At 45.1% G+C, this 144,179-nt stretch overlaps 2 protein-coding genes across 8 annotated transcripts; one reads left to right on the forward strand and one right to left on the reverse strand.

Annotated features, from left to right (window-relative positions):
• The first annotated feature begins 8,772 nt into the window (after positions 1–8,772).
• Positions 8,773–74,415, forward strand: FNTB (farnesyltransferase, CAAX box, subunit beta). Of its 2 annotated transcripts, XR_001401499.3 has the most exons (13): positions 8,773–9,143; positions 27,041–27,105; positions 37,399–37,471; positions 39,711–39,802; positions 47,174–47,320; positions 47,412–47,495; positions 51,575–51,661; positions 58,204–58,333; positions 61,110–61,242; positions 68,440–68,551; positions 69,386–69,500; positions 72,879–73,060; positions 74,028–74,415. XR_001401499.3 is itself a non-coding variant. In XM_014862612.3 (12 exons), exons 1-12 carry the CDS (start codon positions 9,000–9,002, stop codon positions 73,008–73,010), a joined length of 1,314 nt encoding a protein of 437 aa, XP_014718098.1. In that variant the 5' UTR covers positions 8,773–8,999; the 3' UTR covers positions 73,011–74,415. The 2 variants fall into 2 exon arrangements, 1 of the variants encoding a protein (XP_014718098.1); XM_014862612.3 differs by having other exon boundaries at positions 72,879–74,415.
• Positions 74,416–86,062: 11,647 nt separating this feature from the next.
• MAX (MYC associated factor X) lies at positions 86,063–110,145 on the reverse strand. 6 transcript variants are annotated; one of them, XR_011504626.1, is made up of 6 exons: positions 109,854–110,103; positions 109,117–109,143; positions 101,592–101,699; positions 88,781–88,904; positions 88,220–88,304; positions 86,063–87,529 (listed from the first exon to the last, which is right to left on the reverse strand). XR_011504626.1 is itself a non-coding variant. In XM_044773766.2 (5 exons), the coding sequence occupies exons 1-5, from the start codon at positions 109,887–109,889 to the stop codon at positions 87,342–87,344; spliced, it is 483 nt and encodes a 160-aa protein (XP_044629701.1). In that variant the 5' UTR covers positions 109,890–110,129; the 3' UTR covers positions 86,063–87,341. The 6 variants fall into 6 exon arrangements, 2 of the variants coding, with proteins under 2 accessions (XP_044629701.1, XP_044629704.1); XR_011504625.1 differs by having other exon boundaries at positions 88,204–88,304; XR_011504628.1 differs by lacking the exon at positions 109,117–109,143 and having other exon boundaries at positions 109,854–110,121.
• Positions 110,146–144,179: the final 34,034 nt, after the last annotated feature.

Here is a 144,179-nt window from a genome sequence, read left to right on the forward strand (position 1 = left end):
GTAGCTGCCTTCCCAGCCAAGGCACTGCAGTGGGAAATGCTCTTGGCAGCCCACCTCACTGGGACCCTCGGTGGCGCTCTGCCTGCCTCTGTTGGGGAAACAGGAGAGAAGATGCAACCTGAGGTGAATTCCTAGTCCAAGAAGGAACTTCCCTTGGAAGGAAATGGCCTTCCCTGGGCAACACAGGAAAGAGAGTGAGGCTTCCTGAACAAATCCAGGCAAATAAAGGTCCAGACTCATAAAAAATGGAGGATATTTCATCATGCTGGGCTGATCTCAAATTCATCGCTTAAAAAAAAGAAAAAAGGAATAGTCTAGAAGTCCTAGCTTCTAGACTTTCCATTATCATCCTGGCTCAGCTACTTTCAGAACCATCATACAGAGATCTTCTCTCTCTTCCTCTTTGTGTGTGTGCATGCACATAGGTACACGCTCTGCAAGGTAGAGGAGTTGAAATTTGGGGACAACGTTAGCAAAAGAACCACAGAAACTAGTGGAGACAACAAAGTTTGCTTTAACCAGGGTCTTTGTAAATGAAATACCTAACTCCATCCCTTACCTCTGTCACTCAGCGGGACATTTTGGCATCCTCCCAGTTGAGGTCAGCTTGGACTGGGGCAGATTTCACAGAGCTGGGAGAAATCTGAGGGATGCCTATTGGATGTCTCTCCCACAACAAGCCTCCAAAAATCAGTCTCTCCTTTATGCTACACTGATTCTTTTATCAGGGAGGCAAGTGCCTGCCCCTGCTCCGTGCCACCCCCTGCCCAGCCACACTGAGCATGCTCCCTGTTTAAACAGCCAGCAAGGACACCACTGCGGGATCTGCCATAGCAACAGCTGAATAACCAGAGAGATGCACCCATAAGCAGCTCACTGCCGCGGCTCAACACAGTAGGACCGTGGGGCTCCCCATTAGCAAAACCCCACACCTCTTCCCAACTCACACCTGTTTTTCCAACTCTGAGAGACTGTAAGAGATGTGCTCACCTGGCAAAGGATTTCCATCTTATCTCAGGATTAGGAGAAACAGCCCCCATCCCCATCATCTCAGTAATGTCCTCCATTCACATCCTTTTTCTTTTGTATCTCTGATAAATAGAGAAAGAGGAAAAGAGACTCTGAAATGACAAAGAAAGAGGGGAGAGAGCAAGTTGCCAGAGACACATGTGTATTGGGGTTGGAGACCAAAGGAAACAATCCTGATGGTAACTGGTGTTAATACAGAATGACCCACACTAGCCTTTCAGATTGTCCTGGTGTCCGGGCTACCACCTTCAGGACTGTATTAGTCTGCTTGGGCTGCCATAACAAAGTGCCACACACTGGGTGACTTAAAACAGTGGAATTTTTCTCACAGTTCTGGAGGCCAGAAGTCTGAGGTCTAATGTGGGCAGGGTTGGCTCCTCTGAGGCCTCTCTCTTTGTACCTAGCCATCTTCATGTTCGCGTGTTTTTCACGTTCACATGTTCTGTATGTCTGTGTCCTAATCTCCTCTTCTTATAAGGACATCAGTCACATTGCATTAGAGCCCACCCTGATAACCTCATTTTACCCTAATTACCTCTTTAAAGGCCTTATCTCCAAAAATACAATCATAATCTGAGGTATTAGGGGTTAGGACTTCAAGAAATGAATTTGGGGACAGGAGGACACAACTCAGCCCATGACAAGGAACAAATCCAGGAGACTCATCAGATATTTCCCGTGCACAGATAGCTTTTAGGAACAATCTCACTCTCTCAGACCAGGAAGTGAAAGCTATGATATCTTCTTGGTTCCTAACAGGTGGTCCAGACTGTTGATGTGGAGGATTTTGTAATGGGAAAGTCTCATAGGAGAGATTCTTCCCTTTATGAGACTAGACTTGAGAGACATAACTAGCAATCACCAGCCAAGCAATATGTGTCATATTAAACTTTTATTGTCAAAATTATGTTTGGGGGGACAAGATACAACCTGCAGTTAGGAATCTATGCAGGAACGCATCATTGTAATGTATTAATTAAGGTAATGTTAGATACTGAAACAGATAAACCCCTAGATCTCAGGAGTTCCAATACAAAGATTTATTTCCCTCTCATGTAAGGTCTAATGCACACCAAGGAGGTGGGAGTAGGGGTGACTCTGTCCACAAAGTCATTTAGGCACCCAGGGTGGCAGAGGCTCTGCTATCTTCAACAAGGACTCCCACTGTGGGACTCAATTTAAAAGCAACATGTTGCTCTTTTTTTTTGCTGGGAAAGATTCTCCCTGAGCTAACATTTGTTGCCAATCTTCCTCTCTTTTTTTTCCGCCCTCCCCAAAGCCCCAGTACGTAGTTGTGTATTCTATTTGTAAGTTCTTTTATGTGAGCCGCCACCACAGCATGGCTACTGACAGACGAGTGGTGTGGTTCCGTGTCTGGGACCCAAACTCAGGCTGCCGAAGTGGAGCGTGCTGAACTTTAACCACTAGGCCGTCAGGGCTGGATCAAGATGTTACTCTTTATAAGATCTGCCTTGCAGGAAGGATAGAGGAGAGTGCCCACCAACCAAGGACTGGGAAACACCACACCCCATGTCCCTCATGCTTCAAGATTACAGGCTTTCTTTTCTCACCGAAGTATACACCTAAGTCCCCCTCTCAGACTCTCCTGTAGACAGCCGGCGAGGAGGGTCCAGGACACTCCAAGGGAACATGAAACTTTGGGACAATCAACAGGGAAGGGGAGAGTTGACCCTGTACTCATAAGTTAGCAAACTTTAAAATGGCTGTTTGAAGGGAGGGGTAAAAATACACGTTTGAAAGAGGTCACACTATTTGTCCAGAAAACAATTTTGAATCTGTAAAGGGATTATGCCATTTGTCCAATGGAATAAAACACTGAAGATCTCTTTGTTAATTGAGATTTTGAGCTTTCAGAACACGTGGCATGAAGTTCTTTTGAATATGGAGGGCGGCCCTAGGCATTGATGCCCTGCTGGCAGAGAATGGGAAAGAGTGGACGTGGAGGATCCAGTGGAAGGGCCAGGCCTGACATGGTGAACATCACTTTTGCCCACATCCCATTGGCCAGAACTCAGTCACAAGGCCCTGCCTAAATGCAAAGGGGGGCTGCTGGCCTGTGACTGCCCGGCTGCAACTCCCTACTATGGAGAGGGGAGCTAGTGGACAGCCAGCATTTTAACCACATAAAATGAAAGTTCATGGTGGCTTCCAACCCCATCTGTGTATTAGCATCACATATGGAGCTTTAAAAAATGCATGTGACCGGGCCCCGGCCCCAGAGATTCTGATTCAAGGCCTGGAGTGGTGCTAGGAAAGCCTGTATTTTAAAGGCATAGCTTGGGTTGAGAGTCACCAGGATGCTCTGGAGTGTACACTTCTGGCATTGCCTCTCCAAAGTATTTAAAATCATTTCTCAGATTTCTCAGTATGAGCAATGCTCTTTAACTGGCTTCAATTTTGTATCTGCTGGTAAAATAGTTTTCACCATGATTAACTCCAAACAGGACCAAGAATCAATACTTTTGTACAGGCTTTCTGTAATAGAGTATATGTATGATTAATAATATATAATGTGATTAATTTTATATCAATATATGACACAATAAAATGATTCAGGCATGTGTAATCGATGATTCATTGATTTCTGAGAAGCTCACACTTGTTCTCTGTGCCATAAAATCATTGTATGCAGAAAACTATTCTTTTATGAGTGATTGGAAACTTTTTACATTTTCTTTTGTGTGCTACAACAAATAAGAATAAAAAATAGAATTTCACAATTTCCAAATTCTACTGCAATCATTTAAAAATTATTATCAGGGAATACTTATGTTATTGAAGTATTATTGACATAAATGTTACATATTGAAAGGCTACCCTCATTAAATAGATTAGAATAAATTACTCCTTCCCTATTCTCCCACTGCATGTTGTATATATATTCTCTTATTTTGTTTACATTTATGTCTAGATTATTTTATTATATATTTATTTACTTTCTATATTTATTTCATATTTATATAGTTTATTCTTTTAGTAGCTAGTGAGCTCCTGTAGTGTGAGGCTAGTATTCCATTCACTGTCATTCTCTTTTACAGTATGTCACACAAACAAGTACTCAAATGTTTATTACAATGATTGGAAATCATTTAAATCACTTAATGTACTCAGTGCCTATTATGTGCCAGAGAATCAGCAAGGAACAATACAAAAGTCCCCACCCTGAGAGCTTACACTCCAGGGGTGGGAAAAGATAGTAGACAAAATAAACATAACATATAAGGTCTGTCAGCTGGTGATCAGAGTAGGGGAGAGTGGACAGAGCATTACTGTGGGTGGGGGCATTGTGATTTCTTATGGGAGGTCAGGAAAGTCCTCCAGGGAAAGGAACTCGAGTAAAGACCACGAGAAGTGAGAGGACAAGCTGGGTCGGTGCTTGGGGGAGAGCACTGCAGGACTGGCAGAGCGAGCAGAAACACTCCGAGGCTAGCGAGTATCTGAGCGTACAGCACAGCAGGGAGGCCAGCCTGGGTGGACAGAGTGACAAGCAGGAGAGTACAGGAGAAGAGGCCAGGTCATTGAGGCCTTCTAGGCCGTGGTAGGACCTTGATTTTGACTCTGAATGAGATGAAAAAAGGGCTTTGAGTGAAGGGGTGACTTTGCTTACAGTGAAAAAAGTTCAGTCTGGGGCCAACCGAGTGGCATAGTGGTTGGGTTTGCCCACTCTGCTTCAGCAGCCTGGGGTTTGTGGGTTCGGATCCTAGGTGCTGACCTACACACCGTTCATCAAGCCATGCTGTGGTGGCATCTCACATAAAAAATAGAAGAAGATTGGCACAAATGTTAGCTCACGGACAATCTTTCTCACCAAAAAAAAAAAAAAAAAAAATTTTAATTAAAAAAAAGGCAAAGTTTCAGTCTAGCTTTTGAGTTTATATTAGGCTACAGCAGGCTAAGATGGAAACAGGAAGGACAGTTAAGAGATAACTGTAAAAATCCAAGTAGCAGATGATGGTGCCCTGGACCAGGATGCTAGCAGTGGAACTGGTAAGCAGTAATCAGATTCTGGATGTATTTTCAATAAGATTTACGGGGAGTGAGAGAAATAGGCATCAAGGATGGCTCCAAGGTATTTGGAGTAAGGGGAAGGATGGAGTTACCACAACTGAGAAGGGGAAGACCAAGTGCACAGGTTTGGAAGAGAAAGAAGCAGCTCTCTTGTAGACATGCTAAGCTTGAGATGCCTATTAGATACCCAAGTGGAAATGCAAATAGGATATAGATATGAACTCTGGAGTTCAGGAGAGAGATCCAGGATGGAGCTACAAATGAGGGAGTTATCAATCTACAGGTGGTATTTCAAATACAGACTGCTTGAGCTCACAGGCAAGAGGGTGTAGACAGAGAACCCTGAGATGCTGTAAAGTTAAGGGGTGAAGGAGACGAAGAAATAGCAGAGGCCAGGGTTGGACACTACAAGAGGAAGGTATTTCAAGGAGAAGCGAAAGATCAACTGTGTTGAAGGTTGCAAGGAAGCCACGTAGGAAGATGGGATGGACTCAGAAGTGGCCCTTGGATTTAGCAATGTGGAGTTCAGGAGACAGTTGGAGGAGAGGAATTGGAGACAGGAATTGGTAGGGAGGAAATGAGTAATGGGGAGGTAGCTGGGGAAGGAGTGGAATCAAGAGGGTTCAAAATATCTTTTTTCTCCGAGAATGTTTGAGGGTGATGGGCATGATGAAGTACAGGGACAATTTGATGTTTTAGGAGAAGCAAGGGAGGATTGTTGGAGTGACGTCCTCCAGTGGGGTGTGAGGGGACGGGGAGGGGCTAGCCTAGGTAACAGCTGGGGAGTCATTCCTTTCAGGGGGGCAAGAGGGACAGAGATGGCAGAGTAGGAGGCCACAGATGCTGGGAGAGGAGTAAATGTGGGGGAGGAAATTAATTACCTAGCAGGATAACAGATGAGTTCTTTCCATTTTCCAAACTTTCCAAGATATGTATTATTACATAGTTTCATAAGATATTAAAAGAAACAATTCACGCGGACATATGGGCTTGTGTGAGTCATGCAGGGAGCAGTTTTAAAGCTTTCTCTGTAAGCCTACCCTAGGGTCAGAAACGCCCTCTAGTGGTTTATTCAGGTCATTAATTTTTTTTCTTGTTTTCTTGCTTTTGAACAAAATAGCACTATGCACATTTTATATTATTTTTTAAGAAACAATTACAAGTCACAGTTTAATTTACAAAAATATCAGACACGTGAGTAAAATAAACCCAAACCATCTGCAGTCCAAGCTGGAGTTGCTATTAATGATCATTACTAAGACTTTCCCCTGTAAGTACATCATGCTCTGCCATAGAGCCAATATTTATGTTCATTCTGCTTCTTGAACGAGTGGTTTTATTAAACCCAGAAGAAGGACAACCGGTGGGCCACTGCCAATCCAAGGCTGAACAACATTCCTGATGCTACACAGAGTACAAACGCCTCATGGTTTTCATTCCTTGTTTCACTTGAGTTTTGATTGTTGCTGGGTTCTCTGGGCCTGGGACATCTCCTCACCCTGGGTTAGTTAACTCATTTCCTCACGTCAGTCTTTCCCGATTTTCCAGACTACCTTCAGCGTCCCCTGTTATGCAGTCTCACAGTGCCCTGTGCTGCTTTCTCCCTCAGCCATTTCCTCCAACTGTAATGAAATGGTCAATTCTGTAATGACTGTTTCTTGTGGTAAGTCATGAGGCCGGTAAGGGCTGAGACTGTGTCTGGCTTGTTCACCACTGTCTCCTCGGCATTCAGCTTGGCGCCCAGCACAGGAACAGACTCTCTCCTGCAGGAGACTCTTGCCACGCCCCTATTAACATCTTTCAGATCCCACTGCAGAGGAGATTGCATTTCGGAAATGGATTTCTAGTTCTTGAATACAATTTGCAATTGCTTCAGGCACAGATGTAACAATTTGTTACAAAACTGTTCTGGCTACTCTTTCAGTAGCTCAACTTAAATTTCTAGCCGGCAAAGCAACTCTTTACTAAGAAGGCTCAATCCTTAGATGCCATCCAGACCTTATCAGATCACTTTTTTCCAAAACAGAACTAAGGGAAAGACAATAAGATGCCAACAGAGGGAGCTGGCCGAGGGCGCAGCGGTTAAGTTTGCACTTTCCACTTCAACAGCCCAGGGGTCACCGGTTCAGATCCGGGGGCAGACCTATGCACCGCTTGTCAAGCCATGCTGTAGCAGGCATCCCGTATATAAAGTAGAGGAAGATGGGCATGGATGTTAGCTCAGGGCCAGTCTTCCTCAAAAAAAAAAAAAAAAAAAGACACCAATACAGAGGGAAGTACAATGACACCATTTCATGTTGCGCAGCCATATCCCTGATCCTAACCCATATATGTCCCACTAATTCCCAGATTTGGAAACATTTCACCACCTCAAGGGCTTCACTCACAACAGTACCATTGAAATGGGCATGGTGATAGTGTTTATCCACCTAAGCCGTTTAGGCTGTCCCAGCCTCATCCAGAGAATCTTTCTCAGTGCTTCTCTTTGATGACAGAGACTGAGAAAAGTGGATGGCTGGATGTGAAATATCATACCATGGCTCCCTGGGTCCTCAGCATAGGACTTGGAATTGAACAGGAACAGAGTAAAGTGCTCTGAGCAGGGAGTTGAGCTTGTGTCCAAGTCTATCTAGAAAGTCTCTTATCACCTCCTCTTCTCCCCCCTCCCTAACCCCCCTAAATAGTTTAATGTCTTGGTACTACAATCTTGGTGTAGCCCTTTTGATGTGGGCCCTGAAAGAGATTCACTTCTATTGTTTGTTCAAAGGTGGCAGGGTTTTCCTAAAATCAAACTTTAACATTTTTATGGAGGCATATGTGATTATTAACTCCACTCAAAAAGAACTTCGTTTATTCTGAACTCCTTCAGAATAAATAACATAACGAATACAAACATACATATGTATATTTGTGGCGGGTTCTCTCAAACTTGGAGTTCCTTCCTTTAGTGGAGCTCTTCCCAGCATTGTTCACGTGGATGGCTCCTTGTCATCCTTCAGGTCTCAGCTTACATGTCACTTACTCAGGTTTGGCCTGACTACCCAATCTTATTAGTCCCCTCCTGCTTTAGTCTCTCTCATAGACCCTGCTATTTTCCATCATACCATTTATCACTGCTTCATATATTTATTGTGTTCATTCATTTAATTCCATCTATTCCCCTAGACTGTAAGGTTCCCAAGGGCAGGGACCTTGTTTGTTCACTTCTGTATCCCTAGGGCCTAGCACAGTGCCTGACATGTAGTCGGTGCTCTATAAAAAGTGCTGATAAACGAATGAACATTTCCTTGGTTGTTTCACTTATACTTATTTGTTCCTTCTACTGCGTTTGAGTTCCTGCTACTGCATTGTAACCCTGAAGGGAACAGGAGAAAAGCACAACATCCCTCCCCTCCATCACTGAGTAGTGAGGCGGCAATTCCTTTGTTGAGAAGCTGCTGGCTTCTCCAGGGAGGCTGTCTCATACCCAAAGGTACATAATAGTTCTACTAGAAGTAGCACGACTGAGGCAACCAGGAGAGCTGTCAGAAATGCTTTTCAAGTTACATGCATTGGGTTCTTGGGCGCCCGAAACTGAGAACTACTGCCATTACAATTAAGCGAGTATTAGCAGAATGTTGAAAAGAAGTGTGTGTGTGTTTAACTTGCATAACGAGCCACGGGATCCTACATCATCTCTCTGAAATGAAATTCAGATGTACACATCCTTCCTTCCTCGCGCGCCAGGAAGCGGAGCCTCTTGCAGCAGTTCCTCTGCCCAAAGAGGGCGGCAGTATCCCAGTAACTCACTCCCTGAAGATGTGGAGGTGGGAGGAGAGATTCGCGTTCAAAACCTTTTTGACTCTACCCACTCTCCGTAGCGCCTTAGCCCGCTCCAGTTTCAATGCGCGTTGTTGTTTGGCGAAGCTGAGTCCTATACACTGCCCGCTGCTCTCCTGATCATGGCTTCTCCGAGTTCCTTCACCTACTATTGCCCTCCATCTTCCTCCCCTGTCTGGTCAGAGCCACTGTACAGTCTGAGGCCCGAGCACGCGCGGGAGCGGTTGCAGGACGACTCGGTGGAAACAGTCACGTCCATAGAACAGGTGAGGTGGCAGGACCGGGCGAGGCGTCCGCGCGGGGGCTTCTGGGAGTGGGAGTCCCGCTCTTAGGGCTGCCGGGTTGTGAAACTTACCGGAGAACTACTACTCCCACCGTGCATCGCGGTGCCTCGCCTCTGAGAAGCTCTGGGCACCCAGGCTCGAACTGGAGAGTGGAGCGTTTATGGGGCAAGGTTGGGGAGGGGTCATTGTCAGATTTGGCTTGGAGGAGAGGACAGCCTCAGGGAGCGGAGAGAATCGTGTTCTGTGCCTGGAGGGCCGAAGCAGCCCGGGCGGTCAGACAGCCCGCTCCATTCTGCCGGGACATCCGGAGGTTCTCGTGTGGATAGTGACTTTCCCCACACTGCTCGTAGTTTAGGGACATAGGGGTAAGAGAAGTGGCCAGACTGCGATCATGCCATTCCACGATCTGTTTAATTTCTGACCCACAGTGCCAGGTTTTGGGCCTGCCTCGTGGGTGGGCATTTTGGTAGTCATTCAATCATTTGAGCACCAGCAGTGTGTTGGACACAATGTTAAACGCTGGAAATACAAAGAAAGAAAACAGCGCCTGACCATGTGCGTGGCACAGCCTGGTTGGGGAAGACAGACAGGAAAACAATACAAGTTTGGAATGTGCTGTAATAAAAGTGTAAATTTGGATTGCTTGTCATTCATTCACCGAGGCCTTGAAGTAGGATCCAACCTGTCACTTTGAAGAGTGAGGAATGAGTACTGAACTATAGTTTTGTTTTTCTTATTCCCCAGTTGGAATTCTTCCCAAGTCATTGTGGAAATCTTTGCCTATCTGTCACTGGAAGAAGTGGTCAGGATGATTCTTTTTAGCACTAACAAGTAAGCATCAGGCTGCTTGCTAAAATAAAATCTCTTAGTAATATCGGTCTCCAGGCTTAACCTTGGAGGGACCTGCTTTGACTTTCATACCTGAAGTTGGAAGCCTCCCTTTTGGTAAAATTAGTAATGATTATTATATTGTACATTTATGACTGTAAATTAATAACAGAAACGAGCTGGAATACACAGTTATACACATGGTAGCAGAGAGAATATTTTAACTGGAGATTTAAGCCTTGTGGGTTTTAGACTAGAACCTTATTGAATCTAGCTCCCCGGCTCAGTTAGCCCACCATTGTGTCCTTCTATAGAAGTCTTTTGCAAAAGATTGCAAAGAAATATCCCATTAATGAAAAACCTACAGGATCTTTGCGGTATTCCTAAGTGGTGAATTGTTGGGTTGCTTCAGGTCAGGCCTTTTTTTTTTTTTTTATCAGTCCCAAGACTGTGGAGTCACCTTTTATGTAGTTAACTGAATTGATCCCGCAGATAATGTTATGGATAGATGCTAGTGGAAAAAAGGGGATCAGATATTGGTCTGTTAATTTACAGACCAAAACAGAGACTTCCCTGGTTAGAAGGACAAGTCAAAAACAGGAGCATTATCAGGAGCTTTGCTGATCTACTCTTTCTCTTTTTCCTGTACTGCTTTTTTCAGTAGAGTGCCCCTGTTTAGTTTCTACCAAGAAAACAGGAGCACTTGTATTCCAAGTGCATAGGCATAACGAGTGATGCAGAAAGGGGTGCAACAAGGTACAGGTCTCTGAAAGGGTTCGCCAAGGTCTGGCCAGGTGTGGAAACTAGGCTCTGATATGGGATGTTGGTATTATAGGATGTCTTTCGAATCTAGGCCCAACTGTGTAGTAGATGGCAGAGCATCTTATATTTCTTTTCCATGTTGTTACTCCAGCTCACATTTTAAAAATCTAGGACAAACAGTTCCAGATAGTAGGAAGATAATGTAGTATCTCATTCTCGTGGCTGCCTCAGTGTCTTAATAGTCATCATAGTGTCCATTTATTGGGTCCCAGTGCTGTGCTAAGTGCTCTCCGTACATTATCATTCAATCCTGACACATTTTACAGATGAGAAGACTGAGGCTTAGAGAAGTGCTATGTTGGTAAATTAATGATGATATATTCCTAAGAAATACCAGCCTTGCTAGGATGAGTCATTTGCAGAAAACACTACTATTATTCTTTTGGTTCTGACTGAAGCGTCCATTTATTTGTAGGGTTTACTGACAGCTCAATTTTGTGCCATTGCCAATAAAAACAAATGCTGGTCACCTGCTTCCTATCTGATTATTGGAAGACTATTTGTTAAACAATAATTTGATAATAGGAGTTAAATCTATGAACAGTGGCAAGAGCCCTTAGCTGTGGGTCCTTCTGTTCTGTCCATTCATTTTTGTTCATTTAACAATTACTTGAGGGGCTGGCCCCGTGGCCGAGAGGTTAAGTTGTCGCACTCCGCTGCGGCGGCCCACTGTTTCGCGGGTTCGAATCCTGGGCGCGGACGTGGCACTGCCCATCAAACCGTGCTGAGGAGGCATCCCACATGCCACAACTAGAAGGACCCACAACTGAGAATATACAACTATGTACTGGGGGCTTTGGGGAGAAAAAGGAAAAAATAAAAATAAACAAATAAACAAAACAAAAAACCAATTACTTGAGTTCCTTCTATGTGCCAGGCACTGTTCTTGCCACTGGACGTAAGGTGGGGAACAAAAGAGGCCAAATTGATGCCTTTATGAAACTTTTGTTCTAGGCCAGGGAGGCAATCAAAAAGGGAAAAAAACCCTATCTATTTATCTATCTATCGTCTATCTATTTAATGCTAGAGAGAAGTGCTGTGGAGAAGATTAAAGCAGGATTAGGAAATAGAGTGTGCCCGGAATGGGTGGGGTGGGAGCAGGGGAGGTTTTTATGTAAGATGGTAAGGGAAAACCTCTGATGATGTGATGTTTTAGCTGAGACCTGAAGTAAGAGAAGAAACAAGCCACGTGTGTACCCAGGGAAAAGCATCCTGGGCAGAGAAAGCAGCAAGTACAAAGGACTCAAGGCAGGCATGTCCCTGGTGAGTGGGAGCCACTGGGAGAAGAGGGTTAGCAAAGAGGAGAGTAGGAGATGAGGCTGGCCGTAGAGGGGCTCATAGGCCATTGTAAGTACTTTTGTTGTAGGTACCTGATTGAGATGGGAGCCACTGGGCTGGAGAGCTTCCGTCTACCTCCCCAGATTCGCTCTACCCTTTTCCACCCTGCTCTGGAGATGTGCCCCTGGAGGTGGACCTGCAGTGGCAGGCTCCCTTGCCTTATGGCTTCTAGTTGTATTTGGCCATGGGGAGTACGGATAGCAGATGAGAGAGAGGCAGGGAGAAGAATGGGATTGGTGTATTCGTTCCCTTCCTGCAGGGTCATGTGGGCTGGAGTGTCTTTGAATTGAGGTCCCACCTCCTCTCAGGGGCCTCCTCCATGGGCTCTCTCTTTCCCTTTCCACTTCTCTTCCCACCTTCAGGTCTAGGAGGGGATGCCCTCTGTTGCCAGCCCCACAGTACTACACTCTGTGGTTTTGCTATACCTGCTCACACCTTTGGAACTACTGCCTTTATAAACTCTCCTCAGATCACCCACTTTGAATGTGCCATCTGTCTCCTACCAGGAGTCACACTGATCCATAATGGCGGGGTTTTGACACAAGCTGACCAGCATTTCAACAGACTCCTTGAGGTCACTGTTGAGAGCAGATTGTGGGGAGGTGAGGAGCAGATTGTGGGGAGGTGAGGGTGGGTACAGGGAGGCTGTTGCAGGACTGCAGGTGACATACGACAGCGGCTGAGCTCAGGGCTATGGCAGTGGAGGTAATCAGGTGCTGGGCAGTTTTCGAAGGTCTCTACTTTGATAACCTGTTTTGCTGATGGATTTGATGCATGGGGAGACTTTTATGACTCTAGAAAGCAAGGCGCGATTGTACCGTTAGTGGTTGTCTTCTTTTGTTGTGCCATTTGCAGTCACCCCATTGCAGATGCTCTGTGGTTCAGGCCAGCAGTTAGTACTGGTACAGTCTCCGAGGTAGCAGCCTTGCTAAAAACAGTTGTTTACGGAAGATACTACTTTTCTTTTTCCTTTAGTTTGCTCTTGAGCAGAGGTGAAAGCATCCTCCTCTTGAAATGGCATGATATCGTTAGACAGCATTCAGTCAAGTGACAGTCAACTCTGAGTGGAGTATAGAAGAATTATCGGTCTTAGTCCCTGACCTCAAAATTCTTCTGTCTTAGAGAAAAAAAAAAAATATGCCTGAAGCAATTAGAGAATAATTTGCAAGAGCATGTAATTAATGCTCACTTATGACTGCACTGCATATGGGGTCGTAATTGCACAGGGAGTGGAGGCTGGTCTGTGGGCTGAGGCAGTCAGGACAACTTCACGTGGGCGTGGGGCTGGGCTCTAAAGGATGGAGCTGGGGGGCAGCCGTTCCAGCGGGAGGAGCTGTTTTGAGGGAAGACTCCAGCTTACTGGGAATGGAGGGTGCAGGTTGGTTGTGGTAGGAAATTAGGTCAGCTGGATGGGCAGGGCCAATGGGGGGGTGGGGCAGGGGTAGGAAGGGTGGACAGCCTGGCTAATGAGCTGGTTTCAAGTGATGGGCGTTGCCCCACTGCAGATCCTGAAGGAGGGAGTGTCAGAGGTCCAGGAATGAATCCTGAACTCCTGCTGTTGACTTGTTTCAAGGTATATTCTCCAAAAGGTTATTAAGTAGAGGTGGAACAAGTCGCTAAATATGATCAAACTTAATAGTTTCTTATGCTTCTCAGAGAAGGGACCAGAGCTTTGCTTGGTTAAGTGGTCAGTAGGCTAGCTGTGTGAATCAGTTTTATTTTCTTGGAATTCTTGGAATTCACCATGTTGCCCAACTATAAGGCAATTCTAAATATCAAAATTTTCCCATTTTCCCTATTAAAGGCGAAAATAATGTTTTTTGGTCAACTTGAAAATACACGTACTTTTAGGTATGGAGGTGAGCAAATCAAATGCCTACTTAGAAAATTTACATTGTAAATTTAGGTACATATTCCTATGTAAAATCACATGCTTTATAAAATCACACTAATTTGGAAATATTCTTTTTCCTCCGTGTTAGTAAAACATTTTTCTTCAAACTCTTTATGTGTATGGTTGACCTTAGTATTTTTATCATTGGTGGAGCCACATTTTGGATCAGCCAATACATTTTTTCCAGACTACACTTTCAGTTTTTTGAATGTGGGTAAGAATATTTCATCCCAAGTTAAAAGTAGCCACTTGCATAACATTAGCATTCTTTCACAATGTGTCCAGTTGGTGTATATCTGTGATTGGGACAACTTAACCACTTCATTACTTTTTAAAGTGATCTTTGAAAGGGTTTACAGTGGAACTTACACGTGGAAGTGTGAGTTCATACCCCAGGAATAATTGCTAAGCCTGTGTTTAATTTGTCTTCTTTCCTGATACCATCAGTTGACCTCTATAAACAGCCCAAACCAGACCTGGATTGAGGTTGTTTTAGGCTGATGTATCAAACCCCACTGGTACTTTGTATTCAAAATAAAGAATTGGAAGAACTCCCCACAGCAAGAGTTACTTTGTAAAAGTGAGTTGTTTTTTCTGAGGGATAATTTTTTTAGGAAAATCTTTGCGTTATGTTTGATCTATTAATGATTCTTTTACTGTAGCTTCAGCATTAGCATGAGTGTCAGGCAGCAAAACCGCTTTCTGGAGCGGTCCTCCTCTGGGAGCGAGGGGGCGGGAGAAGGAAAGTGATAGTCCGTGATAGGAAAGTTGCTGCATCGTCAGATTGGCTGCAGAAAGAAGCTGTGAAAGAGAAAGTACCAAATGCATTAGTTGGTTTTTACCACTCATCTGTGAATGGAAATTATTCTGTGCTTCTGCTGATTGGATTTCCAGAAAAATTCCACGAGCTGTCTTTTAAACAGCTGTTGAGAATGCAGGCAGATCGTTAGATCTGCGTTTGTTTATTGCCATAGCACCTAACTCTTGGGGACTGGGTGCTGTCACTTTGTCTCTGGCCCTGGATTCCATCATTGAAAAACGCAACTAATGTACATATTAGTTTATATCATGTATACAGACCATATACGTGCGCATACTAATATATATTTATTTTTAGTTTATATTATATATTTTAAAGATACAGGTGCATATATATATATATATATGAATATAAATTAATATAAATATATAGTAGGGGAGGAAAAAAATCTTTTCCTCTACCCATCTAGGGTTCTCCAGCTGGGGCCCTATAAATTAGATTGGCCAAAGACAGATTAACAAGAGAAAAAGAAATTTATTAACATGTGTGTTGCGTATGTACACATGGGAGCACTCATCAATGAGTAACCCAAAGGGGTGGTTACAACTTGGGTTTATGTACCATCTTAGGCTAAAACAAAGGAAAAAGGTTTTGGGCTTCTGGGTGGAAAGACAAGTTATGGGAAGGGACCAGGAAAAGCATGGTGAACAAGAGTGGTTTCGTCAGGTTTGTTATGCATATTTAAGTCGGGGCCTTCTCCATTGCTAAGAGTTGTTAGGAGTCTTCCATTTCCTTATACAGAGAGGGAGATACCTTTACAAAAGGAAATTTCTTTTACAAAAGGCAAATTTATGCCCTGTATTTAGAGCTTTTCCTGTATCTCCTGGTCGTCAGTGGCCTTCAGCTCAAAAGAATCCTTATGTTAAAGAGGCGTATTTTGGCATGGCATATTCTAGTATCCTCACTACGTATAATCTGACTTCAGCAAACTTAAAACATTCTCTGCGTAGAAACACTAGGCCGTGCCCTGTCAGAAGCAGGCGTAAACTTCCAGCAAGCTGGTAGACTTAACTCTGAACTCTTGTGCTCTCTTTCTGCCCTATCCTAAGTAAGCATTGCCTCATTTCTGGAGCAGATGAGAGACGTACTATCGGCATTAACAGTTATGTTATACATTAAATAGCTTTGGGAGGGCTGGCCTGGAAACCTGTCAGGTACAACATTACTTTGATGGGAAAACGAATAAGGTCTAATCAACGTGAACTTCTAGATCATGGCATCTTTTCTATGTCGGGGCCTATCTCTATAGGTGTGGGAAAGCCTGGGTGATAAGGCAGTGCAAAACTAAGCACTTTTAAATTTTTTTCTTTTTTAAGAAATTTATAGTTAACAAAAAGTATAAATAATAACATAATTAGCCATTTTCCTATAACCTAGAATTAACGGTTGCTAACAACTTATTTTTTTGCTTCCGGCTATTTGTTTAAAGGCAATTATAAATATAGCTACAGTCTCCTTTAACTCCACCCCCAGTTCAGTTTGTCCCCTTGCCATCTCCAGAAGCAACTTCTGTCATGAGTTGTGTATCCTTTCACTGCCTCACTTTTAATCCTTTTATGAGTCCGTAAACTCTGTATGTGTGTGTTGCTTTTAAAAATTTGCATAAATTGGGGCTGGCCCCGTGGCCGAGTGGTTAAGCACGCGCGCTCCGCTGCAGGCGGCCCAGTGTTTCGTTAGTTCGAATCCTGGGCGCGGACATGGCACTGCTCATCAGACCACGCTGAGGCAGCGTCCCACATGCCACAACTAGAAGAACCCACAACGAAGAATACACAACTATGTACCGGGGGGCTTTGGGGAGAAAAAGGAAAAAATAAAATCTTTAAAAAAAAAAAATTTGCATAAATTGTTGCACTCCGTCATCTTGCCTTTTTCCGTTTAATCTTTTCCATCTCTTTCCAAATTGATGTCTGTACATCCAGTTCATCCTATTAACTACTGATAAAGGTAATTTTCAGAAAAGGTAAAATCGTGACTCATATAGATAAAAATGAACATGTTAAAATTTTTATTTTACTCACATATGGGGAACCAGGCAGATGTTATGACTAGTTCAAAGGAAAAGTCAAAAGGCACAAATTTATGTGAAGTAAAGAAATTGAATTGCACATGGAGGCAAAACTGTTTTTTCCACAGTGGGGAGGGAAGTCAATCAAGTCAAAACTTAAGGGACAAGATATAATTTGCATATCTTATCAGTTACCTACAGTTTACAAAGAGGTCTAAAATAGTTCAAAGACAATGAACAGGGCTGGAATCAGCTTGGAAGGGTGTGCTATAGACAGGGCGTAGTTTCCCACTGAAGTGTGGAATTTTTTCTACACTCCTATGTGGTGTGTAGAGTATGCCACTCTTTATACTGTAGGTGTGTGGTAGTCGCCGAGGAAACCTAGATGTATGGTGCAGTATAGTACAGAGTGTTCTGTTTGATCCATCCCCGCCCTGTTGATGGGCATTTGGGTTGTATCTAAGTTTTTACTGTTATTTGCAGTACTCCAGCGAGCATCTTTTTTTTTTTTTTTAAGATTTTTTTATTTTTTCCTTTTTCTCCCCAAAGCCCCCCGGTACATAGTTGTGTATTCTTCTAGTCGTGGCATGTGGGACGCTGCCTCAGCGTGGTCTGATGAGCAGTGCCATGTCCGCACCCAGGATTCGAACCAACGAAACACTGGGCCGCCTGCAGCGGAGCGCGCGAACTTAACCACTCGGCCACGGGGCCAGCCCCCCAGCGAGCATCTTTATGCATACCTTGTTGTGCACATGTAAAGTTTCTCTAGGAGATCTCTACCTGAGAGGTAGAATTGCTGGCTTGTCGGGTCTGTGCCCTTTCAGTGTTAGTACCTGCTGCCATTTTGCCCTCAATTGGATCTAGCGTCTAAGCACTCACTGGTGGGGTCCCGGAGCTCTATTTCCCCCCACCCTCTCCAAGACTAGGCATTGTCAGAGGTCTCAATTTGGGAAAGAGTGTCTTTTACATCTGTTCCAAGTATCTTCCTCTATGCTCTTGTTTGCCTTTAACCTTGCTTATGCTTATGCTTTTATCTGTCTTTTTCCTTACAGTTTTGGCTTTTTGAAGAAATTTTTCTCTATCCCAAGAATATAAAGATATTCTCCTATATGCTTTTCTAATAATTTGACTCGAGTTTTTCATGTTCAAGTTTAATCAACTTAGAATTTCTTTCTTTTTTTAGGGTGTGAAGTAGTAAGTTAATTTTTCTACCAGCAACATTTACTCAGTAGCCCATATTTTTCCCTTTTATATTGGGTTTTACCATCTCTGCCGTATACCAAGTTTTCACATATGCATGGCTGTTAGGAATTCTTTAATGAAAAGTGCTGTACTAGAGGACGATTCCTGAAATATTCTAGCATAGTAATGATAGGCACCTGTCCTTTGAATGAGGAGGCGTTACTGCCGATGACATAACTGTGCATCTCTAGGTCACTGGGAACCTCTTGCTAGTATTCATTTTGGCTTATGGTTTAAACTTAGTTTTCCTTCATTACTTCTAGAACACCTGATGTTTAAAGACGTTTTTTAAAACAGAAACTAACGGTGAGGGCAGTGGCTCTCAAACGGGGCTGACCGTGAGAATCACCGGAGAGTTTTTGTCCTCCCTGCTCCTAGGTTGCACCCCAGACCAATTAAAGCAGAACCTTTGGGGGTGGGGCCGAGGCATCAGTATGCTTTTTAAGCTCCCACGTGATTTTTTTTTTAGGTTGGCACCTGAGCTAACAACTGCTGCCAGTCTTCTTTTTTTTTCCTTGCTTTTTTTCTCCCCAAATCCCCCCAGTACCTAGTTGTATATTTTATTTGTGGGTCCTTCTAGTTGTGGCATGTGGGACACTGCCTCAACATGGCCTAACGAGCGGTGCCATGTCCGTGCCCAGGATCCGAACCCTGGGCCACTGAAGTGGAGCAGGCGAAGTTAACCACTTGGCCACGGGGCCGGGCCCCCGCAACGTGATTCTAATATGCAGCCAGGTGTGAGAACCTGTGCTTCCTAAAGGGTCTTAGCCTTGGATAGAGAGGGATGCTGGCTGGATAAGGGGGCCAGCTCAACTCTGACTTCCTGGTGAATCTTGCACTCAGAGTATTAGGTTATTTGTTCAGAGAAAAGTTTTACCTTCTCATCTTTGTGCTTCACTAGTTAAGAAGAAAAGTGTGGTGAGCAGTTTTGTTTTGTTTTGAGGAAGATGAGCCCTGCCAATCCTTCTCTTTTTGCTGAGGAAGATTGGCCCTGAGCTCACATCTGTGCCCATCTTCCTCTACTTTATGCATGGGATGCCTGTGCAGCATGGCTTGATAAGTGATATGTAGGTCCACACCCAGAATCCGGACAAGCAAACCCAGGGCCGCCAAAGCAGAGCGCATGCGAACTTAACTGCTGTGCCACCGAGCCAGCCCCACGGTGAGCAGTTTTAAAACAGTAACAATTAATAATTATAAATTAAGAAAGTACTATTTGAAGTCACATTCCAGCGTCAACCTCTGAGCTGAAATCCGCAGTGACCGTTGCCACTACGGAAACCTTCCTTGATCTGTCACATGTTAGCATGCATCAGAATCCTCCAGAGGACTTGTTAAAAAGAGGTCGGTGGCCCCAACCCCTAGTTTCGGATTCTGTAGTCTGTTACCTGAGAGTTTACATTTTTAACAAGTTTAGCTTGGTTCCAGGTGAAACCTGCCCCTGGGCCACTTGCTCCCAGACCCCACTGGGTGGAATCTGTCTGCTCTTCAACAAGCTTTTGTTTCTGTAGAACAGGTGAACACAATGCAGACTCCTCAGGGGCGGGAATCTTTGCTTAGGGAGGTGTTCCGGACACCTTGAATATAGAGGAAAGATGAGAAAGTATTACTGAGAAAATATTGTTTAAACTCTCACAGTAATAATAAAGTATTTGGGTTTTCCCCTAGTAGTTTATTATGAAAAATTTCAAACATAGCAAAGTTGAAAGGATTTTACAATGAATACCAGTATACTCATCACCTAGATTCTTTTAACATTGACCAGACTTGCTTTATCACAAGTTGATTCACCTATTCATCCCTCTATCCATCTTTTCTTTTCTTTTTTTGAGGAAGATTAGCCCTGAGCTAACATCCGCTGCCAATCCTTCTCTTTTTGCTGAGGAAGACTGGCCCTGAGCTAACGTCCGTGCCCATCTTCCTCTACTTTATATGTGGGACACCTACCACAGCATGGCCTGACAAGCGGTGCCATGTCCGCACCCGGGATCCGAACCGCAAACCCAGCCCCGGGCTGCCGAGAAGCGGAACGTGCGCACTTAACCACTGCGCCCCCAGGCCGGCCCGTCTATCCATCTTTTCTTAATGAATTTCAAAACAAATTGTAGATATCCATACACTTCTCACTAAATACTTTAGTGTGCATGTCATTAACTAGCGTTCAGTATTTATTTACAGTTCTTTTTTCTTTTCAGATAAAATTTACACACAATAAAATATGCATATCTTAAGTGTATATTCATATTCGCTGAGTTTTCGCAAGTGCACACACCTGTGTAACCTAAACCTTTATCAAGATAGAGGACGTCACCTTCACTCCAGAAAGTTCCCTCATGTTCCTTCCCAGTCAGTCCCCACTCCCACCCCCCCGCCCCTAGAGGCAACCAATGTTCTGATTTTTTTTATAGATTAGTTTTGCCTTTTCTAGACTGTCAGCTAAATGGAGTCATACAGTATGCATTCTTTTGGGTCAGGCATCTTTCACCCAGCGTGTTTACGAGGTCCATCCATGTTGTTGCATATATCAGTAATTTGTCCCTTTTTATTGATGAATATGCTACAGATTGATGTTGTTTTTTTAATCCATTCTCCTATTGATGGACAACTGAGCTGTTGCCAGATTTTGGATATTATGAATAATGCTGCTGTGAACATTCTTGTAAAAGTCTTTTTTATGATCATGTGTCTTCATTTTTCTTAAGACCTACAAGTGGAATTGCTGGATTGTAGGATAGGAGTATGTTTAATTTTATAAGAAACTGCTGGCCTCTTCCAGAGTGGTTGTGCATTTTACACTCTCACCAGCAGTGTCTAAGGGCTCTGGTTGTTTGGCATGCTTGCCAGCATTTGATGTTGTCTGTCTTCTCATCTTTAGTCATTCTGCTGGTGGGTGTGATGTGGTATTGTTAAAGAAAAAATTATTCATGACACTTGTTAAAGGAAGACTATACAGTGGGGGTTTGCAGTAGGGGAGAGAGATTGGACTTAACTCTTAATACAAGGAAGAGTGGGAATTTATAGTCAAGGAGCAAGGCGGTGGGGGAATTGGTGGGTGGAAAATTACTAAGAGGAATCATCAGGGGTAAGCGGGGATTCTGGCTAAACCAACCTAACAGGACTCCTCTTGAAGGCAGGCCAGGGTGATCAAGACATCACTGGGGGATGGTCGGGGATGAGGAAACTGATGAAATATTGAGGACGGGGGATTCTGGTTAAACTAACTTAGCAGGATTCTTGCTAAAATTGGGTGATGCAAAGATGGATGTGGAAGTACAAAAGCTGAGGCCTAGTTGGGATGAGGATTCAGAGGAGCCTGACTAGAGTTTGGTCAAGGGGAGACTGTCAGTGTCTCATTGCAGAATGTTCGCTTTTGAATTGCCAGAAACACTTTCTAATTGGTTTAAGCATTTATGTATCCACTTTACATATACATGTATTGTGTGTGGCTGTGCAGATGTATTTGACTTTTCAAAAATCTTTCTTGTACCTGGATAAAGTAGTCATGGTGGAATCTGGGTATTAAATGTTTTGTTTTGATTTTTAATAATTTCCTCCAACTTTTTTTTTTAAGATTTTATTTTTCCTTTTTCTCCCCAAATTGCCCCTGGTACATAGTTGTATATTTTTAGTTGTGGGTCCTTCTGGTTGTGCTGCTATGTGGGATGACGTCTCAGCATGGCCTGATGAGTGGTGCCATGTCCCTGCCCAGGATCTAAACCGGCGAAACCCTGGGCCACTGAAGCAGAGTGCACGAACTTAACCACTCGAGCACGGGGCTGGCCCCATCTCCAACTTGTTATTACAAAAAATTTTAAATATACAGAAAATTGACAGCATCTGTTTACCCTCCACCTAATTTCCCCACCTCATATCAACAGTTAAGGGATAAATTTTAAAAGAGGATAAAATCAGGATTTGTACAAATGTAAAACGAACACATGTCAAAGGTTTTATTTAACTCACGGAGCCAGTAAGCTATTACAACTACTTCAGAAGAGAATTCAAATACCACACATTTACAGTCAGATATGGATTGCTGAAATGAACTTACAAATGGATGCAAAACTGGGCAGTATCCATAGGGTGATGATTAATTGCATTTTACCAGATACAATTTGCATTTCTGTGGACAGAAATTATTTACATTACTGTCCATTTTCTACAAATTAACTTGTACCTCTACAGAGTTGTGAAATAGCCTAGTCAAGGACAAAGGTGGAGATAACCCAATGGATCATCTGGCCAGGACACAATTTTTCCTTTCGCATGCGTGCGTGCGTGTGTGTACACCTGTGTATATATGTATATGACTAATTTTTTTATGAATCTTTGAAAGTAAGCTAAAGACCTCATGACATGTTGCCCCTAAATAATAAAGCATTCATCTCCTAAGAATGACATTCTTCTACATAAGGACAATAATATCACACCTAAGAAAATAAAGAATTCTATAGTATCATGATATTATCATGATATTATATTATTTTTAAATTTCCCCAATTGTCCCAAGATTCTTTTTATATCTTGTGTGTGTGTGTGTGTGTGTGTGTGTGTGTGTGTGTTTAAATCAGGATCCAAGGTTCCTTTATTTCAGGCTATTTAAAAATTTTGAAGAGCTAACCCCTTGGGACTAAATCTTCTGGCGAGTAATCCTAGTGGCCTTTCTTGTGACATTTCATTTAGCAATGTTTCTGAAACAGATCAGATGCTTTAGGCTGTCATCCTCTTCACAGGAGAGCCATATCACTTTCGTTAACATGGTCATGAACTGTGTGCCCTGTGCCCAAGGGAACTGAACCTATGGGCCCCTTGCTATTTAGGCAAAAGAAAATTATCTGTTGTTATGGGGCTGTTAATAAGCCTTTGTATTGTACCCAGTTGGTAACTGCCTTGCCTGTGGGGGTTCTCCTGCAGAAAGGAGAGATTACCTAGAATAGAATAGTCTGTTCCTTTGGGATGGAAAGGAAGCGTGGAAATTCAAGATAAAATGAGAGGCCAGGGAAAGTGGACATGCTTTAGCATCCCTTTATTGAAGCTGATTTTCTTTTCTTGAATTCCGACTTGAGAGCTACGTAGTGTTCAGAATTCTTCACGACTTAGGTAACTTTGTTTTTCTTCATAGCCTCATTTCTCCTATATTTAAAGAGAGAATTTTGATAAATTTTTAAAAGGAATTTAATTATAGATCTTACCTTATTGATTATGCAGTTATTCTGACTACTTCTCTTAACTCTGCCCCAAAGGCTAAATTTCTAAGTCTGCTAATGTGTTGGAGGTCCCACACATCACACTAGGTTTGATGCTTCACTCCAAAGATTCAGAGACCTCAGCATGTAGTCATATTCATGGTTGTGATTTATATCAGCAAAAGTCTACAAAGCAAAATCAGCAAAGGGCAAAGGCTCGTGGGGTGAAGTCTGGAGGAAACCAGGCACGAGCTTCCAAGAGTCCTCCCTGTGGAGTCACACAGGACGGGCTTATTCCTCCAGTACGAAACTGTGGCAACGCAAGGAAGCTCATTAGACACTCTCTGCTCATGGTTTTTATTGCAGGCTGGTCACATAGGCACCTTCTGCCCAGCACTTCTCAAAATTCCAGACTCCCAGAAGGAAAGTAGCTGTTCAGCATAAACCATGTTGTTTATACAGTTAGGTAGGCACAGTGAGCCACTCTTAGCAGTTCTGGGAATGGTGGGACCCCTCCTAAAATCAAGGTTCCCAGATGCCAGCCAAGGGTCAACCTTGCAAGCAGACCTTTCTAAGGATAGCAGTCTCAGGCCTGGTATGTTAACTTTTTATATACAACTAGCTCTTTTTTTTTCTTCTGCTATGCAAATCAGAACATTTAAAGAATGCTTGCATCTTCCCAGTAACAAATTTACTCAGATTCTATATAACACTGGTAGGCTATATGGGGAGATGGGGGGCCAAAAAAGGATGTTCCATGTTTTGGGGATTACTTTGACTTTTCTCTTCCCTAGATAAATATTTTTAAATTTCTATGTTAATCCATTACTATTTGTCAAGAAAAAAACCTACAGGCTTATTACTGAGTAGCATTTTTAAAGTTGTACTCTAAAAACCACACTGTGTGCTCTGAGGTGATCTTTTTCTTAAACAATACACCAGTTCCTAAAGACAACCATGGAATAGGAGTAGATTTTTGCAAATCATGTATCTAATAAGGGACTTGTATCTAGAATATGTAAGGTACTATTACAAGTCAGTAATAAAAGAAAGCCCAATTTTTAAAAAAATGAACAAAATATCTGAATAGACATTTCTCTAAAGAAGAGATACAAATGGCCAATAAGCCCATAAAAAGATGCCCAACATCGTTAGCTATCAGGGAAATGGAATCAAAACTACAATGAAGTACTGCTTCACACCCGCTAGGATGGCTACGATAAAAAATACAGATAGTAACACGTTGGTGAGGATATAAAGAAACTGGAACCCTCGTGCACTGCTGGTGGGGATGTAAATGGTACAACTGCTTTGGAAAACAGTCTGGCAGTTCCTTAAATGATTAGACGTAGAGTTACCATATGATCCAGCAATTCTACTCCAGGTATATACCTCTGCCTAGGTAGAAATGAAGACATATGTCCATCCAAAAACTTGTCCAAGAATGTTCATAGCATTATTCATAGTAGCCAAAAAGTGGAAACAACCCAAATGCCCATCAACTGATGAATGGATAAACAAATTGTGTTATAGCCATATAATGAAATAGTTACTCAGCTGTTCCTCAGCAATAAAAAGAAATGAAGTACCAGTATATGCTACAGTGTGGATGAAGCTTGAAAACATTATGCTAAGTGAAACAAGCCCTTCACAAAGGACCGTATATTATATGATTCCATTTATGTGAATTATCCAGGATAGGCAAATCTATAGGGATAGAAAGTAGATTAATGGTTGACAGGGACTGGGAGAATTGGGGGTGACTGCTAGGGGATGTGGAGTTTCTTTGTGGGCTAGTGAAAATGTTCTAGAATTGATTGTGGTAAGAGATGCACAACTCTGAGTATACTAAAATCCATTTAAGCATACACTTTAAATGGGTGAGTTGAATGGTGTGTGAATTATATCTCAAGAAAGCTATTAGAAAAATATGCCAGTTCTTGAGAGAAAATAAAGTGAATTGTTATTTGTCCATTATTATGAACAGCTGACTCGTAGTACTCAGGTATTGATTTGAATTCATAAGATTTTCAGGCATGCGTCAGTTACTAACTGCATTGCAATATCACTTGTTCATTCTGAAGAAGAGTGGTTAGGAAATTTAAAGAGAAATGACACTATGTTGGGACTGTTTTAAGCATTTTCTTCTTTGCAGTGTGACATACCTGTGTTTCTGTCAGGAATCTTAGTTGAGAAATAAACCTCCGTTTTCCTCATGGAGTAGTTGGCTGTTCATGTTGCCTGGGGGGCGGGAACTGAAGGTGGGACTTCTCATTAAGGAACTCTTGTCTGGAAGCTTTTCTTCCTAGGAGTCTTAAGTGTCAGAATGCTAAGGGGGAGATGGGCTCATCCATTAGCCTTTGAATATTATTAAGTCATATGGATCTGAGTCGGCTTGTATTTGGGTAGAGGAAGTGAGTTTTCCTTCCATTTGGTTTTCATTCAGAATTCATCTATTCACTTAGCCATAACAGTATATTGTAGGCAAATCTTTATTTAACGATCTTACTGACCTATGTTTCTTGTATATTTTTCTATCCCTTTCAGCTTTCAGCTAAGGAAGGCATGACTGAGAAATGCAGTCATGTTTCATCTAGGCTGGGCCGTTATATTAGTCCCATGTGTGCATCTGGAATGGAAAAAGAATTATGAGGAATCTGGGACAACTTTCTTATTCCTCCTGAGTCAGGTTCTCAGAGCAACTTCAGTCTGTTTTTTAAAGTGTTGTAAATTCTTAGCCAGATCATCCCTCAAACTCATGTTCAAAGGGAGATACCAAAGCATATCCTAAAACCGAAGATGAGTGAATTTTAGATTGGCTGCCATTTCAGACGATTCACATCAGTGCTCCCCTCATCATCACAAATAATTCCTGCACCCTTGTCAAAGGGACCGGAAGCTCTAACTCAGTGGGTGTTGCAGAAATAAATAAGACACTTTTTGAAGTTTCCCAGAGAGGACTTTATTATGTGTCTTGAAATCTTTACGAGGACATTCCTCCCCACAGAGCGAGGATGCCACTGAAGGTGAAACCCTGCATCCTGTGAACCAGCCCTCCCCCGTTACCATACCCTCTCCTTGCAGAAGCTGCACTGTGTGACCATAAATGCTGTGGCCTGCAGAGGACACAGGTCATCTGGTTTCTTTTGTGACCTAACTTTCTGAGATCCTTCTTTTTATGGGACCGCGGGGTCCTGTGTGTGACATGGGACCAATGACCAGATGTGCTATTTCTTTGGTGTTCCTACAGTTGATGTTCTTGTAAATCCCTCAGGGGATTTCAGTACTGTTCAATCTGCATGTAAACTGTTCAATCTGATAATAAGAAGTATGAACCTTGGTACAAGTTAATTGTGTGTTTGAGAATGGCCAATTAAATAAACACTTAAACAATTTCATAGAGCAGGCAAGAATCAATCTTTCAAGCAAAATGTATCTGTCTTTGCTCCCTAAGTAACTGGTGCCAAGGTGCCAAACTCCAGAACTGCCATTAGTTTGGATATTATGGATTAGTTTACTGGAGAAGTTGATTGTGATGCCAGCATGGTACTGGGCATCCTCTCCCTCTCCTTGTCTAAGCCTGTCATCCTGCAGAGCCCTTAATGCAGTCCTGTAGGACGATGAAGGACAAACCCACACCAGCAATGCAGCCAGTATGCATTTGTGGCAATAGGAAGAAAAGTTGATAGAGGTCTCATCTGTATTTGTTTTCTCTCTCCCTGTTTCTTGCATCCTCACCAGGCCAAAGTAGAAGAAAAGATCCAAGAGGTCTTCAGTTCTTACAAGTTCAACCACCTGATACCAAGGTAAGCTGTGGTTAGGAGTTTGAAGGGATCTGGGAGACACCAGCTCCTGTGGGAGCCTTTCTCCTTTCCTCCTTGAGCTTCTCAACCTCAGGGGATAAGTGTGCTGTGAGCTGGTGTTTCTTGAACTTGTGGCTACCTGGATAGGCTCATGACCCCAATGCCTTCCTCTGTTAGAATGCTTTTTGGAGGAGATGCCAGTTGGATCTGAGCCTCAGGTGTTATTGGGCTGCCCCTGGAGGCCTGGACTCTGAGGTCTGAAGATGGAGAGAGGAACTTCATGTTTCTGTTGCTTGGTTGTGACCTGCTGCTTTGGTGTTCAGATCAGAACTCTCAGGCTTTTCTTTTTCATATTACACTTTGAAACAGATGTCAAGTCCAGGGGGATGGCCAGGGACGGATTCCTTTGATGTATATTATTGTTCGACTGCGTAACTGTGAGAAGTGTGAGCTTCTCCCAGCCTGGTCCTTTATTGGTGATTGTGCAGCAGATCCCAAGGATGAAATTTCAAGTGAGAAATAAAATGCCTCTTATTTTCCTTGGCGCTTAGCAAGTTGAAGTCTTCACTGCTCTTTGATGTCAGAAATTCCAAAAAGAGTATTGTAAGCTGAAGCTTATTTAATTTGAACCTTTATTTTCTCTTTTTTCCAGTTTTGTCATGTTTCACACTAGAATTTCATAAGGTTATTTCGTGCCTTTATTAGCATTTCTCTTCTAGTCACAAAGTATTTCTCTGAAAGCATTCTGTGTCGTGTTTCCAGCCATCAGAACTGATCAGTAGTCCAAAACTGCGTGTGGTCATCATTTTATCTTAATGATACAGCGCTTTTCCTTGACAACCTGTGAACAAAGTGTCGTTAGGCTGCTGGCTGATTCACGCTGGATGGAAAGCTGAAGGGTCTGAAGTCCAGCCCGACCCCCTTCATCCTGTCTCACAGACTTCTGAGACCCAGCAGACTAGCTCCTGGCAAGTCAGACTCGGGTACTTCTATTTAATGGTTCTAGGCTGAGTTAACTTTGTGTCTTTTTTGCTATCACTCTGTTTTGCCACTATTTCCTTGAAAAAACAAAGTCTGTCTGAAAATTCTGATTAGCCACGGCTGAAAACAATTGGAAAAGGTAAAGTGGGAAAAGGGAAAGACAGGTGTGAAGGAAAGAAGGGCAACATCAGCTAGAGGAGGGAGTCTTTCCCCAAATGGCTAAACTAAATCTCTGCATTAACCCGAAGCTCAGACCTCAGTTAATGAATTATTGCTCCTGTCATGAGCCACAGCTGGAGATTAGCAAAGGGAGTCATTTGTTTCAGCAGCTCCGGGAGAGTGACTCTACCTGCCCTGGCTGAGCATCCCCAGAGGTGGCAGGATGTGGAGATGGTGCGGCGGCATTGCTTCAGGAGGGGCTTTGTGGTCAGCCCTCGCCTCCCCCGTGACTAGCCTGATTGGGCTCTGAGTCAGTGTCTACTGTCTGCTCCTCTGCGGACACATGTCCGCTGTGTTTCCAAAGGCACCTTGATCATTCGACTTTCCTGTTTCACCCACCATCAGAATGGAGCCCTTGGATTTTCCTTGGATTCTTACTGACATGTGAGAGAGAATGGGAGGTGAGAGTCTGGGAGGAGGAAGCAGCCATGTTTGGGGAGTGGTGGTAGAGGACAAGTCAAGGAGTGAAATCCCCTGACTCTGAGGTCTTAGGTCAGCTGTGGGTGGAAAACAAAAATGTTCCTCCTAGGTTTGGATCCTTTGTGGAAATAGAATATATCAGGGCTCTGTGTTTAATTCAGGAATCTGACATTTTCCCATTGTTGCCTATGAAATTGGGCATTTTAAAGGATGCTAATTAGTATCTTATGTCACAGCATGCTAATTACTATTAGAGATGGTACACATTTTGGCTGAAGGCTGAGTATATAAATCAACACGTCAATATGAGGCTGAGGCAAAACATCATCATCAAACGAACTCCTAGGATATAAGAATAAATCTGAAAATTTATCATAATTTTATCACAATTTCAATATTTAACATTTCAGTGGTCAAATTTTAAAAGTTTGACAATGCAGGAACAAATCTTCATTGTTAGCTAAGGAGAATATTCTGATATTAACAGTAAATCTAGATGACATTGTTTGTATTTCTGAGGTCATGATGCTGATCAGATGTGATAGAATCACACATACTCCCAGGACCACTGACCACGCACAGGTCCAGGGATGCCAGGAATGATGCTGAGGGAGGCATTTGTCTATTCAGCCTTCCAGAGCCACAGCCAAATAGCAGATTTGGCTGAAGTTCAAGGCTGAAGCTGAATGTCAGTACATTCTACAATCATCCCAGAAATGACTTTCCTCTCTAAGACTGAAACATGCATCCTGTCCTGGAGAGAGGTGGTCCATCCTGAGGAGCTTTTTGACCATGCTTTTCAGTTTTGTTTATTAGCATCCTGCTTTCCCATGAAAGTTAATTTTTCTTTCTCCATGGTTATTCTCATTCTTCCACACACTTGTGAATTTACAACCCTTTTCCATTTATTACATTAGTAAGAAATCTGAAATGCATAAACACACACACAAACTCACATATAATTTTACAATTGTTTTCTCTTGGGAAAAAATGGTCTGGTGCTCCTTAGAAGTAAGAAATATTGATAATGTCCCCATGTTAATGGACCACTGAAGGCTGAGTGTTGACAGTTGCCCTGAAGCCCAAATCCTGAGTTAAAGCTCTCAAAGTTCTCACACTGGTGCCTGCTTTGCTTCCGTGTTTTCCTGCCGTTTCCATATGCGATGCTACTTTAGAATTTCCCAAATCCTGAGCAGTTAGAAGATGCAGTCCTTCATCCTGTTGCTCTTTCCAAGGTCCTTACAAATGACTTCACCTCCCCCCCCCCTCCCTCGAGTGACTTCTTACTTACGTGGCAGAAGCTTTCTTTCTGACTAGAGAAGCCCCTGGCTTTAGTGGGTTTAAAACCTTCCTGGGAGCCAACAATGGACTAAATTCCTGTCCTCTCATCTGTCTCAACCAAAGGCCTGACTCTCCGGGATGGTCCAGGGTTAGGGGGATGAAGTGTGTTGGCTGTCATTCACTCTGCCATATTCATTCAGTCATTCATTCCTTCACTCATTCGGAAACACTATCTAGAGGGTCCCCAGGGGGCCAGGTACTCTGCTGGGCTCTGAGAACAGGGTGAGCAAGGCTGACCCAGCTCCTGCCTCTGCTGGGCTCTCAGTCTCATGGAGGAAGTGGCCATTAAACAATGGAATGGAAATATGTAGTTACTAATGGGATGAGTATCGAGGAAGAGAATGGGATGCTCCGAGAGAGGATAACAGGGAGGATGTAATTTCACTTGGAAAGTCAGGGAAGGTGTCTTAGTTCCTTCTGGCTGCTGTAACAAATTACCATCGACTGGGTGGCTTAAACACCAGACATCTATTTCTCACAGTTCTAGAAGCTGGGAAGTCCAAGATCAGAGCACCACCGGATTTGCAGTCTGAAGAGGGCCCATTTCCTGGTTCATAGATGGCCATTGTCTCACTGTGTCCTCATATGGTGGAAGGGGTTAGGGAGCTCTCTGGGGTCTGTCTTATAAGGTCACTAGTCCCTTCATGAGGGCTCCACCCTCCTGACCTAACCACTTCCCAAAGGCCCCACCTCCGAACACTGTCACATTGGAGGTTGGGACTTGAACATACGAGTGCTGTGGGACGCAGCCATTCAGTCTATGGCAGAAGGCCCCCAGAGAAAGTGACTCTCAGGCTGAGCCCTGGAGGTGAGCAGGAGTTGCCAGTTGAGGAGGTGGCGGGAGTGTTCCAGGCAGAGGAAACAGCATGAGCTAGAGTCCTGAGACGGAAGAGAACAAAGAAGGCAGTGGCACCGGAGCTCAGGGAGGACGTGGGATGGGGCTGAAGAGAAGTAGGTGAGGCATGTTGTGTAGGGTCTTGAAGCCCAGTGGGGTTCAAGCTGTAGTAAGAAATAGAATTACATTATATTTACGATTTACATTGCTGCCCGGTACACATATAAGTTCCCACTCCAACAGTGGAACCCGACTCCCAATATCCTTAATATGTTTGCTTATTTGATCATTCCCCTTGTGTGTCCCGATCCCCCGGCCCTCTCTGCACAGCCACACAGATGCCCTCCTCGTCCCCTCCACCGCCCCGCTCCTGCGTGGAGCCCGTCTTGTTCTGCTCCACCCAGTTGAATGGCTTTAAGGCTGACTTGTTCAGGAGGAAAAGGGAAAGAGTTTTTCTTTTTTAACTCCTTGCATGGAGAAGATTTTTGGACAGAGGTGAGTTGAGAATAAAGGCATGGTAAGGGTATTAGTTTGCTGGGGCTGCCACAACCAAACACCGCTGACTGGGTGGTGTAAACAACGGAAATTTATTTTCTCGCAGTTCCATCCAAGATCACGGCGCTGGCAGGGTTGGTTTCTCCTGCGTTCTCTCCTTGGCTTGCAGGTGGCCACCTTCTCCCTGTGTCCTCACGTGACCTTTTCTCTGTGTGATCCTCCTTGGTGTCTCTTGCTCTTCTTATAAGGTCATGAGACCTCAGTTGACCTGAAGGCCCTCTCTAAAGGCCCTGTCTTCAAATACAGTCACATTGGGGACAGCGGGCTAGGGCTTCAACATCCAAATGTTGGGGGGCACAATTCAGTCCATAACAGTAAGCCTCTCAGTACAGCTTCTGGCCGACCAAAAGAAAATGGATATCTGTCCCTTCAATTTAAAAGAACCATAAACCTCAAAGGAGAAGTTAAAATTCAGTCAGTTAGCATTGGGGCCCTTGAAGCTCTACATAAACATGCAAAGAAACCTTTTCCAAGATTGTAGAATAACATATGTGTATTAGCATTAGTGTGTGAGTGTTGATGATGAAGCCGATGAAAATGGAGAACAGTTTCCCGTGTGGAAATGGTTGCAGAGAGGAGTTTCTCTTCCCCTGCTTGTGGCTGAAGTTGGTCTTCACTGAACCCAGCTAAAGGAACTCATTAGTTCCCTCCCAGCGGGACATCTAGGACCTGGCTGTGAGTGAGGTTCAAGGAGGAGGAAAGCTGCTGGGGAGCCCCCCTGGGGCTGCCTTGGGGCCTGGCCTTGGGGATCAGCCTGGAGCTGCAGAAGAGGTGACTGACTTCCTTCAGTTAGATGCTTCTGGGCAGGTGAGGCTTCAGGTAGTGTGACTTCTGGATCCTGAAGAGTGAGCAGAGTCTCTTACCCTCTAGAAGCAAAGAGCATTTGGCTCTGAGGTGACCCATTTCCTAGTGACTGAGAAGCCCTTGTCAAGTGAGAGGAGTGCTGAGAAGACAAGGAAGAGGGCTCCTTCTCCAGGTTTTTTTTTCTTTTTCCAGTAAGAGGAGGGATTTGTCTAGTTGCTTAATTCAGCACTCTAGGAATCCTGAGTCCCGCAGGGAAGGCTGAGCGCTGGCTGCGGGTCTCCTGCAGTGTGGTGCATGTGAGCACCAGAGAGCTGACAGGGCCGCCTCCCGGGAGAGCAGACACGGCCTTCAGACTCATCGCCCCTCTCCTGGCCTCTCTGATCGAATTTTAGCTTCCCCTTTGAGGTTTGTCATCTTTTAAAGTGAAGGGACATTTATACAGGGAGAACAGCCTCTTTTGGTCAGTCAGAAACTGGCCTTACCATTCCTTTATTCTTTCTCCCATTCGTTCGACAAATGGCTGTGGAGAGCCTGCTCTGCGCTGGGCACAGATGCTCCAGCCATCGTGAGCTCTCCTCCCAGAGGACAAGCAGTGGAGTAGGTAGGGTACCTTCCAATAGGTACAGCCCCCCGCTCTGCTGGTCCCTTTCCCCAGCATTATACTTAAGGTCTCAAAATTGTATTTGCAAGAAACCTTTAATGCTGTCTTGCCTGACATTTCTCAGTGAGGTGGCTAGTGTTCTCGCCTGTGGGGCTTAGCATCTCAAGGTATTTGGCATATTCAAATTCCTTTGACTGTTTTTCAGATGGAAAAGAATTGGCCTATAGAAAATCCCACTGTGAATGGGTCCTTTCAGAGTTAGAAGTCAGGAGTTCTGCCCCCACGTTCTGTGCTTGCCCTCACCTGGCACAGGTTTCTCAGCCTCCCCTCGCTTCTCCAGTGGGTCCCTGCCTGCCCTTGTTAGTGGGCTCTTGGACCCTCCTGGTTTTTCTAGTCCATCATACTCGTCCTGGCCACACCCAGCCTGCTCAGCCTGGGCCAGCCCGCATGGTGAGCTGTGTCAGCAATTCTCTCATCTCATCCGGTTCCTCACGCCCCTACCTTTCTGCTTTTCCCATCTTATTAGTCCTTACTAGCATCCCGTCGCTGCTCCTGCTAAAGGGTCTCAGCAAGCTTTCCAAGAAGAAAATCATGGAACAGTGCCTGCTGAATGGCTTCCCCAAAAGTTTATATTCGTTGGCTTCAGCTGGGCCTTCGCTACTGCCTTATAATGCTTCTGTTCACCTCATGGAGATTCCCTAACCCTTTCGCTACCGTGGCCAATCCACAACTGTCCCAAGATCTTGCCTCCTAATTCCGGAGAAAATTGAGGCTGTTTCACATTAATTTCCTTGGTTTTCTCTTCCCCACTTCAAAGTGCTGGATTTGTCTGACTTCACACCCTCTCCCCTCATTTCTGTCTCTGAGAGTGTAGATGCCTTCCTTGTTGCCAGACTCACCTCTCCTGCTGAACTCTCCACCCAGCTTTCCCCCCTCCTCGTCGGGCCTCCCTGGATGGGTTTTCTCTGGGCCCTTGCGTTCTCGGTGTCTCCCCTTTGCTTTCCAGCATGTTCCCCTCTCCTCTGTCTGAGCCACCTGCCTTCGCCCCGGGGCCCCCTCAGGCTGCCGCTCCGTTGTCTGTCTTCCTCCCAAAGCACCACAGACACACTTAGATTGTGGGTGTGGTTTCCTGCCTCTGGTCTTACCCAGCCCAGTGCATTCAATGTGCTGCAGCTAGTGTGCTCAGAACGTGCACTTCTGACCTTGTCTTTCCATGCCTAGAATACGTCAATGCTTGCTTTAAAAAATTTTTTTATTTGCCTTTGTTTTTCTTGTAACAGCTTTAATGAGATCTAATTCATACAGCATACAGTTCATCCATTTAAAGTGTACAATTCAGTGCTTTTTAGTATATTCAGAGTTGTGCAACCATCACCACAGTTAATTTTAGAACATTTTCATCACCCCGAAAAGAAGCCCTGTGCCCCTAGTCATCACCCCCCAATTCCTCCATTCCCCCAGCCCCTGGCAGCCACTTAATCTACTTTCCGTCTCTATGGATTTGCCTATTCTGGACGTTTCATATAAACGGAATTATACGCCATGTAATCTTTTGTGACCAGCATAGTGTTTTCAAGGGTCATCCATGTCGTAGCACAGTGACTCCTGTCTGTTCTGTGTTTTAAACTCCCAAGCCTTTATAAGTCCTGCATGCCCTGATGCCTCTGTACCTCTCCAGTCTGATTTCTCACTGCTCACTACTTTGCGCTTTTGCTTCAGCTGAACTAAACTTACTCAGTGTGCCACGGTGCTCCCTGCCTGAGACACCCTCCCTGTCCCCTTCGCTTTGCCTGCTGACTCACATCCTTCAGGTCACCTTCATTCCTTGAGTCAATGCTGTGTCCTTTGGGAAGCTTGTTCTGATCCTCTGTGCCTTCTTGTGTGCTGCCAGAGCCCACTGCACTTCCCTGATCGCAGCGTTCATAGACAGGACTGGAACTGCCATTGACTTGTCTGTGTCCACCTCTGGACCGTAGCTCTGGGGAGCAGCGTCAGCATCCACCCCAGTGCCAGATGCTAGGCCTGCTCAGAGTGGGTGGGTGCTCACTGAGTCCGTCCTCACCCCTGGACCTCCTTGAAAGAGAAATTGAGTCTGGCCTTCTTGTCTTTGTTGTGATCTGAGATCTGCCCTCACCACTTCCTGAACTCTCTCGAAGGTCGCCAGCCACTTTATGGTTTGTCTTATTTTCCCTCAGTCTTGCCGCAGCATTTGCCACTGTTAAATACCTTCGTGAAATTCTCTCCTCCTGTCTTGCCTGTGATACAGCACAGTCCTGCTTATGTAATGCTCTCTACTCCTCTCCTCTGGTTCCTTGTTCTCCAGGCCCTTAAAGATGGGTTTTCCCCCAGCTCTGCATCAGCCTTTTCTCTCTGCTCTGTCCTCTGCGCCTCCAGCTTCACCTGTCACCTGCGTGCAGATAAATGATTCCCAGTCTGTCTGTGTCACCAGGACCCTCTCCTGAGTCTCACATGTGTTTCCAACAGTGTGGTGACATCCTCACCTGATTACACTTCCAGAGCCTTAAACGCACCTGTCCAGAAGTTGGCTTACTGTGGGTTACCATGGTTACTGTGGGTCACGTGCTAGTTTGAGCACAAGTACGCTAAGTGCCTTCCACCTGTTGGCTCTGACTGGCTCTTACCCCATCTTCCCACCTCATCCCCCTCCCCACTTAGTGCTTTCCTTCAATCCTGTTTGTAAACACGTTGGAGACCTACTGCTGTCAGATAATTTTTCTAAAGCACAGTTCTAGCCATTTTTTCCTCAGCTCAAAACGCTTAGGGCTTCCCTTTGCCTGCTAAATTGAGTAGAGATTCCTCAGCAGGCACCCCAGACCCTGTCGAAAGGGTTTCGGCTGCCTTTTCGACCTTTCCTCTTTCCTTCCTAGTATTCAGGCCAAATCTGCCTGTCACTCTTCGTGCACACTCTAACCTGTGCTGCACAGCACAGCAGCCATTGGCCACCTGCAGCTGTTTAAACTTAAATTAGCTAAAACTAAGGAAAATGTAAAATTCACTTGCTCAGTCACACCAGCCACATTGCAAGTGCTCAGTAAGCACATGTGGCTTGTGGCTACCTGCTGGACCGCACAGATGAAGAACCTTTCCATCATTGCTGGACGTTCTTGTGGGCAGTGCTGCTTTGTAACTGTTTCTGTTCTTTCTGGCTAAACCGTCCCCCATCTCTTCCCCTCCTCGCCATCTCTACCTGTAAGAACTTTCTCCCCCTATGAGGGCTGCGCACCTGATTCCACCTCTTCCACACAACCTTCCTGATCATTCCTTTCTTAGTGACATGTCCCCCTCCCTTTAGAGCCTTGGTAGCATTTTATCTGTTTTTTTCTTTATGAAACCTACCCATTTTTTCCTTGTATCATAGCCACTCATGTCCTTATTTCCAGTACTGAATCGGAAGACTTTTTTTTTTTTTTTTTTTAAGATTTTATTTTTTCCTTTTTCTCCCCAAAGCCCCCCAGTACATAGTTGTATATTCTTCGTTGTGGGTCCTTCTAGTTGTGGTATGTGGGACGCTGCCTCAGCGTGGTTTGATGAGCAGTGCCATGTCGGCGCCCAGGATTCGAACCAACGAAACACTGGGCCGCTTGCAGCGGAGCGCGCGAACTTAACCACTCGGCCACGGGGCCAGCCCCTGAATCGGAAGACTTTTTGAGGTAAAGACTACGTTAATGATCTTATCCTGTGCACAGGACAGTGAGAGTTCAATAAACAGTTGTTGAACACCTGGGAAAGAGAAGGCTTCTTCTTTTGTTCCCGTGGTCAGCAGGCACAGTGAGCATCTCGCCATGCTCCTCTTCTTTCCTTCCTCCGTAATCACACAGGCCTCTTCTGCGCGGTCAGGCAAGCAGTGCAGCTCGTACTTCATCCTGCCCATGCAAGTGGCCACGGGTGGCACATTCCATCTGAGATCACGGACCTCAGGGCCAAGGAGAGTGACTGGCTGCAGAACACAGACAGGGTCCTCTGGCCAGGGCTGTGGGTCAGCACGTAGGAGGTGGAATTGCAGGGAGGGAATAATAGCTGGAGAACTGAGGGGCAGGCAGGGTACAAACTACAGACCTCGGAGAAGTGACCCCAGAAGAAATGACTGGAATGACGGAGGCTAACCTAGTCAGGGGAGTGGCGAGGCTCAGATTTAAACTCTTTACAGGATGGGGAAATATCTGTTCACAGTTAGATCCTGGAGGAACTTTCTGGGTGGTTTGTCACTCCTGGCTGTGTGCATTGTGGATTTTCACTTAGCCCAAAGTCACCTGCCGTGAAGGAGAGGATCTCACCCAAAACATCCACCAGCACGATTTCCAGACACTGTAGGGACATTCAAATGTTTGCCTCTTTTCTCTGGTTTAGCCGCCCTTGGGCGCTAAGGAGTTGCTGGTTATATGTTCATTGACTGTGGGGGCGGGGGGGGGGGTGTCCTGAAGCTAAGAGTGTGTTTGTGCGTGTGCATGTGCACACGTGTTCTGAGTGGGGTGGGAGCATAAGCTGTTAGAATAGGTTCATGAGCTCTTTGTCCTTCCAGGCTTATTTTGCAGAGGGAGAAGCACTTCCATTATCTGAAAAGAGGCCTTCGACAGCTGACAGATGCCTATGAGGTAAACACACTGCCCAGGAACTCTTTCTGTCAAATGATCAGCCAGATCTTTCTCCTTTTTTTCTGCTTGAATGTGAAAGTCTTATGGGGCCGACCTGTGGCAGCTTCACTCCTTGTACAGTGTGGCTCTGGCAGGAACCGGGGACACAGGAGCCAGGTCCCGGGAGCTGGGACTCCCACTTCTGAAAGGGCAGAACCGGGTCTCTTCCAGGCTTGCTCACCCTCAGAGCCAGTGGAGCACCCTAGGTGTGGGGAGCAGGGAGAGAGGCTTGCTTCTACCATTAGAGCACTGCTGAGGGCTTCACGTGTTTTCTTCTAGACACCTCTTGACCTCTAGCTAAAAGGCAGTCAGCTGGTCATCCTTAACCTTTGCTCTGTAAGCTGATCCAGTTTCTATACTGGCCAGAGGATCCGTATATAAATTCCAGAGAGTACTACTGCAGTTTAACACTGTAAAATGCCTGAATTTAGAGTGGATTTTAAATCCTATTCCTCAGAGCCCTCGGGTTCCACAGAGGGGCCTCAGGGGGGGCAGTGGGGGAGGGGAGAGGAGTGTTGGGAATGGGGTTGACTCGCGGGCAGAGGGTGACCGTGACCTGGAGGGCTCCAGTTTTCCTGCCCCACTTTACACAGAGGAGCCCTGCTTTTAATTTGCTTTTGATTTGGGTTTCTACATTTGATTATTCATGGTGGGGATTGGCTAACTCAAACGCCTGTAGACACAAGCAGCTGGCATAAATAAGAGAAGTGGGCTGAGGGGAGACTGAGGCAAACCAGAAGCTTTCATTCACTTCCTGCCAGTTGCTGCCATCCAGGAATGCAGACCCAGAGTTGCCAGATCTTTTTTTTCCAAGTGAAGCCAGGAATCCACATTTTTATGTGAATCTCCCAGTGCTTAAATGTTGAAACCAATTCCAGTTAAACAAATAAAACACTACAAGGAGCAAGCAGAATACGTACACGGGCTGCATTTGGCCTTGGGCTCAAAGTTTTCAGTCTTTGACTTGAATCCTGGATGGCTAGGTTCCAGTCAGCCCTGATACAATTAATACCATACCAGCTAACAGTTCACTGGACAGTGTGCTAAAAGCTTACCATGTATTATCTCATTTAATCCTCACAACTACTCCATGAGGTAGGTGAATATTTATTTTTTACAGATAAGAAACAAGCATAGCAAGATTAAGTAATTTGCTTAAAGGCTCATAGATAGTAAGAGGAAGAGCTGGGACTCAAACCCAGGCAGGCCAAATCCATAGCAGTGTCTCCAGTCGCCACACCAACCGCCACCCAGGTGGCAAGGTAGCCATAGCACATTTATGAAGAGGGCAGCTTGGGCCAATGGAAAGAACACTGGATTGGGAGTCCAGAAACCTGGGTCCTTGTCTCAGCTCTGATACGTGCTGTCTTTGTAATCTGGTAAAAGCTCATCTCTCTGGACCTCGTTTATATACTTTTAATCTATAAAACTGGGGCAGTAATACTACCTGCCCGCCTAGCCTTGAATGCTCACTATGTGTTTATGGCTTGATTAGGATCAAGATCTTTCACATGTCACCTTTGCAAGCCTTTCCCAGCCCCCCAGGCAGAATTAATCAGTCTCTTCCATGTGCTCCCTCAAGAATCTAGTTCTGCCCGTTACAGCATTTATCCATTTAGATGTGTATGCATATGTTATGTTCCGCCTTGTTCCAGAAGGACATAAGGTGACCTGTGCTAGTGTGTCTAGTGTCTTCTTCCTCTGCAGGTAACCACACATATTCTATATCCCAAACATCTCAAGAATAGGAACTGAATTTTATTCATTGGCGTGCCCCCAGTATCTAATACAGTGCTTGGCACAAGTAGATACTTACTAAATATTTCTTGAATCTGTGAATGAATTAATCCAGGAAATCCCTTCTTGAGATTGGCTATCTCCTTGGGTCTATACTGAGAAAATTGCAGTGCTTAACTTCCTGGTGTGTGGGGAGTCCTCAGCTCAGCTTTCCATAGACGCTGGTCAGGGAGGGACCCATTGGGTTCAAGGTAAACTTCTTTGTCCCATTGTCCTTTTCTCACATATGGTCATATTCAGCTCCTGGCTGACACAAAGCAAAGTGTCCTTCCTTCACTGATTGTTCATGGGGTGCCCTCCCCCCTTGCCAGGGCTGCGGGGAGGGAGACAGATGTCGCCTTGTCAGCAGTGTCCTGGAATGATTCTGAATAAGGGGTGTGTTTTCTCCCCTGTGCCTTCTCAGTGTCTGGATGCCAGCCGCCCATGGCTCTGCTATTGGATTCTGCACAGCTTGGAGCTTCTAGATGAACCCATCCCCCAGATGGTGGCGACAGAGTGAGTCTGACTTCGGGGGACCTGGGGTGTTCCCTGAAATTGTATTTTGAGTTTGGGGTTCTTTTTATTTTGTTTCTGTTTTATTTGTTTTGAATGGAACACACAGAGTGCTACAAAGAAACCCTTGCCCTTCTCTTGACCTCCAGTAACTTCCTGAAACTCCTCCACTTTAGAAGCCTATTGTAAGCTTGTGGGTAGAACAAGACTTTGAACTCCCAAGAGTTGAATTCTGATTTCTTCTATAGCCTTTTCTTTTGGCTTTTGCTCTGGTCTTTGAGAAAAGTCTTTATCATCAATTCTGAGAGACACGATTTTGCCAGAAAGTACAGTATGCATTTGAATAGCTTCTGGGGGAAACGTGCCAACCCGATGAGCAGAAACGGCTTTGCCTTCCATCAACACCTCCACAGAAGTCCCTCACCCCAGTGCCTGGGGACAGTTAGCTCTTGATGGCACTGGATGTGTTACCGTCTCTGCGTGTAGATGCCATCACTCACAATTTTCTTAAACTTCTGAGTTATGATTGGAGACGTAAGCAACTGAGATTCTTCCAAAACTGCTGGTGCGAATGGTGTTCTCCGTGTGGCACCTCACCCACAGAGGCTCATCACAATTTATATTTTAAAGAAGGAGAAACTGATCATCACTCCAGTCTTAGGGATATGTGGGGTGGGAAAGGGCGGCCAGGAATTGGATCTGATGCCCCAGTTCTCACTGAGAGCGAGCGCGTCCGCTCGGCGGCATCTTGAGTTCATCCTCCCCCCCGTGCTCCTGAGGGAGGGGAGACCCCTGAGCCAGGGTTGCCTTCCTGCAGCCCACAGCGGCAGCTGTCCCAGGATGTGAGGAGGCTAGCCCCTGCCCCTCCCTGGTCACAGTGCCCCTGCCGGGGTCACATTGTCAGGTTAGAAGAACAGAACTGCACATTGTCTCATTCATTCTGTCTTAACAATAACTTCTCATTCTTGCCTTCCTGGGCAGGGTGTTTTGTGATGAATGTGGAGAGGGAAGATAATGAAGAATTAGGCCATTAACCCTTGTGATGTGTCCGATGCTTTCTGAGAGAGAGACAAAATATACATTGTCTTCCTCAGCACGATGCTGCAGCAAACCTAGTTGCTTTTAGCTCTGGAAGTAGAGTCGGACACAGTTTCTGCAGTAACAGGAATTCAATTGTCAAGATAAAGGCCCATGTGTTCCAGAAATACCAGTTGGGGGTTGCAGGGTGTTTGGGAATTTTCTCCCCCACTCACACACAGTCAGGATGTACACTAGGGGAGTGGGAAAGTCGTGTCTGAGAGAAGAAAGAAGGAATGGGAGGGTCCTATGAGAGGTACGATGTAGACTGACAGAGGTGGGAAGAGTGATAAGGGGGTTGCTGAAGTGGAAGAAATTGGGTTAGCATCCATTTTGAGTGTTTTCTAGGTTGTATACTTGGTGTTTTATAGGTAAGGCTTTTCTGAGGAAATAAATGTCAGAGCAACTTTTGTGGAAACACCAGATAGGAAGAGAGGACCCCTTTAAAGAACTTTTCACACTGAACTTGGAGGCAACCTAAATATCAACTGATTGTAGGCGATGCTGTAAAGTGTATTCAAAGTTTAAGTGAAGTATGCAGTACATACAATGAAATACTATGCAGCTGTTTAAAAATTAAAAAGTTAACGGTGTTAACTAGACTTATTGTCGATCATTTCCCAATATGTACAAATATCGAATCTTCATGTTGCACACGTGAAACTCATAATATTGTATGTCCATTATACCTCAATAAAAATATTTATATATATAAATGTGTATGTTTGTACATAAAAATGTATGTTTATATAGAGACATGTTTGTGATTTAAGTGAAAAAAGGTAGTTCAAAAAACTGAACGTTTAAAGATAAAAATATAGATGGTTATATACATAGAAAAAACCCAGAAGGATATGCACACTTGGTAATAGTTATTTCTGGATGGTGGGGTTAAAGGAGATTTTTTTCTTTTCTAAGCTTATTTGCATTTCCTAAAATTTCTACAATGACCCTTTATTGTTTTGGAATTAAAAGAATGTTTTAAAACTAAAAAGCTGATTTGTCCTACTTTCAAGAACTACTTGATAGTTAATGACTGAGAATTTCTGCTTCACACCTGCCTTAAAAGCTTTACCTGTGGTTCTTCTGAGCATTGATTTTGCAAACTTTTAAAGAATTTCTTAAACTTTCCAATAATGTATTTTCTTTTGTGCCTAGCAGGCAGTTAATTCTGGGTGCAGATAATATTTATTATGAACAGAGCCTAGTAGCTCTGATCTCTAAGGAGATAAACTATTTTTAGTAAGACAGAAAAATCTTTTTTTTTTTTTTTAAAGATTTTATTTTTTTCCTTTTTCTCCCCAAAGCCCCCCGGTACGTAGTTGTATATTCTTCGTTGTGGGTCCTTCTAGTTGTGGCATGTGGGACGCTGCCTCAGCGTGGTTTGATGAGCAGTGCCATGTCTGCACCCAGGATTCAAACCAACGAAACACTGGGCTGCCTGCAGCGGAGCGCGCGAACTTAACCACTCGGCCACAGGGCCAGCCCCTAAGACAGAAAAATTTAATCACTTCCATTAAAATATAGGGACTTTTTTTTTAAGACTACTTAAAATAGGACATTGCCTTTTAATTTATTTTGCACAGGGAAAATAAATGCTTTAACAATTTGATCAATTTTCTTCTTCTTCTTCTTTATGCAAATATTAAGGTGATCCAGAGGCAGAGTTTAACTCTGGGGTTTTATTTTTCTGCCCTTTCTTTCCCCACTCCTTCACTTAGTGCGGTGTGTACACACACACACACACACACACACACACACACATGCTCGTGTGCGGACGAGCATCCTATTTGGTTCACCTTTGTGCTTCTATTTGTTTAGGGGACAATATCACAAGCGGAGTTCCCTCTAGTGGACAAAATCATTTTTGTCAGCTTCTGTGACTGCTGGTGTGAGACCTTTCAAGAATAATATATTCCTAAGTAGGAATTTAGCTTGCTTCTCTTTAGAGATTGTATCCTCAAGTTTATATATGTGTTTATCTAAAACAAATTAACATTTTGGAACTAGACTCAGTACATTTGCTCTGTCAATGATTTTAGCACTGACCCTTTAATGAGAGTCCCATGCTTTGAGATTAAAAGCTACTTGACTGAAACAGAGGTGTGAAGTGAAAGTCACGGGGAGACCAGCGTATTGTTAAATTAGGTTTTTACCTTCTGTAAAAATTGTCTTTAACTTAAAAATTGTTTTAGGACTTTTCCCAAAGATTAAATTTGAGTTTTCTTGTGTCAATGTTTTATTCTTTCTCTTTTGCAAGGTTATCAGTAGTTTGTCCCCTGAATAGCTCCTTAAATATTTTTCCTTTTAGTTTTTGGATTTAAATATAATTTGTCTGTTCCCTTACCTTTCACTGAGGATCCCTTATCTAGTCACTTGTCTTCTGGGCATTTTTTAGCCAGGTGCTGCTGGCGTCTAGTGGATGGAGGTCAGGCGTGCTGCTAATATCCTCCACAGGACAGTCCCCAAAACAAGGAATTATCCAGCCCCAAATGTCAATAGTGCCATGGTGGAGAAACCCTGCTCTAGAATAACCGGCTTTAGACTTGACTGTGCTTCCAAAGCAGCAGCGTCCGGAGGACTCCTGGCCCTGATGAAGAGCCAAACAAGCTGTCGCTCTCCACAGACGGCCTGGGCCTCCTGGAATCAGCAAGGGAGCCTGCCCATTGCTGTCCGCTGATGGGAGGGGCTGCTCCCTCTCAGGTGCTAGCCTGACATCGGCTCCTTCAGCTCGCCTTCACGTCCGCTCCTCACCCTTCTGCTCAGGCATGGCTGCTGTGTTTCCAAAGCTGTGGTCTTTGTAACTTATTCTAGGCCTTGAGTCTGTCTGTGGTAACCTATTCTGGTCCTGAAGTTTTTCTTAAATCTAACCTAATTCTTCTTGCTGCCAATTGGCTTCAATTTTTGTTTATTTACCAGAAAGGTTGTATAATCCCCCTTTGTATACTCGAGGTATTTTGCTGGGTAGCTTCCTCACCGTAGTTGCCAGTAGTAGTAAGCTTTTTAATAATTTTTATCTTTAGCCACTTTTGTAGCTTGAGTCTGAGCTTCCTTCAAGTTGGAAAATGGAGGCTTGAGCCAGATACCATTCTGACTGACACTCTTCATGATGCTGTCAACAAGTGTTTTTGTTATCGTTGTTCACAACTCATGGGCCCTACCCGCTGGTCCTTTTTCTCCTATATTCCAGTCCTTTCCGTCTTATGTGCTTTCCTCACCACCGCTCCTGCCATCCCTAAGCGTAACACCTGCTATTGTACCTGTTTCATTTGTTTTGTTCGTATTGGCTTCTGAGTCGGTTTGTTATTCTGGGCTTTCTTTCTCACCTTGGAGGTGTTTCCCTGCCTGTTTTATAATATTTCTTAGTCGCTGTACATGCTCTTGAGTCCTTCCTCTGAGTTGGTGGCAGTGACGTTCAGAATCAACCACCTTAGGTTGGTCCTCAGCCAACACCTCAAAGTCCGAGTAAACTCTGTACAAGGCTGACAGTAATCATTGGTCCTCTGGCTTTGAACTTGGTCCTCTTACAAGTTTTACATACTTTTTAGTGGTTGAATTCCGATAATGGAAATGTTCTGTGTTTCGTGGTAGCTGCTAGCGATGTGGAGCGAGTGAGCAGTTGCAGTGTGGCTTGTGTGACTGAGGAGCTAATAAAATAGAATTTAATTAATTTACATTTAAAATTTAAAGAGCCTCATGTGGCTAGTGGTTATTTACTGGACAGTACAGATCTATCGCATTGCTACCCAAAATGTGGTCCCCAGACCAGTGACATTAGCATCACCTGGGACCTTGCTAGAAATGCAGACTCTTGGGCCCATCTAGCCCTGCTGGATCAGATCTGCACTTTACAGCATCCCTAGGTGATCTCTGTGCACACTCCAGTTTGAGAAGCACTGATACTTGATACATTGAAGTCACACGGGGAGTTTTAAAAACTATTGCCACCTGGGTCCCACCCTCAGTGATTCTGATTTAATTGGTATTAGGCGTGGCCTCAGTGTTGGAATTAAAAAAAACAAAATCCCCCAAATGATTCTAATTGTGCAGCAAAAATTTGTGGTACTCAGACTGTGCGTGTGTATCCAAATCACCTGAGAATTTGGTGAAAAAATAGGCCCAGCTCTTTCCAGTGATTCTGATACACACATTCTGGGTTTGAAACCCCTGATCTAGGAGGTAGTTTCCCCTTTTGCTGGTAATTGTCACGTAAGCTAGAATGAAATGCCTTGCTGACTTGCAGGAAAACTGATCTACTGGATCATTTAGTCATATGACTAAATGAATGATTTATGAATACATGTTTTTCACCAAGTGTGCCACTCTTGGTGTTTCCACAATGTTTCCTGCGTGTGATTTTTTTTATTAGTTGGGGAGTTTGTGGTCTCTAAGATAAGTTTTTCTCCCCCTTTTGATAGGTAGAAGTATCATTCACATTTTAGTTTTCACAATTGCGAAGAATTCTGTTGATGACAGCTGGTGGTGTCATGGTCAATTTGCCAGGTCCTTAGGGTGCAAGTTGGAAAGCCTCTGGAGCAGAATGTTCTGTAATCCAAAGTGTCTGAGAGTCAAGAGGAGCCCAGCCTGGGGCCCCAGCATAGCTCCACAGACAGATGTGGTGTCAGCAAGGGAGGTTGGCGTGGAGGGATGTCTAAAGGTATCTGGGACATGCAGATCTCCAGCTCAGGCCAGACTTTAGGCTACAGGAGTGGTACATGGCCGCGATTCTATGTTGGGAGTCAGGAAAGGGGATGCATAACTAGGTGACGCTCTTTTCTTTAATGTGCTGTTAAGTTTTCTGTCAGCTAAAACCTTTTGTTTTTGTGATGTAGAAAACTTTTTGTATGCTAGTGCAGCCAGCCTGTGTTAGGACATGAATTTATTAGCTGTTTATTTCTGGGAAATGTGATAAGAATTGATGAAGTTCTGGGAAATATGTTAGAAACAAACTCATTTTCTCAATGAAAATTAATTGCTATTAAGAACGTGCCACAAAACTGTCTCTCTTCTCTGATTATCAACTTCAGTTTCAATCCTTGTGTTTCCTGCAGTGAATTTTAGGTGCAAATAGAAGTGAATGTGTATTGCTTTTAACCTGTGATGATTTCAGGACTCCAATAGCAAGTCAGCAGCATTTTCTAGCACTGGCCCTGCCCAGATAATGGAAGATCTGAAATCAAAAGTAATCAAATGTGTCGTGGGGAAGCAGTAAGGAACCTGTGTCTTAGTGGAGATTGACTAGACTCTGTGTGGGCTCTGGTAGCAGCAGATAAGAAAGGATGAGACAAAAGAGCCCAGGAAGAGGCGGCTGTGTGAGTACTGGAAGGACACAGATTTGCAGTTTCTTCTCTTAAGTGGAGGCTTGTCCTCAGAGGAAGCCTGTGATTCTGGCTGAGTCACAGGGAAGCAGCATGATAATCAGGACTTTCCTGGGCACCCCTTTCTGGTGAACTTCAGAGGACCTTGGACAAATAGGGGCTCTCTTGGTTTCACCTGAAGCAAGAGTGGAACTTCCAGGCAAACTGATGCCACGCTTGGAGGCAAACCCTCTGTAAACAGTTTCCCACCGTGAGAGAACTGGAGCGTCAGTGGATTAGCCTGGAAACTCCGAGAACCCACAGACTGGGATGCATTCTTGTGCCCTGAGGCAGCAGCACTGAAGTTTGCCACAACTGAGGCTGGCGTGTTAGAAGCCGGTCTCTCTTTTATTCTCCTAAGCAGGGAGGCAGACTCCGTTAAAAGCTTGTACTTGTCGGTTGTAGGAATAAAAATCAGCAGCGCATGGGGCATAGGTGGCAATGGGAGTGAGACGCCATCTCTCTGAATGTTCTTGGCGGGCCTCGCTGATAGATGTAGACCAGGGTGGTTAGTGTGGAAAGAAGCAATTGGGCCCCACCAACATTTTAGGCAGAATTTTGGGAGGTGCCCCAAAGGCAGGGAGAAGGAGGCCAGTACCACAGACCCAAGGTGGCAAACTGAGTGAAAAGTATGGGAAAGATTTGGTTAAGAAGCCTGGGACTCACCCTCAATTCTATGAAAGGCTGTTTGTTTCTGCCTGGCCTTATGTTCCTTCCTTCACAACTAGGCAGATGCTTCAGTGTAATACCCATGATAGCAGGGTAGTGAGGCCCTTTGCAGGGGTTAATTATATTCAATGTGCATTCACTAGGTGGGAGGAGAGGTTTTTTCCCTTTGGAGGGAGAGGGGAACGTTGGAAAGGCATGGACTCTGGTGGAATGTGGTGTTTTGGAATTCATGCTGTCTGACTTTGTTTTTTCCACTTGGCTGTGTACCTAGTGTGTGTCAGTTCCTGGAGCTGTGTCAAAGCCCAGATGGCGGCTTTGGAGGGGGCCCTGGCCAGTACCCACACCTCGCACCCACGTATGCAGCAGTCAACGCACTGTGCATCATTGGCACTGAGGAGGCCTATGACGTCATCAACAGGTACCGACAAAGCCAGCAGTGACGGGAGCCTGGAAGGCCCCCCGCCTGCTGACACTACACTGACTATTGCCATCTCCCGTTCGTTTCTCAGAGAGAAGCTGCTTGAGTACTTGTACTCGCTGAAGCAACCCGATGGCTCTTTTCTCATGCACGTTGGAGGTGAGGTGGACGTGAGGTGAGTGGGCTTTTTCTCAGGCTGCATCAGTAGATTCTAGAGCTTATCTGCCATTAGGGATGCCAAACCCAAGGAACCTGGGGAGGCTGCTGCTCCGTCTCACAGAATGACACGCAGCAACATGTCAGTGACGCAGTGTCATCATCATCACAGATATGAGACAGATGTCCTCAGGTGTCATTATCACTTGACTTATATAAATGTCAAAATATAAGTAAGACAGAGACAAAATCAAATGCTTTTGTTTTAAGAATTAAAAATACATTTGTTTGGTATAAGATGATATACCATAGTGTATAATAACTGTGATGCAATATAATCTTTCATCTGTCTGGGAGAGGAAGGGAGAAGAAAGCCCCATAGGGTCTTAGTAGATATTTTCTGAATGAATCTGATGAAATCGTGAGAATGTTTAACACCTGCATGAGAATTGCTTTGGGAGGTGCAGAAACCCTTACGGGCCGGCGGGCTGCAGTGAAATAGAGTCGTATTAACTGATTGGAACCAGTTGTCTCAGAATTATTGTTTTACTCAAGAATTGTCTGGTGTGCCTGGCAGGTAGGTACCCACCTGGGAGGAGATTGCTTGTGAACATGGAGGGAATTCACTGAAGAAGTCATTTCTCAAAGGCAGCGTATCATTGAGATTTTATACCAACTTCTCAGTATGTAGTCCGAGAAATGCATTTTTATATGAGGTTTCTATAGCAAAGCCATCTTACTGCCTATTTGTCAATGTGTGTGCTTCTACACAAGCTGATTAATATTCTGGCTTAATTATTGGTTTGAAAGTATGAGGGAGAAAAAAACGTGAAAGTTGTGAAGCTTGAAACACACTGCAGATAAAGAATTCCCAGGCTGCAGAGGCCTGTAGTGAAGGATTTCCTTCTATCTGTAACCTGTCTGTCCAAACCAAAAAATTAGGCTAGGGATCTACCAGAAAAACTTTCTCTACTCACAACATTTCTGATACCAAATGTCTGTTTTTCCCCTCATCTTAAACAATTCTGACACTACTCAGAGTTAGCTCAGACCCCACAGGTTAACGGCTCAGTCCCACAAGAGTGCCCTTCACTTCAGACGTCAATCACAAGTAGCAGGTTCCCAGGTGACCTACACTTCTGTCTGACTTGGTTACAAATTGGGGGTTCCCATGCGCCCTGCCGCAGGTTCAGTAATTTGCTAGAACGGCTCGCAGAGCTCAGGGAAACACTTTACTTACTCTTATCGGTTTGTTATAAAGGGTACAAAGCCAGATGAAGAGGTATATGAGGCGAGGTCTGAAGGATCAGGAGCACAGGAACTTCTCTCCCCATGAAGCTGGGGTGTGCCCCTTCCGGGCAGGCACATGGACGCGTTCACCAGCCCAGAAGCTCCCTGAACTTAGGGTCTTTATGGAGGTCCCCTTATGTAGGCATAGTTGATGAAATCGCTAGCCACTGGTGATTAACTCAGTCTCCAGCCCCTCTCCTCTTGGGGGGGGGGCTGAAAGTTCCAACCCTCTAATCACATGGCTGGTTCCTCTGGCAACCAGCCCGCATCCTCCAGGAGCCACCTCAGTGGCATAAACTCAGGTATAGTTGAATGGGACTTGTTAGAAATAACGAAAGACTCTCCTATCACTTCTGTCACACAGGAAATTCCAAGGGTTTTAGGAGCTCTGTGCCAGGAACTGGGGAGAAGACCACATATATATTTGTATTATATTACAATATCTCAGTGTCTGTTGTTAAAAGATAAACTGAGACATATTAAAAATTTGAAGTTTATTTGAGCAAAAACCAATTTGAATTGGGTAGCATCCAATCCAGCAGACAGAAAAGAGCTCCGAGGAGCTCTGCAAATGAGGGACTTTTATTGGCAGAAGGGAGTAGTGACAGGGAAGTTCTACTGGGCCAAAAAAGTAGGTTGGTTGTTGCAAGGTTACTGTCCCTTAGGGGACTGCAGGGGTCTGTCAGGCGGATGACCTCACTAGTGCTGATCAGGCTGTTCCTGATCCACCGGTTTAAGATTCCATTTCTGGGAGAGCCGAAACTGTGATTAAGTCTGGGTTTGGTGATGTGAAGCTTAGCCTAGGCGACTCCATTTTGAGCCCATTGCCTTGTTTTTAACACTGTAAATTCCAGCGAAGCCATATAACCATTGAGGAAAGGCACTATTGTGTTGACGCTTCTTAAGGAAAAAGATAAAAGATTTCTTTTCCCTTCATCATCACTACATTTTCATTCCTCTTCTATAGATATTCCAACCAAATACACGCAGTCTTGAAATTTAGCTTTCTAAAACTTCCTGAGATTATTAGGCAAAAGCAAACAAACCCTAGCAAGATCATTTTGGAGTTTTATCGCATATCTGGGTGACAGACAGTAGACTGTCTTCAAGGAGGGAGAAGGTCAGTGTCGCTCAAGTGTAGATGGCCTGGGGGGCAGTGGGAGACATGGAGCTGGAAGGACAGGCTGGGAACAGACTGAGGGGCCCTGAAGTCTCCTTAAGAAATCTGGAGTTTGTCTTAAGGGCGGTAGGAAGCCACTGACAAGTTTTAAGTAGGGAGCGACATGATCTGATTTGTTTTTATTAGAAGTTCTCCAGTTGCAGTGAATAGATTGTAGTGTTTTAGTAAAAGTCCTCTGGTTCCAGGGCTGGAGGGAAGAAGAGTGGACAGGAGATTAACCCAGGTCCTGGTGACAGCAGCAAGGCTGGAGAGTAGTGGGCAGATCTGAGAGAGGTGATGATTGGATGGAGGGAGAGAGGAAGAAACGGCCTCAGTGTGAGATCTAGGACGAGTGGCTTCTGGTGTCACATCTCAGTTCTTCCCTTTACGAGAGGCAAGCTACGTTGTTGGCTGCCTCCATACCTCAGAGGTTACATTAGGATTCAAGGGCAGATACTTTTGAACCCCTTTGAGAGGCTCAAGACCTAAAGGAAATTAGATCAGACCTTCGAATTAGTGATAACATTAGGCACGTGGGACTCTTTCAGGCTTCCAGCGCCTGCTGGTATAACACAACCTGTGCTGTGCTTTTGGGCAGAGTGAGCAGGCTGATAAAAATGCTGGTGGGATAACGGTGCTTGCAGCTTCTGCAGAGGTTTCTCTGGAATACGTCAGGAGGCTTGGCTTAGTATTCTGTCTGTATTGAATGATGTGGAAAGTACACCTTTCTCTTCCTTTCCTATTATATTCCTTAGGGGCAGTTAGAAAAAGGATTGGTCAGCAGAATTAGAACAAACAGCTTTTGTCTTCAACATAAAATGGAGCTGAGATGCTGGGTATTTGAAAAGACCATAGAAAGGAAGAAAAGACAGTTTGTAGGTGTGTTCCATAATGGAGGGAGAAGCTGAAATAAAATGTGTCCTGAGAAGAATTAGGGCTGGGAGGATGGAATGCAACAATTACTCCAAATCAAGTAGGATAACATTAAAAAAATAGACGCGCTCTTTCCTCTCCATTTAAAAGTGTGTGTGTGTGTCTGTACTAGTGAGGTGCTTGAAATCAAAGCGCTTCTCTCCCTCTAGAGGCCTAAGGAATGTATCTGAGTGGGCTCAGCTATTCCTGTCTCTCTTGTCTGGTCTAAGCAGCCATTAGGGTTTGGTGGCCTACTTTGGAGTGGGTCTCTTGGAGAAAAAATATAGTTAACCTTTAATGTATCCATGCCGTAAACAGGTAGAAATCCTGGATCTAAAATAGCACTGACATCTGAATGAATGAACATATCAGAAATACCTGAATGACACCAGGGACTTTTGGGAGCCATTGTAGGTCTTTGAAAGAAGACCTAAATTCACTTTTGACTTGAATTGACGTGGCTGTTATTTCCTCTGATGTAGATTTGACCATGTGCAGGCAGGGAGAATAGAATGTCATGTTCTTTCACTGAAGCCATGCTGTGAGCAGCTCTATCCAAACAGAATGTCAAACCTCTCAGTTGGCGACCAAGGAGGACTGACTATGTGCCAAGAGTGAGGCCGGGAGGTGGTTACAGCTCACTAGGCAAAGAGAGCAATCCGCTCAGAAGTCCAGTGAGCCTTATTTAGGCTCTTCCGTGAAGCTTAACACTTTTCCCTCTCTTTCTGTCCCTCCAGAAGTGCATACTGTGCCGCCTCGGTAGCTTCTCTGACCAACATCATCACGCCAGACCTCTTTGAGGGCACTGCTGAATGGATAGCAAGGTGAGAGAAGCTGGGCTTTGTCCTGGCCTTGTAGATAGCAGGCGGTCAAGACTTCTGAAAAATAGCGAAAATGGAAAAGGACACGAAGAGAAGATAAAATTAGAAGAGATATATTAGGGTTGTAGATTGTGCACTTCAAAAATAAAAATTTTCTTTTTTCCAAACTTTCTTTAATGTTTATTGTAGTTTAGATTGACAAGGATCAAAAACTTGGGTGAACAGTATTGGTGGGATTTACCCATCGTGGAGAGCAGTTTGGTGACTCAAAGTTGCCCTTGCTGACGACCCAATAATTCCACTCCTCCAGAAACTCTCACACACTTGTATGAAAGAGACAAGCACAGCACTTGTTTATAAGAGCAAAAAGCTGGAAAACAGGTTAAATGTTCATAAGCACCAGATGGATAAGTAAGTTGTGGTTTAGTCACGTTGGTGTATAACATAGCAGTTAAAATGAATGAATCAGAGCTCCATGTATCAATATGGGTAAATCTCAAAAACACTATGGAGGGGGCTGGCCTGGTGGTGTATTGGCTGAGTTCGGTGCACATGCTTTGGAGGCCCAGAGTTCACGGGTTTGGAGCCTGGGCGCAGACTTACACCACTCATCAAGCCATGCTGTGGCAGCAACTCACATACAAATAGAGGAAGATTGGCACAGATGTTAGCTCAGGGTCACTCTTCCTCACCAAAAAAAGCAAAAAACAAAAAACAAAATAAATGTTGAGTAAAAAAAAAAAATAAGTTAAAGAAAACATGCAGATCAGCACATTTACTTAAAATTTGAAAACATGCAAAACAATTCTATGTTGTTTATGGGAAGAATCACATGTAGTAATATAAAAACATACATGGGAAGGATAAACACCGAATTCAAGACCATGGTTACTTCTGGGGAGAGAGCAAAGGAAATGAGATCAGGAGAGGTCTCCACATGTACGCAGGAGACTCCAGCTGTGTCTGTAATTGTTCATTTCTGTAAAATGAAAAAAAAGACCTGAAGTGTATATGGCTAAATCAAAGCTAGGTGTCAGATACGTGCGTTTCTATATATTATTTCCTCTACTTTCCTGGATGCTTCAAATATTTCATAATTTAAAAAAAAGAAAACAAAAGATATAGCAGATATGTATGTACTGTTATGAAATAATATCCAAGCCATTTTGTTCTATTTTGTTTTTTGCATTTTTATTTGTGTCAAAGTAGTACTTACTACTATGAAAATATAAGTTACAGCCAAACCAGATAATGTACCATGATCTTATTTACTTTTTTGTATAACTTTTATTTTCCTGGACTTAATTATTACCTCTTTTTTTAAATGTATGTAAATTCATGAATTCATTCCCAGATTTTCTACCAGAGCCAGAAAGTTACTCTCAATACACTCAAACGCTTCAGGGAATGTATCAGTTCTCATGTGTGTGCGTGTGTGCGTGCGTGTGTGCATGTGTGTGGGTTGTGCCTTATCCCTCCTGGTGGCTTCTGCCCTCCTGCTTCAGTCTGGACAGATTGCTCTCAGGTTGCTGCACAGCAGGCATCCAGAACCTTCTTCTCCGCATGAAATTCACTTCACTTCTCTCCTTTGTTGAAGTCCCTGTCCTGCTTTTTCTTGGTTTACCTACTCATTTTAATGAAACACGTACTCCAATAGATCCCAAAAAAGAGGACTTGGGAAATACATTTTTAAGATTTTGCATGTATCTTTATTCTAGTCTCACACTTGATTGATAGTTTATTTGGTTAGACGTTTCTAAATTGTAAACTGTGTAAATTGTATTCTTTCAGAATTTTTTAGAATTGCTCCATTATCTTCTGGCTTCCAGTGTCATTGTTAAAAAGGCTGATAATAAGAATAACCAGCATTTACTGAGGACTTGGTGTGTGATGCTCAGTAGTAAGGTAGCTGTAGTTTAGAGACTGAGAGTATGGGCTTTTGAGCTAGACTGCCTGAGTTTGGTTCTTTTTATACTTTCTGTTTCTCATTTGAGATTTCCCATCTTTTTATTCATCACAAGTGTATTTTTCTTCACTGAGGTAAATGTATAGTTATAATATCTGCTTTAAAATTCTTGTCTGGTAATTTCAGCATCTAGCTATCTTAGAATTGGCATGTCACATTTTCCTGATTCTGCATATGTCAAGTAATTTTTGGATTGTACCCCGGACATTGTGCTGTTAATGTTGCACACACTGGATTCTGTTAGATTGCCCTGAAGAGTGTTGATGTTTTTGTTTCAGCAGGCAGTCGACCTGGTTAGACTCAAACTGCAGAGCATCACACCTGCGCTGTGCGCTGGCTCAGCTCTTGCATTAGTTCTTGGTCAGAAGCTGCTTTCAGTTTGCCCAATGCCTGTGTGATTCAGGGGTTGGGTAGAAAGGAGCAAAGTTTAAACACAGAACTTGGGGTTTTCCTTCTCTGGCCCTCCTCTTTCTGGATTCCTCAATTTCTGTCAGCCTGGTTCTTCTTGCCAGAGAGATGTGGGCTTTCCATTAGTTTCACCTGCCCTTCCCTGACCGCTGACCTGCCGCTGCCACCACTGGGTGTCTCTAGGCATCCTCAGGGCAAACGGTGAAGGGAAATACCGCTGCGGGAGGGGAGGGACTGCCTGCCTGCTGTCGTCTGCTCCAACTTTCAAATCTGCCTGCCTTTTTTAGTCTGCTGAGCCCTCGGGCAGTTGTGTCTGTGTGTTTTGTCCAGAGTGGATGGCCATTATTTACAGGAGCATCGGTTTTTAGGCACTTAGTAGATGTGGACCTCTGACTGCCTGGGTTTGAATTCCAGTTTTATCGTTTATTAGCTTTATGCCTTGGACAAGTTATTGGACTTCTCCATGTCATAGTTTCCTTACATGTCAAATGGCGGGATATTGAATTTGATATTAAGCTGGAATACAGAGAAGTTAAGTGACCACAACCTGTTATGGTGACCATTGTTCTTTCCTGCCTCCCACTGCCATTGTGGTTCCGGGTCTGTTGCATGTTTTTGTCTTCTCTTTTTGTCTGTCCCACTCCATCCCCCCCGCCCCCACCAGAAGCTTTTAGAATCTTTATTCTTGCTGTTTGGAAATTTCCTGCTGGTGAAGCGTGGTATGGATTGTTTTCCATTCATTATGCTGGGCACTCAGCAGACATCTTCATCTGGAACTTCATACACTGCAGTTCCAGGAAACTTTATTATGCTATTTATCGGATGATTTCTTCCCCTCTGTTTTCTATGTTTGTTCTTTATGTAACATCCTATAAGTAGGGTTGGTCTTCTAATTTTTCAGACATTTTTGCCCATTTCCCACCTTTTAAATCTTTCTTATTGTACTTCCCAAGAGACTACTTTACCTTTATCTTCTAATCCTTATGTTGAGTTTTTTTCCTGCAATTCTATTTTAAATTTTTTAGAGCTTACTTTATCCTTATTTATAGAAAAGAATACTTCTTTTTTTAATATACTCTCCTGTTCTTGTTTCAGGAATATTTTATCCTTGCAATGTTCTTATTTCATATACTATTTTATCTAGAGAGATAACTTTAAAAAGTTTACTTCTGCTCCCTACATTATTTCCTCCAATTTACTTTTGTTTGTTTGTTTTGGTCTCTCTTTCATATTAGAGACTTTGCTCAAATGTCTGGAGTTCATATTTGGGAGTCAAGTGTGAAAAGCCGATGGGAGCTGTGTGAGCCGGGATGGGCTAGGACGCAGCCATTCGCCAGGGATTCTCATAGGTCAATATCTGGAGGGTTTTGTTTTGGGCTTATTAGTTTCCCTGGAGGAGAATCTTCTCGATTCCTGGTGGGGCATGAAGTTGGCAGCCAGCTTTGTGAAATACTAGTAGGGAAAGGGGTTGAAGGGTGTGTTCAGATTGTAGACTCTCATTTAACCCCCCTGCTAGGCACAGCCCCCTCCTGTTCTCAGCTTTCCTGGATATCTGGGAATTCAGATCCTCTTGATTAAACCCCTGAAACCTCTCATCTTCTGCTGGGTTCAGTACATCTGCAGGGTCCCTGGAGGTCTAACTGTCTCTTTTTGTGTATGTGTGAGGAAGGTTGGCCCTGAGCTAACATCTATTGCCAATCTTCCTCCTTTTGCTTGAGGAAGATTGTCCCTGAGCTAACATCTGTGCTAGTCTTCCTCTATTTTATGTGGGTTGCCACCACAGCGTGGCTTGACAAGTGGTGCTAGGTCCATGCCCGGAATCCGAACCCTTGAACCCTGGGCCGCTGAAGCGGAGCGCATGAACTTAACCACTACGTCATTAGGCCGGTCCCTGTAACAGATTCTTATAAACATGTGCAACCAGTCGACTGGATTCAAACACATCCCACTTTTAGAGGGCCCTCTGTCTCCAGCCCCTGGGCCTCTCATGGGCGACGCCACCCTGCTTTCTGTGGCCTCCCCCCCTCTCCTGGGCTGGTTTAGGTTTCTTTATTCTATTGAGTCAGTTACTTCTTAGTTCCTTTTCTAGCTTTCGAAATTTTATTTCCTGTCTGTATTCATATCCTCTGGTATTCTCTTTACCCTTGTGGGTTTATCCCTTTTAAAATTCCTTTACTTTCATTTTATTGCGCTCTTGTGTTCAGTCTGTTATGTTTAGCTAAAAGACACTCCCAAAGAATTTGACTGAATTGCTCCTATGCATGTAAAATGCTCCCACGCATGTAAAAACAAAGGGAGGGAAATGGAATAAAAATATGTATGTTGTGCGCATCAGTGTGTGTGTGCCTGTGTAGAGGGAAAGGGAGTAAGACCCAGAAACTGACAGTGGTCACCGCTGGTGAGTCGGGGGAGGAGGCCAGGGTGGGCAGGAGACTTACTTTTCATTGTTTATTTTTTTATAGTGTTTGAATTTTTTTAATTCAAAAAACTTTTCAAGGGGTAGGTTAAGAAAAGTTAAGAAAATGAAAAATTTTACGAGCTTCCTTGCATAATCTCCACTCACCAGACCTTTCACACTTGAGCTGTTCTCTGTGCTCCACGTAGCTAAGTGTACCAGAAAGAAAACTTGGAGTGTGTGTGTTGAGTGGCGGGGAGGTTGGGGCTTGGAGGATGCTCAAGAAGCTGTACAGGGAATGGTAGCCAGTTTTTGACTCTGCTCTGTGATCTCCCTGGCTTGGGGCCTCTCTGAAAAAGCCCTGTGAGTTCTCAAGATGCCAGGCCTCCGGGGAGAGGTGCCTGCAGACGGGAGGTGTCACTGCTTCCTTTCTCTCCCGCCCGGCAGTTCTAGCAGTCTTGGATGAAGTGCTCATCCATCTGTGCATTTGCACCACGGCCAGGACTGTGAGGCAGACGCCCCTGTAGAGAGTGTGATGCTGTGTACTTACTTGGAGATAATTGGAAGTAAAGCTCTATGTTGTTACGTGAAAATATACTGAAGAGAAAACTTCTTTATTTCATGGATAAAACATGTTTATTATAGACAAGCAAAAAGAAGAAAATCTAAACCAGTTGTAATCCACCACCAACCACTCCTTGGGTGTATATCTTTCCAGAATTCCAGAAAAATCATACAGGACATTATCAGTTTATAACTTTTCTCTTGTAATGTTTTTGGAACATCTTTAAATATCCTTCCATGGCGTCATTGTAAATGACTGCGCAGCATCCTCTTCTGCAGATGTGCCATAATTTGCATAACCAGTCCCTTCCTGCTGAGCTTCTGAGTTTCCAGTATTTCACTGTTATAAATGGGAACACAGTAAACATGCTTAAAATCGGATCTTTGGACACATTCTTACTTATAGGATTAATTCCTAGAAATGACTCTCTATTGCTGGGCCAAAGATTATGCATGTTTTTATGACTAGAAAATACACTCTTAATATATAAGCTAACCCCGAATAATTGTAATAATAATAAATGAGTAATTTGAATACAGTCATGCATTGCTTAACAACAGGGCTATGTTCTGAGAAATGCATCGTTAGGTGATTTCATTGTTGGGCAAACATCATAGAGTGCCCTTGCACAAACCTAGATGGTACAGCCTACCACACATCTAGGCTCTTGGTACTAATCTTATGGGACCAGCATCGTATATACAGTCCAAAATCTCATTATGTGACACATAACTGTACAGAGGAAATTCTAATCAAAAAAAGGTTTATTGTGAACATTTGTAAAGATATACATGTTCAGTATAGAAACTTTTTGAAAATACAGAAAAATAAAGAAGAGAAATATCAGCAATAGACCAGGACTAAAAGATAACCAGAATCAGCAATTATTTTTCAATTTTATTTTAACCTGATGGTTATCATACTATATATATGATTTTACAACTTTTTTCTAAAAAGTAATGATTTGAGGTAGTATGTTTGTTACATAAGTAAACTCTGAGTCCCCCCCCTTTTTTTTTTTTTTTGAGGAAAAGGCATTTCCCAAAGTTAATTAGCTAGCATTTTCCATTCATAGTTGTGTGATGGTTTAGGCCTTAATCTGAGCAAACTCATTCTTGGCCGTCCACGGTGGTTCTGTGCTTGTGGCCTCAGCCTGGCCACTCTTTGGTTGACACTGAGCCCTCAATCTGCTTTTCTCAATCTCCTCCTAGGTGTCAGAATTGGGAAGGTGGAATTGGCGGGGTGCCTGGGATGGAAGCCCACGGCGGCTACACTTTCTGTGGCCTGGCTGCACTGGTCATCCTCAAGAAGGAACGTTCCTTGAACTTGAAGAGCTTGTTAGTAAGTATCTGTTGATCCATCTTCCTCTCAGGCCCCAGGCCCCTGGTGATGTGGCTCCTCAGACACACAGGCTTCGGGATGGTTTGGCTGTGGGAAGGGCTAGCAGAGTTCCTGCTTTGAGCTCACGAACTGAGGAAGAGCAGCCCTTTTTTTTTTTTTTTTTTTTTTTGAGGAAGATCAGCTCTGAGCTAACATCTGCTGCCAATCCTCCTCTTTTTGCTGAGGAAGATGAACTGAAAGTCCTGAATGAAGCTTTAGATGTAGCTATTAGAGTGCTCAACACTGTTCCAAGAAAGTGGAAGGAGTGACCGTCTGCTCTCAGTTTTGGCTCCCTTCTTCCCGCCTTTCCATCTCCCTGCTCTAAACTTTCTACACAGTGTGTTAGGCCAACCCCCAGCGTCTTCTTGAGTCCCTCAGACATCTGGTATAAGCCAGAGTACCTTCCTCAGACTTCCAAAAAAAGTGTAACTTCAGTCTCTTAAAATTAGAGGTTATCGTGTCCTAGAAAGAATCTCCTGAGAGAAAAAGTTATGAGAAGAGCTTTGAGGCATTTTGAAGCCATGCTTTTATTACCTGCTGCACCATGTGAATGTTTAATAACTACATTTAAATGAGCTGAGCAGAGCTGGGTAATTGGGTTGAGCAGGCAACCCAAGCATTTATATCTGGACTCCACGTTCTTGACCAATATTCAGAATGAACTCAGCAGTCAGCCTCAGGGAGTCGCTGGGTCATAGTAACATTATCTTTGGAGGCCTGGTGCACAAACATGCACACACCCACGGCCACCAAGGAGATGTCTTTTGGGAAGCATTTATTCCCTGACCATGACCTCAAAGCAAACTAGCTGCAACTGACGTTCATCTCTTCTCCCCAAGTTCAGGCATCAGGCTCCCATCATAGAACCATTGTGAGACCCATCGTGAGCTTCCAAGAGAGTTTCTGTTATACTCTGTAGAGATATGACCAGCAGCATTTTGTCCTGATTCTTAGGAGGCCCCTTGGAGCATACTTTTCTTGCAGGTTCTTAAAAGCTTGAAGGATCATGCTGAAATGGCAGCTTTGTGCACTGGACTTAGAGTTTATTGGTTTATTTTAAAATCTGATCACCAACAAGGCATGAAACATAAAAGACCCACTGCCTAGGCAGAAATAAGGAATAGAATTAGCAAATGCCTCAGATGCAAGGACAATATTTTAGATTTGAGCCCTGTCTCTACCACTTCCTAGCCATATTACCTTGGGAAAATTGTCTAATCTGTTTTAGCTTGAATTTTTTTTCCTCTGTTAGGTAGAGATAACAGTTCTTTGAGGGTTAAAGGAGATAACATGTACAAACAGCCTGGCAGATAGTAGGCGCTCAATAAATGTAGTATCCTTCTTACCCAAACTGCTCCTCCCCTCCATTTGCTTTGGGAGAACTAGGACCCATATCTGAAGGATTTTGTGAGTTCATGTAGCCAAAGGAAACAGAATAAGCCCATGGGCTTAGGCACCAGAAACAGTTGATGAGTCTGGCTTAAAAGCACTTAAACTGTGGGCTAAGTAGAGAAGAAGGGGCTCCCCACTGTTGTCTTGAGTAATGCTTAGCCTACTCTCATTAAATGGCATCGTCCCTAAAGCATTGATTCCTTTCAGACCCACTGGGGATATATTTGTGCCTGTACCTGCAGTGTAGTTTTCTGTGTCTTTCTTTTAAGAATTTGGGGTTGGACTCTCTATGCTTGAGTGTTGCCTTGAACAGGGGTATAAGCTACACTCTGCAGCTGTTAACTTAAAGGAGGGCCCTCCCCCCCCCCCCGCCCCCCACCTTCTGCAAAGGGCTCTTAGCGGCTACTATCAGGAACTCAGTCCAGTAAGAATCTAGGAACAGGGGAATTTCTGTCCCTTTCGGTTTGGTAGGCAGCTCCTTGAGTCCATGGCTGGTGGCTGGAGCCGCCTTGGCGGGCTGGGAGGGAAATGAAACTGTCATTATCTGCTCAGCCAGATGGTTCTGCTCCTTCCTGGGGGCCAAACCCACAACTATCTTGATCTTAGTAGTAGAGTGTGTTTAGAAAACTTGGAGATAAGGAAGGAATGGTGGCATCATGTGTGACCATTGAGTGACATCAAGAGCCACTTTACAGCTTCAAAGTAAAAGATTTTCTTGTATCAGCCAACCAGGTTTCCCTGGAGAAGCAGAGAGGCTAGACTGACGGAGCCATCACTAGTAATCGGGACTAATGGCTTCTGCTTCCAGTCCTGCCAGTGACTTGCTAAGAGACCTTGGGTGAACTCCCTCAGGTGCTAAGTAAAAGTCAGGAAGTGTATGAGATCATCTGATGACATGTAGCACAAAATTCCGTTTATCCGCTTCTCATAAACTTCCCTGAGCAGGGAAGGTAATTAGAAATGAGCCCCTGCTGCTCTTGCCTTAAACTCCTAGTTAAGCCTCATTTATTAAGAGGCTTCTGCAGGCCACCTTACAGCCAAGTTGGCCTCCTTGTTCTCTCAGCACCAGAACCCATGTGGAACCCTGGAAAAAGGGGTTAGTTGTCTGTTAGGCACAGAGCAGCAATCAGTGCTGGTCGCCTCAAAGGAGTCAGCTTAAATGCTCCCCTCTGCGTCCGTGGCAATGAGGGGAAGGAAGTACGAAGCTAAAGCTGCAGAACCCTGTGCCCGGAGGCCAAGCGATGGGAACAGCCTCTCCCCAGATCGGCCTCCGGAGAGCTCGTCTTGCTGGATTTTGTGTCTTTTTCATGCTGCAGCTGTCTCTCCCCTACTGTCTCATTCTCAGCAATGGGTGACAAGCCGGCAGATGCGGTTCGAGGGCGGATTTCAGGGCCGCTGCAACAAGCTGGTGGACGGCTGCTACTCCTTCTGGCAGGCAGGGCTCCTCCCCCTGCTCCACCGCGCGCTGCACGCTCAAGGTGAGCCTGGGAGCTGTTGGCAGGGGCTAGATGATTTCCTTGGCTGCTAAACAAGTCAGGAAGCCTTTTTTAGAGGGCTTGAAATGAACTCCGTCTGTCCTGGATTTTGAGCGCCCCATGTGGAACCTCCTGCCTAAAAGCATGCATGTGCAGACTAAGATTTAGTTCCAGTGGTTTAGGGGTCATTGTGCTTCAGAGTGGCCATGGCTAGGAGGAGGCAAGTGCCTGCCCTGGGCTCCATGGTGACTGCCACCTCACCTGGGTGTGAAGCCACTGTTTCCATTGGAGAGCTCTGTATTGGTCCTGTTAGGACTGAAAACCCATGCTGTGCACATGGTTGCAACAGTGACGGAAAAGGCAATTGCATAAAGGGGCAGATAACTAGAACCCATGGAGAAAAGACCCACCATGTCTGGCTGGCTGCGTAGTTGCCGCCATTAGAAATGGTGTACTGGGGCCGGCCCGGTGGTGCAGCGGTTAAGTGCGCATGTTCTGCTTTGGCAGCCGGCGGTTCGACGGTTTGGATCCCAGCTGCGGACATGGCACCCCTTGGCAAGCCATGTTGTGGCAGGCATCCCACATATAAAGTAGAGGAAGATAGGCATGGATGTTAGCTCAGGGCCTGTCTTCCTCAGCAAAAAGAGGAGGATTGGCAGCAGTTAGATCAGGGCTAATCTTCCTAAGAAAAAAATGTTGTACAGTCATGTGCTGCATAACAATGTTTCAGTCAATGACAGACCATGTATACAACGGTGGTCCCATAAGATTGGTACCATATAACCTAGGTGTGTAGTAGGCTATACCATTTAGTTATGTGTAAGTACACTCTGTGACGTGCGCACAATGATGAAATCTCCTTAATGATGCATTTCTCAGAACATATCCCGATCATTAAGCAAGGTATGACTGTATTTTAAATTTACTGAAGAATCCTAAATGCAGGTTTGTTCCACCTGCACCAGCTGGAGTGGAGAGACCCATGTTCGTTTCTGTGGAGTCTCAAATGGGAATGCAAAACCAAAGCAGTCGAGAGTCAGCAAAACTTCTTGGAGCCTTCTCGTATTATCTCTTGAAGTCTCAGGCTGCCTGCGGACTCCTGAATCATCTCTCATTTATTTTATGTGAGAACACGGTGTCTCTGAAGAAACCAGTGGGAGAGGGGAAGCCGTGGCTGCCCTGTTGGGTGCTGACGTGTTCTTGGCCCAGGGGAGAGCTTTTCTTTGGGTTAGTAGTTGGGTAATTAATTGCTCAGGTATAGAAGACGAGATTCTTTTCTACTGTCCTCCTGCTGACACTTTTTCGTTCTGAGCCACTTTCTTTAGTTTCTTAATTTAATTTGAGTCGTGGCCACTTTTGATACTGACTTGAAGCAAAGAGCCTCTGTCCTGCCTGCCGCTCTCCCTGTCTGTGTCCTGAGAGTCCTTGGCCTGCGGTCCCTGGCTCTCAGTCTCAGGGCATTAAGACCTATCATTGCCCTGACTCTGCGGCCTGCACCGTCTCTGGCTTGACCACTATCGTAGGGAAATCGTGAATTCCTCGAGAGTCTAATACTTTCAAAACAGAACTAACTTGGGGTTTTCGTGATCTCTTTATCTGGAATTGGTGAGGTCGAGCCCCTGGTAAAACTGTCAGCCCTTTGCACACCTGTGCCTGGCAAGCATAAGATGCCATCATTCTGCAGTTGCCACTTAAGTCCGGAGAGAGCTGTGACAGGAGTGCTGCCTGCCAGAGCCTTCAAGGGGGCCCTCGCTGATGTTTCGTTTATTGTAGCCCAAGTTCTGGAGGCCAGTCACACTCAAAGCTTTGCCTGTGCATCTTGGTGCTTCCAGCTTTTTTTGCTGCCTGGGAGGAGCCTGTGTTGGGCCTGAAAGTCACCCACTTCTCAGAAGCAGTGGACTTGGACCAGCAGGGGTCTTAGGGGTCTGGGAAGAAGGGAAATGTTTTGAGTGGTGGGCAAAATACTGAGTTTAGGAATCAAAAGGAGATGCAATGCAGAAAGATATTCACAATATACTGTGATCAAAGTTACATTTCAAAGCAATCTGTATATAATTCCATTTTTAGTGAAGAGTTGACTCCAAAAAATTAATGGAAAGTATCTGGGTTGTGAAATGACAGGTGATGTGTGCTTTCTTTCTTTTTCATTTGTATCTTCTAACTTTTCTATAATTAATATGTATTTCTTACCTAAAGAAAAACAACAAAAGTTGTTTTACAAAAGAAGAGAAATTCTATAAAACAAAACAAGTAGCGAGGGGAAAACTATTTGTGACAAAGGATGAAGGGCTAATTTCTTCAATTTGACAAAGTCATACAAACCAATAAGAAACCGATGAAGAACCCAGCTGAGAAACCGGCAGAGGACTGAACAGACAGAATAAGGACTACGCCAGTGTTTCCTTTCGCTATAGCCGCTACTGCTCCTAGCAGCCGGGACTTCCCAGTGCTGCCCTGGGCCAGGGGCTGAACTGAGTGTGTCACATGGATTTTCTCATTTGACCCTCAGAACAACCCTATGAATAGGTACTGTCGTTATCCCCATTTTACAGGTGACGAAACAAGGTCCAGCGAGGGTAAGTGAGTCGCTCTATGATACCCACTTGCCACCTACAATCATATCAGAGCTCTGCCTGTAACCACCACAGATGGTCATTAATCAAACGAAAAGGTGACAGTTAAAAGAAAGGCAAGTAAATACAGAGGATGCCATTCGTTTTTACTCTCAGATCAGCAGAGATTAGAAATTGATGCCCCCTGTCAGGGAGAGTGTGAGGAAACAGGCCCTCCTGTCCTGTTAGTGGGCATGTGGATAGGTGCATCATGTTTGGAGGGTAGTTTGGAGACGTCTGTTTAAATTATTTGAACCCAGCAAGTGCACTGTCAGGAATTTACTGGGAGAAATATTAGCAAAGGATGTGTATTGAAGCTGAGTTTTAATAGCAGACAGCCTAACTGCCCGTCAGGTTAACATTTGAATAAATTATGACTTGCCATACAATAGCTGCATACAGTTGGCTGACATGGAAAGCTCTCCAGGACCCACCATAAAGTGTGAAAGGGCAGGCCCAGAGCAGTCCGTGTGCACACGGGCTGGCACTCACACAGGTTTTCCTGGAAGTCGGCACAAACCCCTCTAATGGGTACCTTGGGTCACGGGAGGAGACTGACTTTTAACGTTTTCTATCCTTCTGTACTGTGCTTTTTTTCCCGTTTTTTTTTACCACGTGCATTACCACCTTTATTTTAGTAGGCGAACAAATATATTTTTAAAAGGTGATGGTCATGTTGCTAACTAAAAAGATGATAGACACCGGCACACGGCAGCACCTGAACCCAGACCGGCCCCTGCGTCGGCACGTGGCCATGCGGGCGCTGCCTGACACATGGAAAACCAGTATTTGAGTAGAAGAATGAATTAGTAGTAGTATCTTGAAAATATCAAACGCTGACTAAATTAGAGAGTTACTCCGTTTTTGTGGATTTTTTATTTTGTTTTTGTGGAGCAATAAGAAAGCAGGCCTGAGAGTTTCTGTTGGAGTGCTAGTTACTAGCTGCTCATATGTTCTTTGGGACATGCCCCAGGCCTGTGTTTGTCCACCTGTGAAATTGAGCTACATGTGGCTACACCTGTCAGTTATTGTTTGAAAAACTTTTGATTTCTTGGATAAAAGGAACCTTTGAAATGGAAAATGACATTATAATGGGGATCTGAAATCTAAGGGAGAGGTATAAGGATTTAAAAGGCTGGTTCCAGGGCATGGTTATCACCCTGCAATCGGCTCTCCCTTCGTCTCACTATGATTGTGTGTGCTGTGTGCAAATTCATCTGGAGGTTCCTTGTCAAGTTTAGCTTTTAAACTTTTAAACTGAAACTCTGTAATCTATTTAATAATAAACAATAGCATTTTCTTTTCAGATTCCAATTTTGGCAATAGGTTATCATTTACCTTACAATAAGTCTTTTATTTCTTATAGAATATGAAATAAAGGTATATTTTGTACAGATGTTTAATGCAGTTATCCTAAAGTTTAATAAAGATGCTCTTTAAAATATCTGCTTTCTTTTTTTTTTTTTGGAGGAAGACTAGCCCTGAGCTAACATCTGCTACCAATCCTCCTCTTTTTTGCTGAGGAAGATTAGCCCTGAGCTAACATCTGTGCCCATCTTCCTCAACTTTATATGTGGGATGCCTACCACAGCATGGCTTGACAAGCAGTGCATAGGTCCACACCTAGGATCCGAACCGGCAAACCCTGGGCCGCTGAAGCAGAACGTGTGAACTTAACTGCTGCGCCACCGGGCCGGCCCCAACAACAGCTTTCTTGAGATATAATTCACATCCCAATAACTCACCCATTTATAAATAAGTATACAATTCAGTGGTTTTTAGTATATTCACAGAGTTCTGCAACCACCACCATAATAAATTTTAGAATTTTTATCACCCCCCTCAAAATCCCTGTACTCGTTACATATGCTTCTTTAAAGAAGAAATCATGAAGAAAAAATCAGTAGTATGATTACAGCATATGTGTAAACCATATATAATTTTTTAAAAGCCTATATAACCAAAACAAAAGAGCAAAAAGGGGAAAAAAATAGGTGTAGCATATGATGCAGACAAAGGGTAAATATAATAAAAAGCTAGATTAATAAAATTGACTCTTGGATCTCAGAAGACAAAGGACAAACATATTCTCAAAAGGAAATAAACTAGTAAACAAAAGTTATGGGAAAATTTCACCCTAATGAGTAATCAAAGATATGCAAGTCAAAATAAATAATCAGATACTGTTTCCTTTTAACATTTTAATTGCTGAGAACTTTTTTTTAAAGTAATTAGTGCTAGAGATAGTGCAGGAAAATCTTAAATTTAGCTGGTGGCTGTATTAATTCTTAAGGCAGTTTATCAGTATTAAAAGCCTTAAAAATGTTTATTCCCTTCAGCTGAATACTTCCACTCCAGTGAATCCATCTGGAGAAAATAATCCTAAACAGAGAGAAGATTCACAAAGATGTTTATTGCAGCATTTTTTATAGTTGTAAGGAACTGGAAACAACCTTGGAAATAAGCAGGAGATAGAGTGAAGGCCTATCATATATGTATGTATCGCCTACAAAGTCAACTGTGCTCACAGAGAAAAAAGAAAGAGGAAAGTAATTAAAATAGTACAAGCCCTTCAGTCAGCATGTGTCCCCGAGTGAGCGTCAGAAGGGACCAGAGGGCGCGCCTCCTGCGGCCGGGCTCCGTCTCGTGGGCCTCGTCTAATGTGAGATCTCAGGTGCACTCGGTGGCTCTGTGTGGAACATGAGTGGTTTTTGTACAAGGACCCAGATGTCAGTCAACCACAGCACCTCAGCTGGTGCTCAACCCGGAAAATGGCAATTGCTTTCCCACTGCCCCATCTCTTCCTCCATTTCTCACTTAAGGAATTTTGAAATGATTGTTTTCTTTAGTATTCTATACATATAAATATTCCACAATTAAATGTTTTGCTTACGTATTCTCTTTATATGCTGTATTTACTTTAACTTGGATAAATTTTTGCCATAGAAGGCTCTGCATTCATAGATATGAGAGTTTTGGCCCACTGCCTACACTGATGCAGTTACATTGTGCGTCCACTTAATGAAATGCTATATGGCTCTTCAGAATGGTGGTTATGAAGATTATGTTGCAGCACAGGAAAATCTATGCCTACACAGTCATGCGTCGCATTAACGACGTTTGGTCAACAGTGGACTGCATATATAATGGCAGTCCCATAAGATTATAGTGGAGCTGAAAAATTCTTATCGCCTAGTGACATTGTAGCCATTGTAACATCATAGCACAATACTTAGTTGCATGTTTGTGGTGACACTGGTGTAAACAAACCTATTGCACTGCCAGTCATAAAAATATAGCACATACAATTATGTACGGTACATAATACTTGATAATAAATGGCTGTGTTACTGGTTTATGTATTTACTATGCTATACTTTTTATTGTTATTTTAGAGTGTACCCTTTCTACTTATAAAAAGAAGTTTACTGTGGAGTATGCCATGTTATGCCCACAGCAGGCTTCATACATCTTGTATCTCTTGCTTGCATCATTTTCTCTGTGCTTGATTTCAGTATGCTCCATGATGTTCTCACAGTGACAGAATCACCCAACGATGCATTTCTCAGAAGGTGTCGCCGTCAGTAAGCGACACATGACTGTAGTGTTAAATGAAAAACATAAAATACAAAATTGTAATAATCATAGCTATATAGAAAAATGCATAGAAATAAAAAAAAGACTGGAAGAATGAAAAATTAGCTTTCAGTTGCCATTGACAGATTATTTGATATCCTTGTAGCTTAGGTATCAAAGTGTAAAATCGACCAAGGACTTAATGCACATCCTATATGTGTATTTTTTAAAAATCAACTCCCATGTAAACATTTCTGCACACATCTGTCTGTTGGCGATTTATCCATCTCCCCCCCGGTAACTGTGTGACCACAGAATTCTCTGACCATACTGATTGAACTTCAGAGTGAAGAGGCCCAGTTGATTGTCACTACTTTTGTATTCTTACCAAAATTGCTAATTCCTGCCTGGGCTACCATATTATTTGATGCAGGAGGGCAGTTACTAGTAATGCTTTTTAGGAAAATTTTTGATCCAAGAGAAAAGTTGGAGAATCCCCTTTGGAGATAGATTAAATTCAGGCTTAGGAAAGTAGAAGAAACAGATGTTATTACCCCTGTTAAGAGTTCTCTTAGCTAATTAGAGTGTGGTTAACAAGTTTCAGAGTTGTGCTAGAGGAAATGTCTTAAGAAGCCACGAGTAAGGAGTTGTGGACCAAGTCAGGAGCAGTGACAGAGGCCAGTCTGGAAACCTGAGCTAAACAGCTAGTCCAGTTGTGCCAGAGATGTGGTTTAAGATGGTCACCCATGGTAATTGGGTGCACTTCAAGTCAAACGAACGTGGCACTGAGCTGCTGTTCTTAGATTCACGTCAAGGTTCAGGAGAAGGGACATGTCGTGCAACTTGGGTGAAGATATCAAGTGTCTCAAGAATGTAATTTTCAGAGTTAGTTGAAGAAGAATAGAGGGAGATGTTGACTGTTCCCACTGGGTAATAAACTACAGAGATGTCATGGAGACGTTGCTGAACCTCCACCAGCCTGGGCCCACACTGATCCTGTGCCTTTCTACAGGTGACCCTGCCCTCAGCATGAGCCACTGGATGTTTCATCAGCAGGCCCTGCAGGAGTACATTCTTATGTGCTGTCAGTGCCCCGCCGGGGGGCTGCTGGATAAACCTGGCAAGTGAGTGCCTCTCTCTGGGAAGGGAGGGCTGGGAATGGGGAGAGGGTGTGCCCCTCAGGCCTCCTCAGAACTACACGGAGCAGGTGCCGACCTTCAGAAGGGCTCCCTCTCCATCCAGCTGCTCAGTGCTGGTTTGACGTGGGTGGAAGCACCCCAGTCGGGCACACCCACTTCGAGTGCCATCGATCCTGGCCCATCCTTTCCCTCTGCTGACATGCACCCCCTCCCCAGATGGGTGAACAGATTGCTAGGTTGGTAGCTTTTATTTCCTCCTTTTTTAAAAAAACCAAACATTTAAATAGAACAGGATGCAGGATTTTAAAACGTCTAAGTGTTGCAAACAGAGATTATAATCATGACACCTATTACAGAGTAGATTAAATAACTTTAGTGCCATAATGAAAAAGGGAAATCAAGTCAGTCCTGTTCTCTTGCATGCACACACCCTGCTGTCAGCATCCAGGGTGAGGCCCAGCTGAAGGCCGGTCCCCTGCAGTTTATCAGGAAGGATTTGGCCCATTTCTAGACATTTTGGTATTTTTTTGAGAAATATATTAATTTAGCACTAGCACCACCCTGGAGGGCCCTTTCCAGAAGAAGCTGGAGGGACTGACTCTAAAATGACAGTTCCCACTGTTGGGCAGGCTGAAGGATGGAGCTTTGAAAGAGGCTGCTGGAGAAAACCAGGCTTCCTCGAGCCACGTGGAGGGCCGGGTGGGACGAGTGAGTGCCTCCCGGGCCTCTGGGCCTGTGCTTGCCTTCGTTGTTAGGGCTGTGCTGGGATGTTTGTGGGGAGCAGAGGAGTTCCTGCTCAGAGCCGCCCTATCCTTGCAGGTCTCGGGACTTCTACCACACCTGCTACTGCCTGAGTGGCCTGTCCATAGCCCAGCACTTTGGCAGTGGAGCCATGTTGCACGATGTGGTCCTCGGTGTGCCTGAAAACGCTCTGGTAAGGCGGGATGGGGGGGCTCAACACTCCTTCTCCATGGGGTCCCCCAGGATGGGGGCTTATGGGAGAGCAGAGCAGCCACTGTTGCTCTGCAGAACTGGCTCTGAGCATCTCCTGTGTGGACAAGGCTGGCCAGCTCCAAGTCCCACCCTCCCTCGGTTTGCAGTCCATTCGTGAGGATGTGACTGTGGAGGAAATGCACTTCGAGGCAAACTCAAGGTTTCAGGCGAGGGCTCCAATCTTTGACCCCGGCTTTGCGCCTTTATTCCAGGGTCTAGGACCTGGCCCACTTAGGATTAGTTGCCTCTCTCAGGAAACTTCCTCAGAGGCAGTAAGTTCCAGCATCTGCAGCCACGCAGCCCTCAGTGTATGGCTGACTCTGTCTTCTGGAGTGCTCGGCCTGTGGGCCATCTCTCCAGAGAAGCCTTCTCAGACCACCGTCTGTAAATGAGATCACCCCCAAAATACTCTGCCACAGCCCCCTGTCCCTGCCCTTCATAACACTCGGCACAATTTGTAATGTGTCTGTTTAACTTATTTCTGTCTGCTTCCCTCAAAAACTGTCACCGCATGTGGGCAGGATGCTCACACTGCATCCAGCCCCAGACCAGCCTGGCCACAGGAGATGCTCCTGAGCCTAGACGAGAATCCAATAAGACTGTCCACAGCCACCAAATGACGGGCCCTGTGTAGATTGTCACGAAATAGTTCCAACAGAAGAAGCACAAATGGCCAGTAGATGAATGAAAAGATGCTCAGCCTTATTAATAATCAGAGAAAATCAGAGTAACAGCCATTCAGTTTTTTCAAGTCTGAACATTTTTTCGTATTTGCCGCCTCTGCAACCCTCCTCCTTCCCCGGCGTAACCCTGTCCTGAATTTGACATTCGTCATGCCTACGATGTTTATGTGCTATTACTACACATGTATGTAGTTGTTTTATGTTTTCAAACTCTTTATAACGGTATCTACTGTACCACTTACTCTGCATTGCTTTTCTCACTGACCATTCTACTTCTGAGGTTTATCCGTGTTCATGTGTTGCTCTGGTTTATTCATTCAAACTCCTGTATGGTATTTCCTTGTACGAACGTACCCCAATTTATTTTTCTCCTCTCCTGTTGGTTAACACTGAGACGGTCTCGGGCTTTGCTGGTACAAACACTGTTAGTGAACGTGCCTGTGTGAGTGTTTCTCTGGGAGAGACTTGCCGGGTTGAAGGGAACAAACACCTTGGCCTTCACTCGGTGGCACTGAACGCTCCCCCACGTCCCTGTGCTGTTTCATGCTCACACAGCATGGAGACGAGTGGCTCCACAGTCAGACTTTTCCTTTCTGCCAATTTGGTGGATGTGAAATGGTGTCTCAGTTTTGCTTTGCATTTCCCTGATTATTGGCGAGGCGCGGCATCTTCTCAGATGTTTATTGGCTGTTTGTATTATGTCTTCTGTGAATTGCCTGCCAGCTCAGATCCTTTGCTCATTTTTTTTACCAATCTGCAATTTTAATTCTTTGCCTTTTTCTTACATATTTTGAGGGAGTTCTCTGTGTGTTCTTGATACTAATCCTTTGTCAGTGGTGTGTGTGTGGGGTGAACCTCTTCCAGTTTGTGACTTGTCTTGTCAAAGAAAAACTTGTCTTTCTTTTTAGTGTTTTTTTGTTAAATAGGAGACTTTAAAGTAAACAATTTAACTTGCTTTTTTGGCTTTTAAGGGTTTTTTTGGAGGGAGGGTTACTTAAGAAGTCTTTCCCTACCCTGAGGTCACAGATATATTTTCTTCTAAACAGTCTAAGGTTTTGCTTTTCCCATCTAGATTTTTAATTCTCTTGGACTTGGTTTCTGTCTATGGTAAGGGGTGGATATAATTTTGTTTCCATATGGATAACCAATTGACCAGCACCACTTGTTGACATTCACATCCTTTCCTACTAATGTGGGTCGTGGTGTCACACTCAGCTTTCCGCATATGATGTGACTCCGTTTCTGGACACTCGCTTCTGTTCCTTTGGTCTGTTTGTCTGCACTGTGTGTGTGTGTGTTTAATACACTGCAGGATTCAATTTGCTAGTATTCTTGGCTAGTATTTTTATGTCAGATTTTTTGCATGTATGTTCATAAGAAAGATTGATCTACAGTTTTGTTGTGTTGTATTGTTCTTTTCCAGTTTGTGTTTCAGGATAGTATCATAGCCTCAGAAAATTAGATGGTATCTTCCTCCCCTAGTTTTTTTTTTTGTCTTTGAAAAAGTTTGTGCAAGTTAGAGATGTTCTGTTTCTTGTACGTTTGATACCGTTGCCTGAGAAACCATCTAGGCCTGGTATTTTGAGGGGGTAACGGTGGTAGCAGAATAAGCAATTGTTATTATTGTTTTAATTTATTCACATAGGTTTTAAAGAATTTTTTCTTGAGTTAATTTTGAAAATTTATGTTGTTCTATAAAATTCTTCATTTTATCTTAATTTTTATATGTCTTGGCGTGAAGTCGCTCATAGCATTCTCTTAAATTTTTGGAATCTCTCCTGCAGTTACGTCTCCCCCTCCGTCCTCCCCGAGTGGGACAGTCCTGAACGTGGGCCTAGGATCATGCCCTGTCTCAGACCTAAAGTTTCTTTTGGGTTTCTGTGATGTAGTGGAATAATATAAAAGAATTTAAATATGGCCTAACACCTTTACTGTGTAATAGGGTTTGATCCTTTTTCTTGATTATAAATACGAATACATGTTCATTGTTTTAATCATTGGAATATATATAAGAATATAAATAAGACAATTTAAAACAATCAAATCAATGTTCCTATTTGGTGGATGTCCAATTTTTGCCTATTCATACACATCACATCTACAAAGACTATTTTAAAAACTAAGTTTGCGGGGCTGGCCTGGTGGTGTCATGGTTAAATTTGCACACTCTGCTTCGGCAGCCTGGGGTTCACTGGTTCGGATCCTGGGCGCGGGCATAGCACGGCTCCTCAAGCCACACTGTGGAGGCATCCCACATAAAGTAGAGGAAGATTGGCACAGATGTTAGCTCAGGGCCAGTGTTCCTCATACACACACGCACAAAAAGTAAGTTTGGGATAACACTGTGCATCCTGTTTTCCTCACTTACTATATTACAAGCATTTGCCCATATCATTAAATACTTGAAAGCATGTTTTTGATGGCTATATAATATTCCTTTGTGTCCCATGTACCATGAAATGTTTTTACCAGTACCCTGTCCTTGAGCATTAGGGCCTTGTGTGATAAATCTCCATGAGCATCTCTGACGATTTGTTATGCTAAATCCTTGCAAGTGTGTTTAGTGGGTCAAAGGCCGTGCACATTTCTAAGGACCACTGGGGTTGATTCGTTGGCATCTGTTCCTCTCTTTGCAGCAGCCCACTCACCCTGTGTACAATATTGGACCAGATAAGGTGATCCAGGCCACCATGCACTTTCTGCAGAAGCCGGTCCCAGGCTTCGAGGAGCATGAGGATGAGGCAACAGCAGAGCCTGCCACCAACTAGAGGACACGGGGTCCCGCGGCTCTTTTACCCACCTCCCCAGTCAGCCCAAGGTTTATACGTTTTGATACATACTGCATTCTGTGCGGCACAAGCCTTGGCCACCATGGAGCTATGGTTCTTTGTCTTTTCTTGTCAAAAAAAACAAAACCAATGGCTCTGAGTTTGGAGAACACAGTGGCATGGTTTTTTAAAAATTCTTTCCACTCCTGTCAAACCAAAAATCTGTCAGTCCATGTGGCACCTAAGCCCAGCTCTGGCCTGGCCAGGGTGGTTGGGGAATGGTGCATGCTGGGAAGAAGCAGCCCCTCCCCACCAGCTCTCCAGCCCGGACAGTCACATTGAATGAATCATGTCTCTGAGTATTACAGCTCCCAGAGTCACTGCTGCGATTCCCACTTGCATGGCACCATTAAGTTGCCAGGAAGGTGCCCTCCTGTGGGTGGAAATAGTCTGCTGCATGCTGAGTGGTAGGGGTGGGGAGCTTTGGGTCCCACCAAAATGAATTCTCCAGAAATAACCCTGGTGGGGCTTCACCAGGAGGTACCTGAGGCTCTAGCCTCCCACCCTGGTCATTTGCAAGGGAAAGGAGCTGGGGGTGGGGGAGAAAGGTCTCCTTGAGTTGTGAGTGCCTTCCCCCACACTGGAGAACTGAGCCACACATCACTCCAAGGCCGCGCTTGGTGCACAGGCAGGATTTGCTTTGGCCCCAGGTGTGGTGACTTAGACCGGGGAAACCAATTATGAGTGGAAAATGAACCTCTGGTTCAACTGCGTGCCAGAGGAAGCAGCCCCAGTGCCCACCCCCTCACCCCACTCCATCATGTACCGTGAAAAACCCCTCTGACGTCCTCCAGGCAGCGCCTGCAGCCCGTTCTGCATGTTTCCATCCTTCTTCCACCAGACTCCCAGCCTACCCTCCTCAAAGACAGTGTTGTCTTCTCACCCAGAGTATTAACACTACTAAGTCTTTCACCTTAATTTCTGACTCAGGATTTATTCACACCCTGCCCACTCCAGGCTCACAGAAAGAAGATCAAGTGGGAGACAAGCTGGCTACCGTGAAGGCAGCTGCCATGAAGGCAGCAGCCGTGTAGACCTGGCTGCAGCAGGCTGAGCACTGCCCGTGGTGTGCAGCTGGCAGGGCCTCTGCTGCCCACACGGAACCCTTTCTCGGTCAGTGGGGTGTTGAGTTGGGTCCTCTGTCCACGGCTCCAGTCACAGCCAGCTCCGTGTCGCTGACCTGGCCTTCACGGAAGCAGCTGTGAGCTGCGGGCAGATGGAGCTCGGAGATGCACCAGGAGGCTTTTCTCAAACACCCTGGCCAGCTGCTGCCTCTAATTCCCTATTGCTGTGGTGTACTGGGCTGTGTATTACCTCCTTGAAATAATAAAAGAATAACATTTTCCATGATGTCTCTCATTTGTGACTGGTACCAGGAAATTCCTTCAGAACGCCCAGTGTTAGGAGTTACTGAAGTTGTTCCCAGATGGCCAGTCTCCTCCTGTGTGTGAGATTCCAGACCACGGGCCTTCGTGATGACAAAGAGGGCTGTCTCGGGTTCTGCCCCCACATGCCTTCTGCAGTTGCAGACCCAGAAGCCTAAGGAGTGGGAAAGGCTCTGTGTTTCCCAAGCTCCCGGGAGCAATTCAGTTTCCTTTTGTCCCAGCACTCGGCACACATTAATGGTCTGTCTGTGTGTCTGTCTCCTCGACCTGACTGTGAGCAGGGCCTGTGCTCCTGAGTCCCAAGGCAGGCATTCAGCAACAAGTGGGTGAGTGGACATCTTGGCCAGAGGCAGGGAGTTGTCACAGGGACAGGCCGGAATCCTGTGGTCACCTGGCCTTCCTCATCTGGTGAGAGACCTTCCCCCCAGGGAGGCCAAGAAGGCAGGTGTTCTGGGGCCTGACCTTCCTAGATGGAAGAGAAGAGGGTCTCCTCAGAGGTACAGCATAAGCCAAATCCACATCCTGGAATGTAATTCCTGTCCCTGTGCTATTTTTGCCCTACTAGCAAAGGTTCAGACTACAAAGCGACATACTGAACTGCATTCTTCCTGTCACTACAACAAAAGGCCAGTCCTCTGACACCAGTAGCCCCAAGGTATTATGAGATTAATCACAGTGATAATTGGTGTGATTAAGACACAGAAGGGATTGCTTCAGTCTAAGCTGGCTTATACCAAGGAGGGAGGATTTGAGCTGGGCCCCAAAGAGTAGGTGAGTTTGGCCAGGTGGAGAAGACAGGGCTGTTGTCTGGTATTCTTATCTCAGGGAAGTTTACACTGGCATGTCCATGAGACTCCCTTTCTCCTCCTAGTCGGGTCTGGAGGATTTCCAGCATTCAAAGTGGATCTGGGAGATAAATTCTCAGATTTATCTTGTGGATCCTCAAGTAGAAAACACATAGAGCATTCAAGGTGGGTTACCCCAAATAAATATTTCCCCTATCAATAAAGAAATACAAAACTACACAGATCTCCAAATCCAGATGGGCCTCAAATTTCCCCTTGGACCCATCTCAGACCCACCTTGAGTGTCACGTAAGTTGGGAGGCTTGCCAGAGCCTGCTGTCAGAAGGAGAGTCTCATGGATCAGCTGGCACAAACTCCCCCGAGGTAACAATACCAGTCACCAGTATTCTGAAGCTGCCCTCTCTTCATGCTATCATTTCTGAGTTAGAAGCCACAGGTTAGAGTCTGGCCACTGCGTTGTGGACGACGCAGTAGTATCCTTGATGAAGCCGCTTCTCCTGAACACCTCACATGAGAGCAGAGGCCATATGTTAAATAACACTTCCCTGGTGGCCTTTCGTGGATTACGAACCTTAGATCTTGGTATGTTGCTTCCTTGCGATTTAACTTAGCAGAGAGATGGTGTTTAGAAAACCCTGGCAGGGTGGTGGCTTTCATGACCTTGGCTATTTCACCATTATTAACTGTCTATGCTGGACTTCTGGCAGGAGCCTGATAGCTGGAATTAAAAATGGAGCTCCCTGATTGCCCTGAGAGCACTATATTGTTGGCAGAAGTGGAAACCATTGGCTTCAGATCTCAGATGTACAGATAACAATGCTGACATTACATTATGGAAACTGAAGACCTTGTCTCTTAGTCCCATCATGTTTACATGGATCCCACCTCCTTATGGCAGTGGGTCACTGGGCTTCCTTAGGAATCTGCCAGTAGCTTCAGCATCCAAATTCAGGGGAAGGGAAAGGCCCAGGGTGGGAAATGAATGTTCTCATGCCTGCAGGCTTCCTAGACACTGTGGCCAGGGCTACTAAGATACAGGCACTGCAGAGGCCAAATCTTACCAAAGACATAGGACGTGTCTCATTCACTGGGATAAGTGCAGTTCAATACAAGTTTGCTTTCCTAAGGCTGGTAATAGGACCCGATGGGAATGGGCTACAGATGCCTATGATGGAGGGCTACTCTGTTGCTTCCATTTGGGGACACGGGTATTCATTTTGGGAGAAGTACTTTGCTAATATTTTATTCTCCCACCATCTACACCAGGGGGCAGCAAACTTTCTTTGTAAAGGGCCAAAGAGTAAATATTTTAGGCGTTGCAAGCAACTACTCAACTCTTCTCTGCCGCTGTAGTGCAAAACAGCCATAGACAAAGTGTGGCTGTGTTTCAGTAAAACTTTATGAAAACGGGAGTTGGGCCGGATTTGGCCTTGGGTTTGCCTACCCCTGATCTAGACTAAATCCCATTTATATTCATTCAACATCTTTCCACATCTTTCATGGCTGGGGTGCTTTCCACGTAATATTAGTGTCAGACAACAAATGTACTTAGTAAAGTTTGGACCAAACGTTGTAGCCACCCATATACACTGCCCAGGGCACTCACTGCCTTTGAACAGGAAAGAGAATTATATGATTTAAGATATTGTTACAACTGACAGAAAGCCTGACCCAAACTGGCTTAAAGCAAAGAGGAAACGTGCTGACTCATAAACTAAAATGTTTAAGAATTAGCTTGGCTGGCTGAGTGGCTCAGTAGGTTTCTCTGGTCTCTCCGTCTCTCTATATTAGCTCCAACCTCAGGGACTCTCCATGTGGTTGTAAAATGGCAGCAGCGATAGCTCCAGAACTTATATATCCTCTTAGCCTCAAGCTCAGCAGACTAGGGCAGCTGGCACTGTCCCAGCCTTCCGTCCCTGTGAGTATCATTACATTTCATTGGGTTTGATCAAGCCAAGTGCCTTTCTGAGAAGCAGCCCAGTGGCCAGGAGATTACAGTGCACTGATTGGCCTAAATCTTGGTCACATGCTTCTCTGAGTGGGAAATGGGGCTCCATCAGAAGCACATGGCCTAAGAATGGGGAAGGAATGAAGCCCCCAGTGCAAATTAGGGTTGTAGCCAAAAGCGGGAAATGGATGCTAGAGAAGTAAGTCACCATTGTTCTACACAATGGTGGACTCTCACTGTAGTGGACATTGCTGGCATCCTCCCCTCCCCAACTGTGGCAGCCGAAAGGCTTGCATGGGTTTCACTCCCCCTCCTACTACCAGGGCCAGGCCCTGATTGGCCTAAGCCAATCATTTAAATCCATCCTTCTTTGCTTTAATAATTTCTGCAGGTTTGGTAATAACCCAGGCCTAAGCCAATCAGCATGGCTTGTCCTCATGACTGATTCAGAGCCAAGCATATGGCCTAAAATAGACTAGAGAGAGAGAGAGAAGCCCTGGACATTCGATGGTAGGGAAGAGCAGCTCTCTCCTATTAAGGATGGTGGAATGTGTGGCCTGGGACTCCTACAACCATTTCCCTAGCTAGGAGGAAGCCAGCCTTAGAAGCCACTACACACAGACTCCCTGAGAGACTTACTGAGAAACATGGCCAGGACCCTGATCACACTGCTCCTGGGGCCTGCTCGGCCTCTGGATTTTTCAGCTATGTGAGCCAGTTTGAGTTGGATTTACTATTACTTGAACCCAAAGCATTCTAACACGTATAAAACTCTATTCCAAATTAGCCCCAGGGCCATGAAGGTCCTTACCTGCTGCCTGAAGAACACTGACCGCCCTTGCCACGTCCACCCAAACAATAAAGCCTAAGAGCGTCCCTCCTGGTCCACCGCCTATCCTCATCTGACCTCTGACTCAACCTCATGAGGTGGGTGAGGCAGGTGTGTTATCTGCATTTCACAACTAGAGAAACAGGTCAGAGAGCTTCAGTGAATCACCCAAGGTTTCCTAGTTCTCAAGTGGCAGTCTGGCCCTGAACCCTGATCTGCTGCCTCCAGCATCCATGTGGTTCCACCACCCCAGGGCTCTAACGGGGGTGACGTGGGTGGTCTTGGGGGGTGGGAGACAGGAGCTAAGCATGCATGGGTTACCTCCAGGGCTGGATGGCTGCGGCCCTGAACGCCTGCCCCCGTCTTTTACCAGAATGAGGATGGTGACAGCCAACAGCAGGACAGGGCTCAGCTCAGCTGTCTAACTGTCCTCCATTCTCTGCCAAGTCCCTGGCACAGAGTGACGCTCCTTGCAGCAAATGTGTGCCACTCCAGTGCAGAATGTGACGCTGTGTGACTCACAAGCAAGGCCGAGGTGAGTCAGTCTTTCCTGGAGCTGACCACAGCCCGGATGGCGGCCAGCCTTCTCTAGCCCGGCCCGGCATGCCTAACCGGTTCCTGGACATCCTCTTTCACTTTCCCGAAAGAACTACCTTGCCTCTGCTTTTCACCAGCTGGTTGCAGGAGGTTCAGAGGACGGTGCCAGGTGGCTGATGTACCTCCCTCCTACTTCTCAGCACGTGCAAGAACAAAACCAGGCAGGCGGGGCAGGCTGCTCATCACCAGCCCAGCTTAATGGGAAACTTGCCCTGCCGTCTGCCCCCCAACCCCCGGGAGAAACACAGCTCTTGCAAAATAACAACAACGCATTTTTAAAAATAAACTTTTTGTTTTAAAATAGTTTCAGACTGACAGAAAAATTGCAAGGATAGTACACAGACTTCTCACATACCCCTTAGCCAGTTTCCCCTGTTGTCATCGTCTTACATGAATATGGTTTGTCACAACTAATAAACACTATTGATCCATTATTATGAACTAAAGTCCATACTTTATTCGGATCCCTTAGTTTTGTACCTGATGCCCCTCTATCTCAGGATCCCATCCAGGACACCTCATTGCATTTAGTTGTCACATCTCCTCAGGCTGCTCTTGGCTGGGACAGTTTCTCAGACTTTCCTTGTTTTGGGTGACCTTGACAGTTTTGAGGAGTACTGGTCAGGCGTTTTGTAGAATGTCCCTCAACTGGGATCTGTCTAATGTTTTTCTCATGGTTAGACTGGGGCTCTGGGTTTGGGAGGAGGACCACAGAGGTACAGTGCCCTCTCATCACCTCCTATCAAGGCACATCCTATCAACACGGCTCACCACTGATGCTGCGAGCCCTGGTCATCTGGCTGAGCTGGTGTCTGTCAGGTTTCCCCACCAGAAGGTTCCGCTTTCTTCCCCTTTCCATACTGTACCCTTTAGAAAGAAGTCTCTGTGCACAGCTCACACTTAAGGAATGGGGAGTTATGCCCCACATCCTTGAGGGTGCAGTATCTGTGTAAATTATTTGGAATTCTTCTGTATGGGAGGCTTGTCTATTCTCCATTTATTTATTTATTTATTCAATCATTTATTTACATCATGGACTCATGAATATTTATAATCCATGCTTTGGGTTACGTTCCAATACTGTGCTATTTTCTTGCTCAAATGGTTCCAGCTTTGGCCATTAGGAGCTCTCTAAGTTGGCTCTTGTGTCCCTTTGACATACTCACACTTTCTTACTTTTAATAGTAATAATGGATTTTTCATCGCCTTTCTTTCAGGAAGTATTGCATGTTGATCACTGTTGACACTGGATGATGGGTTCATGGGGGTTCAGTATACTACTCTCTCAACCTTTGCTCACATTAAATTCTTTACAAAATAGAAAGTACTGCGTGTTGGCTACCTTGGATGTGAGACTTCATGTTGCCATGTGCTGTACCTGGGCCACATCTGCTGTGTCTGGGCTGATGGGACAAAGGGGATGACAACAGCCTGGGACTTCAGCTGCCAGGGTCAGAGCAGGCTCACTGTCACAGCTCTCTCAAGGGGGAGGCTAGGTGGACCCTAGGGCTGCAGGGGCTCTGCTCCCCAGCTGTGCTGACCAGTGCCTGGCTGGACAGGGGTGAGCACGCTGCAAGGGGCACCTTGGTGAGGTGGATGACCATCGTGATGATGAAATGAGTACCCCGGAGATCTACGCTGTGCTCCTGAGGAAGGCTAACACTTTTTTGGGCTCTACCCAAGTCTCCCCACCTCCCTCGGGAGCAGTAGCGGCCATGGACCTGGATACCAAGGCGGCCAGTGAACGTGGTGGAACGTGGTGATCCAGCCCATGCAGTGGCCCACCTTCCCTGCACCAGCAGCCTCTACCCAGCCTCTCTGCACACTGCATGGGGAGCCCAAGGCTGAGGGAGGAAGGAGAGCACACCAAGAGCTTGAGAAGTAATAACCTGGCCCTGTTCCTTGCTGCTCCCATATGCCAACCCTCTCCTCGAGGGCCCCAGCTTCTCAACTCCTCTGGCATGTGCATTTGTGCCATGGGCACGAGGCTGGTCTCCATCTACTCTAAGCTTCTTGAAAGCAGGGCCCAGGCTTCATCAGCTGCCCCAAATCTCCGCAGTGCCTGGCTCACAAGAATACGTGCATACCTGTGAGTTGAACTCATGCAAAGGCAACCCCAGAACTGACCTAAAAGTGCACAGAGATGAACGTACACTTGAGGGCTGGAGCCCACTGCATTTGTGGGGTACTCGTGGTAGGTCAGGTACTGCACCAGGGGTGCAGCAGCAAGCACAGAGACCAGCGCCTGGCCTCCTGGAGCTTCCAGTGAGAAACACCTGCCCAAGTGTCCGTAGCAGCTCTCTACAAAGAAGGGGGCCCTAGACTCATTTCCTGGATGGGAACCACAGTCGAGTTGTTGGAAACAGAGATCCCCTACGCGAAGTCTCCCACTAGCCTTCCAGTAGGTATTTGCTGTAGACGTGACATTCCTCCTCTCAGCTGGCTGGCCTTGCTGTGGCCTTTTGGCCCAAAGCTGTCAGCTGCTGTCCTTTAGCCCCAGATCTGCCCCTGCCACCTCCAAGCTGTTGATGGCACTGGGAGATAGGAAACAATGAAGCTCTCCAGCATGTGCGTGGGAGCCACACTGCCAGCTGGACTCCTCTGGCTGGTGACGTGTGACCAGGGGTGTGGGTGGCAGCTCTGCACGCCCATTTGGTTATTTCTTGAACCAGACTTTGCATGGCTCATTGGGCCCTTGCGGGAGCCGGCTTATACAGTGTGTGCCTCTCCCCACTGGCCTGCCGTGGTAGCCATCAGGTTTCTGTTTTTCTTGGTAGGAGACTCAAACTCTCACCATATTCGGCATTGGAGTGGAAGGTTCTGGCACAGATTTATTAACACTGGATCCTTGATTATTATTCTTTTTTTTTCTCTGGCCTTTAATTTACTAGTAAAAATTAGCACAGACTGTGCTGGATAAGGCTGGAGGTGGACAAGGGCCCCACTCCTGCAGTGGACATCAGAGGAAAACAATGCTGAATGGGGCCTGGCAGTCAGAGCAGGCCTGCTGGTACAGCTGGCATCCAGCATGGGGAGAAGGATGGAACCCGCTCAGCTGGTTGTAAATTGTCCAGGGCCACCTGTTTGGCTCTCTTCTAGACACGCCTATCCTGCTAGGTGTGTGTGTGCATGCATCAAGCACATACAATCAGCCAGGGTGAGCTGAAGCACGTGGGCCCTGGGGTCCAGTCATTAGACCACAGAGCAAACAGGCTGTAGTCTGTCCCCACCTCACCCTACAGGGCAGACTCTGCTCAAGGGGCCCCTGCACGGGAAGGCTGAAAAGCGAGGGCTCGACCCTATCCAGACCAGGCCTTTCAGGAAAGGCTGGGCAGGCACAAGATGGGCTTGCAGTATCTCTGTGCCTAGCACAGTGAGGACCACCAGGGATTACAGAAATATGAGCTGAAACCAGGACGGCGAACAGGTGAAGTAACCAGTAAGGTAATGGTTAATGGTTCTGATCCAGCCAGCAAGCGTCTATCTCATTTCTCAAGTCCAGATTTTTTCAAATGGTAACATATTCATGGTCTTGCTTGAGTTCCTTCAGAAATTAAGAAAAGCCTGTCTGTTACCACCCTTTGGTAATCCACACATATTTACTTCCCTTTTCTTTTAAGGATTTTAATACATTGAAGGATGGGGTGTAACAAAACCCAAACAGAAATGGTTGCACAGCCCAGGATCTACGATGGCAGACAGACCTAAGAATTGCTAACATTTGAGTACTTACTAAGCGCCAGGCACAGTTCAAGGTTTTCACGCTTACGCCTTTAGGCCTCACAGTGGCGTTTTGTGCTCTTGCTGTCCTGTGATGCCTCAGGAAACCTGGGTGGTATCACCCAGAGCCAACCCAGACAGGCAGGCTCAGAGCCTGTGACTTCAACAACCCAGGCGCTGGTTCTGAAGCTCCTCAGGCTCCTTGCCCAACCCTGACCCTGACGAAGACAACACCAGCCAGCTGGGTGATGACGGTTTGCTGGGCGAGCCTCCAGAAATCATGTGGGGACCTGCCTGAGGCCGTCACTCCAGTCCTGCGAACGGTTAGGCCTGCTTATCCAACCTGGGCAAGAATGGGTTATGTGGCCAATTTGATTTTGTACCTGAGGAATTATCTAGGAACTATTTTTGTTTATCCCTTTCCCAGGGAAAGTCTGGAACATATTAATTAGCCCATGCCTTAGTAAACCACAAACACTGAAGGACACCCCGTCTCAGCCCATTCACAATCTAGCAGTGCTTCAGAAGGGTCCTCATTCTCAGCATGGTTTCTCCAGGGCACGTTCAATGCAGAGGCTGACAAACTCCTTTCCCCTGCCTGGGTTTCCTCCTCAGGCTAGAGAAACTGTTTTGAACAAAGAAAGGCTCCAGTTTCATTTTCCCAGAGGCTGTCCAGAATGGAGCCCGGCAAACAGGCCTGAGAGACAGCTTTGCTCTGGCTGGCGTATAAACCTGCCTGGTGACCAGAGGGCAGCTGGTGCGCAATACAAAAACAGGTGTTGCCCATGACATCACTTTTGCTCAGGGCTTCAAAAGCGGATGGCTGGGCAGCCCTGGGCCAGCCCTCAAGAGTGTTCAAGCCCCACCGGGAGAAGGCAACCACCATCAAGGCAGCCCTCTCCACCGCACCATGTAACAAGCCCCTCTCCCATCCCCCACTCTTCTCCAGTGCAGCCTCAAAGCACCCAGCCTCAGACCCACTTTGCTCATTCAGCTCAGCTATGTTCACTTTCCTCAGCAGCTTCCTTTTGTTCCCTGGGTTATTTTACTTTTGGGAGTCAAACCTGAGTGCGTGAGAACGACCTGGGAGAGCTTGTTAACAGACTGACTCTGGCTCTTTGCTTTAGGTCAGAAGGGCAGGAGCCCAGGAATCCTTTTAACAAGAACCCCTGGGCATGGCCCAAGGACCCCACTTTAAGTGAACACCACCACGGGGGCTGCTGAGCAATTCTGCCTGGGCAGGCTACCCAGTGGCCAAAGTTCAGAGATGCCACTGAATAGCGGAGGGAGGGAATGGCCGAGCCTCACCTGGGCTGACACTAGATCTAAGGTCGCCACGGGGGCCTCTTTGGTTTTGAAGAGTGTGTGAGCCCAGTCCTGGGGTCCCCTGCTGTCTCTTACTCACCCTGCCTTGTGAGGAGAGGGCACATCTCAGGGGCAGGAAGCATTTGTGAGACTTCAAGTCTACCCTCGCACACCCCGGGAAGGCTGCAGGAGCTAGATTTTTCCATCTGCAGATTCAGCCCTGGTCACACACTCCGTGTGGATAATGACAGCGGGCGCCTGAGTGCTCCCTGAGTCCTGAGGTCAAGAGCATTAGAAGCATTGTTTCCTTTAATCCTCACACTCACCCTGTGAGGTGAGTGCTATTATCCTCCTCACTCCTGGATGACACTGAAGCTGAGAGGAGGAACTAGCCCCACGTCACAGGCTATTGACAGAGCTCGGATCTGGAACGCAGCCCGCCTGACTTGAGAGCCCAAGCATCAAAGACAGCACACTATTATTAGAGACCAAACTCTGCTTTCCGCACTCCCAGTGCAGGGCTCCATCTCCTCTCCTCCACTAGGCTTGTTTTTAAAACCTGTCCCAGCTCAGATGACAGCTCTGTGAGCTGAGGTAATTATTTGCTGAAGTTGTAGCTCCTCTGCACATGGAATTAGCATATCAAGAATTTGAAAACCTGGGCCATTTAAAAGACCCTCGCCCTTGGGGCAACTGTAAAGGCAGGAAAATACGAAGCTCACCACTGCGAAAGGGAAAGAGGTGGACAAGACCCTCAGTGAGGCCACCTGCTGCAGTGACCAAGCACATCTCCAGGTTCCCTGGCTCTGTGCAGGACTGTCCCGAGCACAAGGCAGCGAGGAGAATGAGGAGAGACAGTAACACGGCTGTGAGGGAGGAAATCACGGGCAGACTTCAGTATCCTGTGGCGGCCACACACTGACTGGCCTCCCAGACACACACAGGACTTCAGCCAGGACCTTGTCCCCTCGGCCAGCACACTCTCCAGCCCAGGTCTCTTACCTTGTCTTCCTTTCCAGACAGCTGCTCACAGGGCCACCGCCTCCCCTCCACCACTTGCCCGTCTGCTCAGCGCACCAGTCAGGCAGTTCAGATTCCCCAGGTGAACCGGCGATCCATTGTGGCCCTTTCCTTCCAACTGTTCCAGTGCACTTTTGAGAAGCCTAAAACTCAACCCCTTGTCAGCCAATATCCTGGAGCCAGGGTCTGGCTCTCAGGAACATAGCTTAACCCTGTGATGGCCTGACTGCCCCTTCTTCTGTTTGCTCCCTGCCTACTGGGTGCCCAGCTTCACACTCCTTCTATCTTCTCAACACGCTTCCCCCACAGCTCAGTCCTGATGCCCACCCTGACCACGCCAAGTGTGTGTTAACATGGAATTTCTAATGAAGGCCATACACACAGAGATACAGGAAAGGGCAATGAAAAAGAGGAGGAAAGCATGAGGATTTCGAGGGCTTGTGAGATCACTTGATTTCTCACTCCCATTTTCTTTCTTCTTATTCCTGTCTCTTCCCTGTCTTGAAAAGGAGTGCCTTTAATAAATGGGATGCTGCTCTCTCAGCATCCTTGTTGTCCTCATTGCAAACATGGTTTGGCCGGGGGAGTTTGATGGCGTTACAAGCTGCCTCTTGTACAAACATGACCCATCTGCCAACTCCCATCAGCCACAGAGGCACTCTGGGTTTGACATCCAGCTGACTGGGGTCCCAACACTACCATTCTGAAGCGAGTGGCAAATCAAAGAACTGATTTGACTTCACTCCCTCCCTTGGTCTAGGAACAGCGATACTTCCTGTCAGCCAGACAGGAAAACCAAAGCTGGGCTTTGTTCTGGCCATAAATCCTCTTCCTTTCAAGGTCAAACAAGTTCAGGCTGATGCTGGTCCCTAGCCTGGCTAGAGTTAACTTGATGCTGTTGAAGCCTCCTTTACTTCAAGCCCTTCGCAGCTCTACTGCCTCCTCTTACTATACTGGAACTCTCTAGAAACTGAAAGGTCCTAGAGAACACCAGTCACCTCTGAACTGGGCATTCATCACCAGGAGAAACCCAAACCCACAGCTCTAGGCTACCAATTCTCCAAGGGTCATTTATTGGGCAGGAATTAGATTCTAGAAAGGTTGCCCCAGATAACTCCATCCCTGTTAAAACTTTATAAAAACTTCTACCCAATGAGCAAAGTCACCACCACCGCTTTATGCAATCCCCACCCTGCCCAGGCTGAGCTGAGTCTTTAGAACACAAGAGGAAGAGCTCTGGCTTATGGTTGCTCCTGGTTCTGCAAGCCCACGTAAGCAACCTCTGCTCCTCTCTCAGGCTCCCAACAGGCCCGGTGGCCTCCAGACAGCTCCACCCCTAACCACCTTGGCCTGTGCAATGGCAAGAAGACACCACCACCAAGAAGGATAAAATAAGTTTTTATTTATAGTCTTATAGTAAAGGGGGAAGCCTTAACTTGCAAGACAATTCTTCGGCAGTATGTACAACATACTTTTTATTTCCATGGAATGGAATCAAACACGGACTGAGACTACAGAGTATACACTAGAAATCAGCAAACGCCGGGAACAGAGTAGGAAAGAGACAAAGAAATGAGGCCTAAACACACAAAACCCTTCACTGGGATCTGCTGACCGCAGCCAGCACCAGGGCTGGATCACACAATGGGGACACATTCGGAAAGGGAGCGGGGCGGGTGGGGATGGGGCCGCACCGGGGTGCGGGTTTAGTACCAGGTAAATCGCTCTTGGTATTTACATACAAAATCAGTTGGCTCTATTTCTTAGAAATACACACGGAAAGAAAGGAAGATTTGATCATTACTTTATGAATCTGTCGCTTTGCAATACCGACATCATCAGAAATAGGGACAAGTCACTCAGATTCAAATTTCAGTAGCAGGAAATAAATATCAAAACATCATCACTGGCCCTCAATACAAAACCGCTACCCCACCCGCTCCTTCCTTCTTGTCCCACCCCCGCCCTGGGGGCTGCCGCTTCACCGTGTCCACGGCCCTCCCTAAGGCTGGCTGAGAAGCAGGGGTGAAGCAGGCCAAAGACTCTGCACTGCACATCTGCCCCGCTGCCTTTCCCACCACAGACTTCTTCAAGGATCTGGTCTTTCAACAGGAGCGATAAATAGCTTTTTAGACTAAAAAAAAAAAATCCTTAAAAAGAAGGGGGCATAATTCTGATTACTCCAAACCGGTCGTCTTCTCACAGTAGAGCAGTCCACAGATTCACAAAGTCTACCAGGCAGAGGCGAGGGTGGCCCGGGAGGAGAGGCCTGGAGGGGCAGGAGTCCTCCGGGCACGCGCCCGGCAGGGCTGGAGGAGCTGGTGGGTGGTCAGGACACCATGTGCTCAGAGGTCCGGCCGGCCGTCTGTCCTCCACAGAGAAAGCTGCCAAGTTGGGGTATTTTGGTTTAAAAATTCCTGGTGGGGACAGGGAATCCCTGAAGGGAAATGTTAAAAAAAAAAAAAAAATAGTGGAAATGGGGAAGGAGAACGAGAGCTGTTGTCCAAGAGCTTCTACATAAAAATAAAATAAAAAACAAAAAGAGAAAGAGAAAAAAACAGAGTCTCTTAAATGGTTCTGAGGGTTCTAAGGATGAACTGAAAGGAGGATGAGACGACGGAGGAGACAGACAGTTTTTATTGCTGGCCTGCCCCGCGGAGCTTAGCTGGCCTCCATCCGGACCTTCTTCCTGCTCTGGGGCTCTTCGGGCTCCGACTCCGAGCTGGAGTCCGAGCCCCCATCGAAGGCAGAGATGGTGCCGCCCTTGGCGTTGGTGTAGAGGCTGTTGTCTGAGGAGGGGTAGTTGGTCTGCAGTTGGGCACTCGACCTCGCCTTCTCCAGTGCACGGACTGAAAGGCAACCAAGCGAGCGGGTTACAGCCTTCCGGAGGCTGGGGGACTAACCGAGTCTCAGCTCAGGGTCCAGCCTGTTCTTCCGAAGGGCTTGCTGGCCCCTGAGGCTCAGGGTGGCTCAGAAGTAACTCCCTTCTGGTGGCTGTTCCACCCACACGCTTTACTTCCCTCTTCCTTTCCCAGCCAGACCTGGGGGCCCAGTGGACATGGCCAGCCACTCTGCAATGCCACCCAACCCTAAAGAGAAGGCTTGTGATGTCACCGTCCTGTCATGGAAGCCCAGTGTAGTGACAGGAGCATGAGCTCCCTGTGGGACCCAGCAGTGCAATGACAGAGGAGAAGGTGGCCCAGCAATGCCAGGCTCCACAAGGGTGTGAAGGCTACACAACAGCAGGAAAGAATAATATAAGACGTATCAGCCAAAGAAAAGTTTTGGCTTAGCTCTCACGTACAAGATCCACTTGGAAAGACAAGCTGGACACTCGGAAGCAAGTCATCAATACACACGAATCCTGGGCCTTTTGACACATTGCCCCTACATGCAGGCTGCTCGGCCCAGGAACCAACCCGCTGCCGCCTCCCACTGCCCATCCCTCGGTTCAGCTCATTTTGAGCCTGGAAGGTCAACCCATTTATTTTATTTTATTTTATTTTATTGGAGGTGTTCTAACCCAGGTGGTTACTTGCATTTCCTTTTACTTGCATCTTCCATGAGGGAGGAAGAGAAGTGAATTCCCCAGGAACAAAGAACTTGATCAGCTCTCGCTTTCCCCTGTGGTTGTAGGAAAAGGCGGGTGTGAGCATTGGAGAACAGCATGGGCCTGGCCCATAGGCTGCCCTGATTGGACTACCATTGACAACAGGGAGGGCTCACTGTCCCTGAACACCTGGAGTTTCTGGTACTTACACAGCACACTCCAATCCAAGGACCTCACAGCTCTTTTGAGACACCTGATGCCAGGTGTGACCCCTACCACAGGCAGAGCACCTGAGCCCCAAGACGGGGAGATCAGGTCAGAAAAAAGCCTCCAGACGTCCAACCCCTAGACTCCACTGTTCCCTCACTGGCGGCACAAGTCCTTCCTCAGGATGGCTCTAACACTCAACTACTCAGGCCCAAGAGGCGGGGCCACAGCTGCTTATGAGCACACACTCCGTAACTGGTTCTGACTCTGCAGGCCCAGGGGCGAAGCCCTGACCTGGCCGGAGCACAGCAGGGCCAGCTGCCCCACAAGCTCAGGTGCTCACCTTGCTGCTCCAGAAGAGCATTCTGCCGCTTGAGGTCATCAATATCTTGCTGGTGTGTGTGGTTTTTCCTTCGCATATACTGGATATACTCTGTGGCTTTGTCTAGGATTTGGGCCCGGGATGCCTGTTGCAATATGAGAAAAAGCAAAGGGGACAAAATAAAGACCTAGTCCAAGCAGTGAGGAAACCATGCCTTTCTGCAGCAGCAGCAAGGGGAATGGAAGCGGGAGGGTGAGGCAGGACAAGGCTGACGAAAGACAGTAACTGCTATGGAGAGCCTTCTTTGTGCTGGTCAAGGCGCCAAGGGCTTTACATGGCTCACCTCACCAGCACTCTCTGAGAGAGGAAGGTCCACCAGGAACCCGAGGCTCAGAGCTTGCTGTTTTATTCAAAATCACCAGCTAGACAGCGGTGGAGCCTGGCTTCAAACTCAGGTCCGTCTGACCTCTGAACTTGTACTCTCCCATCCCTTTTGGTTCTTTAGGTTGCTTTCACGTCTTCAGCCTGGCTATGTCTGAAAACATTAAAATACTACTTAACTGAGAGTTTAGGCCACTCACTCTCTGCTAGGGCCTGACTACAGGGAGCTGGTCCAGAAACGAGTAGAGTCAGCTCTCGGTTGGAGCTGGCTCAGGATGGGAGTGGGGACAAAGTTTTTCATCAAGGTCCTACACCTCAGCCAACAGAGCCACGCTGCGGTGTCACTATTCAGCCCTCCTGGCTGAAGAGACTTTCGTGAAAGCTGTCAGAGCTCGATGTCAACACAGGAAGGGCATGAGATTGAGCCATTCCAGGAAGCAACCACACCTTCACCATGGGTAGCCTAGGCCCTACCCTGTCAGAGGAACAAAGTTACTAAGCCAGTAAAATGGATGTCAGGTTACTCTGGAGGTCAAACTTGCCTGGAAGATTCCCTTCAGGCTGCAAACATGGCCAGAATTACTCATGGCCAGGCGAATCGGCAGAATGGTACGAAGGCAGGCGAAGTGAAGCCCGAGGCAGGGTAGTCTAGTAGCTCAAGTGTGGCCCTCATGTCCCCGAGGCTCCTGAGCAGTAGCAAAGCCTCTTACTCAGGGTAGGGCAGTCCTCAACAGTTCTGTATTACAACCCCAGAAGGTCCTAAACAACCAGAACACAGCAAGGGGGAGGGCAAAGAAAAAGCCACACTCAGGCCAGCAAAACTAAATTCACTTGTACTAAATCCTGACAATCTTAATTTACAGACCTCAGGCTGGGCTGGGTATCAGAGAGGTTTACAAGGCCTGGGTTTATTCACCAGTCCTCACAAGTACTAGAATTTCTAAGCCTTCCTCTTATAGCACCCTTAAGGCAATTTCCTCAAAAGGAAATTGTTCCTATTCAACCATTTTTATCTGGTGTGAATTATGTGCAAGGTACTGAGCAGACACTGTGGGGAAACAAAGTGTATCAGTCATGGCTTCTTTTGCCCAGAAGCTTACTTACTATCTAGTCGAGGAGATAAATATATCTACACACAGACAAATCACAGGGCAGTACTGACAAGTGTAACGGGAGTAGTACAGATTAGAAAGGCCACAGGAAAGATGGCTTCTGGCTAGGGCGATTACTGTGTGGCAGGCAATGGCCTTGGCTCTGCACATACACACACACACATGCTCCCATCTGAAACAGTGAGCCCTGGTCACTATTTGTGGGAAAGGGTCACTGAGAGCCGGGAGAACAGCACAGGCACGGGCATAAGGGTGGGGACAGAGCCAGGTGCATTTCTTTAGTTGAGTAAGTCAGCTTACGTAGGGAGAATGAGAGCACTTAGCAATGAGGGCTTGCAACTCCAGTTGCAAGGCCACTGCAGATGCTGTTTCCAATTTCTGCCAGAGGGGACTTATTAGGGTCTAATTATTAGGTGATAAAATGGAAAAAAAAAAAAGGGCACATGGTTAGAAGGGAGTAATTAGAATACCCTGCCTCTCCAGACACTAGAGAGTGGCTTAAAGATAAAGTATTGTGGAACAGGTGGCAGGGTGGTGAGAAAGAGCCTAGGAATCCAGGGGGCAGTGCATTCTAGGTTCTGTCATTAATGGGCTCTGGACTGCAGACACAGTATTGCTCTCCATGGCTACGCCTTATCTGACTAGAAATTCTCTCAGACCCAACCTAACCCTCCAAATGTTATGAACACCAACACTGATCTAATTGCTAAGTATTTTACATCCCAGTCTTTCTTTAAATTTGCCTATTTTTTTCAACTAACAGTTGTCAGAAAGCAACATTAGCTCTTAACTACTTACTTGCATCAGAGACAAGGGTAAAAAGCAAAATCTCTGAAAGGGAGCATTTGTAAATGTTCAGTGATAACTTTTAATGAATGACCGGACTGAGTCGCAGCCTGTATGCTACCAAGGTTTCTCCTTCACGTATTTATACATGAAACCATGAAGTGAAAGTGAGCAGTAAGCATAGCACAACAAACCAAAGAGGGAAAAAGATCCCGAGTGATGGAAGTTTCCATTTCAGGGCAGTTTTCAGACGAAGAAAAAATTCATAGATGCTTAGAACACGGAGTGCCTTGGGAACAAGAGGTCCCCAAGGGCTGGATTGCTATAAACCTACAGAACGCTAAGCACAACCCTTCCTGCATGCCCCAAACAAAGCAGAAGCATCCTAGGCCTCTTGGGGGCCTCCTGACCTCTTCTTAGAAAGTCCAAAAGAATGGTTCAATTAATTTTATTTTGCCCTTCCCAAGGTACTCGAAGTAAAACCCAACAAGAAAATATTTAAAGTACAAAATACATAATTCCCCAAAACTTACATGTGTATCTAGTACAGGGGAGAAAAAGCAAAAGGTTGAAGATAGAAAATGCTAGACTCCTCCAAAATCCCCTCCTCCCAGCTTTCCAAACCATACCAGATCATGTTAAGATGTTGGCAGGCCCTTCCTTACCTTTATGAATTTACATTATGTGAACAGTAAACATGAAGCCAGCACGAACCCTGGGCTTTACGGCGTGGACCGTGGAATGGCCATGGGCTTTCAGTTTCTCTTTTCTGAAACGTGCTCAGTCAACTGAGTCAGCAATCTTCACATGAGTGTGACTGAGCGGATAGAACTTGGTAAGTCAACGTGTCCACAGATTGACTATTACCTTTGGGTACCCAGTAAGGACCTAAGTAATTTTTTTTTCCTGCTCGTTTTTACAAGTAGAAGGCACTAATTCTGATTCTGCCTTTCTGAGCAGAAAGAGATCTCTTCAATGGTTTGGACACAGCCCTGAGAAAGATGGACTGTGACTGAGGGGACTGAAGAGGTACTGGATGTCCTACGAAGCAGTGTGAGTTAACGCAAAGTGGCTCATCAGGCCTCTCTCTCACCTCTGGGAGCCATGCAAAAGGACACTGGACAGCCTTGCCAGATCTTGTTCCAAAGTCCTGGTTGCACACAGCAGTACAAATGATGATGATGATAACCGCAGCAGCTAACACTGAGCACTCATCAAATGCCAGGTATCCTCATACAACCTCTTGCTATTTTATTTCCCCTATTTTATAAATGAGGACACCGAGGCACAGAGCTGTAACCTGCCTAATGTTACAGAACTAGTAGCTAGTGGAGTCAGGATTTGAACCCAGGCCTCTGAGACACACCTATTTTGGGAAGACAGAAAGGCTGTGCAACTAATAAAAAAGATCAAGAGACTTGCAGAGACAGCGCTGTCACGCAGGGAGAGTTTGAGCAGGAGGAAAAGGACTATACAGGAGTCACCTGATCCGGCTACAAGGATGTCAGTGAAGCCCCTGGCGAGGCTGGTTTCCTTGGAGGAGCGAGAGCTCAGGTAAATCCTCTCTGCACCTGCGGGTGCAGGAGCGTGATGGAGCTGAAGCAAAGATGAAGACTAGTTTTTAGAATTAGGTTGAAAAAGTAAGAAATGGGGGGGAAAAAAGGAGCTTGCAATAATAGCAGCGCTGAAGGAAGACTTTTTCTTTTAAAGACAAGTGAAAACTGAACAGACTTCTAGCAGAGAAGCAAATAGAGAGGAAAAACCTAAAGATGCAAGATAGCTTGAGAGAGCTGAGTACCGTGGCCTGCGGAAGCAGAGACGCCAGCTCCCCATAGTACTGCCGGCTCCATTACCTAAGAAGGGTAAAACCAAAGCGGACAGTGGAGAAGACCCGGTGTGGCCGAGGGGCCCAGCAGGCCCCCGCCCTCCTCCTGCTCACGCCACAGCTGCAGCTGCTTGCCGTCTGCATCGCTGCCCACAGCGGCACAGACACAGGAAAGGGTCAAGCCAGCCTCCAGAGGCACCCACTTGAACATAACTCTGCTTGGGAACACAGTGCACCCTCCTCGCATGTTATGGCAAGAATCGACTACATATTTTCGGAAAGGCTCCAAAACCAAGAGCTTGATTCTAATTAATACCTTTTTAAGGCCCCGGTGACTCCTCAAGTAGTTAACACAGACACTCAGGATGACATCCAAGGTTACTCAATCCTGTTTAAGGCAGTGATTCTCAAAATTTTTCATATAAGGAAAGAGTTCACACACTTCTGGAGTTCATAAATTTCTGGAGTTGTCAATCTTATTACAGTAACCTGGATTTGTGTAAAACTCCAAGTTGTTTTAGAGAGCAGGGGGAGAGGTGAGGAAGAGAACAGCAGCACTAGACTGTGGCCATTAGCAACACCACTGCCCTTCCCCAGGGGCCGAATGCTGACTCGAGAAACAATATCTCAGCTGTATTTATCATTTTTCCTCCTCAGTCTCAAAATCAGATCCCACCATGCTGATGTTACAGCTGCCTTGTTTCCCCAACAATCAAAATGCTGTATCCTGGGGAAAGAAAAAAGAACTAGTGCCTGACTCACCAACTGACATCTGTTTTATTTTCCACTAGTTATTTTAAAGAAAATAAAACTATTATTTTCTGAAACCTGCACATGCTTTTACACATAGTAAGGTAAAAGGAGGCTAGGGCAAGGCAAGTAAACATCTGCATTTGAATAAGCCATCTTCTGAGAACAAAAATTAAAGAATTTGCACAATAAATTTGGGTCTGCATTAAACTAGTTCATTGCAAAATGGAACCCCTCCTCAGTGCCAACAAGAGAAGCTGGAAGGCTCTGGGGTGAGAGCCAGCATAGCCAAGTGGCCCCTCAAAGACGTCCTGCTGCCAGGCCCTCCCCAGCCCAAAAGACCATCTTGTAGATCACTAGGGGAAGGCAGAGCTATCACGCCCTTCAAGGGGCTTAGTTCCAGCCAGGAGTCAGACCTTTGCTTAAGGGTCAACACAAATCATGTTTCAAACCCTGTATTCCCTTCCCTGGCCTTGGGCCTTGGTAGTTTGAAATGAAGGTGCAACACTTCCCCACCAAACTTTGACCATGAAGGACAGGAGCACACAGTTCCCTGAAGAGGAGATAAAGCTATTAAATAAACACGTGGAAAGGATTTACTATCACAGGTAATAAACAGAATACAAAATTAATTACTACCTTTTGCCTACTAAATTAGTCACCCCCTCCAAAAAGAAAATTCTAATGATGGTAAAATTGGTACTCTCAAAATACTGCCAAAACACTAGTCTTTGGAATTTGCCTGAAAAAGTAAGAAATGAAAAAAAGAAGACATGAAAACAATCCTGGAAAGCATTTTGGCAACACACAGCAAAACACTAGATGTTCTTACCCCCAGACCCAGCAATCCAACTTCCGGGAATCTATTCTATGGAGGCAGCCACATACACCAAGACGGTCATCATTACATTATTTATAAAATTAGAAAACTGGAAGCAACTTAAATGGCCAACAGAAAGAGAAAAACACCTAATGACTAAATATGAACACTCTAAGACTTAGGAAAAAAGCATATTATGTGAAAACAGCAAGCTATAACATTTTACTCATGTAAAGCATACATATGAAGAGACCAGAAAGGAATACACAGATTGATAATACCATCATTTCCTTGCTTCTTAGACTTTTATCAATAAACCCCTGGATTTAATAATAGCAGCTTTTGGGGGGGAGAAAAAAGGAAGCAGGTTTCTTTTGACACCCACCTTAAGGCACCCAATTTCAGCCATATTAAAATGAGGTGTGGGGTGGGGAGAGTACTGTGTATCTTTGAACTGCACTGTCCAACACAATAGCTACTAGCTACATGTGGCTAATAAGTGTTTGAAATGTAACTAGACTGAATGGAGATGTGCTGTAAGTATAAAACACACATTGCATTTTTAAGACAGTGCAAGAAAATAAAGTAAAATATCTTACTAGTAATTTTGTTTCATTTACTTTTTGCTGAGGAAGATGATCCCTGAGCTAACATCTGTGCCAATTTTCCTCTATTTTGTATGTGGGTCACTGTCACAGCATGGCCACCAAAGAGTGGTGTAGGTCTGCACCCAGGAACCAAACCTGGGCTGCTGAAGCAGAGCATGCCGGACTTAACCACCAGGTCACAGGGCTGGCCCCTCATTAGTAATTTTTAATGTACTGGTAACATTTTGAGGTCATACTTATTTTTGCATATTAGGTTAAATAAAATATATTAAATTAATTTCACCTGTTATTTTACTTTTTTATTGTGTCAACTAAAAAATTTAACTGTACTTATAGTTAAATTGTTATTTGTGGTCCCACATTAAACTTCTATCAGGCGATGCTTGTCTTAGAATCTTAGAATGAAGAAAGGTGGTAGCTGTGTTAAGAGGATGGGGGGGCTGTTTGTTTCTTCCTCCTATCTTTCTAAAGTTTTTGCAATTTTGTTAGAGGAGAAAAAGAAAAAGAAATGCTAAAAGGAAAGCCTAGTAACCAATCTCTCTCCCCCAATGTCAAGATGGAAGAACGTCCCTCCCCCAGCCCCTGGCCCTCTCCCCAGGAGCGAGCCTGCCCTATTGGCGCTGCAGAGTCTCAGAAGGACGAACAGGCTCCTGCCCTCCAAGAGCGCACCCTCTGGTCAGGTGCTAAGATCGTCACAGAAACAAGAGAGATACAGGAGAGGCTCCACGAAGGGCCCTGGGGTTCACAGAGAGTGATACCACAGGGTTCTCAGAGTGGTGAAGTATCTGATATGGGCCTTGAAGGCAGGTGGTAGAGACTGACTGGCAGCGGAGGCCCAGGCAGGGAGAAACACATGCAGGTACACGGGCAGGAAAGGGGGCACAGGCTGAGGACCCCTTGTGAGTGGGTCTCTTCACTGTGAAACCTCAAGGTCACCTGGGAGGTGAGGCCGGAGTTGGACCTTGAGCAAAGGAAAGAACTCAGATAAACTGAGAATGACATTCCTGGGGAAACAGAAGGTGTACACCCCTCCACAATAAAGGGAGGAAGAGAAAAAGCAGGCAGGCAAGTCGAGTTCCTTATTTAGAGAACACAGAATGCCAGTCCTTACCTTGCTGAGCCCTGAAAGGCCCTTGGAGGTTTCAGGCAGCACATAAACACAGTTTAGAAAGAACTGGATAAATCAATACATTTACAGTTGCTGAGCCCAGAGCTTTAGGGAGACTTAGGAAACTATGGACAGCAATTTAAGATGTAGAAAATTTAAGAAGAAAATAATTGCACAAGTTGGAATCTGGCCAGGTAATAACCTTAATGAGTAATAAGGTGAAATAGGTAGGGCTGTGGTTTATATTTCATTTAAAAGATAATCCCTCCAGCAGCCCAGACATGATGTAGAAACTTTCTGTGTGAACAGCCTGCCTTAAAAGGTGTCCACCAAAATGAGCCTCTCCCAGTGTAACGTGGCCAGGTGGACCAGGGCTCCTTTCCTTCAGTTAATAAACACTCACTCTGTGCCAGGCACTGAGGGAAGAAATACAACCAAAAGATGTCTTCCCTGCCTTTATGGTACTTATTATGGTGTAGTGCAGGAGATGGGCAGACAGTCACCAAGTAACCACACAAATATATATACAGTTACAACTGGGATAAGTGCCCTAGTCACAGTGCTGAGTGGGTTTAACAGGGAGACTGACCTTCAGCCATAAAAACTGTCACATTCCCTGCTATAAGGAAACTGTTCAATTTCCACAACTACCTGTTAAGGAAACTAGGCTTTAATGGAGATGAAACAGAGTAGCTCAGTGTTTTAACCTCTTATTTGATGCTCAGCCTGTTATCTTATTATTGTTAACTGTAAGGTGTAATCCTCTCTCCCAACAAGAGAGCAAGACCCTCAAGAGCAGACACCATCCATTATGCCTTTTACACCTCCACCACACTCACACGGGTCTTAATTAAACAGCTGAACACAACCATGCTGCCTGCTGCTGTTTTCTTTAAAGGGCTAAGCAAGCCCACTCTTTGCTCTGGCACTTTGACTCCACAGCTATACGCTGGGAACCTACCATGTGCCAGAGTCTGTGCCAGGAGCTGACAGAGGCAGTGCCCTCAGATTCCCACCCAAAATGAAGGAATTCTAAACTTAACACTGACTAGAAGAAACCTTGTTTTTACTTTCACTTTAGGTTACATTCTCTCTTTTTAACACAGCTCTATCCAGAAAGGAGAAATCCAGAGTACAACTGCCTGAGAGAGCAATTAAGTATGATAAACAGGTATTTAGGAAGAGACTTAAAAGATGAGAAATTTCTATAAACCACTGTACAGCTACAAACGGCAATGTTGAAACAGAACCTTCTATCACTAAAGTCAACCACGCTAAGGAGCCAGTGTGATTGGACGTAATCCCTCTGGCTGGGGTGGTGGGGCTAATCTAAGGGGGGAGGGCAGAATTATGTCCCCAGTAAAGGCGAAATGATGGGCTGGCCATTGCCCCCACAGAAACAGGGTGAGCTCAGTGCCAGCAAGCCACTGGTCCACCCTCCCTAGTACCCAACCAAGGACCCTTAAAACAAACAATAATTCTGTTCTAGAAAAGTAATGTCAAGAAGAACAAGGCAAAGAAAAAAAAAAAAGAAAAGAAAAGTAATGTCTCCCCATAACACAGGGGGCCACAGTTACTCTTGCTTTTATTCCCATACTCTGGTTGACTGGCTGATGGTTCTATTTCCATCCCATCTCTCAGTGGACTCCACATAGTGCTAAAAAACTATAAGGGAAACAAAAGACTACAACCACAGAGTTCCAGAGTCCACCTGCAAACACTGGGACCTATGGCAAAACACAAATGGACTGCCAACTCTAATGGTCTATTTCACAGAACAGCTAGCTATGCGGACTCAGAAAAGTTTACAAACTTTAAACGATCCTCAAATCTCTGCACTTCAATGTTACCTACACACACCACCTTAGGGGAGAGTATTTTAGTAGCAGCCCTGGTATGACATACTGCCAAGATCACTGGCTCTATCCAGGGGACGCTCCCCATATAAAGACAAGATATAAGTATTTAAGCAAGAGTTCTTTAAGATATCCTTTGATTGTTTACCCCTGGTTTGGTCAAAAGACTGAACCTGGCAACTGGCAGTCCTGGGTTCTAGTCCCTGTCCAGCTGTAGACTGGGATCATGATCTTGAGCCTGTTTTCTCACCCTGATATAGCAACGACAGTAGGAGTGGTTAGCAATGGTAACTGTTCAATTACAATACACAGTATAATACTTGCCTCATAGAATTGCTGTGCAGATTTAATTTTACATTGCAATACAGATGTTAGTTACTACTTATTTTTTTATTTAAGCAAAAGGAGACCATTCCGTACGTTTATTTTATAGAAGAAATACAGAAAACAGAGGATAGAGTTTAGATCTCACATTTAAAGCTATTTTTTTTTATACAAGTATCCCCCATTCTTGGTTAGGATCCAATTCAATCAGTATTAGTTTCTTTTTAAAAAACAAAAGGCTTGGGGCTGGCCCAGTGGTGTAGTGGCTAAGTTCATGCACTCCGCTTCGGTGGTCTAGGGTTCACAGGTTTGGATCCCGGGCCCTGACCTAGCACCACTTGTCAAGCCTTGCTGTGGCAGCATGCCACATAAAATAGGGGAAGATTCGCACAGATGTTAGCTAGGGAATAATCTTCCTCAAGCAAAAAGAGGAAGACTGGCAATAGATGTTAGCTCAGGGCCAATCTTCCTCACAAAAAAAGAAAGGCTTAAGACATGTATGACAGATAATCCAAATACTAAGTACGAAGTCACCTGGAAAATAAAGAAGCTCAAATCAAAGGAGACTGCAGACCTTTCCTTCAAGAATCTGATCTAAGCCCTCAAAACTTACAGGGTAAAATAATAATTTTATGATTATTTACATAATGTCACAACCTTAATTACTGCAATCCAAATCAAGAATTAGCCAATTTCCTTTGGTTCAAATACCACATTTTAAAAAATTGCAACACTGAGTGAGAACTCGGAAGTCTGAGACCGAAGTGTTCTGCTGGACTCCCTGAAGCACCTGTGAAACGGTGCTGGCAGACAAGGAGAGTAGGGAGGTCATGGAACTTAGATGGGAAGGGGTGGGGTGCAACCAGAGCCAGCAGCCATTTCCTTTATTCATACTTCGTACGAAACACTTGGATTGTAACACAGGACAGGATTCTCAAGTCAGAAAGGCACCTGGTAAATTCCCACACTGGGGCTCTGTTGATGGGTTCTACGAAACCCGGCCCCTCAAGCACTCCTCTCCCCGAGTCTCGCTACTTCTCTGACCTCATCTCCTGCCACCATCCCTTCACTTACTCCACTGCAGCCACTCTGGCCTCTATTCTCCTTGGCGGGCCCAGGAATGCTCCCCCGTTCCTGCCTCTGGACTACTACACTCACCTTCCCTCTGCCCAGAATGCTCACCACCAGACAGACACATGCTCTTTCCTTCGCTTCCTCCAAACCCCTGGTGGAACGCTGCCTGCCAGTGAGTTTTCTTGTCTGCCCTAATGACAGTTGCAGCCCTTCTTCCCGTTTAACTTTCTCCACAGCGTTCTCGACATACTGTATATAGTTCATCATGAGTTCATTTTCTATCTTCTCCTCACCAGGATAAGGGCTTCTGGCTGTTTTGTTCACTGCTGTATTCCTAGTATCTAGAACAGTGCCTGGCGTGTAGCAAACCCTCAATAAATATTTGTTGAATGGAGTGAGTGAATAAATGAATGGGCCACGATGAATGATCAACTATTCACTCGTAAGCTACCAAATCCACACTGTCCACTTCCTTGAAGAAAGGAGACAACAGGATTCAGGGTAACGTAATTTTAAGGACTTATGGAAGAATGTTATGGCAATGTAAAATAGGCTCGTTAAGGTAAAAGGTTTGGCTGAGCTCCTATGACCCGCCTCTCCCAAACTGTTCTCAAACTTAAGAATGCCGAGGAATCACCTGACCGCTTGTTACAAACACAGATCCCCCGGCCTGCCTCTAGCAAGGGGGATTCAGGAGAAATTCTGATGTGGGTGGTCTAAGGGCACCTCTGGGAAACAATGCCTTGGCACTACTCCTGGTTAGATATGAGACTTGGGAGAAGGCAGCTCTTGTGATTTAGTTCACCACTGTAATGGAGACCATGGCATACGAATAAGCACTGACTGTCAACAGTTTAGACGCGCACAAGAGATAACTCTTTGCACGTGTGTACTTGGACTGTAAGGGTGAGTCTCACTCCCCATCATAAACCTTTCTTTTGGTACTCAGACAGTGTTGTGTCCAGGAATGTTGTCATTCCAGGTAAGTACCTTGATCCACAGCCATTAAACCAAGTCCACACTAAGTAGGCCTGACCCATGGCAAATTCTGGTTTTGCAATACTAGGTATTCACATGGCCTCTTGGCTGTTTTGCTTTCCTCATAAAGGTCAGACCTGCCCCATGCTACAGCCACATAGAAAGCCACACCTTAGATAAGGTATAAAGCACATGACTTACCAGAGTGGCAATATAATCAAACAGAAACCATAATCATTCCACGTTTGATTCTGGATAACCAAACCAACCCAGGACCCTCACCACAGAGCTAAATCAGGAGAGCCATTCAAAGCACAGCTGAGAGCAATGATTTTTCTGAAAATGGCTGCTTCTTTAAACACTGGATCATTGAACCAAAAATCCCAGGTCCTAGTCCCTGCCACTTACACCACTGAACTGTTGCAGGAAGCAGCCAGCTACATTCTCTGTCAAGGACGGAACTAACTGTGCAAACAGATGTTTTCTCTAAATTCAAAGGAGTGACCCTAATCCACAGGCTGCTTACTCAAAGCTTCCAACTCTGTTTTTCAAATGAAGAAACAGTTGGCGCCTACCTCTCCAGGGAAAACATTAGTTTCCGGAAGGCCACCAGTGGGGTGGGGAAAGGGGGGAGCAGCACAGTTATTTTTTTCTTCCATTTCATAGGAACATGTCTCCTTACTGAAGTCTTTCGTCCCACAGTTTAAAATGCTCTTCACGCTCTTTTGAAAGAGCAGCTGTTGGGACTGTGAGACCACTGGTGTCCAGGTTGGGTCACACACATTCCTGGGAAGTGTCATCTAAAATGAGCACTAACTTTCAACCACACGGAAGAAATGCTCATGGAGGTCTAGGGAATCACTGACCTCAGGAATCCTTAGTGTTGTCCCAAACTACTAGGGGCTACTCTCTATACTATAATGTACAGTTCTAATAATTTCTTGAATGAGTACTTTATTACAAATAATACTAATTTTAAAAGATAATTCCTACTGATGTCTTACAAGTAGCTCTATTCCACCTGACACTAAAGCAGGGAACCTAGAGCAGGTAAGGTGTGTGAAGATTCCCCCAAAGAATCAAAAATGAAGGAAACCACGTTACCTGAACAGCCCTGACTCCAGTTCTTTCCAGAAGGGTGAGTGCCCTGTTAAGACCCACAGCAAGTTCCAAACTGGTGGTGGCCAATCAGCTTTTTCAATAAACTCACCTTCTCTCCCTGGAGGGAGGGGACCGAGTCCCGCAGACTGTGAAAGCTGTCTTTGATGTGGTCCCTGCGTTTTCGTTCCAGTGCATTATGATGAGCCCGTTTGTCAGCCTAGGGAAATGGGAGAAAGAGCACATTAGCGAAGTCACTCCTTCTGCTTGGAACAGGTGTGTGGGGTACAGCCTGGAAGTATATGCTGTCAGCGCTGTCCCTGGCGATTGCACGGGGAAGGATTTGTCGAGGTGGGCAGTTAGGAGTCTCCAGAATTAGGCTCTGCTAAAGGGGGAGAAAGGGGTGAGCAAGGCTTGCGACAGGAACATCCAAAGTAGCTCGATGCATCCAGCTCATGCATAAGTGAAATAAATGTTATTCATGGGGACAAAGTGTGACTCTCCTGCAACATTAGTCTTCCCCTACAACTTACTCATGTGACAGAACAACTGCTAGTCCATGGTTGGGAGGTGACCAGGTAAAAGCTCCAGTGGGCCCCTTCCTAAGACGCGTAAGAGATCCCCCATGGCGGGTACCCAGGGAAGGAGTCAGGTCACCGGCGCAGGGCTTCTCTCCATGTGAAACCCAGAACCATGAGTCTGGTGTGGTCTCCAGCTAGGCAAATGAACCAATTTAAGACCTTTTCATCAAATCATACAAGAGAAACCAAAACCTCTAGAAAACCCAGAGGCATGAATCTGCGATCATGAAGACAGAGCTGATACTGACATGAACTGCATTCTGAGTTCCTGTTTTTTAAGGCGGATCCAAGGTACTATCCTGCCAAGGGCTTCCTCTCACACAGGCTTTTCCAGAAAGACAGTTCTTAGATGGCAAATCTTCTGACACTCACATGCTCTGAATAAATTTCCTCAGGCACCTGTGGCAGGTCATGCTTATTTGGCAGTATCTAAATACCCATGGACCAAAAAGTCTTTATCCTGCCCTGCTTAGAATTACAAATAAGAACATCAGCTGGCAAGGGACGAAGACTGCCAACAAATCAGGAATGGCGAAATATGCTGGCTTCAGGCAGACGAGACAGTGCTGGAGAGCCTGCAGGACAGCTTTAGCAGGTCCCCGTGAAAGGGGTACTCCCTCCAAATGGGACACAGATGCCTACTCAACCTACCACGAGAATGACATCACATCAACACTTTGGGAATTACGGAAAACAATACCTGAGAATTTATCCTAAATACACAAGGTTGCACTGAGCTAACCTAAAGAACAAGTCTGTATATGGGCAGTTTAGGTAGTTTTAATCTACCTGGACAGAGCACCAGGAATTTTAAAAATAAATAACTTGGCTTAGGCACAAGAATGCCTGAAATGAATCCTGTACTAGACAAGACGTACAGACAAAAATCTACAAAGACAAGAGTTGCAGGGTCAGAGGACTTGAAATTCTATTATCTAATCCTAGAAGTCTGAGTCAGGCTGGGAGCAGCTGTGACAACTCCAGGCACCTCCCGGTCTCTCCAGCGCCTCACCTTACCCACAGCTCTGCTGAGTTGGACACGTGGTTCTCCTCAGCACATGCTCATTCTCAGGGCAGACGCCTGGAGCACCTCTAGAGCTCTCTTCATCTTGTTAAATCTGAATTCACTGTAAAATGAGTGTTTGCTGAGCTCTAGTGATATATGGAATTTATGGGGAAAGTGAAGGAACAGCCAAGCTTAGAATACCAGAGAACTGGAGGCCAGAGGTAGGTTTGCCATATCATACAACGTTAGAGTAAGAAATCAGCTGATGCCTTCTAACAGCAGGATGAAATAGCTTGAGGGAATTAAACATATTTAAGGACCTAGTCCTTTTCTAACTTACTGTTCCCTCTAGTCACCTACACAGGTAAGTTGGGCTGGCTTCTAATCTGGACTAGATCTAAAGAGCTTAGAAGCTGAGAGATGGCATTTGGCATCTATCTGCCTCTCCTGTGTTTTCTACACTCCCTAAGATGGTTTATTTACATGCAAATTAATCGTCCAGCTTTGGTCTCTAGCAGCAGCCCAAGATACTCATGTCTACTAAATCACCCTGATTCCTGGCCCTCCTTCCAGCTTAAGAGCTGTGCACAGAAGCAGTGACACCAGAGTTACCCACAATCCCTCTTGTTGATACAAATAAAATTCTAATTGTCTGTTTTCTTTCTGGGAGAGCCCTGCAAATCTCAAACGGCAGAATCAAGCCGGACTTGGTTTCACTCAGGCCTGCTCTAGAGGGGTGGAGCTAAGTATAATCTAACACCAAAATCATCCCCACAATGCACTACCCCCTTCCCATTCAGTGAGCCCTGAAAGGACTCAAATGGACAAGTCTTTTGGTTAGAGGATTGTAAGTGAACTTGGCTGTGGACCATCAACAGAAATCCTGGCTTCTCATCTGGGGAGCCAGCCAAGTTTGAGAAGTTGGCTCAACAAGGAAAGGCAGCAGTCCACTGCCTGGTAGAAAGCCTGGCTAGGGACTGTTGTTCTCAAAGTAGTGGATGGAATTTCTGTGGTGTTTCCAGGCCCAATTTAACTAGCAGAAGAGTGGAATCTTAGACCAATCCCCGCTGCTGTGTCCATCCCCAAGCTGCTACGCCTAACCAGAGTCGATTTTAAAGCTCTCAGAGACAATGGCAACGATGTCTTTTTCTCCTCCCTAAGTCTTATTTGAAAGAGCAAGTTAAAAATATGCAGAATTAACATGCCTAATTCCAGGCAACTCTGAACTAAACAATACCTCTAGTGGCTTGAAAGAGCATAGGAAAAACCTTTACACAAGGCTGACTCTGTTTGGGAAACATTTCCAAACCATAGATCCATCTAGCCCGCTAACACTGCTGCTTCCTGTACCACCACCACCTCCCCTCCCTTCATCCAAATGGAGGGCCAGGTGCCAGGCTTATCATTGCTTTGTTAACTGTCTTCACTTGCTGGCAACCTTTTTTGAAAGGGCCAAGGTTTCAGAGTTGAGAATGAAAAACGGGGTGAAGACTCCCAGTGTAAGGCATCTGAGATCCCCCCACAAACTCAAAACTAGTGTTAAAAAAACAAAGGGAAAGGGCCAAACAATTGTGTCTTGAACAAACAAAGCTCAACTCAGATGAAACAGCTTTCTTTCACCAATACTCTGCAAGATGTTTGATAACGAAAAGAATGGTACCAAACAAATTCTAGAAGACACAGAGGTAATCTTGGGCTGTACAGCAGGCCCCCAAGTACCTCCTCTACACATCCTACAGGAGCAGTGGCTAGATGCTGCCGCTCTTCAAGTACACTGACTTTGCTGTTTCTGCCAGAAAACCCTTCCTTCAGGGCATCCCAGACTAAGAGAAATACTGAAGGGCTGTGCGATACTGAAGAGTGGCCCACAGATGCTCAACAGGAACTCCAGCACCAAATCACTTCCAGCTTTGACATCTCTGCCAAGGTTTTTATTCAGCCTCTCAGTTTTATTTCCACCAAACTTTCCATACTGGTAGCCAGAATAAAAATCTTCACCTACAATTTGTCCATCTCTGACACTAATAAGCACGTGTATCTTAAGTGTTGTTAAATGTTGAAAGCAAACATTATTTTGTTAGCCAAGAAGTGGTTAAACTAGCAGGATGTCATTCAAGCTAAGAAGGTCTGTTCAAAATTGAGAACTTCTTTAAATTATTTCCTTCCAACTTATTGCAGAGAATGCATCTTCGTTCAAGGCATTCCATCAGTGAGCAACCTTATTTCCTACAAGTTCTAGGGAGGCAAATAGCATGGGAAAATAAATACTCCATTATTCAAGGATGCATAAGGGTCTCCAAAACAATGCCATTTCTTGCAGGCTACCTGATACCTAACCCCATCTATAAGGGGAATCTTCTCAATTCCAATGTACAAAATCCTCAGCATACCGGGAATTAGAGCTGCCTGCTATACATTTACTGCCTTTAAGAAATTCAAAGGTTGCATTTTAGATGGAAGGTAGTGTTACTTATGATGATTAATAACCTATTCTTATCAAACACTAATACTGGAAATACATGGGCTCAAAAATTCTCATCAGAAAAGATCTATTTATTATTTCTGATAGATAAGAAGTGAAAAGAATAACAAAACTGAACTTCTAAGCAACTTATTCATTTTAATCAACAGGAAAATTGTAACAGGAAATAATGGGCAGCTAGGATGAGAAACCCACTAAGGTCCTTCATAGGAAGAGATAAATGGCAACCTTCCAACACCTCTCCTGCTTGAAGCCGACTGCCTGGTATACACTCTAACATCTAATAAATATGTGTTTTTGAGGCTTTTTTTTTTTTTAAATCATTTGGTGCCTAAAAGAACTTGGGAATGCCATTATCAAAAAATGCCATCACGCTATAGCCATTTAAGAGGGTAAGAATGCCTTGGTCAGTAAGAATGCCAGGAAATTTTAATTAAAAACCAAGTTAGATTCCTTGATCAACTATTTTGCCACTACTGGCATCTTGAAAAAAGACTTTTAAATGTAAGAACACCCTTTCCTGTAACAAACACGCATATTCAGAAACCAAACCTGGCATTTCTGCATTACTATCAACACTCTAAGCAGACACAAAGTACACACATCGTGCAGCACTTCTGCCACGCAACTAATTCCAGGTAAAACAGCCAACTCAGAGTAAACTCCAACCTCAAAAGCAACCAAGCTCATTCTCCTCTGGATACATCGCAATTCCTAAAGAAGCAAAGAGCTCTGAGAAGTTAAAAATATTTCATACCAGAAAGGCCCAGAAGTGGATTTGCACAAATCTTTTTTAAATCCCCTAACAGGTATACCGTATCTGCAACATGTTCAGCTGTCATAAAGGATAAGAAGCTGGAAAGGCCCTGGATCTCCTGACCAAGGCACTAACCCTTCATTTCTTATATACTTCCAGTCTTTCCAAAAGGAACTTCCTAAACAAACAAAACAAAAGCATCACTTCGCATGAAATACACCTGTCCCAGAAAATGATCTGTAAAATGCACCCTTTTCCCTCCAAAAAATAATAAAAATAACATAATGGAATTCTGAGACGTATTGAATTTAGTAATAAAAACATTGTTTGGGGTTGCTTCCTTTAACAAAGCATATTGGTTCCTGGAGAAGCTGTTTTCCGTTTGCACTGAGGCAACAGAAAAAAATATTCGTCAAATCAGTTTCACTTTCTGTTACCCTCATTTCCTAACTCTGTTCTTGCTGAGTATCCTGCATTTCTCATGCAGTAAGGCCATACCTGCTGTAGTGACATTATCAAATACGAATGCTTCTTTTCATATTAGGACCCACAGAACCTTTTCCAAATAACTTTTTAAGTTCTTCCGTAGTCCTAAATATTTGGTTGTTCACATTTTTCTTCTGAACTAAGGCAAAGTTTAAGAATAGTTTCCCCTGCCAAGTTTTAAAAAACATATTTATTATCCATACTAAATGTCAGGAAGTAAACAGATGTATTCACAGAGAAAAAAGAAAAAGAAGTCCTTTTTACCCTAGATTTTCATCATAACTGTCTGATACACTATAAAATTTTTTTATGACCCATTTGCTGCTTCTCTCCATGCTGCTCTGATTATCTTATGCCAGGTACTATTTACAAGTCCCAGCAAGGAGATGTCAAATGAAAAACAAAGGATCAAACCTGCTCCCTTTACCCACTCCCCAAATCAAAGGGAAAAATCATAGGCACCTTAACACTAAACTAAAAATATCTATACAAAAGAATGAGATTAGCGTCCTAGGAGAGTGGAAACATTTTAATAATTTAATAAAGCAATTTACATCAACATCCACGTGGATGGCTATTTTAAAGAGCAGAAATCTTACAAGAACTGTAAGCCAAAATTTCAAAGAAAACTTTTCTCTCACTGGAAAGCCAAGGCAATTCCAATTCAAATAATGATTCCGCAAAAGAAGCCAAACCAATCCCTGTCCTCCAACCCTGATCAAGCCCTGGGCAGATTTTATAACTGCACGCTTGGAGGGAACAAACGTTTTAAATAGACTGAGTCCCAAACAGGAAACTCCACATTCACATTATTAAGGATACTAGTAACTGAAAAAAAAAAAGGAATTGAATTTTCAAATACATCTCCAAATATAAGTATCTAACAATATTTCAAGGAGAAATAAAACAAATTCTTTTCAGTGACTACTACCCATGGGTAATTTTTAAGACCCCTGGAACAAACGCATCCTCTGATTTTATGGAAATATCAGCTTTCAATAAATAAAATTTTTCTCAATGCCACTCTACTTGGACAAGCTGGAGAAGCTCTGCTTGCTCTAATGCAGAGCAGGTACGAGTAAAAGGGCTTGTTCTTATCCTGGGATAATTAAATTCTTAGACCAAATTCTAGCAGGCCCCCAAACAACTTGATTATCCCACACATCTTTTTAAAAATTAAAAAAAAAATCTGGATTTCGAATTTTTTTTTAGACATAGGAAGATCTGGCCACACTGAGCCCTTGCTCTCACATAACAACAGCCCACGTGGAGTCCAGTGGTTGACTTCTCGCAAGAGGCACGTGCTCTCCAGTACCCCAGTCCTCACCTCTGCTCTCTACTTTATTTCTGACCATCTCATGGCCTGGGTCCCTCCAGAGGCATTGGAATTTTTGAGTCCCATTCTATACACTTCGTACTGTTCCTATCTATCAAATATTAGACACTCTGATATACTTTTCTTCCTCTCTCTGATTCTGATTTTGGGTCTATTCTTTTTTTCCTTTCTCTAATCTGTTCATGGAACACCCACAGTACTGTCTCAGACTGTAAAGACACGAAATTAGTATCTATCGAAACCCTAAGAACCACCTACTGAGAACATTTAATACCAAAACCCTGAAAGATTACTGATACCACTGCATGATCTCAACCATCACCTTTTAACAAACTTCTCTCTGAAAGGCCACTGTTCTTCACCCATTTTTCTATTTTCTTTATGCTTCTCCTTCAACTCAAATGTAGTCAGACCACAAGAAGATGTATGTGACACTTTCATATTCAACCTCTGGCTCCTCTACATTCCCAATTTCTGCATTAGAACAATACCATGTTGTGCTAGATTCTATAGGGCTACAGCAGTCACATGACTTTTGGTTACAGATGATTACGGCATGTGGCTTCAGATTCACACAACTAGGCAGATACGGTTTAGAACCTACTAGTTCTAAAGTAAATCTTCTGACCATTTTGCCCTGAAATAATACTACAATTTACTTTGATTTTATTTATCATTTCCTACTTATACAGTGACAGCTAGATGCCCCATCGGAAAACTACGAACAATTCACTTCTTTGCATACAGCTCCTCTCACTCACCTACAGTCTCTGGAATTATCACCTGAGAATCTAGAACTATGAGATTTGCAAACCCGCCCCCCCACCACCACCTAGACCCCCAGAACAAGGCCCCCACCTCACCTTAGCGGTTAACAGGAGAGTTTACTACAATATTAAAAGTAATAGAAGGATCTCTTTTTCTCTCTGACCCCAAAAAGGACTAGAACTGAACGGAAATGAAAATGAAATGGAGAGTAGGAGACGTACCGCAGATTGAAACCTCGGTTGCTCTTCCTGGAATAAGAGAGAAAAAAAAAATAGAAAATATAGAAGTTATTTTTACACTTCACATTGAATAATAAGAAAGAAAATGCCGGCGGTGGAGGAAGCGGCGGGTGGGGAGTCAGCCCGACCCCCCCGCTCCCCACGCCCCATCTCCCCAGCGGGATCCGGTAGCGGGGCAGGGGGCTACCGAGCGCCGCCCCTCCTTCCGGGATCCGACTCGGCCAGAGAGGGTCCAGAGCACTGCCTCCTACCCCCGGACCGAGCTCGGGGCATCTGGGTACTCCCAACCCCTCTCTGCCCTCCCTCAACCCCCAGGATCCGGGTCACGCGAGGGGATCGCGGACCCAGGCAGCAGGTCCTGAGCGCCGTCCCCTTCCCCAAGATCCGGACAATAGGATCCCGGGCGCACCCCATCTCTGTCCCCCGGATCTTGGGCGGGATAGGGTGGGAGCGGGAGGCCGCAGCACCCTCCTCCACGGGGGAAAGTGGGGGATCCCAGAGGCCGCGTGTCTCCTCCCCAGCTCCAGTCCCAGAAGGCCGCTCCGGACAGGAGCCCGGAGCCGAGCGAGCTGGGATCGCGACGGAGGCGGTCCTGGCCCGGGGGGATGGGGAAGGAGGCGGCGGCTGCTCGGCCCCCTCTTGCCGTCGCCCGGCTGAGAGCCCCGGCCGCTGTCCCCGCCTGACAACCCGCACGGGAAGGAAGAAGCCCCAGGACTCACGTCGCTCTCCACCTCGATGTCATCGTTATCGCTCATTTCCTACGGCCCAGGGAGCGGCCACTGCAGCGGCGGCAGGGAGGGGGGAGGGGTGGAGGGGAGGGGGAAGTCACCGACAACAACAAGCCGAGTCCCCCCACACACACACACACTCACTCACTCACTCACTCGCTCTCTCACTCACTCACACACACAACACGGGCGAGAACCACCTCCTCACTGCAGCACCGGATCAACGGCGGCACGCACGCCCGGTCGGCCCCCTCCACGTGACCGGGCTCGTCACGCTTGGGCCGCCGAGACTTGTAGTTCTCGTCCCTTTGACTGACGGTCCAGCTAACGCCAGAAAAACTACAAATCCCATAAAGAACTGCATCCAGTTGACTCCAGCCCGGCTTGTTGACTGAGCCCAGAGCGCCTGCGTGTCCTGTGGAAGGGGGCGGAGAGAGAAGCGGCGCGGTGCCTGCTGGGAGTCGTAGTCCGCAGACCGCGAGTTGTCAGGAGGCTTTCCTCCCGAGGCAGCAGAGGAGGCTGCTGGGAAGACAGGACACGTGGAGCGAGCCGGGGCTCCTGGAGCTGGGCACCGTCTGAGCGCCGGGCGCCGGGCCCAGGGGACAGGGTGGAGGCTCTGGTGGAGTAGCCGGTTGCCTAAATAACGCTGCCTCTCTTTGGTGCGACTGGTTTTACTTTGTCTTCTTCATGCTTGAGTCTCTGCTTTGCGCCCTGTGGCGTAACCCGCCAGTGGGGGTATCCTACTGTGGTGGACAAGGGGGCGCGGCTCGGGATGTCTGCTCGTACCCTTGGGATCTGTCTGTGGGGAGGTGTCAATGGCAGATATTAAGTGGTGTTACAGGGCAGCCAGGGTGACCGGCCTTGCTGAGGGACCTCTCCCAGCCACGAGAAGCTTGTATTCATTCGTCGGGAGTGACCATCCTTGCTACTCACATGAGGCTCGTAAATTCGTAAATTCATTCACAGACCTCCGACCCTCAACAACGGGTTTACGTGGAAGTAAAAGCCTCTTCTGAGTTTGTGGTAGCCCAGCTGGTTTAGGGAGTGCCCCAGTTCAGAGTACCATAATTAAGAATCACAGAAAGTATCAAAACGGGAAACTTGTGCAGCTCCCTATTCAGTCAAAATCATATTTAAATACTGTGGCATGAGGGTTGATCATATCCATTCCACCAATATTTTTGGACACCTAACATGTGCCAGCATGGGGATACCGTAGTGTATAAGACTGGCTCAGTCGCTGCCTTCCCGCAGCTCACCTGTGGAAACAAATATGAGATTGCCCTGCCGCCATTTTAAGAATGTACATCAAGTCTCACAGGAAGGAATAAAAAAATAGTAACAAGACACTTTCAATCCCGACGTAAACAAAGTAGCTGAACTACACTTTTACATTTGGTCTCCAAAATGAGTGAAATCTTGAACTTTTCCCATAAATTACTGATTCCCCAATGGAAACCATATTATCCCTGACTTTTGAATACAGAAATTTGGGGATATGTCATGACCTTTGTAACATCTCCCTATGTGAGCATATCATCCATGCTGAAGAGACAAGTGTAAAGGTAGTAATCTTTCCTTTACATTTTTGTCCTTTAAATATCTGTGCTATTTTTATTCACTCTTTGAAATCTGGAATCATCGTGTCTTTGCAGGTAAACTCATCTTTTCTAAATACTTTTGTCTCCTTGGCTTCTTCCACACTAACCTGGAGAGACAGACTTAAGCAGACCATTATGTCGTAAGAGCCCATGGGCTCTAAGGGAGACAGGGAAGGTAGCTCTTGAGTGAGTTAATTAGCTGGATATTAGAAGCTAGGGCTAATTCACTATTACAACAATTACTGGGTGCCAGTTATGTGCAAAGCATTATAGCGCAACCCTGCCTACAAGTTAAAATCACTCCAGAGCTTTTAAAAATCCCGATGCCCAGGCTGCACCCCAAAGCAATTAAGTCAGAACCTCTAGGAGTGAGAACCAGGCAGCAGTAGTTTTTTAAAGCTCTGCAGGTGATTCCAATGAGCATGAAGCTGGAGACCACTGCCACAGAAGATGCCAAGATAGATAAGATAGTCTTCCACTGAATCGTCTACTTTACAGGAGTGAATTTTATGGTTTGTCAATAATTATTTCAATAAAGTAGTTATTATTAGAAAAAATGGGATAATCTTTGCACACCTAGAATCTAAAACCTGACGGGAATAAATTATGAACACAAATAATTGCAAAGAAGGTGGACTAAGTGGTTTTTGGGGGGGCTTTTTCCTTCTCCCCAAAGCCCCCCAGTACATAGTTGTATTATTCTAGTTGTGGGTCCTTCTAGTTGAGCTATGTGGGATGCCACCTCAGCATGGCCTGATGAGTGGTGCCATGTCCACGTCCCGGATCCAAACCAGTGAAACCCTGGGCTGCCAAAGCACAACCTGCAAACTTAACCACTCGGCCGTGGTACCGGCCCCTAGACTACCTAAGTGTTAAATTAGCTTACAGGCAGTGCATGCTGGGAGGGCTTAGAGGAGGGAGAAGTATTTCCAGGTCTCCTGTGGAGTGGAGAGGTGTTGGTGATCAGGTGAGCCTTCTTAGGCTGTCAGCGCCATCAGGGCAAGGACTGGGTCTGCAGAGACCAGGTCAGATTTTGGTGACTACGAATCCCTAGTTCTTGGGTGGAGGCCTGGGCAAGTAGGCAGAGGTGAGGAGGAAAGGCTTTCCAGGAAGAGAGACTGGAGATTTTAACATATATCTTTTTAGTGATTGATAGCATACGAAGACCTGTCAACCCACTTAATAAATTTGACCTGAGACATAAAACACCACACCCAACAAATGTAGAATACATCCTTTTCAAGCACTCATGGAAACATTTACAAAAATTGACTGTGTTCTGAGTCATCAAGCAATATCAACACATTTCAAAGGATCGTGATCTTAGCAAGTTCTTGGACCCAATGCAATGAAAGTAGAAATAATAACTAAAAGATGACTAGAAAATCCTCATAAGTTTGGAACTTAAGAAACACTTTTAAGCAACCCAAATGGAGAGACTTTCACAAACAAGGCATATACACAGGAAGGAACTAGACATATGAGAACAGAAATGTCCTCTCGTTTTCCTTTTTAGTACTTTTCTGACGTGAATAATAATCTAGGACTCTAAGAATTCGTTTCATCTCTGCATGCTTGAGTGTCTTGGTAAAGCCCTGTGTGAGCTCATTAAGACTGGGCCTTGTCAATGGGCCGCCCAAGCTAGCCCTTCGCTACTTCAAGTTTGGTCTAGTGGTATTCACATCCTCAGGGAGCCCACCCCAACCCTGCTAACTCAGATCCACATTGTAACACTCTGCCCAGGGGGTTCATACGCACGTCAGAGTTTGGGAAGCTATGATGAGGGTGGAAGGGGACAGCAAGTGGGGAGGGCGAGCAGACTATCACCATTTTCTCCTCAGCTCATTTACAATTTGGCTTCCACTTTACCACTTGACTAAAATCACTCTTATCCAGGCCTCCAGGTACGTCTTTATTGCTAAATCCCAAGTGCTTATCTTATTTGACCTGGTAGTGGCCTTCACTGTTGACACTCCTCGTTCTCCAAGGCTGGGAACTCTCCCGCTTTCCTTCCACCTCCTTAGCTGCTCCTTCTCCGCCTCCTCGGTTCCTCTTGCCCTGTCAGGGCTTGAGTTCCAGGGGCTCTGTGGGGACCCTCAACTCTTCCCTGCCCACCCTCTGCCTGGGGGCATCCTCTGCTTCCCCAGGCTTTCGTGGCCCTCTTTCTGATGGCAACCCCAAGACTGAATCTCTTGAGCTCTGGATTGTTATATTTAATTGATTTCTTGACACACCTACTTGGGTTATTCCACAGGCAACGCAAAACTTGAGGCTTATGGGTGAATGAGAAAAAAAGTAGGTCTGACTTAGCATTTGGAGTATGATTCATTCAAATAAAATTGAACATATCTGTACGAATGTATATGTAGAGAAGGATACTCAGCAAAACACCGTTAATAGCATTTATCTCTGGGAGGTGGGATTCCTATGATTTTTCTGTTCTTTTTAAGTGAGCAGCATCATCTCGCCAAAACAGTAGGGCTATTAAAAGACAACCACTATCTCAGTAAGTCGGTTATCTTTCCTAAGCAGCAAACTTCTCAAGCCATAATCCTTAGGGAGACAGTCCCTTCCTTTTCCTATGTCACTTACGCTTGCTTTCTCCTTATTTGAGGGAGAGGGTGTAACCACGGAAGTCCCAGCAGGAACCAGCAGGCACATTCAAATTAGGATCATTCGAGGAGCTTTTAATCACGAGGTTGTTTACAAAGATGTGGGTAGGATGTGAAGAAACTGCGAGGGATTGTGCAGTACCACAGGGACGCTGTGCCCAGCCCGAGGCCTGCAGGGGTGAGGGAACGAGTGGTTTTTGGAGCTGGGACAGGGGCTGCCTGGAGGGGGCCCTCTGACAGGAGCTCAGACCCGGGGCCCAGGACAACTGGATCTGGAGGACCAGCAAAGGACTCTTTCTGCCTTTTCTCACATTTTCAGAGAGTACTGGGAACTTCTCATCCTTCTGCTGCCTGTTCTCCACCCTGCAGCCAGATTGCTCTAGCAGCAATGAAGTATCTTCCCTCTCTTGATTCAACCTTTCTATCCCTCTCATTGCCCTCAGGATAAAGCCTAGGCTCCATAGGCTGGCCCTTCATCCCATCTCTCTGCAACTGCTTTCCCATCCTGTCTACTCCAGCCATGCCCAATGTCTTGCCTTTCCCCAAAGGACCATGTTTTCCTTTGCCTCCAGGGATGTCAACACGCTGTTCCCTCTGCCCTTAGCAGTATCTCCTCCAAACTACTCCCACTCACCCTCCTTTACTTCTCATCCTTTGGGGCTTAGCCATCATCTCCAGGAAGTCCTCCTGGGTTCTCCAATGCTGGATTAGGGAGAATGGGTTGAGTCACAGGCAACCAGTTTCTCCTCTGAAACTCTAAGCTGATGAGTCACTCCTCCTGTGAGGGGTGACAAATAAAAATGGCAAGCAATAGGAAATATTGGAGAATATGAGGAAGCCATTTGATATAAACCGAATTCGGCCTGACCTTGTCTTTCCAAAAGGGCCTGACTGTGGCTGTTGAGCATGCATTGTATATCTGCTTTAGATATTCCCTATGGCAAGAACAAAGGCCCTTGAGATAAAGGTGCAACTTCCCTCCCCCTCCCATCGTTGGCGTCTCCTTAAGGATTAAGCATCTTTCCTTAGGCTAGGAACTGACTGCTGCGCTCACCTGTGACCACCCAGCTCGAGACAATAGACTTGCCTCCTGCTACGCCCTCTGAGATAGCAGACCCACTACCTGCTGTGTCCATCAAGTGCTGTGCCGACAGGGCAATCTTGTGACTATTGTGGGAAGGACATTTCAATCATATGTGAAACACCCTGTTTGGGGGTATATAACCACTCTGTGCACCCCACTTCTTCGGTGCCCTTTCTTCCTTCGGGAAGAAAGGCCCTGGGCCATGGTCCTCAGGTTTCAGCTCAGAATAAACTCTCCCAAATTTTCATTTATAGATTGGTTATGGATTATTTTCGTCGACAGGGGGAATGAAGGGGGGGACAGAGAGGCCAGAGTATTCCTCCCATAGTTTTTCCTCCCTGCAGAGTAGACTGTCCAGTCCCTTCAACTTTCAGCCTCTATTGTTATAAACCACCCCGTCTGTGGTATTATGTTACAGCAGCATGAATGGACTAAGACAATCACCATCTGTTTTTATTTGGTGTTTGTTTACTTTGTGGACTCTCACCCCACTAGACTATAAGCTCATTTTGCTCCTAGTCATATCCCTGGCACCTAGCATGGTAGCTGGTACATGGTGGGTACACAATAGATAGTGTGGGACTGAACTTTGCAATTGTTTATTTCAATCCCGTCACACTTTATAGACTGCATAGATAAATGTTCTTTCACTCCTAGAAGCTTCTGGAAAAAATCACGAAGTTGGTTTCACCTTTGCCAGGGGGCTAAACAGAGCTCCCCAACCTAATCTAAACATCCTGGGGGGATGGAAAACAGGCTATTTGTATGGGTCCTGCTCCATGCAATATGCTTTGCAGAGTGGTCCCTGCTAATAATGCCTGGCCCTGAATTCTTCTCAAAATGTGTTTCAACAATTCTGAAAACTTAGGGGTCAGGGTGGAGAGGAGGAGATTATATCAAGGGCCAATCTGTGTTTAGCCTATATTTTACTTGTAGTCCTTGAACTAATTTGACTCCTTTGTCAGAAAAGCAAAGGCATTTGTTTATAGCTTTCATGAGAAAGAGGCAGCAGAGGATGATTTGTTCATTAGTGCCAGGGTTAGTGTCCTTACAGACATTGGAAGTTTGTAGATGGAAGCCGTTCCATTGATCACTGTTAGTGATATACAGTAGACTTTCTTTATATGATGTACGAGAAATTTTAATATAATGGAATAATATCACATATAATAAGTTTCATCCCATAGTCAAAGCCCAATTTACAAACAGCAAACAAAACAAAAATCACAGATCTTTAATGGAGATGTTTGTGGTTGAATGGGACAATAACCTTTATTTAAAATAATAATTTAATCAGAGTTTTCCTTGTGATGCTCTCCTCAATGAAAAATGTATTCTGAAAGGCAGTTTGAAAGTCACCGCTAAGAAGTGTGCCAGACTCCACAGCTCTGATCCGGCTTCTTGCTTACCATAGCAAAAGAATTTTTTCCTTTAAACCCTGAGTTCCTTTTCCATTAGAGGGACCTGCCTGCCCCAGGGCACATGGTTCCTCCAAAGAGGTGTCCTTTGTCCCTCCCCACAACAAAACTAGGGGCCTCGGAAGGAATATGGCTCTCCAAAGCTTTGTGGAATTCAGATACTCATCACCACACTTTTAAATAACAAATTAATTGATTAGTTATTTAAACTGATGGCTTAAAACATAAGACATTTGTGGGAAAGGGAAGATGGGAGAGAGAACAGACTGCAGAGGCTCCCCCCCAGAGCGTCTCCCCACGTCAGAGTGGACGCAGCTCCCTCTTAGGGCTGGGGGCCTGATCCCACCAGAGCCACTTCCCTGGACAGTCCCCGCCTGCCCATAACAAAAAGGCGAGCACTTGCCCTAGGTGATAACAATAGGGGCATAGCATGAGATGATGTATGCACCAAGATTTAATTTGGTTTTCTTTTAACTGAGGTATAATTTACATAAAGTAAAATTCACCCTTTTCAGTGTATATTTCTGCCAGTTTTGACTAATAAATGCAGTCATGCAAACTAGCAGCACAATCAAGCTAGAGAACAGTTCCATTACCCGAGAAAATTCTCCTGTACCCCTTCCTAGTCACCACCCCCCCCCAGCGCCAACCCCTGAAATCACCACTGACCTGCCTTCTGTATCTATAATTTTGCCTGTCCCAGAATGTCACAGAAGTGGCATTGCACAGTATGTAGCCTTTGGGTCCAGCTCCTTTTGCTTGCATTTGGGATTCATCCACATCGTTGCCTATGTCACCAGTCCATTCTTTCTATTGCAAGGTAGCATTCCACTGATGGAGATACCGTTTGTTTGTCCATTCACCAGCGGAGGGACATTTGGGTGGGTTCCAGTTTTTGTTGATTATGCATAGAGCTGCTTTAGACATTTGCACACAGGCTCTGTGTGAACATAGGTTTTCATTTCTCTTGGGTAAGTACCTGAGAGTGGGGTTGCTGGGTCATATGGTAAGTGTGTGTTTAAGTTAATAAGAAACTGAAACTGTCTTCCAAAGTGGCTGGACTATTGTGCACCCCCACTGGCAATGTATGAGTGTTGCGACAATATTTTGAAAAGTAAAGATTTCTACATATCACTTATAAAGGCAGACAGAAAGCAGTTTTCCCAGAATTGGGAAGAGCAACTTAGAGACCACTAAATTGATTGCCAAACCAGCCAACAGAGGCCGCAGAAATCAGCTGAGAATATTTACTGAGTCTTTGGAGCAATGCTGCAAAAATATTGTCTGTTTAGAATCACGGTTAATACTGGCAGACATCTACTGAGCACTTACGTGCTCTGGGCACTGGGCTTCATGCTTTACATGGATCTTCACAATGACTCTTATTATCCCACCTCACAGGTGAGGGCATGAGGCCCAGAGAGGGTAAATAACATGGTAAAGGCAACGCAGCTCATAAGAGAGCCAACAGGGAATACAATCCAGGTGTGTGCGATTCCAGACACTGTACCCTCATAACTGACCCCCTAGGCTAGCCTTTTAGCTACTAATAATTACTAGTTATTAACTCTTCAGATTGTACCTTCTGCTTTCCTTGCACACGAAAATCGGGCTGAGAACATTGTGCAGAAATAAAGCTTTCTTCCAGGTAGGCTTGAGCCCTTCTGCTGCTCTCTCAGTCCAAACCCACAGGGCTTCCCTGCCAGGCTCAGTTCTCGCCTCCCGGGCTTGCTGGCCTCCTCCAACATGCTGTAAGCCACACTTCCTGTCTTTGGAGAATATTCTGGGAAGAAAGCCCCTTGCTGCTCTGAGTGTGGGAGAGTCTGATGGAAGGACTGTTCTCCAGTTTGAGAAGGTCAGGCTGAGAGTCTGCTGCCAAGAGATGGGCCTGGCTCTCCCTCCTCAGTCCTTGCTTTGATGTGAGTCCTCTCCCCCTGCCACATGGAAGCACAAAGAGGCAGAGTTTTAGGGGGATCATCTTGTGCTCCAAATTTTGGGTGCCTGAGAGCATCTTGGAATCCTAAGATCCATAGAGCCACGATTTAGAGCTGACAAGGGACCCTGGGGATCACACATCCTGAGCCCTTCAATCCACTGAATTAAATTGCTGCCAGAATTCTGACTCTGTCACTTACTGGCTGTGTGGGTTTGGGCAAGGTGATTGACCTCTCTGTGCCTATGTTTCTCTGCCTGTAAAATAGAGAAGTGATACTTACACATTGGGTGTTGTAAGAACCAAATTAACAATGATTAGAGCACAGTGCCAGGAAAATCATAAGTGCCTAATAAATGATAGCTTACTAATACAACCCAGAGACTTTAAGCGGCATTTCTAACACCAACATTTCTCAGAGTAGAGAAGAGTTAGAGTCAGGCGGCAGGGCGTCTCAAATGGGATGCTTGACTGGGGCCTGGGAGAAATTTGGGATTAAGAACAGATGGGCAAATGAATTAGCTTTGTGATCTCGAGCAGTCGCCTAACCTGCCCTCTCACGTTTCTTCAATGACTGCCTCTGGGAACTGTTCCCATGGTTATCCCTCTGATCTTCTAAAGAAAAACATAAGAACTGTCCTCTCCTTCAGATTGTCACATCCTCCTCTATTATACTCAGTGACAGTTTTAGAAGGAAGGATCCTTGTATCTAGAAAAACTTTCTGTGTGTTTTCCCAGAAAGATAAATTTTCTTAATAATAGTAATTATGATAAGCAGAGTACTGAGCATTTTCGCTGGGCCAGGTGCGGTGCTAAGTAAGCACTGCATCATGTCACAGAACCCTCCCAACAGCCCAGTGAGGATGAAGAAACCACAGATGAGCAAGGTCAGGTAACTTGGCCACCGTCACTCAGCTGGGAGGTGGCAGAATCAGGATCTGAACCCAAGTCTCTCTGATGCCAGAATGCGTGCTCTTCCCCGCTGCCTCGATTAGGAACGTAACGAGAACTTAAGAATGGAAAGAACCTGGGCAAGGATCTAGTCCTATGACCCCAAAGCACTCCTTTTACTTAACTGCAGCATAGTTGCTGCTTTCTCTATCCGGTTACGTAAGCTCCCTGCCCACTCCAGTGGGAAAAAGAGTGAGCTGGAGAAGCCCGGCTTGCGAGTTCCGTATGTGGATCGGGACCCTTAAGTGGTCAGCACAGTCTGAGGTTGCCATGCACGGGACTGAGATGAAGTTCAAGGGGTGTCAGGGAAATGAAGGGCAGCAGTCCGAGACGCCGGTGCCTGAGGCTGCGAGGCAGACATTTAGGTGTCCAGAGCACTCAGGGGCTCTCTCTAAGGGCGAGTGGGGACAAGACTGCGGAAGCTGTCATATAACTTTCCAAAATCCAACCGTCTCTTCCAACAGCTAATGCTGGACCCCAGCTTCTGGCATGCCACACTGGGCTTGGTAGGGATGGCAGTGCCTGGCCCGGCCTGTCTGCTGGCTAAGGACAGCACACACATCTCACTCTCTTCCTTCCCGTCACTGCCACTGGCTGTGTGACCTTGAAAGAGTCTCTCAAGGATCAGTTGAACTGTTTAAGCTCTAGGCATATTGATTAAAATAAATAAATAATAGGAATGATAACGTGTGAACAATTGTTCTGTATTTACAGAAAGATTTTCGTCGAGACCACATTCCCCTCTTCTCCCACCTCTGTAGCACAATTACAGGCCAAACCCTGTGGCAATTCAAGGAGAATGAGAGGAAATCTGCTGTGAAATAGGAGGAGAAACTGACCTGGCTGGTTTGGTAACGGGTCCAAAGAACACAGTGTCCTCTGGACGCTGACAGCTGCTGGAATAAGTGTATTCGTCCTGTTGGTCAGGCCGACCCTCTCTGGCCAGTTGACTCACAGCAAGCAGAGACGGTCAACAACATTTATGGGAAGCCCACTCCATCCTTGACAGCGCGACGTACCGAGGTCGGAAATGAGAGAGAGATTCATGTACAATGAAAAGTGACACGAATAAAACAGTGTAGAAAATATGTAACATAGTATCGCATTTTTACAAATGAGTATGCATAAAAATATCTGAAAGAATATACACAAACTGTTAATAGAAGTGGGATTTAAGAAGTCAGACTGAGAGAGGGTTTTTTTTGTTTTTGGTAAGGAAGATTGGCCCTGTGCTAACATCTGTTGCCAATCTTCCTCTTTTTGCTTGCGGAAGATTGTCCCTGAACTAACATCTGTGCCAGTCTTCCTCTATTTTGTATGTGGGACCCCACCACATCATGGCTTGACAGGCAGTGTGTAGGTCCAGGCCTGGGATCCAAACCTGCAAGCCCTGGGCCACCAAAACAGAGTGCATGAACTTAACCACTACACCAAAGGGCTGGCCCCTGAGTTTCATTTTTTATTATGTATCCTTTAGTATTATTTGAATTTTTCCTAAAGAGAATGAAGTGCTTCTCCCCGCCCCCACCATAGTCTTTGATATTTACCACAATATCATTTTTTCAAGTCAGGTTAATTGAAGTAAAATTTACATATAATTACATGGTAATTACACATATACTATAGTAAAATCACTCTTTTAAAAGTGTGTGGTTACATGAATTTTCACAAATGTATACAGTCATGTAACCACGTCCACAATCAAGATATAAAACATCCCCATCACCCCCAAAAGTTCTCTTCTGCCCCTTTGCGGTCGCTCTCCTGCCCTTACTCCCAGCCCCAAGTGACCACTGATCTAGTTGCTGGCCCTATTGTTTACCTTGTTTTTAGAATGTCAGTAAATGCAATATATAGTGAGGATAGCGCTTTCTATGCCTGGCTTCTTTCACGTAGCATAATGCTTTTGAGATTCATCCACGTTGTTGCTTGTTCTAGTTTGCACCATAGTTTACCCATTCACCAGTGTGGCTTGTTTTCTGCCTTTGGCAATTACAAATAAAGCTGCTGGGAACATTTTTGCATATGTCATTGGGTAGACATAAGTTTTCTCTTGGATAAATACCCAGGAGTGAGATTGTTGGGTCATATGTTAAGTGTATGATCAATTTTATAAGAAACTGACAAACTGTTTCCAAAGTGGCTGGACCGTTCTGCATCCCCACCATGAGTATCCTGGTGGCTCCTCATCTTCACCGACTTCAGGTATTGGCAGTTTTTCGGATTTGAGTCATTCTAGTAGGTATGTAGTATTATCTCATTTTGATTTTAATTTGCATTTCCCTAATGACTAATAATATTGAACATCTTTTCATGTGCTTATTGGCCATCTGTATATCATTTTTGGTGAAGAGTCTTCAAATCTTTTGTCTACTTAAAAATTGGGTTGTCTTTCTAATATTGAGCTGTAAGAGTTCTTAAGATATTCTGATATAAGTTCTTTGTCAGAGATGTGGTTTTGTAAATATTTTCTCCCAGTCTGTGACTTGTCTTTTCATTTTCTGAACAGTGTCTCTTGAACAGCAAAAGTTTTTCATTTTGATGAAGTGTAATTTATTCCTTTTTTCTGGTGTAGTGTTTCCTTTTTGCGTCCTATTTAAGAAATCTTTGCCTAACCCAAGGTGCCAAAGATTTTTCCTATGTTTTCTTCTAGAACTTTATAGGTTTAGCTCTTATATTTGTCTATGATTCATTTTGAGTTAATTTTTTAACAGCTTTATTGACATATAATTTGCATACCACACATTTAATCCATTTAAATTGTACAATACAATGGTTTTTAGTATGTTTAGAGTTGTGCAGTCATCACCACAATCTAATTTTAAACGATTTCATTAAACCAAAAAGAAATCCCATACCCACTAGTAGTGACTTCATGTTTCCCCTCCCACCCCCTCAGCTCCAGGCAGCCAGTAATCTACTTTCTGTCTCTATAGATTTGCTTATTGAGGTAATTTTTGTATATGGTAAAGGTAAGGTCAAAGTTCATTTTTGTACATTTATGTCCAATTGTTACAGCATCACCACTTGTTGAAGACTATCTTTTCTCCTTTGAACTACTCTGTCATCCTTGTCCATAATCAACTGACTTACCTGTGAGTCTATTTCTGAACTCTTTATTCTGTTCCATTGATCTACATGTCTATCCATATGCCAAAATCACACTGGCTTGATTACTATAGCTTCATAAAAGATTTGCAACGTGGTAATGTGAGTCTTCCAATTTTGTTCTTCTTTTTCAAAACAGTTTTGACTATCTTATGTCCTTTGTATTTCCATATAAATCTTACAATCAGCTTGTCAATTTTTTTTAAAAAAAACCCTGCTGAGATTGTGACTGGGATTGCTTTGAAGCTTTACATTAATTTAGAGAGAATTGACATTTTAACAATATTTACTCTTCTGATTCATGAACATGGTATATCTCTCCATTTATCTAGGTCTTCTTTAAGTTTCCTCAGCAATATTTTACAGTTTTCAGCATTAGATCATGCATATATTTTGTTGGACTTGTTCCTTAGAATTTCATGTCTTTTGAAATATATGCTAATATATGCTAATGTTATTTTTAAAATTTCAATTTCCAATTGTTTACTGTTAGTATCTTGAAATATGATTTTTTTATACAGACTTTATATTCTGTGACTTTACTAAACTCACTTATTAGTTCTATTCACTCTTTTGTAGATTCTTTGGGATTTTCTACACAGATGATCATATTTTCTTTTTCTTCCAAATTGTATGCCTTTTATTTCTTTCTCTTGCCTTATTGCACTGGCAAAGAGCTCCAGTTCAGTGTTGTATGGAAAGAGTGAGAACAGACATCTTACCATGTTCCTAATTTTAGGGAGAAAATATTCAGTTTTTCATCATTAAGTATGATGTCCTTTATCAGCTTGAGCAATTTCCCTTCTATTCCTAGTTACTTGAGTATTTTTTTAAACGTTTATTTTTTCATTTTATTTATTTATTTTTTTGAGGAAGATTAGCCCTGAGCTAACATACATGCCCATCTTCCTCTACTTTGTATATGGGATGCCTACCACAGCATGCCTTGCTGAGTGGTGCCATGTCCACACCTGGAATCCAAACCAGCAAACCCCAGGCCGCCGAAGCAGAACGTGCACACTTAACCACTGTGCCACCGGGCCTGCCCCTACTTGAGTATTTTTATCATGGAAAGGTGTTAGATTTTGGCAAATGCTTTTTTCTTTTTTCTTTTTCTTTTGCATCTACAGTCATGTATCACTTAACAATGGGGATATGTTCTGAGAAACATGTCGTTAGGTGATTTCATCATTGTGCAAACATGATAGAGTGTACTTACACAAAACTAGGTGGCATAGCCTACTACACGCCTAGGCTATATGGTACTAATCTTATGGGAACACTGTTGTATATGAGGTTGTTGTTGACTGAAACGTTGTTACGTGGTGCATGACTGTATTGAGATGATCGTATGGTTTTTCTTTTTTAGTTTGCTGATATGGTGAATGACGTTGTTGTTTTCTTTGAATGTTGAACCAACTTTGACTTCCAGAGATAAACTCTATTTGGTCATGATGTATTATGCTTTTTATATATTGTTGGATTTGATTTGCTAATATTTTGTTAAGAATTGTCATGTTTAGATTCATAAGGATATTGGTCCATAGTTTTCTTTTCTTATAATGTCATTTTCTGAATTTTGGTATCAGGATAATGAGAGGAGAAGTGCTCTCTCCTCTTCTATTTTCTGGGAGAGTTTGTGTAAAATTTTTGCCTTATTTTCTTCCTCATTTTTTAGTTTGAATACTTCTATAGTATTTGAATTTTTTCTAAAGAGAATGCAATACTTAAAAATAATTTTCTATTTTGAAATAATTTTATACTTACAAAAGTCACAAAAAATAGGGTGGAGAGTTTCCATATTCTTTTCACTCAGATTCCCCTAATGTTAACATTTGCATAATCATATTACAATGATCAAGAACAGGAAATTAATGTTGGTACAATTTTGTAAATTAATCTATAGATCTTATTCAAGTTTCACCACTTTCCCAATAATGGCCTTTTTCTGGTCCAGGACTCCAGACTGCATTTAGTGGCCATGTCTCCTTTATTCTAAAAAAATTTCCTCAGCCTTTCATTATCTTTGATGATATTTTCATTAATTAAGAAATAATCAGGGAAACTTTTTCCCCTCTCCCTCCTTTCCCTCCTTCTGAATAATCTAGTATAAAGCCATTAGCTCAGGCCAAACAAAGTTGCATCAGTGGAGAGTGGGTAGTGGGAGTTTCAGTGGCCTGTATAACAGATACAGGGACCCAAACGGAATGAGGTGACGTGTATGAATGGGGGGTGGTGATGGCCCAATGGGGTTGTCAAGGTCTGAGTTGAGTGAGGAGAGCGTATGGGACTGCACCAGTATAGGGGGTGAAGGTGGGCCAGAGTAGGTGAAGTGATGAGGGCATCTGTGCAGGGGTGCAATGGCAGCAACAAAAGATAGGTTACACACAGGGGCCTTATCAAATAAGTATATTGAGAATAACGAATGACAGGAGTTTCACTCTCAGAGAGAGGTTATGATATGGAGAAGAAGATAACTAGAATGAATGAATCTTGTGGTATTGGATGAGAATTGATGGTAAGTGTGGAAACTTACGGTTTTCACATGTAGAAACAGAAGCAGAAGTACAGATCTCCCTAGCTCTGTCCTCTGAGAGGTTCAGGGAGGAGCAAATCCCCAACAGCAATGAGCACACCTAGTACCCAGCTCTTGGCTTGTAAACACCATTCTCCACTAAAAGAAACCAAGTCTCTTTAGAGAAATGGCTGATTTCAGGGTTAGGGCAGGGAAAGTACAAGATAAACCTGGAATACCCTTTTTTTTTAAAGATTGGCACCTGAGCTAACATCTGTTGCCAATCTTTTCTTTTTCTTCTTCTTTTTCTCCCCAAAGCCCCCCAGTACATAGTTGTGTACTCTAGTTGTGAGTGCCTCTGGTTGTGCTATGTGGGACGCCACCTCAGCATGGCCTGATGAGCAGTGCCATGTCCGCGCCCAGGATTCGAACCAACGAAACACTGGGCCACCTGCAGCAGAGCGCGCGAACTCAACCACTCAGCCACGGGGCCAGCCCCTAGAATGACGCATTTTTAAAAAACACAATGGGGCCGGCCCGGTGGTATAGTGCTTAAGTCTGTGCGCTCTGCTTCGGTGGCCTGGGGTTCACAGGTTCGGATCCTGGGCGTGGACTTAGCACTGCTTGTCAAGCCTTGCTATGGCAACAGCCCACGTAAAATAGAGGAGGATTGGCACAGATGTTAGTTCAAGGCCCGTCTTCTTCACACACAAAAAAGAAATAAAAAACACAATGAAGATATTTTACTTTTGAAGAAGCTTTTAATATAAATGATGTGGTGGAGACTTATGAAGGAGATAGAAGCTTTCACCTTCAAAGAACTTAAAATCTAATAGGACAATGTAAAAATTATTTGTATGGTACAGAATACTTATAAAAACAACATAAAGGAAACATAAATTTGGAGGCAAGCTGCAGCTATAAAAAAGACGATGTGTGAGAACTCAAGAAGGAAGAAAAATTGATCCTGGAGGACCTGGAGAGACAGAATGAATGGGGCCCAACTGGAAAGGGCTTGGCTATGTGATGGATTTTGAAGAAGGGAGGATCACGGGAGGCAGAGAGAAGGCTGCTTTCTGAGAGTGGGGAAGTGGGCCCTTGGTTCAGACATTTGAGAGAGGCTGGAACGATATGCTTAGCTGGCATGATAGGTAGTTTTCTCCCTGAGTTTTTGTCTTTCCTTTAACTTCTCTCATTTTTGATTCCTCCCTCCCCACTGTTCAGAGCCCTAGGGGGAAAACACACCCCTATTCACTCCAAGGAAATCATGCACAAAACTCCCTTAATAGAGCTGAAAGAGTTAACATGAGCAAAAGTCATCTTACAAAATCAAGGGAATATATTAAAAAAAATGTCTGATAACACACCACAAAAACAATTAAGCCACCCACGTCTGGTTTCTGATTCTAAAAAAATTTTGCGAAAATATCTAAGATCTGTACATAGCCCTAAGTTTCCCAGCTTATGAAATAATTTCATGCTAACTCTTAGAGGCCTAGCATAACTTCGCAGGCATCTGGTCTGGCTTCCTACCCCCCAGCTCCTCTGCCTGCCTCTTAGCCATGTGGATTCTGGTTCCGTCTTGTTTCCTAGTCCAGGGAAGCTGGTCCAACAAAAACATCTTGCTCCAATAAAACTCAACCTTCTGGAGTCTCTAGAAGCCTGTCCTTCTCTTCTAGTACAAATTAGCATAATGGCACACCCAGGTCACAGCTGAGCTGCCGGGCAATACTGATGGACACCTTGAAGCCCTTCCTGTTAGGCTTTGGCTCCACCCACTGCAGAAACATTCTGCGGTGATTCACTCAAATGAGAATACACAAGGAAAGCTCTTGTAAAAATCGGATTATTATGGTATGTAAACATATAGTGAATATACGATTCGTACAGTATGAATTAGTACACTTACAGTATGAGGAAGGTCAGTTTCACTTACAGAGTGAAGAGGTCACATCTTGCCTGGAGGCCACACGTTGGGTAGACCTGGGAGTAGCTTTGCAGGCAGGTGAAAGCTGGAGATGCTCTTTCCAGCTATTTTCTCAACTAGGTGGTATAAAGATTAAAATACAATTGTGTGAAGCTCACCTCAATAAATTATTTTAAAAAACGGTCTGTGTCCAACTCAGCATAGGGCTATCTCTAAAACCCATCTCAAAGTTTAAGTAATTTAAACAACTTTGGTTAAATAATTACGTTTATAATAGTTTCGGGGGTAATTCAGTTTGTACCGAGCTTATTCGAGGGTGGTGTTTGTGTGGATTTTTCTAAGGGAAGGATCTTTGAGCTTCTATTTTGTGAAACCCTTAGGAAATCCCCTGTGGGGCCTGAGACCTCCCCACACCACCGAGAAATGATTTTACCCTCTTCTGGGAGGCAGCAAATGAAGAGACTTGTAATTAGACATTTATTTTACAAACGTGTTCATCGTGCTCACTATGTGCTGAGTACTGTGTGAGTAGTAACTCGTGGAAGCCTTCTAACAGGCCTCTGAGGCGAGACCACCACTAGTTCCATATAGCTGAGGCCCAGAGAGGTTTTTATCTGTTGTGATTAAGCACTCCAAGATCTGAATGCCCTTCCCGGAAGATAGGCTGATAGTTGCAGTAAGGGAAGAGAAGAAACAATGTCTACAAATTTCCTGTTAAAGTGGCTCTTTGTTTAGAAATTATACAGACTTTGTATTATAGAATAGGGACGCACATCTCATGTGGTATGAGAGTGGTAACGAGCTGTCACGTGGGAGGACAATTTCTGCCCTGAGGAAAGTAATAAATGGAGGCAGACCATCTGCCCTCACTGAGAGACAGCCCGCTGCAGGTGTGCACTGCCCGCTCTGTCCCTCACCCCCAATCCCTGGGAGCTGCCCTGTTTGCAGGCTGGGGGCCACTCAGATAATGGGAGAATCGCACCCCCAGGCGGAGGTTAGGGAACAGTGCGGATATTACTTGGTGCTGCGTTTAATAGGAAGTGAAGGGAAAGTAAAGTTCTTTTGGTCGGTCTTTGTCTTAAGGCTCTAAAATGTCTGCCTTGTTGCTATAAATGGGAGTAGACGTCGCATCCGGACCAGAGGAGGGAGTGCCCCTAATTTTGCCAGCCTTAAAAAAGCCACACTGAACATATCAACTACACATGTTTAGAAACTTGGAAAGAAAAATCTTTATTATGTGGTGCTATACCCATGTTGCAGGGTCTGTCTGGAATATTCTTAAGACACTGTCTGGAGCATATAGTCATAGTTTTTACCCTCACATCACATCTTGCTATGGAAAATACACATATGGGGGCTGGCCCGGTGATGCAGCAGTTAAGTGTGTACATTCCGCTTCAGCGGCCCAGGGTTCGTAAGTTCGGATCCCGGGTGCAGATATGGCACCACTTGGCAGGCCATGCTATAGTAGGCATCCCACATATAAAGTAAAGGAAGATGGGCACGGATGTTAGCTCAAGGCCAGTCTTCCTCAGCAAAAAGAGGAGAATTGGCAGCAGTTAGCTGAGGGCTAATCTTCAAAAAAAAAAAAAGAAAATACACATATGTATTAAATATGATTATTAATGATGCCTTTGTTATAAAGGTTTTTCTGTGGCTACACAACTATCTTCACCTGTTCTCCTTGTCACTGTTTGGAGAAGAACTTTTAGAGCAGATGAGTTGGGTTTTATTTGAGAGATTGAAGCAGAGTTTTAGTGGCATTTGAGGAAGATGAAAGTAGAAGAAAAGAATGAGTTCTGAAAAGTGTGACTACGACATTAAAGCAGTGTAAGGTGAATGGTTAGAGGTGTCTGTTCATTTTACTTCTGCTATGCAGTCAACCACACAAATCGTCCCCTAAGCCTTAAAAGCCCCATGTCCTTCTGGCATCAGCAAAGATGGCTTAAGAAGCAGCTCCTGGATGCTTGTGTCCCACACCCTGAGTTTCTTGGGAAGAGAGATACTCAGAAGGGGCTGCTTATCAAGGGCAGAGGGTTATCCTGGCCCCTTGTGAGGGCAACCAGAAAAAAGGAAAGATTTCCTCAGTAGACACGGCGGAGAAGGTGAAGAAATTCTCTCCATTGTAGAATGACACTTGGCCCCCTTCATAGTCCAAAGACGAAACTACCTGGGTCTGTCTTTTAAGAAGATGCCATTGCAGGCAACCGTAAGAGCCTGACAGTGACTTTGAAGGAGCCCTATAACCCAGATGCCTTCTTCGGGTTTTAGTTTATGCGGCTCTCTCCTAGTCACAGATTCTTTGACTATGCCAAGCCCCCGGTAGCCACCAAAGGCCACCTCCACATCCCACTAGTGTCTGCCTGACGAGATCCACAGTGCCCAGCACACAGGATAGGTAGGAGAACCTCTTCAGGTTAAAGGCACAGGTAGTTTTGCCCCGTGCTTATTCTGCTCAGGTTACCTCTACCTGGAGGTGGGCATTGGCAGTTTCTGGGTCCAGGATCACATCGTCTCAGGAAAGAAGACCAGAGGGAGTGTGGGGCGGGCAGCAGAGGGCAGGGATGAGTTGGTGTGGGAAAACAGCCTTAAGTCTGGAGAAGGCTGTGGCTGGAAGGGTGCCCCTCCACAACTCTCCCAGGGAAAGGGAGCCGGGCCTGCTCCAGCCTGGGAGGAGCCCACCGTCTGTTGGAGGACTGCTTCTCTGCAGCAGGCCTTGCTTTTCCTCTCTCAAGACAGGGAAGACCTGGGAAACCCAGTTGCAAGTGGGTGTGTAGTCAGCCTAGGAGCCCCAGAACCACCTGCTGGGCCTGGTGAGGGCGGGGCAAGCCAAGTGCCTTGGGCAGAGAGTTTAAGCAGGTGCTCACTCCCAGGGCTGGGGAGGTGCCCCATCCCCTGAGTGCTGGCCGCTTGCCAGCACTGGCCTGAGCAGTCCTGAGCCAGCAGCTTTCCTTAGGCTGAAGCTTTACTGCCCTCCTGAGGCCCAGACCCACAGCTCACTGCTCACTGCTCCCTCTTCTCTCCTCCCGTCCTGATTCCCTTCCGTCCTCCCTCTCTGCCAAGAACAGCAGTAACCTGCCAGGTGCTTTCCTTAAGTGTCTCAAGCCACATTAGGGCTACAAGGAATGTGAGAAGGAGCGCTGCCCGGCCTCTCTGTACACTCGGGGCAGCAGATTGCTGTCAAACCCTGAGTGTCTAGGGTTTGCCAGACATTTTCTCCCCCTCCCTTCTGTAAGAAGCATGGCTGGTGCCCATTTAGCCAGCTCCCCGGGCTTGTTATTCTGACCAATTTACCTCCCGTTTCCTCCAGGGCGGTGGGCAGGTTCTCTAGGGACAGAAAAAGGAAAATGCTTTGAGCTTCCAGCAACAGGTGCTTTCCACATGCAGCTTCCTTTAGAGCTAAAAAAAGTCCAGGCTGCTTCCCAGCTGTGGGGAGAAGCCTGGCCTCTCTCCTCTGTTCCTAGACCAAGAGTGACGGCCCCAAGCGAAAGCAGGACTTTCCATCACCTTTGAACTCATGCAGGGCAGGACTGAGTTGTTTACTCCTCCTGGAGAAAGTCTGGCTTCCCTTGCCCAGCTCAGCTGACTTGGGGACTAATGGTTATCTTGAATGTTTTCACTGCCAGCAATACACCCAGATTTTTTGCAAGTCAAGGATGAGTTGAAAGGCAAACTGAACCCTCTGCTCCCCACAGGGGGCATCTGGAAGAGACGGATGCAACCCCGGAGCACGCCCAGCCTTCATGTTTGTTCATCTTTAGACCACTTCACTCTCTGCATAGGCAAGCAAGCAGGATGTCGTGATGACACCACAGTCCGTCCCCCTCAGCCCATCCCCCTCACACCTGTTTAAGATGCTCTTGTGAGTCTGTAAAGAAAAAAAGAGAGGGCTCTCCAAAGGCCACCGTGGTCCCAGACTTCCTGATTTTTCCTAGATAATCCACAGCCTCCTTAACAAGGTGGACCAGCATTCATTCTACGCTTTTGTTTTATAGGCCGTTTTATGACTGGAAATAACCTGCTTGTTGTAAATCTCTCTTCTGGGATTTACAGAGGTGTTGTTGGTTCTATTTTCCTGACTCTTTCACACATTTAACTTCATTCATTACTCAGCAAGGACATTTTGTGTTCTAAGTGTCAATTATATAAGAAACAAATATTGTCCAACAGACACAGCCCTTACTGTATTGATTAAGGTTTTCTTACTTACTTACTTTATTTTTTGTGAGGAAGATTGTTGCTGAGCGAACATCTGTGCCAATCATATGTGGGATGCTGCCACAGCATGGCTTGATGAGCAGTGCTAGGTCCGTGCCCAGACCCAAACCTGCAAACCCCAGCCTGCTGAAGCAGAGGGTGCAAACTTACCCACTACACCACGGAGCTGGCCCCAAGGTTTTCTTACTTTAACAGGTGGGGTTTCTTCCCCTTGGTCATTCTCCAGCTGTTTAAATACGTTTTCTCTATGAAGCCCTAGAAACGGCTCATAAGGGTGGTGTGTTTGAGCCTGTGGGCTTCCAAGGGTGCAAAATGCTTTCTTCAAAGAATAAACTCAAGCTTACCATTGCTTCAGAGTTTTACGAACTATCTTCTTTGCAAGAGAGAGACGTACACAATCTAGTACATTCTAGTTTTTGTTTTTCTCAATCACTGACTCCTAGGTTGGTCTTTGACTTCCATATCTGTCTTTGATCCCATGGCATTGAGGGGCCCAATCAAACTCTCCCCTTGCATTTTTGTGTATGTCTGTAAAATATACATAACGTATAGTTTACCATTTTAACTATTTTTTTTTAAGATTGGCACCTGGGCTGACAGCTGTTGCCAATCTTCCCCAAACCCCCCCTGTACACAGTTGTATATCTTAGTTGCAGGACCTTCTAGTAGTGGGATATGGGATGCCGCGTGAACGTGCCCTGACGAGCGGTGCCCTGACGAGCGGTGCAGCGGAGCACGCAAACTTAACCACTCGGCCACGGAGCCGGCCCCTTAACTATTTTTAAGTACACAATTCAGTGGCCGTAAGTACCTTCACAATGTTGTGTAACCGTCACCACTCTTCCTAGAACTTTTTCATCACCCCAAACAGAAACTCTGTACCAAATAAGCAGTAACTCCCCATCTGGCATTTGGATCCTTCGTGTGGTATTTAAGTGAATGCTCTTTAGAGCCAGGGACCCTGAGCTGGAACACGGGCTCTGCCCTCACTAGATCTGGGACCTTGAACAATTGGCCTAATGGCTTTAAGTCTCAGTTTACTCATCTGCAAAGTGGAGCGAATAAGAATCAGAATAACAGCCCTCATGGAGCTGTTACAGGCACATGATACCACGCACAAGGGGCAGTGCCCGGAACCTCATCAGTGCTCAACGAGCACCTTGTCTCCTTGTTGTCAGGGTCCCATTGCATCAAAGGAGCCTTCTCCGCTATCATCCCCCAGATCCCTAGACCCTTACTGCCACCCGGGCTAGACATGGCTCTTTCTCCACCCCTTGAGGTGAGGCTAGGAGGGGATTTGGGCATTTCTTAATCTTCACAATAATGGCTGACATTCGTCAAGTGCTTACAGAAGAGGAAACTGAACGCAGAGATAGATGCTAAGTAACGTGAAGACGGCCTCCCAGCTTGTAGGTGAAATACAGGATTTGAATGCAGTCTGGCTTCAGGGCCTGTGTTCTCAACCACTGGCCTTCAAGGCCTCGTGTGCTGAGAAGCACTTGGTAATGATGATGACAGAAGTAGAACTTGGAGCGGGCGCAAGTTCACCTAGCAGGCCGGTGGCGCCACGAAGATGACAGTCTGTGTCTTCTGGCTCACCACTTGATGCCCCAGCCACTGGCTCCGGCTGTGCTGTAGGACTACTTATTCTAAGAGCGTTATGTCAAAACCAACCAGGGAGTCAGGAAATCAACTTCCCCTTCCTTAGAGTGAGGCCTGAGGTCTTTAGGGAGCTTTCAGACAAGAACAACACCAATGGCTTCCCTCCTAATGTATTGCTTTGGTGGCTTCCCTCATATTTCTTCTCACAGATAAGCCAAAACACATGCTAGGAATTGCCTGAAGATGAGTGTCACCAGCCAGCCAGCTACCCACTGCCGCCCTCCTGATTCTCAATCTCCCAGTACATCCACCTTTAAGACTTTATTGACCGAGTGGGTGGTTGAGGAGAAAGCTCTCATTTAAAACTTTGTTCTCACTTTCATGTTGGTTTCTTAAAATGGCTTTGTCAGTATCCCCTCAGTTGGAACAAAAGGCCTTGCTCTTTGTCCTCCAGGAATTAATGGAGTTTCTCCAACGTACAGGTGCCTTTCTGTCGTTCAGTTTGTTTGTTTCCAAGATAGAGATAAGTGGTCACATGAACTCTGAAGCAGTCACATGCATCTTTCCTTTTCATCTTTGCCCACAGGTGCTGCCCTGTAATTTCCTCTTTGTCTGATTCTATTCCCGTCACATACCCACTGTAAGGGAATTCAAAAGGAAAGACAAAACGTAAACGTGCTTCAGAACTTTAAAGTGCATGTCATGCAATGTGACTTCCAACTGGGCTTTTGCAACTTCAAGGCTCTCTCCAGCTATCTTAGGGTATCATCTTAATTATGAACTTCTCAGAAAATTAAGTTTAACTCATTTTGGCTCAAAAAAACAGATGCCCCCATGTATTTCTAAGAAGAGAATGGGACGTGTCATGAAGTCTAGGACATGTGTCTATAGGTGTAATTATGAAAAGACTGGGAATGAGTGAGTTGCTCTGTAAAGCATGTGGGTGTCCGCTTTGTGGTTCCGTTCCGTGGCTCTGGTGTTGGGCTGGAGGGGAGTATATGTGTCTTCAAATGTGCAAATGGGAAGAGTTGAAGGAACATGGCTAGTTCTGTTGCATCTGCTCTATTCTTGACAAGTATCAGAGTGACTGTCACTGTGCAGTATGGGAATGAAGAGGGAATAGAAAAGGCAGAAGGCAGGTGCTCAGAGACTAACCTGCTTGGACCAGGAGGGGGTGTGCTGAGAGATGGGAGCGGACATGAGATAATTAAGTATTGACTACCAAGAGCGGAAGTATCAGGAGCTGAAACCATCTGAACCACAAGTGGTAATAATGTTGCTTTTTCTTTTTTGTTTGAGGAAGATTAGCCCTGAGCTATCTACTGCCAATCCTCCTCTTTTTGGTGAGGAAGACCGGCCCTGAGCTAACATCCATGCCCATCTTCCTCTACTTTATATGTGGGACGCCTACCACAGCATGACTTTTGCCAAGCAGTACCATGTCTGCACCCTGGATCCGAACTGTCGAACCCCGGGCCGCTGAGAAGTGGAATGTGCGAACTTAACCGCTGTGCCACTGGGCCAGCCCCTAATGCTTCTTTTTTTAATAGCCCAAATATAAAATGATCAAATAGAAAAAATTCAGAATCAATAACAGTTAAGGTAGAGGAATTGTATCCAACTTGTGTTTACAAGTAACTTTTTTTCTCGATCTTCTTCTAAGTCAGGGGTTGGCAAACTACTACCTGCTGGCCCAAACCCACTTACAGCCTGGTTTTTTTGGCCCTTGAGCTAAGAAAGGTTCTTACACTTTTAAGTGGTTGGAAAAAAAAAATCAAAAGAAGAGCATTTTGTAACATGTGAAAATGATAGAAAGTTCAAATTTCAGTGCCCATAAATAAAGGTTTATTGGCATGCAGCCATGCTCATTCATTTATGTATTGTCTATGGTTGCTCTCCAGCTACAAGAGGGGAGATGAGCAGTTGCATAGAGACCTCACGGCCCTCGAAGCCTAAAATATTTACAAGTAGCCCTTTCAGAAAAAGTTTGCCTGCTCTAAGGCAATTCCTGCAAAGTGAGCAGTTAATAGCTGTTTCCTGATAAACAGATTCCATGCAGAAATTGGGAAATGCTATTTTAATAAACTCAAACCAGTTTCTTTAATAACCTAATGCGACGTGAGAATCTACAAAAAAGAGTGGGGGAGGAGGGAAGCAGAGCATCTGGTATTTCCCAAACCTATTGGCTATGGAAGCTTTTCCTTTTCTCCTCTTTTAATGGGCTCTTTTGGAGGACTCATGTTGCAGGGAACATGACGTATTGGTAAATATACCGCTCAGAAGTAATTGGTGATTTATATATACACAAAAGGGAGAAAAAGCTCCTGCTACTTAAAGAACCATAGTAGAATGTCTCTTCGAGGGAAACCTGTTTTTTGGCTCACAAAACACGTTAGTAGGCCATTTGCTCACGAAAAGTTAGGTTCTGGGAACTGGATCTAGAAGATGGAAAATGGAAACAGAAAGTGTTAAATAATTCTGCATAGTACAGTGAGGGCAATTTGGAGTCTGTGGCTAGTCTAGGAGGAAGGATTGCCGTGTGAACAGACAGGAGAAGCGGGAGATGAGAGGGTACACAGGAGCTTGAGAGGAATCAGAGACACCTGGCGGAGAAAGCTGGCTGTTGAGACGCTGCCTATGGCAGAGAGGGCTACAACATCAGAACAACGACGGCCAATGCGGGCTAGATAGTTCATGGATACTGTTGCAAATGCAAATGAAAATGTTCAAAATGCAGCAAAAGGTGCTGTTAAAGGTACTAAAATATAAAGCTTTTTCCTTTCAACTTCAGTCTCTCTCTCTGTCATGCTGGTTTTTAATTTGCTATTTAAAGTAGCACTCCCCAGGGGTATAGGGAATCCAAGAAGGCAGATCTTTGCAGGCACCAGGTAGGGAGCAGGTGAGGGGGTGGGAGGGCACCAGAGGGGTGCAAGAGCCAAGTCAGACCGGGCATCTCCCCTTCCCATGTGCCCGCCACCCCAACCCATGGTGGATGGGCAAAAGTCAGAGGGTGGATGTAGGTCACTGGGTGAGGCTGCGGAGGGGACCTGGGACAGCAGGCAGAGATGGGAGGTAGCTGGGTGGGGGGTGTGGACAGCCAGAACTAGGCCCAAGAAGGCAGGGAGTTGGCAGGTGGCAGGACTTAGTGTGAGTGGAGGCTCCAAGTCCCTGGCACATGCACCATTGACTCATCAGACTTCACTAACAAACACAAATCAAAGGTAAAATTATTAAGAATTTCAAGAGAGTGACCATAGAGCATGAAACCCTAAGTGTGGGACCCTTCTGAGCACAGAGCCCTGTGGGACTGCTTTAGTTGCACACCCATGAAGCCAGCTCTGGTGATGCCTAATTACTTTTACTATTTTAAAAGAAATTATCCAGCACCTTTGTTTCCACACCCTTGGTAAAAAAAACAAAAACAAAAAAACGAAAAAAAACTGCTGCATGAAGAGCCTTGTGTTGGGCCGGCCATTGCCTTTGACAAATTAAAAGCAAAAGGGACTGATTTCCTTGGTTTGGGTCCACGCCAGCCAAGGGAACAAAACAGTAGTAAGGAGGCAAGGCTAGACGGAGACTCAGATTTCAGCACAAACAAGAAATTGGATGAGAGGTGGCCTTGAGAACACAGTCCCACTGGGAACATGAGGACATTTTGGGTTTCCAACCATGCAAGTGACCAGAGCCAGCTGGAGGACTTGGAGACAGCCAGATGGCCAACACTTGGGTTTTTCATAGTATGACTTATGTTTTCTGGAGAATATGTTAAAAATACGTCAAAATCATCTAAGGATATTTAATAGTCTATTTTTACAGTTTACATTTCTCTATGCTAGAAGTAAATCTAACTGTGGTCTTGTTCTCCCTTAATTTGTCGCTGTTAATCACGGGTGACGGGAATCAGCAGAGAGGTATGGTGATAAATCTGAGCTCAAGTCTGATTCCTACTTCATGCCTCCACTTCTAGGTGACTTGGGAGAGAAGGCGGCTATATGCCAAGGGGCACTCTCCCCAAATGAAGAATATATAATGCAGCTTGTACAGAAAAAAATCCACGACAAGGGCAAATAGACTCACTTCCGCCCAAGCGGCCTGGCTTTGACGAGAATAGACTGAGAGAGAACATGGAGAAAACGAGGTAGTGACCGTGTTTAGCTCACCTGCCCAGGTTGACGGCATTGAATAAATAAGAAATAAGTAGCTGATATAAACCACTGTTTATTGAACACTTTCCAAGTGCCGGGCATTCTGCCAAGTCTTTCTTGCGCATTATTTCACTTGATTGCCACATCGATCCTTTGAGGTAATTATCTCCAATTTTACAGTTGAGAAAACTGAGAGGTTGCACCTGTATATGGTCATCCAGCCAGTGTGTGCCAGAGCCCTGAGTCAGACTAGGTCTGCCGGCTTGCAAAGTCCAACCTCTCCAGTCACGTCTAAGAAAATGAGCTTATACCGGCTTTGCCAAGAGATGAAATTCTTCTTATCCTGAAATGTCCATATCCAGAAGGTCCTGAAGCTGCTTAGAAATTTTGTTAATAGTAATAACCTAAGACAAACCACTTTTCCAAACACCAAACATAACCTAGAGTTGATGGAGGGGATCGGTGGTGTTGGTACCCAATGCCATTCCTTGATTTGAAGTGTTTTACAGCAAAGGTGGAGGACTGTGATCGTGCTCCCATGCCCCATTTTATCCTTGATGTCTTACACATGGCAGTCACTTCATAAATGCTAGAGAATGTAATGCTTAGAAGAACCTTAAGATTGTCATTCATCTTCTTGAAACTTTTGGTAGATAACATGATACAGAGCTCTTTTAGGACAGATAATGACTTATAAGGAAATTTTTGGCTGTTATTTGTTATTAAGAGTTAATCTGGGGCCAGCCGTGTGGCTGAGTGGTTAAGTTCACACGCTCCGCTTCAGTGGCCCAGGGTTTCGCCAGTTCGGATCCCAGGCATGGACGTGGCACCACTCATCAAGCCATGCTGAGGAGGCGTCCCACATAACACAACCAGAGGAACCTACATTTAGAATTTACAACTATGTACTGGGGGGACTTTGGGGAGAAAAAGAAGAAAGAAAAAAGAAGATTGGCAACAGGTGTTAACTCAGGTGCCAATCCTTAAAAAAAAAGTTAATCTGTGATTTAAATAAAATGGTATTTAAACAAAAGTGATTGAAATGAAAGAGTAAACATTTTTAAAGGTATCCAGCTCACCCTCTTCATTGGATGGCAAAGTGACGCTCCGGAAGGGACCAGTGGCCGGTCAGAGTCACCTACCCAAGCCTCAGCAGCTGACTCACCAGCTACTTCACTGAGCTTACGGCAGCCTTTCAGACTCAGTCTGGAAATTGGGATTGTCCTCTCCTTCCAGCTCCACATGCACCTGTCACCAGATTCCATCACCTAAGTATTTCTTGAATCTGTCCTTTTCTTCCCTTTCCCACCGAAAGGGGAAACTATTGGGGGAGTCCCTGTGCTTCAGTGCACCCTGCACACTTGGGTGCGATATTTCTAAAATGGAAAGGAGGTGCTGCCTCTCCTCTGCTTAAAATCCCTTGGCGCTCCTGAGAGTCTAGAGCAGCACACCCAAAAGAACTTTCTGCAACAATGGCAATGCCAATATGGCAGCCACTCACCATGTGGCTGCCAAGCACTTGAAATGTAACCAGTGTGACTGTGGAATGGAGTTTTAATTTTACTTAATACCCACTTGTGGCTAATGGCTACTGTATTGGACGGCACGGGTCTGGGATGACATGCGAATTGCTTAGCATAGTCCACAAGGCCCTTCATCATTTTGCCCCTATGCCCCTTTCTTATCCTCATTTTCTTACTCCTCCACACTCTGGGCTCCCACTGAACTGCTTGACTTTTTCTATATGCACACACCACATCTCTTCTCCTGGAACACCCTATCCTGCTTTATTTGCCTGACAAAGTTCCTACTCAGCTTTCAACACTCAGCTGAAGTAACTTTTCCTTTGTGAGGCCTCACTGTACTCCCTCAGGATGAATTCATATTCCTCCTCTGGACTCCCACCAGGGCCACCAAAGACTCCAGGGCCACCGTTTACATCGGAGTTCATGCGAATGGCACCTTCTGGATTTGTGCAGTACACAGTATATGCAGCCTTAAGGTGGTGAAAGTCCAACTTGTTTTATACATGTTGCTATTTTGATATAATCCTTTTATTCAGTCCATTCATTCGTTCCTGAGGCACTGGGCTTGGCTTGCATATAGCTGTACTCTTTTGTTTCTACCTCTTACTCTTGTGCCTCTCTGTGAGTCCCGGCAGGCAGGGATCTTGTATCCCTAAAACCTGGCTTAGTGCCTGGCACATAGTAGAGACTCAGTAAATATCTTTCAAAGCAGGAACCGGCAAACCACAGCTTGCAGACAGATCTAGGCACCTACCTGCTTTTGTACAGCCCATGAGCTAAGAAGGGTTTTTACATTTTTAAGTCGTTGGAGAAAAACCAAAAGGAGAATAATATTTTGTGATGCGAAAATCATGTAAAATTCAGATTTCAGTATCCATATATAGAGTTTCATCTGCACACAGACACATCGTTCATCTAAGTATTGTCTATAGCTGCTTTTGCCTTACAACTGCAGACTTGAGAAGTTGCGTCACAGACTACATGGCCCACGAAACTGAAAATAGTTACTATCCGACCCTTCACAGAAAAAGTTAGCTGACCTCTGTGTTGAAGGAATACATGAACAGACTCCCTCCCTCTCAGAGCTCAGCTCCTCCTTCTCCATCTTTCCATCCTGGCAACCTGCTTCAGAGGAAGACATGGCCCTGGGCCTTGCCATGCCCCACTCCCTGGCCTCCTCCGGGACCTTGACCCATCAGTGGTGCTGCTCTCTCATTTATCCAAAGTTATTCTTGCCTCACACTGTGCTCCAGAAATATCAGATGGCTCAGTGTTCTTCCAAATTATATATTTTATGCCTTTCCTTGGTAATCCTGGTACCCAAGATCCCTTTTTCCCTCCTCCCAGCTTTTAATTCTCCCTTCCCTGCAACCCATACACCTCTGCCTGGGGATATTCCAGGACCCAGAGCAGATAAACCAAATCCCGGGAAATCTTTCTCAATGCCTCCGTCTCTTAGATAGATTTAATCTGCAAGTTCAGATTCTTCACACAGGTAGTCTAGGAAATAGCACATTATGTCCTCGTGAATGGCATGTGTCCAACTCCTTCCCTGCATTTCATTAATTAACTGACTCATGCATCTTAGGTAGCTGCTGAGTGCCACCATGTGCCAGGCACTGTGCTGGGTGCTTGACTGAGTCAGACCTGGTCCTGGCTTAGTCTAGCTGGGGACACAGTTATTAAACCCGAAAATGAATGCACATTATACACTGTGAGAACTGTCATGGAGGAAAACCCAGGGGGCTTTGAGAAGCATTATCTAGGAGGCATAGACGAGACCTTCAGCTGTTGGCTGAATTGGTGCCAAATAGAAAGAGATGGGCCTAAAGAGATGGCCTGGTCAAACCCTTTCCTTTCAAATGAGGAATTGAGGCGTAGAGATGCTACATGGCTTGCCTGAAGTCACACCTAGCTTCAATAACAGCTGAGTGCAGTCAGTTACTTGAATTCAGTTGGACGACTTCCAGTCTGGTGATCTTCGTGTTTCCCTGTTGACCTTATTGTCCAGTGAATATTCTCATCAATAGCCATCAAGTGCCTGTGTGAGAACTTTATATGCATATGTAATAACACGCTCACCTAAATTTGATACCAGTGGTAACAGCAAAGCAAAGATAGGATGAGATCAAAACATCCACAAAGCTTCCGTACAAGTCACATGGAGAAAGTCCGATGAGTATAAAAGCAAGCTCGAGTCATTTCAGCATCTTTCAGTTTAAACTGCGCTAGGAACAGAAAGCTGCTTATGGTTGAAATGGAGTGTTTACTTCTGCTTTGGATTACATGCAGTGTGGCAGTAACTTTTAGTCCACTGTGAAAATAACTTTGCAGGATTTGAATCTAATGTAAATGGAATTAGAGAAAAATTAGCTGGCCATGGGGATGTTGACACTGCCACCGTTAGAGAGACTCTAGATACGCAGTTAGAGGAACTTCGTGAAGATGGTCTTGCGGTATAAATGAGGAAAGTGGTTGTGACAAAAAGAGGAAAAGTGTCCAAGAGAAAATGACATCAGCCAAAAAAACGGACATTAAAGGAACTCAGAGATATTTCACAACATTGAAATTGCAATGGATAAAATGTTGGAAAGATCCAAAAGATCATGAAAATTTGCCAAAGCACATAGATGATGCTCACTCTATCTTGTAAATTATAAGACGAGAAAAAAGAAGGAGAGCATTGTTCAAACTACTCTTGATAAGTTTTTTATGAAGAAATGGAACGTATTAACTCTCAACATTCTTAATGCTTAAAATAACAATGTACTATATAAATATTATAGTTACTATTTTTTTAAATTTCCCTTTACATTTATAACTGACAGACAGTAAGAGCATTTTTAATGTTTTGGCAAAAAATTTAAAGGTCACAGAACAATCGTTAATTTTTCCCACTTTCTATTTAGGTCACTTTGAATGGTTTCAGCTTGCGCGGTCATTTTTATGGTCCTGTACTGCTGTGCAAAGTGAGGATTGCCTGTACATCCTCATGGAAGAGCACAGAACAGTCTTTTTTGTTGTCATTGTTTTACATTGTGGTAAAATACACCTAACATAAAATTAACCATTTTAATCATTTGTAAGTGGACAATTTAATGACATTAAGTACATTCAGTGTGGTGCAACCATCACCAGCATGCTTCTCTAGAACTTTTTCATCATCCCAGACAGGATCTCTGTACCCATTAAACAACTCCCCATTCCCCTCTGCCCCGGCCCCTTGTAACCACCTTTCTACTTTATGTCTCTATGGATTTGCCTATTCTAGGTACCTTATATAAATGGAATCATACAATATTTGTCCTTTTGCATCTGGCTTCTTTCACTGAGCATAACGTCCTCAAGCTTCATCCATGTGGTAGCATGTGTCAATATTTCATTCCTTTTTATGGTCAAATAATATTCCATTGTATATATATGCCACAATTTGTTTATCCATTCATCCAATGATGGACACCGGGGTTGCCTCCACCTTTTAGCTATTGTGAATAATGCTGCTACAAACATGGGTGTCCTATGAGAGACTTTTAAGAGTCATTATCTCTGGAAAGTGGGACCAGGGCTCAGACAGTACTTTTACTCTTTACTTTAGACCCTTCTGGACTATTTGAATTTTTTAAAAAACTATGAGTGCATGATATTCTTAGAATAAATTTATCAATATCATATAATTTTGGAGAATTTGGAAAATCCTACCACAGAAGATTGGGTTAAATGTGGACAGTATGTGTGAAGGCAGTAAGCTTAGAGCTGGAGGATAAAAGGCACATGATGCCTGCTTCTTACATGGGGGTCAGAATCTCGGATGCTCCCCTGTGGAGACAGGGCATGGGAGCCCTCTAGACTGGCACCAGGGGAAGGTTCAAAGGCAGAAATATGGTTTCTTGAGGGTTAGGAAGGACTCTAAGAAGCTGGCAGGGTGACATCGGGTCTGGCTACAGACTTCCTAGTTCAAGTTGTGTCCACTGAACACTGTAGACGGAGCCATCAGTGCTCTACCACTGGCAATTTTTAAATTTGGTTTTCTGGATCTCCTAGGACTGGAGAATTTGCTTTGGTGGCCCATTTGGAGACTACTAGCTCCATTTTGGTCCCTTTCCAAGAAACCCAAGGCCTGGGGCTGCTCTGTGGCCCCCTCAGCTTCCCATCTGCACCCCTATCTGGGTTTGTCCTCCTCAACCGCCAACACCAGGTGTCAGGCCGCACGCCATTCTCAAAGCCCCTCATCAGAAAGACTCCATCCCGACACCTCTGTCTTTGGGACCCTGCTGATATGGTCGTTAGTCAGAACAAGTTCATGTGTTCTCTCCTGTCCGTATAGTTGCACTGTAAAGGTAAAAACAATTTTCTTAAGGACAACAATTCTGTGACAAAACCGTTGGCACTTCTTTTCCAGTGCCCATGGCAGACACTGCTAACTGATGAGGACGTCCTCCTGCTGAATACAAAAAGCCTCAGAGCCTTTCTGAAAAAAATCTATGCTCAATAATTCGAGTTGGAACTTGCAATGAAACTTATTTGCCATCCTGTGATCCAAAGAGTGGCCATCTTGGTCTAAATTTCAGGCGTTGGGGCAGGGACGTGGAAGGGAGATTCGGGGCACAGGCCTTGTAGCACCTCTGAACTCCCGCTGTGGATCAAGGGGCCCCTCGCTAATGCATCACATCTGTTAGTTCTCCAGATTGGAAGATATAAAGGTCACTTTGTGAAAACTGAGCTAAAAGGGAGGCCTCAAGCCGCCAATGCTGGTACATCTCCTGACACCACAGTTAAGCCCTGAGACACGTGGCATCCTCACGTCTTCTGTGCCAGTTCTGGGGAGGAGTAAGAAGGCTTGTAGCCCAAGTTACAGCCGTGAGCAGGTCTGGGAAACTGGGCCATGTTGTGTCAGTGCTCCTCCTGTTTCTACTGGCCCTTCCTGTGAATTAATAAGATTCTCAGTCCTTGTAGATCCCATCTGGGATGGAGGCAGAGAAAATTTACCATAGGGAAAAAAAAGAAATGAGAAATGGGGAAGTCAGATTGTCTGCTTTGCCATACTGGAGTACGCTGTGTTGGTCGGCGGACCAGGTGGCCCACATGCTGCAGGCTTTGCCTCAGCCGGCTGGACAGAGTGAGGCTTCCCAGCGGGTTGGCTACAGGCTTCCCAGATCAAGCTGTGTCCACTGGACTCCGTGGATGGAGCCATTAGCACCCTACCATTGGCAATTTTTAAATTTGTTTTTCTGGATCTTTGTTCTTCTAGGGCTGGAGATGCATCTTCCATACAGGCCAGCCTTGGGAAACCAGGCCCTGTTAATTCAGATGCTTATCCACCACTAATGTTGACAGGAAGAAATAACAAGAGTAGCAATTATGAAGAGTTTGGTATGCGCCAGGCGCTGTGCCAAGTGCTTTGTAAATATTGCCTCACTTAATCCTTACGACTGGGCTAAGAGGGAAGAACTACGGTCATCGTTTTATAACGAGGACGTGGGAGCTTAGAGAGGTTAAGACTTTCATCCAAGGGGACTCCTAGGGGAAGAGGCAGAGCTGGGATCTGGATCCAGGCGTGACTAACTCCTGACCCCTGACTCTTTAGCACTAGGCCACGTGGAAAAACGGCTTTCTCCTGTCAAGCTTTTAATAACTCTGTGAACATGAGGGGCAGCTCGCTGGTGGCCGATGCTGAGAG

Source organism: Equus asinus, chromosome 7, assembly GCF_041296235.1.
Source record: "Equus asinus isolate D_3611 breed Donkey chromosome 7, EquAss-T2T_v2, whole genome shotgun sequence".
Taxonomy (NCBI): Eukaryota; Metazoa; Chordata; class Mammalia; order Perissodactyla; family Equidae; genus Equus; species Equus asinus.

Bases quoted from the DNA above. Each gene is read 5' to 3' on its own strand.
- FNTB (XM_014862612.3), top strand. From the start codon at position 9,000: ATGGCTTCTCCGAGTTCCTTCACCTACTATTGCCCTCCATCTTCCTCC. The intron at 47,321-47,411 runs GTACCGACAAAG...TTCGTTTCTCAG, and splicing joins GCCTATGACGTCATCAACAG to AGAGAAGCTGCTTGAGTACT. The intron at 69,501-72,878 runs GTAAGGCGGGAT...CTCTCTTTGCAG, and splicing joins GTGTGCCTGAAAACGCTCTG to CAGCCCACTCACCCTGTGTA.
- MAX (XM_044773766.2), bottom strand. From the start codon at position 109,889: ATGAGCGATAACGATGACATCGAGGTGGAGAGCGAC. The intron at 109,144-109,853 runs GTGAGTCCTGGG...CTCTTATTCCAG, and splicing joins ACATCGAGGTGGAGAGCGAC to GAAGAGCAACCGAGGTTTCA. The intron at 87,530-88,780 runs GTGAGCACCTGA...GTTGCCTTTCAG, and splicing joins TGCTCTTCTGGAGCAGCAAG to TCCGTGCACTGGAGAAGGCG.